Source organism: Ochotona curzoniae, unplaced genomic scaffold (genome assembly GCF_017591425.1).
Source record: "Ochotona curzoniae isolate NIBS_2020 unplaced genomic scaffold, NIBS_Ocur_1.0 scaffold_1037, whole genome shotgun sequence".
In the NCBI taxonomy this organism is placed as follows: Eukaryota; Metazoa; Chordata; class Mammalia; order Lagomorpha; family Ochotonidae; genus Ochotona; species Ochotona curzoniae.
The window spans coordinates 17308253-17434938 of record NW_024467083.1 but is presented as its reverse complement, the minus strand read 5'-3'; the positions used below and the strand labels follow the sequence as shown (position 1 = coordinate 17434938).

The 126686-nt window shown below is 47.0% G+C and overlaps 4 protein-coding genes, 1 long non-coding RNA gene and 1 other non-coding gene across 9 annotated transcripts; 3 read left to right on the top strand and 3 right to left on the bottom strand.

Annotated features, from left to right (window-relative positions):
* Positions 1 to 5186: 5186 nt before the first annotated feature.
* ELAPOR1 (endosome-lysosome associated apoptosis and autophagy regulator 1) lies at positions 5187 to 76584 on the bottom strand. Of its 2 annotated transcripts, XM_040998479.1 has the most exons (22): positions 76432 to 76584; positions 38028 to 38148; positions 35950 to 36142; positions 30523 to 30670; positions 30029 to 30109; positions 29426 to 29531; positions 29152 to 29301; positions 22055 to 22143; positions 20865 to 21042; positions 20182 to 20310; positions 19749 to 19839; positions 18017 to 18122; positions 17651 to 17788; positions 16214 to 16477; positions 14633 to 14806; positions 10410 to 10590; positions 9927 to 10023; positions 9420 to 9521; positions 8173 to 8299; positions 7912 to 8090; positions 6526 to 6691; positions 5187 to 5520 (listed from the first exon to the last, which is right to left on the bottom strand). In XM_040998479.1, exons 1-22 carry the CDS (start codon positions 76582 to 76584, stop codon positions 5452 to 5454), a joined length of 3042 nt encoding a protein of 1013 aa, XP_040854413.1. In that variant the 3' UTR covers positions 5187 to 5451. The 2 variants fall into 2 exon arrangements, with proteins under 2 accessions (XP_040854413.1, XP_040854414.1); XM_040998480.1 differs by lacking the exons at positions 22055 to 22143; positions 29152 to 29301 and having other exon boundaries at positions 29448 to 29531.
* An 865-nt stretch (positions 76585 to 77449) lies between these two features.
* On the top strand, positions 77450 to 86342 carry CUNH1orf194 (chromosome unknown C1orf194 homolog). Of its 2 annotated transcripts, XM_040998947.1 has the most exons (5): positions 77450 to 77696; positions 81803 to 81919; positions 82432 to 82538; positions 82871 to 82998; positions 85775 to 86342. In XM_040998947.1, the coding sequence occupies exons 1-5, from the start codon at positions 77616 to 77618 to the stop codon at positions 85843 to 85845; spliced, it is 504 nt and encodes a 167-aa protein (XP_040854881.1). In that variant the 5' UTR covers positions 77450 to 77615; the 3' UTR covers positions 85846 to 86342. The 2 variants fall into 2 exon arrangements, with proteins under 2 accessions (XP_040854881.1, XP_040854882.1); XM_040998948.1 differs by lacking the exon at positions 81803 to 81919 and having other exon boundaries at positions 77616 to 77696.
* A 2702-nt stretch (positions 86343 to 89044) lies between these two features.
* LOC121168923 lies at positions 89045 to 89468 on the bottom strand. Its single transcript, XR_005885787.1, has one exon.
* Positions 89469 to 91863: 2395 nt separating this feature from the next.
* Positions 91864 to 97421, bottom strand: TMEM167B (transmembrane protein 167B). Of its 2 annotated transcripts, none has more exons than XM_040998602.1 (3): positions 97300 to 97421; positions 94799 to 95009; positions 91864 to 94256 (listed from the first exon to the last, which is right to left on the bottom strand). In XM_040998602.1, exons 1-3 carry the CDS (start codon positions 97307 to 97309, stop codon positions 94094 to 94096), a joined length of 384 nt encoding a protein of 127 aa, XP_040854536.1. In that variant the 5' UTR covers positions 97310 to 97421; the 3' UTR covers positions 91864 to 94093. The 2 variants fall into 2 exon arrangements, with proteins under 2 accessions (XP_040854536.1, XP_040854537.1); XM_040998603.1 differs by having other exon boundaries at positions 94878 to 95009.
* Positions 97422 to 97552: 131 nt separating this feature from the next.
* LOC121168812 lies at positions 97553 to 103774 on the top strand. Its single transcript, XR_005885757.1, has 3 exons — positions 97553 to 97590; positions 98683 to 98970; positions 103731 to 103774. It is a non-coding gene; the product is annotated as an uncharacterized LOC121168812 (long non-coding RNA).
* A 6016-nt stretch (positions 103775 to 109790) lies between these two features.
* On the top strand, positions 109791 to 118260 carry TAF13 (TATA-box binding protein associated factor 13). Its single transcript, XM_040999318.1, has 4 exons — positions 109791 to 109877; positions 110587 to 110665; positions 114762 to 114859; positions 117030 to 118260. The coding sequence occupies exons 1-4, from the start codon at positions 109851 to 109853 to the stop codon at positions 117198 to 117200; spliced, it is 375 nt and encodes a 124-aa protein (XP_040855252.1). The 5' UTR covers positions 109791 to 109850; the 3' UTR covers positions 117201 to 118260.
* Positions 118261 to 126686: the final 8426 nt, after the last annotated feature.

The window sequence follows — 126686 nt, the reverse complement described above, 5'->3', positions numbered from 1 at the left end:
CCTTAGAAAGTCAACAAGCACAGGATTACAGTTGATTGGATAATATTTGTATGAGAACAACTGAATGGATGCCATTTGTGTGACTGATTGGATAGCATTTGTATGAGAACAGTTGAGTGGACAGTACATGAATGAGAACATTTGGTGGGATATACAAAACAAGAGTTCCAAACAAAAGTATAGAAACATTTGATGGGACTTGGCACTGTAGCCTAGCGGCTAAAGTCCTTGCCTTGACCAAGAAGGGATCACATATGGGCGCTGGTTCTAATCCTGGCAGCTCCACTTCCCATCCAGCTCCCTGCTTCTGGCCTGGGAAAGCAGCAGAGGACAGCCCAAAGCCTTGGGACCCTGCACCCACATGGGAGACCTGGAGGAAGTTCTTGACTTCTAGCTTCAGATTGGCGCAGCACTGGCCATTGTGGTCACTTGAGGAGTGAATCATCGGACGGAAAATCTTCCTCTCTGTCTCTCCTCCTCTCTGTATATCTGACTTTGCAATAAAAACAAATAAACCTTAAAAAAAAAACCTTAAAATCATCCACACATTCCCACCTTCCCACCCCCTACTTTCAATCTTGATTAGGTTTGTCACCTCTTGATTGCACTGGGATACAGCATATGGCTGAATTCATGAAAATTCCAGTGTACCCTATAATTGTTTTTTTGCTATTGCACCCTCAATGGTTAAACCAGAGAAAGTTTCAAAGTAGTGTGAGTTTGAAGGCTCTTGATTTTCAAGGGGAATCTGTCACATAAAAGGGAAAGAGATTGTGGCTGGCATTGTAGCACCAGATGTTAAATCTCTGCCTGTAACACAAACTTCCCATGTGGGTGCTGGTTCAATTCCCAGCTGCTCCATTCCTGGTCCAGTTCCCTGCTGATGCACCTGGGAAAAGGAGTAGATGATGGCCCACATCCTTCAGCCTCTACACATGGGAGAACTGGCTGGTGTTAAGGGAACAGAGGCACAGGGCAGAGCAAATGCCTAGGAGGGAGGCAAAAGTTTATGAACAGCTGCTGAGGGTGGTTAGGCTATAATAAGTGGAGAGACAGTAGGCATGCTAGGCTGTTTGGGACCCAGGGAGCCATACTATCAGATTTGTTGGAGACACAGCTGCTTCCTGTTCTGTGATAGGGTTAAGTAACTCCTGCCTCTAGGGCTGGTCTGAGGATAAAGTGAGTCCGTGCAATGACAGTACTCAGCCAAGACTGACACACAGAGCTGCCAAATTAATGCTATCTTTCTTTTCTACTGTCCTTATCCCATAAGCAGATGGTGGCATTAGGAATACTTAGCAGCCAGTACAACAGAGGTATCACCTAATCAAAATAGATGTGGCTCTTTAGCAACCAATTTTGGAGTATAGATGGGTACCTGCTGATAACGGACCTGCCTGACAGCCACCAGGAGCCATCAGAGATCTCAGCACATTTGGACTCCATTGGATCCATGTTAGGAAAAGTGGGCAGAGGGCTAAGTGCAGGAGTGGGAGGCACCGGAAGAGAAGGAAAGGCCCCTGTTTGAAGGCTAAAATGACCCAGAGGCCTTGCAGTAGAACACTGGTGCTTGGTTCTGTGTGGATGCAAGAGTTTGCGACATCTCAAATTCATCTTCTGCTTGGGATGGTCAAGTGGCCTCCACTGAAGTCAAGGAGAGTTCATGGACCTTGGAGATGGTAGATGCCAGCTAAGCTTGAGAACTTTCTTCATACCCAGTCTAGAGCAATCCATCTCACACACAGAGCTCTGCCTGATACTGGAGAGTATATTATTCTGTAGCCAACCTTGTGCCACCCCCAGAAGCCTGAGCTGGGAGGGAAGGAAGAGAACTTAAGGAGTATCTGCTGCCTTCTCTTTCACCCCTACCCAATCTTGGCAATCAGGCATTGTGCAAGCTTTGTTGTGGGGCTTTGGCCAGTGACAGATTCCCCATCAGGTGACAAGAAGCTTCTGGCATATGTCCCCCTCCTCTTTACCCCTCCCACCACCATGGTTTTCAAGTCTCTGTTCATTCATGTATCTCTCTGGGGTCTGGACCCCTCTGTTCATCCATTCAGACTTCAAGGACACTTACCATTTCTTGCTCAGCCAACCAGCGCCCCAACTCATGTTCAAAAAGATAACTCAGATTAAACCCCTGCTTAGGATGGGCACATCCTATTAAGAGTGTCTGGTTTGAGTTCCACTTACTCTGTGTTTGCTTCCAACTCAGCTTCCTGTGGAGCAGAAGGGGATGACCCAAGTGCTTAGATTCCTGTTACTCACATGGGAGACCCACATGAAGTTCCTGGCTAACAGTTCATCCCAGCCTAGCTCAGGATGTTGCAGGCATTTGGGGAATGAGAAGATGAAAGATTCTTTCTCTCTCTCTTTCTTTCTTACTCTCACTCCTGCTCTTACTCTCTTTCAAATACATTTTTTTCAGGAATAAGAAAGACAACTCAAAAGGTATGTTTTAATTTCAGAAAAAGGTGACATGCAATACCCATCCTCTAACAAATTGTAAGAGCTTGAAATACAGAGTAAAAAGGGAAACACGAGCCAGGCTTGATGCGACAAACTTCTGATTTCACAAAGCTGAAAAAAATCATTACAAATTTTCCTTGTATAAATATAATCAGTCTTATCTCTAATGTAGAGTTAGACAAGAAGGAAAAAATCATTATAAAAAATTCCCTGGTCCTTGAAAGTACCACTATATTCATGAGTGTTCCCAGCCAAACACTGGTGACAGTCACAAGTTGAGAGTTTGTTATGGAACACAAGGCCTTAGTTAACCAAATGGGACTTACACACTGCCTCTCTGGAGACCATACTCTCCCCAGTGGTCTGTGTAAACCATGTCTTTCCCAGGTCAATCTAACATGTGTGCTTTGAAATGTACACACAATCCTGGTCAACTACAAGTGATTGGATGGTGCATTTTAACTTGCTGAATGCTACGGTCTGTGGATTATATCTCCACAAAGCTGTTAAGAAAAATTTTTGATGTGTCTGCATTGTTAAGGAAGCCACAAGTGACCTTTGTGGAGTTCCTGACAGGTCACAGTTTGCCCTGTAGAATTCAGCCCTGCAGGGCATAGTGGAGCACCTTAGACAGGTTGCTCAGGATGTCCTAGATTTTAAGATGTCAGAATAAAGAAGACAAAAAGGTTTTTCTTTTTTTCTACAGCTTCTGGAATGGTGTAAGGCCTTCATGAGGCCTCTGTCACAGCAAAGTGCTATTCTGTGGGAAGGCAGGTGCCTGGGCACTGCTGAAAATACCAAAGACATGAGGCTGGGGCTCTGGAGCTATGTGTCCACTCCACTTGGATAAATCCCAGCTGAGCCCCAGGCTCTGGCAGCCTGATTTTCACAAAAGGAGAGAGAATCTGATTACCTAGAGAAGAGCTTCTAGATGCACAGGCCCCAGAGGGACTTCCTCCCTTAACTGGGGGGCAGAAGTCACAGCCAGGCCACAGGAAATCACACCAGGCTCCAGTGCTTGCTGACTCTTTCCAGACCTGCTGCCAGAGCAGCCGTGACAGACCTGATGAGCAGATCATTTTAGGTGGACAAACCCCTAAGAGATGCCACCTTCCTTTCCCACCCACTGTCTGGTCACCAAATGGTTGCTGGACAAAGGGCAGAGGCACAGACTGTGGGCAACTGGGACTCAGCAAGAGAGCAGTCAAGGGAGAGGCTGATAGGAGAATTGCCAGCAATAGCAAGAAAAGTAGAGTTTAAAGTTTTATGCTGTTTTTATCATTTGAGGGACTTCAAGTTCACCAGTAAAGGTTGGGGGGAAAATGGGGAAAGGGGACACAGAGGCCACTCACTCCACTCAGCTCTCAAGGAGATTTCTAGAAACTGGGAGTAGAAGTCTCCTTTTTAGGGATTTTTGTTGTTGCTGTTGTTTTGTTTTGTTGCACACAAAGGAAATGAGAGCAGGTAAACCAGAAAGAGCAGCTTAAAACTGAATCCCAACCTGGCGGATAACTGGTTAAACCCCCAGCATCCTCCCTGCTCAAAGACTGGTCTGGTTCTGCTTCTAGGACACAGGCTTGGGATTCAATCCCTGCTTTGGCCTAGAAGTTACTTTTTATGTGTCTGGACAGAGAGAAGCATATGGCTTAGAAGCATATGGCAGGGGCTCCTGTGGAGGCACAGTACAGTAAGTTGCTGCTTGTGATGTTGGTGTCCCATATGACAGTGTTGCTTCTAAGACCTGGCTGCTCCACTTCCAGTCCAGTTCCCTGTTGACATGTCTGGGAAAGCAGCAGAAGATGCTCCCAAGAACTTGGATGGAGTTCTAGGCTCCTGGCTTTGGCCTGGTCCAGGCCCAACCGTTGAGGCCATTTGGAGAGTGAACCAGCAAGTGAAAGATCTTTCTCTCCCTTGCTATCACTCTGCCTTTCAAATACATTTAAAAGAAAAGAAAAAGAAAGCAAGGGAGAGAAAAGGAAGAAAATGCCAGAAAGGAAGAAAGAAGGAAAGAGAGGCACATATTATGACTACCTCAACTTTGTGCCATGATGGACTGGATCCTCTGGTCAGGTCCCATTAAAACCTTCGCCTCCTTCTGCACCTGTGGAATCTGATGCCCCTGTCTGTCCCAGGCACATATGGCTCAGGCTTCTGAAATGGAGTCCCTTGAGGCTGGAGACCACCCCTCACTGGCAGGGGTTCACTGTCTCTGCAGGCAGGCACCAACAGGGAGCAAGACTAGGACATCTGGATTTAGGGCACACCTGATTCGCAGCGTGATACCACAGGGTGATGGTGGCAGGTTAAAGCAACAGGGGGACAACAGATCCAGTGGGGGCTTTGTGGGTATTTTCTAGATGAACTTTTTCCTTTGGTTTTAGTAAAGGGCATTTACCTCTTAAAAGAAAAAAATAAACAAGTTTTTTTTTTTTTTTTTAAACAGTCCTTCCTTACGGTTTCTCCCTGTGCACATGAAGCCTCTTCTTGCCCAGGACATTTTTATCCAGTCCTCACATTGCCTGTTGCTCACAGTCAGGCAGCCCTGAAGCTCACCAATCCTGTTCCGCCACGCAGCACCAATCCCCTTCTCCCAGCCTCCTCTCCTAGAGGGAGTGCCACCAGGAAAGCGAGAGAGACTGACTTTGAGATTCCAGAGCTATGAGAATGATGAGTAGCTGGCCCTTAGTAGGAAATGAGATGCAAGCAGAGGGGTCATATAGAAACAATGTTGTTGGTGTATTTGGAGGGTTGAGGCAAGCAGAAAGGAGGGTTTTGGTATTCTATATATATATATAAAAAAAAACAAAACAAAAAACAAATCAAAGCTCTGAAATTCCAACTCCTTCTGTTAAGGCCACAATGAAGAGATTCCCAGCAATGGGCTACGTCTTCGCAGGGTGTTGGTTACCCAGGTTGCCACAGGCTCTCAGGGTGACGTGCTGAGGTGAGGAGGCCGGTCTGGTTCAGGGTGGGCACAGTCTCTCACAGGTCCATGTCCGGACCCCCTGAGGATGTCTTCAGTGGCACCGAATCAAAGCCATCAGCAGTTCTCTGCAAAAGACGGGGTGACAGGAGCTGGCTGCTGATCAAGAGCAACTGTGGGGGACAAACGGGAGCCAGGAAAGTAGGTGACCAGGAGGAACCTATTGGAGAACCGTTTGCAGCAGCTGGGAAATAGAGAAGAGACTGTTCTTTCACTCCCATCTGAGCCAGTCACAGCATAAGGAAAAACACCTTCAGAATACCCTGCTTTGTGTCTTGGATGCTAGACAGAGGAGTCCTAGATAGAGTCAAGGAAGGAGCCCCAGGTGGAACTGTTCTCCCACTAATAAATTAAACAAAACAAGAAACCCAAGTTTCTAGGAAGGTGCCAAGGGTCTCACTCTGGCAGGCTGGCAGATGAGGCTTCAGGGAGCGAGAATGCGAGCACCTAACCACCACCCTTTGGTCATCACCCTGCTGTCCTGCTGTACTCTCCTCCCTCCTTCCACAGTGCAGCCTGCAGGAGTCACTTGGATGTTCTCCCCTGGCCCAGCTCTCTGCTTATGGCCTGGCGGCCATGCTGTCTGTGTTCCATTTATGAGCATCTTGCTCACCCACCTACACACCCAAGCTAGTGCCAACTTTCCCTCTGAGCCACCCAGTGGGCATCAGCTCACCCTCAGCTATGACTCAGCCCCAAGTCACCTGGGGGACAGCACCCTCCACTGGCTAAAGTAGAAGCCTCACTCCCATCAGAGATGGGAGATCCCATCTCCTCTCTCTCCAAAAAGACAACAAAAAAGAGGAATAGCTAAATACTGTTTTGGGAACTGAAAAACTTCAACCAACTGTGGTGCAAACTGGGAGAAAAGGAGTCTGGTCACGAGCAGCCCTGGGCCCCAGGGTACGAGGTAGTAGTGGCAACACAGAAATCAGAAATCTGAATTTCCAATGTGGGGAATTGAACACCTTAGGGTAGAGGACAGGGGGGCAGAATCTTGACTGTGGAACAGCCCAGGGCCACTCTGTCCAAGCCCCCAGGGATGGCTTCGGCACACTGGCCAGTCCCCCTACCTTGGAGGTAAACGATTTGATCTTCCCAAAGAGGGACTTCTTGCTGGTAAAGATGAGATCATCCTCCACGTCCTCCCCTTCCATGATGGCACAGCTGTCGGCTGCGGGAAGGTCGCAGTCCTTGAGCGTGGCGTTCATCACCAGCTTGGAATACTTGTATTCTAGTCTGTGACACATTGAGAAGGACATGGCATCAACATGTGGGGATGAACAGTGGGGTGCAGAGAGGGGTTTGGCAATGGATACATCTTCCCCTATCCTGGGTAAGGAAACTGAAAGATGGGAAAAACAATATTCAGGCTGGGCATGCAGAAGGGATCCCAGTTCCCAGTTTGGGGATGTTTTCTCCTTAAGGTTGGCTGTTTCTGGGAGCACAAATCTTTTTTTTTTTTTAGAGATTTATTTATTTTTATTACAAAGTCAGATATACAGAGAGAGGAGGAGAGATAGAGAGGAAGATCTTCCCTCTGATGATTCACGCCCCAAGTGAGTGCAACGGCCAGTGCTGTGCTGACCCGGAGCCAAGAGCCAGGAACTTCCTCCAGGTCTCCCATGTGGGTGCAGGGTCCCAAGGCCTTGGGCTGTCCTCGACTGCTTTCCCAGGCCACAAGCAGGGAGCTGGATGGGAAGTGGAGCTGCCGGGATTAGAACCGGTGCCCATATGGGATCCTGGCAGGTTCAAGGCGAGGACTTTAGCAGCTAGGCCATGGCGCCGGGTCCGGGAGCACAAATCTTGCTGGACATTTTAACATCATAAAATTGGGGCTGCCCTTTATAATAAAAAACAAACGGCGACAACAACAACAACAAAAGAAAGATTGGGGCTGGTGCCATGGTGGAGTGGGCTAAGCCTCCATCATGTGGTGCTGGCATCCCATATGGGCACTAGTTTGAGTCCCAGCAGTTCCACTTCTGTTCTAGCTTCTGCTTATGGCTTGGGAACAATGTCCCAAGTCCTTGGGACTCTGCACCTACATGGGAAACCTGTAAGAAGCTTCTGGCTCCTGGCTTTGGGATCAGCTTAACTCCAGCCATTGAAGCTATTTGGAGAGTGAACTAGTAGATGAAAGACCTCTCTATGTATCTCTTTGTCTCTCTGTAAATCTGCCTTTCAGATAAAAAGATATCTTTTCTTTTTTTACATGACATCAGGTTGAGTTTGTTCTGCTTATCTAGTAGCCACATGTAGACTATCCATGGGTCACTACCCCAATTCAGAACGCAAGATCACATGAGACATACATGGAACATGTGGCTCATCAGGCCTCTGGCCAGAGTCCCAGGGTCTGTGGCCAAGGGGAAAAAAAAAGCACTTAATGGATATGTCTCTCTGCTCTGTGAGCCAACCAACTCTGTCCATTCTGACTTTAAGGCCCCACCATGTACTTTTGATTCTTCTTCCAGAAGTAGCAGGTCAAGACGGTGAGCAGGACAGCAGTACAGGTGCCAGCAGAGATGCCCACTTTGAGCCAGAAGTCGATGGTCTTGCAGATGGTGACCTTCTGCTCGGGCAGGGAGATGCCACCCGAGCAGATCCTTGGCTCGCGCCACACATAAGTAGTTTTCTGTTGGGGAGGAAGACGGGGTACTCAGGCCTCACATCCTCTTCTCTCCTGGGAAGCTCCCGGACACAAGAGGACAACTTACCTGGATCCCAGCCACGCAGCTGCTGACAAAAGCGTGGTAGTCAGCATCTGAACAGAGCGGGCAAGCAGCCACGCTTTCCCACAGGAAGTGGAAGTTGCAGCCATCACAGGTCCCCTCGGAGCACATGCTGGCAAAGCAGAGACAAGCTGTGAGCTGTCCCTGGCTGGGCTGCTATGGGAGAACCAGGGACCCAACTGGTTGGCTCATCAGCATTGCTCCAGCTGCTTCTTAGCATGGATTTTATTTCTGATTCTGATTGCCCTGGCTAATCCTGATGCCTTCCTTGCCTCTATGGGGCTCCCCACCCTCTGCCCTTTCCTATCTCTGAGTGCTCACGGGGGGGGGGTGTGATCTAAGAGCTGGCATGGCTTTCCCACTGGCCCCTCAATAGTTCATGCTGTCCCCTCATGGACATGTGACATTTTGCATGAGCCCCTTTGATGCAGCTGCCTGGAGCTGGAATTGGAGCTCAGGTGGATTTCAAGTCCTGGACCTAGGCTGCATCCCAAGCTATGGAGGTAACCAGAGCAAAGAAGGTGACACCACTGCTGGCTCAGTATGTCCTGCTTTGATGCCCTGTCTTCCCAGTCAGTTGGCTTTGGCAGCAGCTTTTCCCAAACCGTGTTCCTCAAGGCACCTAGTGCCTAATAGGACGTGAGCTGGTATTACATGGGAGGTGAAAGGAGAGCATGGTAGTGGAGTCTTGCACTTGTATTAGTTTGGAAATTCTCAGTTGACACACAGCTCTCGAACTCAGAGTTGGGTCTTTTAGTTGCAGAGATATCCCTAGGACCCCTAAATCTTTACCAATACTAATAACAGCCACATACCATGGGAGGTCCTAAGTCTCACCATAAACCCCAAGCCAGTTCTAGATGGGATCTTAGGATGGTATTGATTGTACAGGTAAGCCAAAAAGAGGACCAGGGGAGAAGGGAAATGTATTCCTTACGACATAGCCAGGAAGCAGAGGGGGCTGATGGAAGTGTGGTTCTCAGCACGCACTGTTAGGTGCCACAATGCCACCATAAGGGTCCGGCACATGGAGGTAGCTTGGACTCTTCCTTCTGCCCATTCTTATCCTATGAAGACTGAGGGTTTGGGCCCACGGCTATGCCCCTGGAGAGTCTATGGATCTCAAGCTATTTTCTCTTTGACCATTTTTCCATAAATCCTTACTCATAGCCTAAGAATAAGTCTGGAGCAGTTAGACTGTGGTCCTCAGTACCTCCATTTGTAGGGCTTACTTGGGCAGCGACAGAACTCCTGGGTTAGGCTTCAGTGGGTTGCACCTGACGCGAATGGTGGTTGCTCTTCCAGAACTGCAGGACTGGGTCACATCATTAGATCTGTAGAGAGAGCCAGTGTCAGCCTACTCCCATTGAGGGAACCTGTCACTCAGCCATTCCACTGGGGAGCCAGCCAGTGCAGTCAGCATGGGTAGGCCTGGGGGCTGAGCCTGAGACATAGGGACTACACAGGCCCATAGAGGGAGTGGGAGTCAGGGAGATCTAGCCAAAGGGAAACATATTGGCCTTCAAGAGATGGGCTGACACATACAGGGGCCTCTGTAGGCTAAAAGGGAAGGTCCCTGTGGATTGCCCCAGCAACACCCAAGAAGCTGGGATCAGGGAACTCTGGGTCTTAGACGTCACGATCAGGCAGACCTCAGGTAGGTGGCTCTGGAGGTAGGTATGGAGCAGAGGTGGTGGTGTACTCCTAGGCCTTCCAGGGGCCTGGCCCCTGGTCCTCACCTATAAAAGAAGATCACATCTGGTATCCCTGTGGTCTCTGGGTGGAAGAGCTCAGCAGGAGAAGTGATCCCATCCAAAGTCAAATCTGTTGATACGCCTGCCGGAGGAGACCTCCTGATTAGCCCATGAGTGATTATGACATCAGCTGGCAACCACTTCAGTTCTTTCAAAAATGTCAATGCCCAACCTTACTTCTTCTTGTTACATGCCCCCAGGAGACTCATGAAAAAGTGAACTTCATGAAGGCTCGTCAGAGGTCCCAGGGGCATTTGGCACCCAGTGTGGGATAGAAAAGAGAGATCAGGAGGTTGGGTCTCTCATTTGTAGCCTCTTACCATCCAGTCTGTTAGTTTTACTTACACACACGAACACACATAAGTGAGTGCACATATACACACCTATATGTACATAGACACATGTACCCACATGCACATACATACACATGCACGTGTTCACGTGCCCCTAAGCAGCTGAGTGACTCACCAATAAGTCGATCAGCCAGGCTAACAGGCTGTGAGGACACCCCAGCCTTGTAGCCTGTTACCTCCGGGGGAATGATGACTGCCTGGCAGATATAGGCTGAGATGGACTTGGAGAATCCTGATTCGCCATCGGGAATCCGGAGGTCGGTGACATTGTCTGAGCACACTGACATCTTCTTACCCTGGTGGGAATGCAAGGATGGGCAGAGGAAGTCCCCCAAAAGAACAGAGAATGGGATTTTTCACATCTAAAATTTCAGACTTGCAAATACTATGTTGCGGTGGAAAGATTGATCCAAGACAGATTTAAATATGAAAAAGAAGGCTAAAATTAAGGTTTAGATGTCCTAGTTTTTGTAACTCTGGTCTTGGGGTCCCCAGCGTTTTTAAAGGTAAGGTGACAGAGAAGGGGAGATAAGAAGGGAGAAAGGTAGAGAGAGAGAGATTGCTATTATTTGGGCTATTTCCCCAGTAGCCACAATAGCATGGATTCGGCCACCTCAGAATCCAGGAACTCTACCTGGATCTCCCCTGTGGGTGGTAGGAACCCCAGTTATTTGAACTGTCAGTCTGCCTCCCAGGTACATTTAGCAGGAAGCTGCATTGGAAGCGGAAGTAGAACTCAATCCAAACACTTCAGCATGGGATGTGGGCTTAACCTGCTGCACCACGTCTTACTCCCCGGTGTTCTTGTTTCCTAGGAGTCACCAGGGAGCCCTAAGTGAGAAGGGAAAGGATTTAAAGTCCTAACCTACCAGCCCATTACAGAAGTGCCCTTTCTTATCCATAGCAGTTTTCTAGACAGAAGGGGGAATATGTAACTAATCCCAGGAGCTAATGAGTTTTATTTGAACAGCTGGCCTAGCTGACAGTACTTCTGTTTCCCTTCACACTGTGATTCTACCACATTTCCAGCCAGAGATAGCCAGCACAAAAAACAGAACCCACAACCAGTCCTGTTCCAGTCTAGCCAAAGGGCATTTGAAAGATGCATTGAGAAGTTTCCTTTTTCTCCAGCCCTTGATGACCTTCACCATGTAACCTCAAGAAGTTGGTGGGGTGGGAATTAAGACTCTTTCCCTGAGCTTTTGTAAAGAGGAAATATTAAGATACTGTCCCTTCAAGTGTATTGAACTGGGGTGGGTACTGTGGTGGCAGGTTAACTTGCTACTTAGCATGCCCACAACCCACGTCATAGTGCCTGGGGTTGAGACCTGGCTCAGCTTTCATTCCAGCTTCCTGATAATGCACCTGGGAGGCAGCAGGTGATGGCTCCAGCCCTTGGGTTCCTGGCACCCATGTGGAGACTCAGATGGGGCTCCTGGCTCCTGGCTCCTGGCTTTAGCCAGATCCAGTCCTAGCGCTTGCAGGCATCTGGGAGATTGAGACGATCTTTCTCATTCTGTTTCTCTGCCTTTCAAGTCAATAAAACTTGTTAAAAAGAAAAAGAGAGAAAGAAACAATGCTTAAATTGTGCTAATATGAAATAATATTTTATATTATACATTATATGTCATTTTATAATATTAATAAAATATATTTAACAAATATAATATCAATAATATTTTATATGATATTTAAAATATTGTGTCATATGTTAATGTTATATTAGCATATAATGCTAATACAAAATAATAATGTTAATATAAAACTATTCGTTGAATATTTTAAACTTAAATGGAAGAAAATAAGATTTTCTGAGCCAGTGTGGTGGCTCCACAGGCTACACCCGTGCCTTGCAGTGCTGGCATCCTATTGGTTTTAATCTTGGCTACTCCACTTCTGACTCAGTCTGGGAAAACAGTGGAGAATGGCTCAGGTCCTTGGGCCCCAGAACCCATGTAGGAGACCTGGAAGTTCCTGGTTCCTGGTTTCAGATTGGCTCAGCTCCAGCCATTATGGTCATTTGTGGAGTGAACCAGCAGACAAATGTCTCTCCTATCTTTAAATCTGTCTTTCAAATTAAAAAATTACATATTTAAAAAGGGAAAAAGAACATTTTCAGTGTTATGAATTTTCTTATATTTTAAGTGGAATTAAAATTGGCATTTTTTGGCCTTTTTTTTTTTCCTAATTCAGGGAACTTGAGAGCAGAAGGAAGTGTTTACACTACTTTGTTTTTGAACTGAGGAGCTATAGTCTGACAGTAATTATGTATGAAATCAATAAACGGGGCTGATGTTGGCATAGTGGGTTAAGCTGGTGCCTACAAAGCCAACACCTCATATCAGAGTATTGAGTCCCAGCTAGTTTGCTTTGGATCCAGCTCTCTGTTAAAGCACGCAGGAAAGTAGCAGAAGACAACAAGTACTTGGGTCCTTACCACCCAGTCCTGGCCATTGTGGCCATTTGTAGAGCGGAGCAGTGGATGGGAGATCTCTTTCCCTGTCACTCTGCCTTTCAAATAAGCAGATCTTTTTTTCTTTCTTTTTTTTTAAAATTTAACTCATAGAATATAGAAGCTTTCTTTAATCAGTTTCATTTCCTAAATCATCACTACCTGTTACTAATTAAGCATCACTTTGTTTTTAACGATTTGTTTATTTTTATTGGAGAGGCAGATTTATAGAGAGGAGAGATGGAGAGGAAGATCTTCTATCTACTGGTTCACTTCCCAAGAGGCTTCAGCAGCCACGGCTTCACCTAAGTGTTTGAAGACTTCTAAATGCAGGTTAGAAAAGTCTATCTTGGATCATATGTAGATTCCTTCATTTCTTCACATGCTCTCTGCCCTCATGTCATCTTTGCTCCGGCTGCAGAAGGAGCAGCTGGATGGTGTTCTGGCCCCACCTTCACACACAGTCTCCGATTGAGTGCACAAGAGGCTCTGCTTTCTGGCAAGTGAAACCAATTTACCGCACTGTGCATTTGCTAATTGTGGTTTATGGTAGCTTGGTCAAGTGCAGCAAGGATGGAGTTACCCTTTTACACCTTTGCTTTTGGATTCTGGACCCCAAATGTCAGCCTGGAATGGCCACATGCTTTTATCATCTTATAAAAGCCTTTTCTACTAGTTTCAACAAAGGAACTGCAGCCCCCAGAAAACATCACAATGCAATGATTACCAAAGATTGCGCTTCCCCCCCCCCTTTATAAGGAGGAGGAGGAAAACTTCTTCCTGCATATTTTTACATTTAGTTGGTGGGGAGGGGTAATGCTGTGGTACAGCATGTTCAACTGCCGTTTGCAACACTGGCATCCAATCCAGTTCCATAACGCACCTGGAAAAGCAGTGAAAGGTGACCCAAGAGCTTGTGCTCCTGACACCCACGTGGGAGACCCAGAGGGTACTAGATTCCTGGTTCAACCTGACCCAGCCCTGGATGTTGAAGTCCTTCGGGGAGTGAACCAGTGGGTGGAATTTCTCTCTCGTTCTTTCCCCTTCTCTCCCTCTATGTGGTGTGTGTGTGTGTCCCTCCCACAGTTACTACACTTTTCAAATAAACAGGTCAATAATGAAAACAACAGCCAACTTCCCTTTATCCAAAAGGTTGGAATCTGAAGTATTTTGCAGTCTGGGGTTTTTTGGATTTGGGAATATTAACATAGATGCTTCCATTCAGCACTACTAACTGAAAAGTTCGAAATCTGAAATGTCCAAAAGCCTGAATTTTTTTGCATTCTTTAGGGATGCTCACCTGGCATTCTGAGAGAATGAAAGATCAGAACAAAAAAAATGAAAACCAAACATCTTGTTTGTTTATGATCTAGATGACTGGATATAAGGGGAAGAAGTCCTCAGGGAGAATAGGGGTTACTTAAAAGCCCTCTGGAACCAACACTGTGGCATAGCGGGTAAAGCTTACAACACCAGCATCCCATTATGGCCATCCATTCGAGTCCTGGCTACTCCACTTTCAATTCAGATTGCTGCTAACACACTTCGGAAGGCAGTGGAAAATGGCCCAAGTCCTTGGGCCCCTGCAACGCACTTGGAACACATGGAAGAAGCTCCTGGTCCTCAGCTCTCAGCTCCCGTGAGTTGGTCCAGCTCTGGCCATTGCAGTCATTTGGGGAGTGAACCAGTGGATGAAGACCTCTCTCTCTCCCTCCCTCTATGCAAGCTAGGCCTTTTAAATAATTAATAAATCATTTAAAATAAAAATGCCTCTAACTGCCTCAGTTCACAAGATGTTTCCATTTTTCTTCCAGCTCTGCCTCTGGCGCCAGACGCCCAGATGTTCCCTTTCCAACGCCCATGCCACATCAACTTGCACGGCTCACCTCGTTTCCACACAGACTGACAGTGAAGTGATGGAAATACTTCAGTCCCTTGGATGTGAAGCTTGGCCCTCCCGCCAGGGTTTTGATGTCTGCCAAAGCCGAGAAGTTGTACTCCAAATTCCTGGATGGAGTGTGGCGGGAGAAGGTGCAGTCATTGTAGCACAGTGACTGGATCTGATGGGGGTAAGACAGGAGAGGCTGGGTCAATCCCATTATTTTTCCTCCAGGTGTTGGAGAACAGGATAGAATGGGATTGGAGGAGGAGGAAGACGGGGCTGGGCTGGGCACTGAGACAGACACCAGAGGGACTTACAAACATCCCTCCATTCAATTATGGGCATGTATGTGACAAGGAGACCATAATATTTTTTCACTGTCTCCTGTGTTCAAATGCTAAAACCTTGCTCCTGTGCCTAGGTTGTATGATGCCCCCTTAAGACGCAAGGCAGCCCTTTCTATCTCCTAGCACAGGACAGTGAGCTAAATAGAAGGGTGTCGAGGATGACAGAAGGGAAGCTGCAGGTCTGTCCTCATCCTTTGGCCATTAAAAAATTACCAAAACCTGTCTCTCCTTTCTCAGCTTCTCTACAGGAAGCTCCAAAAGATGTTCTAATTCCCATACACCTGTTCCTTGCTCTGGTTTGGGGGAGGGAGGGTCATCTTTTCGCAGAACCATCACACAACTGCCATTCTCTCCCACAGTGGTAGAGGACGCTCCAGGGGAAGAAGGTTGTGACTAAAGGCCAGGGTTCCCCCAAAAAAGGTTGTTCGGGAAAGCACCTACGATGGGACCAGGTGCAGCAGTATAGCAGGCTAATTCTCTACCTGCAGCCAGTTTGAGTCCCAGTTGTTCACTTCCAGTCCAACTCTCTGCTTATGGCCTGAGAAAGTAGCAGAGCATGGCCCAAGTCCTTAGGCCTCTAGGTTCACGCAGAGGACCCAGAAGAAGCTCCCAGCTATGGATTAGCCCAGCTCTGGCTGTTGCAATCATTTGGGGCGTGAACCAGCAGAGGGAAGATCTCATTCCCTGTATCTGCCTCTTCTCTCTGTAACTCTTTCAAGTACATAAACAAATCTTTTTTTTTTTTTTTTAAAAAAAAGCACCTAGGACTAACAGAAGAACTTTTAGCCGCAAGTACATTTTCAGTTGATGAATGCCCAGCAGTACTGGTGCTTCTCTGCTCTGGAAAGGAATCTCTGTATCCATGCTGAGAGAGTAGTGCCCATTACCCTGCTGGCCCAGGAAAGGTCAGGCTATCCTTCCAAAGAAGAAGACAAATTCCCGCAGTAACAGGCTGGGTTGGACTCGGCTGAGTTCAGACCATCAATCTCATGGTGTCTTCCCTTTGCGTCTCCGCACAGACATCAAACATCCATAGAACCAGATGGCTCCCTACATCTCCCATACCCACCAATGGAAGATGAGTCTTGTACATGATCATAGCTAGGCCCTGGATGTCAAACCCTGCTAGAGATACACTAGGAGGAAGGATTTGGGTACCAGCCCCTGGAGAGCCCCATATAGGACTTGGCACCTTCTGAAGGCATCCAAGTTTGGGATGCAGGGCACACTGCTGGTACCTTGTTGCTCTGGGTCCCTGGGCCACAGGGCACACAGGCCTGGGCACCATATGGCTGGTGGGCTTTCAGGATTGTGTTAGTGGGGCACAGGTGGCACGTTCCCGTATCTCGGTCGATGTAGTGACCAGCAGGACAAGAAGTACAGGAGGAGCCCATGTCAGAGGCCTCCAGGGCACAGGGACGGCAGTAGGAGGCCACCCCATCCATAACATTGGTGATGTTGATGGAGTAGATCTTGGCAACATCGTTGGTGTACATCCTGCCCTGGAGAAAAGGAAACAAGCGGGGAGAAGGTGGGAGTCTCAGACAAGCAATGACCCAGCTCTCTGGAAACAGCAAAGTAGTTCTATTACTATTCTCGAGAAAAATCTGAAACGCATCCTAAACCCCAACAGTGCTATTTGGGGTGCATTTGTGGTATCTTAAGAAAAAGACTGGATCATGTTAAGAACTGTATTAAAAAAATTAAGTACTGGGGCTGGCATAGCAGCACAGCACATTAATCCTCCCCCTGTTGGGCCAGCATCCCATATGCACTGGGTCATGTTCCAGGTGCTCTACTTCTGATTCAGCTCCCTGCTCATGGCCTGGGAAAGCAGCAGAAAATGGCTCAGGTCTTTGGGTCCCTGCACCCACATGGGAGACCCAGAAGCAACTCCTGATTCCCAGTTTCGAATCAACTCAGCTTTGGCCATTTTGGCTATTTGAGGAGTGAGCCAGTGGATGAAAGATCTCTCTCTGTCTCTCCTTCTCTCTCTATCACTATGCCTTTCAAATAAAAAGAAATCTTTAAAAAGATTAAAAAATAGTAAGTAACATGGAAAGATGTGATAAATATGTACTGTAATATGAAAAAAGCCAGCCTTTTCTTTATAAGAGAAAAAAATGCACTTGGAAAATTCATAGTGAATAAAGACTGCATAGAAGAAACTCCACATGTTAGCAAAGTTTTCTAGCTATATAATAGGATTAATTAATTATTTAATCCTGTATAATAATATAATAATAATTATTAATCATTTAATCCTAAATAATAGGATTACATATTCTTCTTACATGTTGCTGTTAATTCAGTTTTCTTCCATGAACCTTTGTGGCTCTGGAGTAAGAAAACAAAACCAGAATTGCTGCTATTAAAAAGCAACAATAGGTGTGGCACCACACATGGGCAGGAACGGCAACAAGGGCCTGGTTGTTGAGGGGTTCACAGCATCATGTTCCCTGGAAGCCATTTGGACAAGGCCAGGTGTGTCCCAGAGGCCCTGGGTTAGACAGTTGGTTGCTTGCTTCCTTAGAATGCACTAACCCTTGGGTTCTGAACTGCAGACCTACCATTCCCCCCACAAAAGGGAGGTCAGTGCTGAGGTGAGCATCCTCTCGGGATGCAGAGGGACCCTGCTGGGAGTCAGGGGTCTGCCCAAGGGGTGGGGAGCTCACCGTCTCATGCAGTGTGGTCCTCTGGAAGGCCCAGGTGAAGCTCATGCTGGCGTTCTTCTCAATGGTGTAGGTGTAGGACTGCTTGCCTTTGGAGCCTTTCCATGTTTCCACGGGAGTGTTGGTTCTGGAATTCATGCCCTGGGTCCGGGACAAACAAGGGAAGAAGATATGATGGCTGCAGCAGAGGCTGAAACATGGCACCCTGTGCAAGAGTCCCTGATAACCAGTCCGGGTTCTTCCTTTACAGAATCACTGCAGGCAGGTATCAGTTACATTGATGCGCCAATGGGACAGATGAGGGCAATACCCCCTGCTCCCACCCCACCAATTGGAAGTCCTGTGGACAGCAAAGAAAGGAAGACATACCACCATGAAGTAGAGTTCACAGTTCACAGTACAGATGGTTTCAAAGACAAATGTGATCCTGGCCACCTCTTTATTCTCTGTGTCTGCCATCACCGACTGCGGAGGCCTGTGGGGGCAGCAGCTAGAAGTCACTTCCAGGCTTCTGGCTTCACTTAATCCAGCAGTAGCCATTGCGGGTATTTGAGGGAGTGGGTAGAAGATTGCCCTCTTTCTCCCAAGTAGATGAGAATAAACAGAAAGTTCTGGGGGCTAAGTGGTGCTTACTAAAGAGCCTGTTTATCAGAATGTGGGCTGCTGGGGACAGGAACAGATTTTGCTGTGTTAGAGCCTGTGCCACATCCAGCTATGCTGTGTGACACGGACCTAGCCTAATGGCACCTTCATTCGCTGTACAATGGAGGGGTAGTAGCTTTATATGTTTTTCCCCATCAGCACAGTACAACCCAAGGGCCTAATAGACATGGAAAAGCTGGGCCTAGTGCAATGGCTTAGTAGCTAAATCTTAGCCTTACACGTGCCGAGATCCCATATGGGTACCAGTTCCTATCTCGGCTGCTCCACTTACCATCCAGCTTCCTGCTTGTGGCCTGGGAAAGCAGACAAGGACGGCCCAAAGTCTTGGGACCCTGCACCCACATGGGATATGAAGAGGAACCTCCTGTATCCTGGCTTTACAGCTCAGTTCTGGCCATTGTGGCCAATTGGGAAGTGAACCAGCCGATGGAAGATCTTTTACTCTGTCTCTCCTCCTCTCTGTACATCTGCCTTCCAATAAAAAGGCAGATGTACAGAGAGGAGGAGAGACACAGAAGAAGATCTCCCATGCGATGGTTCACTCTCCAAGTGACCGCAACAGCCAATGCTGCGCCAATCTGAAGCCAGGAGCCAGAAGCTCTTCCAGGTTTCCCACGCAGGTGCAGGGTCCCAAGGTTTTGGGCTTTCCCAGGCCTCAAGCAGGGAGCTGGATGGGAAGCAGGGCTGCAGGGATTAGAACCAGTGACCATATGGGATCCTGGCACGTGCAAGGCAAAGACTTTAGCCACTACTATATCGTGCTGGGCCCCAAAAATAAGTAAATCTTAAACAAACAAACAAAAAAGACTTCTCTGATCCTGTGAAGAGGCAGTGTTTGAACAGTGCATGGTCCAGTGGTGGGGAGATGCTAGATGAGACAAGAGGACAGCAGGTGAATCAGTATGGGACAATGTAGAAAACCACAGAAGTACCCATGTCAGTTGGTGAAGGCATTACTGCGGTCTTTCAGAACAGATGCTGGAACTGAAATGAAATTCCTGGAAGCCCTCTCCTCTACCATATCCCAAAGCAGGTGGGATTTTTCTTCTTAAGATTTATTTATTTGAAAGGCAGAGTGATGCACAGAGAGAGGGAGAGATACAAGAGACAGAGAGATCCATCTGATGATTCACTCTCCAGATAGCCATGATGGTTGGGGCTGGGCCAGACCAAATCCAGGAGCCAGGAACTCCGTACGGGGTTCCTACATGGGTAGCGGGGGTCCAAGCACTTGTATCATCTTCCACTGCCTTTCTAGGTGCATTAGCAGGGAACTGGGTCAGAAGCGGAGCCACTGGGACTTGAACTAGCATTCCAATATGGGATCGAGCCTAGCAGGCTGTGGTTTAATCTACTGTACACCAAGGTCAGCCCAGCATGTGGGATGTGTGGATGTGGCCAGGCTGGCCTGGGCTTCCTCTGGCTTGGTATTCCTCACCTGAATCCTGGCACAACCAGAGTGAGAATCATGAAGTCATTGTCCGAAGCTCCAACAGCAGTGTAAATGTGATCGCCAGCCACCTCCCAGCCTGCGCCACAAGAAGGGAGAGTTAAAGCCCTTCATTGGGCTGTGGGGTGCAGGGCAAACGTCATTCTGGAAGGGTGTGAGGGTGCCACCCTCTGACACGGCCAAAGCCACTGCCGGACACGAGGCATGGGACTTGGGCGGCTACTTTGCTTCTCAGAGCAAAGTGTGTGTGTGTGTGTGTATGCACATGGCATGCACTGTCTCTCACTCTACTTTCATCTCTGAAGTGCAAAGCCCTGGAGGGCAGACTTTCAAAGGAACGTATGCCCTGATGTCACTTTAACGAAGACATGCAAAGGTGGAAGGGAGTTGCTGAGCCATGGCAAGGAGAAGGGTGATTTACCTGTCAAGCCTTTGTACTCGAAGTTGATCCCGCTGAGAACTGTCGTTTCCATGTTTGTGGGCAGCATATTCCACCATTTGTATTCAAACCCTACAGCTGGCTCCGTTCCTGCTGGGCAGTGGGTACAAACTGACAAGGGTGGGGGTGAACCACAAGATCCATGCCTTGAACAGGTAGACTCTGGCCACCCTGGCCAGAGCTGCTGACCCATCAACAAGTGACAACAACAGGAGTGGGCAGCCAGCCCACTGGGACTGGTTACTGGACACTCTTGCACAGAGGTTGTGCAACTAATTCACATTCTGATGACGAACTTAACAAGCATATCATATCAACCTCTAACCTTCGTTCTAACACTGCAACCATCCTACTGCTCCACTGAACTGCACCTTCTCATTAGCCACATGTAAGTATTTCCTGTTATTGTTATGTAATTCTCATGGACTATGTTCCTACTGATAGAGACATGAATCTCCCCGACTCCTTTCTTTGCAGATACGGCTTACGGATTCTCAGGTCTGACTCTGGCCTGTAGATGGAACTAGTCCTTATTATCTCCCTGTCCTGAATAAGACCCTGTTCACCTGACCCCTCTGAGAGCCCACATGGAGCCACCCAAGTGGCTGACAGGGTGGGATGTGGGATAGGCAGGATGCAGGAAGTAGGAATGGGGAGGGGATTACCGGAGCCATTGGAGAAGGAGCCATACGGGCAGGGCTCGCAGGTGCTGTTTTCGGTTTTGAAGAAGCCTGGGTTACAGGGTGGGCAGCGGGTCTTCACACCAGATGCAGGCAGCTTTGCTGCCCCTTCCAGGTCTTCGCTGCAGATTTTCGGCTTGGCCCATTTGTACATGAGCTGTGTCTGCAGAAATGAAATAAGCCCTGCTCGGCCGGTTGTGGGAGCCAGTGCACCTACGGGACTCTAACTTGCGCCATTTCCACTCTGTCCAATGCAGTCGCTTCCCTCGCCATTCTCCAGTTCCTAATTCTGACTATTTTTTTTTTTTTGTCTTCCTGTCACATATTACCCTTTGATATGTCATGTTACTACCTGCCCCATCTCTCTCTGCCCTCCGCTCTCCAACGACTGATGTTCCTTCAGTTTTATTGACTGGCGTGTAGTAGTAGCAGTGCCTGACACTCAGTAAAGGATCAGTGGACCCTGAATGGACCAGATGACCGCAACATGAGGCCTGCTCTGGCTCCCCAGTCCTGGTGCCCTGTACACTTGCTGCTTGCCCCTGGTCATAAACATATTTTTGTCTTCCTGACAGCCTTCTGGCATCATGGATCAGTAGCTTCTTGAAAGTGGGAGCCTGTCTCAGTTCATCGCTGCTCCCCAGCCTGTCACCCCAGGCCTGGCACAGCAGCATGACAAGCAAAATGCACTGTTCACTCGCCGACTCTGCAACTACAAAGGAAAGGCTGTTTCTGAGACAGAGGGCCCAGGGATGAGCTGGGGGAGAAGCCGAACAAGGAAGGTCATTGTCCAGTGAGCTGGGAAGCCAGAGTCAATGACCTTTGGCAGCCCATAGAGTCAGCCACTGGGGGGGACAAGCATGATGCGCTCTATGCAGACAGCCATGCATTTGCCGAGAGGGAGCAGGCAAAGGATGGAAAATGGGGATTTGGGAACTGAGCATTCATGGAGAAGTCATGAGTTGGGTAGAGGAACTCAGTTTCTGATCTGAAAACACATGAAGTCATCATGTTTTGCCCCTCTGTCCCTCCACCCTGCAGCCAAGCATGCACGTCTGTGGGTTTTTCTCTGGTTCCAGATTTGCGATCCATTGGCACTCCCCAGCTGGTGGAGCTGGAGAGCAGGGAATGACGTGTTTGGGCCGACAAAGGGGCTCAGAGCCCGCGCTACTCACCTCTCCATTGGCGTCACAGGCCGTGTGTGTGTAGAAATAATCTTTGTCTGTGCAGGCTGGGCGCACCTTGCAGGAGGAAGAGCCCTTCTCTGTATCACCAAAGGAAGGAGGAGTCTTTGAAGGCTGAGCTATTGGCTGCTGGCTCCTGCCCCCAGGCCTCCAGCTGCCCTCCCACCCCAATCCTGGCTCCCAGGCACAACCCCAACAGGTATCACAGGAAGTAGAAAACCCTGGCATGCCCACCCTGCCCTCTGCCTCAGTATCTTTTCCGGTTCTACCAGGTTTGCTATGACATTCCTTTGCACCTCTCTCGGGGAGCCTGACACCGTGGGGTGGGGTGTGAAATGACCAGGTCAAGGACCAGCTGGAGATACTATAACTGAAAATAGCATTTATAGCCAACCACTGCCACCCCAAAACCCCTGAAAGTCATTATCCTCCACGGGTCTCTGCCCCATAACTGTGGAAGTGGCCTCTCTATTCATGAAGGGCTGAATAAAACTTGCTAAAACTTAGGACATTGCTTTTCTTCTCTTATCCCTAGCCTTTTCTCTGACTTTTCTCACAAATCTAGACCAAGAATGAAGGCCTCCAGACTATGAATCTGTCCTTCCCTCAAGGACAAACCAGGCTGTCCTTTCTTCAAACTCCACCTAAGGTCTGTAGTTCTTGCCACTGTCCTCAATCCCAGCATCCCAGAATCTTTAACCTTTGACATGCACGTAATCAAAAATGCTGAACAGAGATGGACCCTAGCAAACAAGATGTCCATATCCCATATCGGTGCCTGGTCTGAGTTCCCGGCTGCAGCCCCTGACTCCAGCTTCCTGCCAGAGACACTGCAGACAGCTCAAGGCATTAGGTGCCTATCTCCCATGTGGGAGTCCTGATTGGGTTCTCAGCATCTGACTCCAGTGCCCAGCCACGGTGGCCATTTGGGAAATGAACCAGTGGATAGGAGCTCTCAGTCTCTCTCTCTGCTGCTCAAGTAAAAATAAACACAATTTTTAGGAAGAAAAACGTTGGGGCTGGCATTGTGGTGTATCAGATAGATACAACACTTTCATTCCATTTGAGTGCCAGTTTATGTCCTGGCTGTTCCACTTCTGATCCAGCTCCCTGCTGATCTCCTGGGAAAGGCAGCAGAAGATGGACCAAGTTTGAGCAAGTGTTTTGGTACCTGCATCCTTGTGGGAGACCTGAATGAAGCTTCTGGCTTCCCTCATTGCAGTAGCCATCTGAGGGAATGGGACGGTGGATAGAGGACTGGTCTCTCTTTGTCTCTCTCTCTCTAATACTAACTTTAAATATTTTTTAAAACGCTACATGTCTGCTTCATCCTACTGTCTTTTTTTTTTTTAAGATTTATTTATTTTTATTACAAAGTCAGATATACAGAGGAGAGACAGAGAAGATCTTCCGTCTGATGATTCACTCCCCAAGAGAGCACAACGGCTGGTACTTCGCCGATCCAAAGCCAGGATCCAGGAGCTTCTTCCAGGTCTCCCACACGGGTGCAGGGTCCCAAACATTGAGCCGTCCTGGACTGCTTTCCCAGGCCACAAGCAGGGAGCTGGATGGGAAGTGGAGCTGCTGGGATTAGAACCGGCGCCCATATGGGATCCTGGCGCATTCAAAGCAAGGACTTTAGCTGCTAGGCCGTGCCACCAGGCCCCATCCTACTGTCTTCCAAACGTTTGTGAAAAACTGAACTAAATGATAATTCATTTTGGTGCAAAATTTTTTAAATTCATACTTTTCATGATACACATATTTCATGGACTTTTAAAAATTATTTATTTATTTATTTATTTGAAAGGGAAAAAGAGAGCACTTCCATCTGCTGTATTTCGCCCACAACAGCTAAGCCTAGGCCAGGTCATGAACTTTCTAATATGACTACTGTCAGCTGTATGTGAGTTTCCCACTCAGATGGCAGGGATCCAAGCACTCAGACCACCCTCCATTGCTTTCCCAGGAAAATTAGCAGGGAGTTGGATTGGAGGTGGAATTCAAACCAGCACACATACGGCCACCGTGCAAGTGAGGATTCAACCCGTGCAAACCTCTACTAGCATTCTTCTTTTCTTCTTAATACTTGTTTCTTTTTATTTGAAAGGAAAATTTTACAGAGAAGGAGAAATAGAGAAGGTTTTCCATCCACTGGTTTATTCCCCAAATGGCTGCAATAGCCAGAATTGAGCCGATCTAAAGTCAGGAGCCAGGAGCCTCCTCAGTCCTCCCATGTAGGTTTATGATCCTAAGGTCTTGAACCATCCTCTCTGCTTTCCCAGGACATATGCAGAGACCAGGATAGGAAGTGAAACAGCCAGGACTCAAACTGGCACCGTATGGAATGCTGGTGGCACAAGGTTGGGAGATTAGTCTACTGAACTATGGCGCTGGCCCCTGCTACTACTCTTTCTAATATGACTCCTGTCAGCTGCAGGTAATAGGAAGATATCTCTCCACTTCTCTCTCTTCTCTCTCTGTCTGTCTCCGTGTTTGTTGGTGTATGTATTGCCTGATAGTGGAATCAGTTTCAAGTCAGATCAGGGTTTGAATTCCGCTTCATTATTTAACAGCTGTGTCACCACTTCAATCAAGTTCATCAGCCTCTCTGAATCTCAGCTCTCTCAGTTGTTAACACAATTACTTGTAATTACTTGGGGTCAGCATACTCCTGGTGCATTGCATAGTGAGTAGATACAAAAAAAAGGAAGCAGCATTATTATTATTTGTGTGTGTGTGTGTGGTAATTATTATTACCTGCATGTTTGGGAGTTACTTTTATCTTACACCTGTCACTGGGGACGCAAGAAGGAGCCAAAGAATCTTTCCTTTCCTTCCAGGTAACAAGACTTATTTTGCAGTGAGTTCCTGGGTCAGGGAATCTAACTGCTAGAGCTCCTCAACAGCACATCTCCGTGTCTCCTCTGCCTCCATCTTACATGGGGTGGGAGCTAGCCACTGGCTGAGAGCCAGGACCTCTGGCTCATTTGCTCTGTTACCAAGCAGAAGGTCCACTGTAGCATGGGCAGAGCCAAGGGACTCCTGCTTTCCACGGACTCGGTCAGAAGAAATTTGGGGTGGGGGAAGATGTTGCACAAGCAGAACAAATCTCGGAAGCCTGGGAATTTGGCACCACAAAGATCAAGTCGTGTGTTAGAAAACGCACTGTGCACAATGGCCTTTCTCAGCTTGCCAAGAATTTGCTCAGTCTGACACCCTGGCTCCTGGATTTTGGAAAGAAGGCGCAGCTGTTCACACACTGATCACTGCTAAGGAGATTTTAGTAAATGATTAACCCAAGCACTGAGCTTGACCTTGCTGGCCTAGCTCAGGTTTCATGCAGGCGGGTCAGCTGGGTACCAGCTGGCATTTGGCTGGATGGAGTGAAAGGTGGCTTATGTAGGACCGGCCCTGGGCAAAACAGCAAACCACTCACAAGCTTACCTCTTCCTGCAACTCCCTCCTTTCCTGTCTTCTACTATATAGTGTCCTCCAAGACATAGATCCCCTCTGAGGAGTTAAGCGCCTAACAGAAAGAAGGTCCAGCTCAGGCTCCTGGGAACCCCCTGAACTTCCCGACCTTCTCTTTACTTGTTTGTAAATGGGGCAGTCACTGCTTCACTATGCTATGAGTAACAGAGGAGCTAACACTTTGTGGATTGTAACATGGTTGTAATCCATACTGAGAATATTTCCAGATTGAAGGATAGCTATCAGGGCTGGTGCCATGGCATAGCAGTTAAACCTCACCCTGCAGTGCCGGCACCCCATAAGGATGCTGACTTGAGTCTTGTCTGCTCCACTTCTGGTCCAGTTGCCTGCTAATGGCCTAGGAAAGCAGGAGAGGATGGTCTAAGCGATTGGGTCCCTGCTAGCCATGTGGAAAACTAGGATGAAGTTCTTGGCTCCTGCCTTTAGACCAGTCTTGCTCCAGTCATTGTGGCCATTTGGGGAGTGTCTCTCCTCTCTAATTTGGCCTTTCAATTTAAAATGTGTGTGTGTATATATATATATATTTCTATTTATATGTGTGTATAGTTAATATATTATTAAATATTATAATAATGTATATATATATATATTTAAAAGGAGTATTAGGCCTTAATATAAATATGTGGATAAAATTAGTGCTTACTCCATGGTCAGCAGTTTGGTACATCTTTTACTTGTGTTAATTAATAAAATTAAATAATACTAGAGGTAGATGTTACGGTCATTCCCACTGTGTTGAAGGAACTGAATTGAAGACAGGAAGTTGGTCCAATGTGGCATAATTAGTAAGAGTGGAGCCAAGATTTAAACCCATGTGATCAAGTTCCAGAACCCACACTTTTCCATTTAGAAGTCAGATCACTAATATTAACCAAGGCACACAAGAAATTCTTTGTTTCAATGAGGAAGATGCTTCTAGTCAAGCGTTAGCCTTTCATTCTCTCTTGTGAGTTTCCCAGACTTTACCACAACTAGCTGCCCCTGATTTCTGTCCTGATACCACCAATGGCACCTGCCACAAAATCTCCCAAGTGCTGTCTCTGCCTCCAGAATGCCCCTTCTCCTTCATGGAGCAGCAACAGCGGATTTTCTTTTTTCCCCTTTTAATTGAAAGAAAGAATTACAGAAAGAGGAGTTAAGATGGAGAGCAAGAGAGAATTTTCTTTCTATTGGTTTACTCCCCCTGGTCTCCCACATGGGTGCACTGGACCATTCTCTGTTGCTTTCTCAGGCACATTAATAGAAGAAGAAGTCGAGCAGCTGGAACTAGTATTGGTGTCTACATGGGATGCTGGTACTGCAGGTGGAGGTTTAACATGCTGTGTCACAACGCCAGTCCCAATAATGATTTTTAAAGCAAAACCAAATCGTGTTTAAAAAGCCTTACAGTTATTTGGTGGCCTCCTTGGCTGATGGGCCCAATGTTTTCAACAGTACCACGGAAGGCCTGCCCTTGATCTATTTCCCAGCTGCCAGCCTTGCCTGCTCCTTCTCACCACTTCATCTGCAGCCAGCAGACTCACTGCTGGCACTCCGAATGTCCTTGCTGGCTCCAGGCCCGCACTCCTCTCTCAGAGGACCCACCACGTCCATCACATCACCAGTTCAGCTGATGACGCCTTCTCCTTCCCAGCCACTTCCCTTGCTTGCCTCACTGAGAGCTGCATGCCACATCACACTACAGCATGCAGCCTGTGCCTTGACGGTGCCTGTGCCACAGCATGGACACGAGCATGTGTCTGCACTGACACAGAACCTGGAGGCTTAACATCAGCTCCAGCCCTAATAGTGCCAAGCTCAGCGCTTGGCACTAGATGGGCATTGGATGGGTCTCTCTTCTGTCTCTCTCATGATGTATTTTCCAGTTCAGGGTCCTAGGGTCCCATCAGTCAGTCTCTGTCTCTCTGTGTCTCTGTCTCTGTCTCTCTCTCTCGGCATTGGCATTTTCCCTGCCTCTCACTGACCTTATATTCTGGAGGAGTCAAGTCTTAAACCAATGTGACTCCCCTGGTGCCCTAAGCTGGTAAGCTGGTCAACAATTTGGCCATGTTCTTTACGGTAACAATCTCACTTCTCAGTCACAAGTGACAAACTGAGAAACTGGTGACAAAGACAGACTAGGCTCCGAGAACTGACTTCCAACCTAACACCTTCCCAACAGCCCTCCGGATTAAAGCTACTTGTGTTTCGTTGACCAGAACACATTTTCTAGAGGCTCTTTTTCTAGAACCACCTTGCTATTCAAATATTTGCACAAGTGCTGAGGCTGGAAGGAGCTGGAGACTTAAGAATAACAAAGAGAACAACAGAGCAGAGCCAGGGAAGGGAATGGACATTCCAGTGGGAAAATAGGAATTTAGACTTGGAGATAAAAAGCATCCTAGTCTGGCTGGAAATTACACTCCTTTGTCAGGATCTGTGTAGATAAGTAGGACTTCTGTTTCAGGAATAGTGTAAGAACACGCAGTTTGCATGGTCTTGGCTGAGCAAACACAAGCACCTGTGAGAAGTATGGGTGTGTTCTTTGGGGAAGCCAGAGTTGGCTTCACTGAGGGGCTTGTGTATGATTGTGTATAACGAGAAACAGAGCAGAGGTGAGTGTTCATGGGGGAGGAGGGAACTCTGTCTACCCTTGCTTGTTTCAGAACCTGTCTGGGAGAGTGGTCCCTGAGTCCATCATTGGATGAAGACTCTGTAGCATTGTTCATCTTATGACACAGCCTGGCAGCGCCCGCCTCCTGAGCACCCCTCAAATGATCAGGTCCTGTTTCTCAAACTGGAGTGCCTTAGAAGGCAATCCAGGAACTATGGAAATAGGTTGCTTCCAGCTGTCCCCTCCTTACTCCTGTCACAGGGAATGTTGGGTTAAACACCTGCTTTGAGTTGAATGCATGCTCACATTGATAATAAATAGTATCAGTCATCTTCAGTTCCTGCTAACCTAATGATGAGCCTGACCTCATCAACCCTCAACAAATGCATTTACTGTATCCTGTAAATACACACAACTATTACATGGCAATGGAAAAGAAAACTTTTTAAAAGGTCAGGTTCTTAGGGTCGGCACTGTGTGCTAGCAGGTAAAATCACTGCCTGAGACACAGACTTCCTAAATCGGTGTTGCTGTTTGTCCCAGAAGCTCTGTCTCTTATCCAGCTCCTTGCTAATGGCCTGGGAAAGCAGTTGGGCCCTTGCACCGGCATTTGAGAACCAGAAGAATCTCTAAGCTCCCGGCTTCAGACAAGCTCCAGCCATTTGGAGAGTGAATCAGCAGGTAAAAGATCTCTCTGTCTCATCCCCTTGCTCTGAAACTCTGCCTTTCAAATACAGAAATAAATCTGGAAGGAAGAAAGGAAGGAAGGAACGAGGGGAGGGAGAGGGGGGTAGGGAGAAAGAGAAAGGGGGAGGAAAGAAGAAAGGAAGGAATGAGCAAGAAAAGAAAGGAAAAGGGGAAGGGAGGGGAGGGGAGGGGATGGGAGAGGAGGGGACAGGAAGAACTGCCGTCTCCAGTGTGGTGGGAGGAATGCTCTCCTTGCTGGTTTAACTGGGAGCTCCTGCCAAACTCAGGTCACCCCCCCCCCCAGCGACATCACCTGCATATTTGTCGGGGTCACAAGGGTGGCAGGAAGTTTCCCCTTTATTGGAGTACGAGTTGGCTGGGCAAAGCTTGCAGAACGAGGAGCCCTGCTTGTCTGCGTAGGTGCCGGGCTTGCAGGGGAAGCACTCGGATGTGTAGGCCACCCCTGTGGAGGAAGAAGAGCATAAAAGAGCCGGCAGTGAGCTCCTGGGGACCGACGCTCACCCTTCCCCCCAAGTCCGGGGCCGGTACAGCCTTGCAGAGGGCAGGTACCGCCCAGCTCTCGGTACCTGTGATGGCGATGTTTCTCACCAGCACAGGCTTGGAGACCTTCGACCACACGGAGAAGGCGGTGGTTCTCCAATAGAGGACGTTATTGCCCCGATTTAGGTCCACCTGAAAACCACCAACAGGAGGCGCTAGTTCATGGCAGAGTCAAGAATGGCTGCCAATCTGGTGGGGCACCTGTCTTCACCTTCCCTCTCCTCTTTGCCTTTGCCCTTCCTCCCATCTTGACTTAGCCCCTCTCTCTTCCTAAGGCCCTTCCTGCCCTCTCCCACATTTGTCACTTAGCATCTCTGATGACAACTCAAAGGCACCTGAAAGTACTGATGATAGGATGCCTGGCATTCCCTCAATCTCTCCCTGCTTCTCCTAAGAACAGGTGCCACCCACACAAAATTCAGCCTTGGAGCTGAAAAGCTGCAGGTCCCAGGCTCAGGCCAAAGAGCGAGAGTCTGCCCACAGGGAGTTTCCATAGCATCCTCCTTATTCCACCTGATCATGGCCTACTCGGGGCAAGTAGGAGCTCAGATCAGGAGGGAGTGCCCTTTGAGGAACAGCCCTTGATCCCTCCCCTGGGGTCTACAGGTGGAGGCTGCCATGTGACTTACGCTGTGGAATTCCCATCCTTTTTCAGTGGTTTTCATCCACCGGGAGTCATCGGCATTGGGTTGGCACTGGTCATTCTGAACCTAAAGCAGCAGGAGTTTGGGATCAGGGCCTCACTTTGCCAAGAGGAGTCTTACCCCTTGCTGCACTGGCCTCTGCCTCCTCAAAGAGTCCTTTTCATAGGACACGAATTGCCCAGTATCCATTGAGACTAAACTAAGGCACACTCAGCTAACCGCACATGGGAACATCTGGAATGATGTGCAATCCGGAAAATGCTTCTATGCTGTTTCCGGCTGATGCACCTCCCAGGCTGTTCTTCCCACTCCGTTGTCTTTTGCTTTTTCCCACTTGCCTTCAGAGGTGGCCTTGGGCTCACTTGGCCCTTGGCTCTGTTCAGAGGGAAGACAACTGGTGTTTCCCACGCCTGTGGTTGTTTCCTGTGAAGGAATCTGAGCCTTCACCTCCTGCCCGCCCCCTCTGCCCAAGGGCTTACGAAAAACTCGAAGATGATGCTGGAATCCGGGTAGTAGTATTCGAAATTGACTGTGCCGGACTGCTTCAGGTTGACTGCATACATGAGCGTGGCTGTGCACTCATCTGTGTTGGAGGCGATGTAGTCACCCCTGGGGGTCCACTTGGACCTGCGATGGAACAGGAACCAAGTTCGCTGGCAGGAACCGGTGTGGCCCACTGGGCTTTGTGCCAAGTGCAGGTCTCAAGTGCTGCTGCCTCTAGGGGTGGGAATCCCATTTTTGTGGTTCTTGTGATTCACAAGTCTATGTGTGCACCTGAAAAGGTTCCGTGAAGAGGGAGGCAGATCAAGGAGCCTGGGGTTCAGCTTGGGGTCTACACACTGTGGAACCACCCGGGGGAGAGAGAACAGGTGAATGAAAGGGCATGTGTGTAGATAACTTTTGTTGATTGTTTACTATAGCTCAATGTGGTTTATACTCATGATTTCTTTTATTTTCTTCAAGAAGTGGCAGTTTTATATTTTTGCTTTATTTATTTATTCACCTTTTTATTAGATGTGTAAACTGAGGCTTGGAGGGTACCTTGCCCAAGAGCACAAAGAGAGCTAATTGCAGGGCTGAGTTCCAACCCGGGGCTGTTCCACTCCAGAGCTATGAGGGAAAGCCAGTAGACACAGCTATTCCCATTACTCTGTCATTAGGAATCGCGATCACTGGCCAAGTGTTTGCTATGGTGCACATTCTGCTAAGGGCATTTTCATTCTGGTGTCCCTCTATGTGTGTGTAAGTGGAGTGCCTGGGAGAGGAACAGCCAGGCAGAAGGCTGTGTGAGCCTCCAACTTCTTCGGCACAGCTGCCTGGTTCTCTGGAGGGGCTCTATCATTTTACACCCACCACCTGCTGCCAAGAGGATGTGGTAGCAGAGAAGTGTCTAATTGTGCCTTCTCTCATTTCTTTGATTTCTAGTGAGGTCAAGCACCTTAGCGTATTTGTAATTTGGATTTTCTCTTTTGGTCACACTTTGTTTTAATTCTCCTTCTGACTACCTGCTAATGTGAGTGAAGGGAGTCTCAATATTTATCTACAAATTGCCAGAATAACATGATATTTGCAGCCCTTCAGTAGTCAACGCTGGTCTCCAAACAGAAGCATGTAAGCTGAGCTCACCCAATACACCCAGAGAACCTAATGGCTTTGATTTCTCCTCGTTGGAAGACACAACAGTCAGGGCTAATGTGCTCTTGGAAAGAGCTATAAATAACTGTAAACATCCTGAGGCTGGATGAATAATTAAGAGGATTTCATAAGTAGGTAACATTTGCAAAATGCGTCATAGTTTAATTTCTGTCCGTTGTCCCTGGTGAAGACAATTCATGTTCAACAATAACAACATTCTCACTGATTTCCACTTGCTTGCCTTGCTCTAAATTCTCCACCTGCTGTATCAGCTTCCTTTGATGCTTGCCACACTCTGTAAGAAGAGCACGGCCATTTTGGGGATGAGAAAAGAGAACGGGCCGATTAGGACCCTCACTCAGGCTGGGTCATGCAGCTATGCTCTGCATATAATGTGCTCCTTCTTAATGTGTGTCTTTTTAATGTTCATGTTTGTCTTTTATTCTTTTTTCACTACCCTACATTTGGTCTTCTGCCCTTTCTTCAACTCTATCTATTTTAAAAGATTTATTTATTTTTATTTGAAAGGCAGATTTACAGAGAGAAAGAGAGACAGATTTTTCATCTGCTGGTTTGCTTCCTAATTGGCTGCAATGGCTGGGACTGGGCTAGTCCATAGCCAGGAGCCAGGAGCTTCTTCTGGGTCTCCCATGGGCGTTCAGGGGCCCAAGGACTTAAGCCACTCTCTACTGCTTTCTCAGGCCACAAGCAGGGAGCTGGATGGATCAAAAGTGAAGCAGCCAGAACATGCACTGGCATCCACATGGATGCCACCACTGGCAGGCTGAAGATTAGCGTATTGAGCAACTCACTGCCCTTCTTCTCCACTACTTAAACACCCTTCACTTGCTGCCTCATCACTCCTCTTCCTTCTTGCCTATCCCAGTTTCCGATCTTGGGGTTTTTCCAGCTCCCTAGCTCTGGGACATTTATCCAGGGACCCTGAAGAATCTCCTAAAGGCTTAGGGTCCTGCCATGGAGACTCTGTTCAGTTGACCACTTTGTCTCCAGTTTGTTGTTTTATTTGTGCCAGATAATATGCTAGACAGGACAGAAAAACAAACAAACAAACACAGTGGGTCTGATCCTCTCTTCTTGGAGCTTGCATTCTCTTTCTGGCGGAGGAGAGGATCTCTCCTAACTGCAGTTACTGATGTAGCTATGACAGTGCTGAGTGTCACATGAGAGGCATGGGATGACACAAGGGTGTCAACTTTGGAGGAACCAACATTTAGGCAGAGACTTAAGGGTTACCAAAGTCAGATAGCGGCTGGCATTGCTGCACAGTCATCCCACATCAGAGTGCTGGTTTGAGTCCCAGCACTTCGTTCCCCAGCTAGTTTCCTGCTAACATAACTGGGAAGACAGCAGGTGATGGCCTGCCTGAGTACTTGAGTCCTGCCACGCATGAGAAAGATCTGGATGGAGTTCCTGGCTCCTGGCTTCAGCCTGGCCTACATCTGGCTGCTGTGGCCATTTGGAGACAGGCTGTTATGGTGTCTTTCAAATAAAAATAAATAAATCACTTATTTTTTAGTTTAAAAAAAAGTGAGCTAAGGGAAGGGATAGGGAGGACTATACTCAAAGATCTGAAGAAAGGGCCGATGCTATGGCATAGCAAGTAAAGCTGCAGCCTGCAATGCCAGCATCCCATATGAGCTCCACTTCTAGTTCCAGCTGCTCCACTTCTGATCCAGCTCCCTGCTAATGTGCTTGGGAAGCAGTGGAGGATGGCGCAGGTGCATGGGCTTCTGCATCCATGCGTGAGACCTATAATAGATTCCTGGCTCCTGGCTTTGGCCCAGCTGGGCCCAGCCCCAGCTGTTGTAGCCATTTGGGTGGTGAACCAGTGGATGGAAGATCTCTTTGTCTCCTCTTTCCTCTGTGACCCTGCCTTTCAAATAAATATGCACTTGCTTTTTTAAGGCTCTTAGGGATTGAGTTGGTCAGTGTGACTGGAGCACAACCAACAGAGGAGGGGATCTGCAGAGGCAGACTTGATGGCCAGGACAACAGGACCCACAGAATCTAGGGTTTGGGTTGGATGTGTGTTCTAGGTTCAGTCTGGCTGCTGAGTGGATCGTGGCTGGGAGGAGGCCCAAGTGAATGGGGAGCAGGAGAGCAACTGGTAGGCTGCTGTGGCTGGGAAGGCAGGAGGGGATCATTTGTATCTGTGGGACTGGGATTGTATCTGTGTAAGGCTGGATCCAGGAAAACATGCAAAGCTGAACAGGAAAGTCAGACACCTGAGCCCTTGGTACCAGCTCTGTGACTGCCTCTCTGGGGGACAATGGGTGACCACGGACCCTCTCAAGATGACTGTTGTCTTTCCCATTTCTACATGCACCGTGGAAACAAAGGGCTGTTAGTCACTGGCCATGTCCTGGCTGACTGAGGAATCATCCCTGGACACTCCATGTGATTCTCAGAGAGATAAGTTCTTCCTGAGTGAGCTGCACTCTGTCGGGATCAGATGGCATCCCCTCCCAGGACTCTAAATGGGTTCTTGAGACTCCTACAACCTCCCTCCCTCTCCTAGCTTTCATCCTGTCTGGCTTTATCTCCACCTCCAATGCTGCCACATTGAATTTTGACACACAAAACTGAATGTAAAGATATCATTAACATTGGACCATTCAATGTAGCTGCTTGGCTCAAAGAATGGTACTTTGAGGAGACTTAGCAGTACGAATGGAAGACCCTACTTCCATCATCAGAAATCCAAGCATCACTCAGCTCTTTAGTCCTTTTTAGCTACTTGATTGCTCGGGTATGAGAATGACTTTCAGGACCATTAAAAATCCATCCGCAGTGCCAGCATCTCATAGAGGCACAGTTCAAGTCCCAGCTGCTCTACTTGCAATCCAATTCTCTGCTAATGTGCCTGGAAAGCAGCAGAAGATGACCCAAGTGAGTCCCTAAACCCAAATGGGAGACCAAGAAACTCCTGACTCCTGGCTTCTAACTTGTCCAGCTCTAGCCATTGTGGCCATTTGGAAAGTAAACCAGCAGATGAAGGCTCTCTCTCTGTCTCTCCTTCTCTCTCTGTAACTCTTTCAAATAAAAATAAATCTTAAAAAGAGAGAGCGAGACTTTCATTTACTCCCCCAATATTCATTGTCAGTACTGAACAAGTGCATTGCCACTGCCTTCTACATATTGTCCCTCTTACTCTTGCCACCTAGACCCCTAAAAGTGCCTTGCATGCAATCCATTGTTTTTGGAAGATGGCAGTGTGTGCAGTAGAGAGCTTGGGCCTGGGTTTGTGTTTCAATCCCACCAGATGGTAACTAGATGAGGAAAGGCAGGTTGTTTCTCATTGCTGAGCCTCTGGGTTCTCTTCTTTGTCATTGGAGTAACTATCTCGCGGGTGTTTGTAAGGATTAGAAAGGAATATCAGCAAGGTTTTTAAGAGCTCAGTCACCACTGGTCCAAGTTCTAGCTGGGCTCTCCCCCTTCAACCCCCCAAAACCGAGAGGCTAAAGCAGAAGCTGGGTTAGAAGTTGACATCCGAGCCTGGCATCATAGCCTAGCAGCTGAAGTCCTCACCTTGACTGCACCAGGATTCCATATGGGCACTGGTTCTAATCCAGGCATTCCTACTTCCATCCAGCTCCCTGCTTGTGGCCTGGGAAAGCAGTAGAGGACAGCCCAAGGCCTTGGAATCCTGTATCCATGTGGGAGACCTGGAAGAGGCTCCAGGTTCTTGGCTTTGGATCGGCTCAGCACCAGCTATTGCAGTCACTTGGGGAGTGACTCAGCAGATGGAGGATCTTGCTCTCTGTCTCTCCTCCTCTCTGTGTATCTGACTTTCCAATAAAAATAAATAAATCTTAAAAAAAAAAAGAAGTTGACAGCCACACCAGGAAAATGGCTTTGCAATTGTCTTTTAGTCAAACCAAGGGAAACTTATCAGTACATCTGAAAGTCCATGGTGGAAACCCAGCTGGGTTTTATTTTAAATATATTGGGCTACATTTACCCTTGTTTCACTTACCTGCTGCCCTCTATTTCCCATCTTTCCTCAGTATCTCTCAGTCACGAAGACGGGGCCCAGGAAAGAGTCACATCCATCAGTCCGATGGGGACCTGCCACAGCCCTCCCCTGGCAGCCTGCCACATGCTCCCCTCCATCCTTCCTGTAAAGCTTCCAAAGTGTTAGCAGAGACCACCCAGCATGTCCTGTAGGGCCCTGCGCAGCAGGCTACTCTGTGTGTGTGTGTGTGTGTGTGTGTGTGTGTGTGTGTGTGCGTGCGCACGCACGAACTCACAAGGTGCAGTTCTCCGTGGATTCATTAGTGCCGTCATCAATCTCCATGTTGGCAGAGAGGCTGGCAAAGCCATGGGGCAGCTCATCCCACTCATCGAACCGGATGCCCGTACCCAGGGAGTAGCGGCCTTCAGCACATGGCTTGCAGGACTGCTCCTTCATATCCAGAAACTCCCCGGCATTGCAGGAGAAGGCTGGAACATAGGGTGGGGACAAGAGAGTACCCATGAGGTCAGGGCTGCCCCTGGAAACACAACTAGATGGGCTGGGGGCGTCCCACAGGTGGGAACCCAGGGCAGGTCATGGGAGCACTGACACGTAGGGTCATGGTGCCTTCGGGTAATGCTGTTCATACAGCAAGGCCAGAAGGGGTAATGCCAGGAGGCAGAGGACCAATCCTGGCTACTGGAAGGAGGTGGTGGTGGTAGCGGGGCCAGGGGGCTGAGAGAGGGTGAGGAGATGCGGTGGGGGAGTAACTGCTAATGTTAGGTTTCTTTCTGGTGTGATTAAATGTTCTTAAATTAGAAAGGGATGATTACTGAGAATATTCTAAAAAAAAAAAAAAAAAACCTCACTAGATGTTGCTCTTTATTTTCAGACATGCAAATCACATCTCAATAAAGCTGTTGTTTACCATATATATATAGATTTCGGGTCCTGAGTGCTCCACCTCACCGAGGGGGTCTTGGCCTCAGCTAGTCTGAGAGCTCACCAGCGGAGAGCAAACCAGCTGTTGCTCTTGGGCTGTGCCCACACTGCCTTAAGTGGCAATCCTGCCTTGAACCACCGGTGACAAGGCCCTCCAAACTGACTGCCTGTGTCTTATTTGTGCTCATTCAGCAGCCAGAGGCATCCTTCTCAACACCAACAGGCACCCCTTTTCGGTTACAGACTTAAACTCTTAGGCTGACGTTCAACATCTTCCACAATCTCTTCCCAACCTAGCTGTACGGCTTCACCTCCCGTCACCAATCTTTCCGTATCTCAAGCTCAGCTGGGGCTTTCTCTGTGTTACTCCACAGAGGCGACATCCCATGCTCTTCCACTTCCAAACCTGGGCTCCAGTGGCCCTCTCGGCTGCTCCTGACCCCTGCACACCTGTAACTCCTCCATACTCTCCCATCACATCTGTCTGAGCTGCTGCAGGGAGTGCTGGCTCCTGCCTGGAACAGACATCGTGACAGTCCCAAAGAGGTTTGCTCAAATGGCGAGTGCCTGAGTGAATGTCTCTATTCCACATGCTTTCTGTGGTTACCCCAGCACATGCACATCTCGGGGCTTACGTGCAATAGGAGGGCACTAATTCTGCCAAGTTCATTGTAAATGGCTCACCTGTTCCCATGACACACATTTTAGTTCCACTCAGATGTCAGCAATATCCATTCTTTAATTTAACCAGTCTTTATGTACCCAGGCCCTGGGTTAAGCTGATTCTAGATTATAACACCCTTCATCTCCTTACTAACTTTTCAAATAATTCCTTCATTCTGACCTCCAGCTTTTATTGCTGTTCTTTCTACATTTTAGGAATCAGGCAGGGAAATAGCTGCTGACTCTGAAATCACTATGGCAAGGTCCGGCGCTGCTTCTCTGATTACAGTCAGATCCTGGTAGGAGGATCAGTGAGCCCTCAAGTGGCAGGCCCCTGCATTTAAAAAGCATGTCTGCAGAAATTGATCCTCGCTGACTTCCTTTCCATGAATGATAGTGTGTTGCAATATTCCCTAATGACTGATTGTGACTATAGATTGGAGAGAAACGCACAGCAGGAAATAAATGTATGCATACAGGAAAAAATATGAATGGCACACAGCTGGAATTGCATAAATGCACTGATGAGATCTGAATTTTAAAAATATGAATGTGAATTCAGACATCATTTTGCTTCCCTAAAATTATACTTCTGCACCCCACTACAGAAGGGTTGGGAAGATGACTAACTGGGGAAAGGTGGGATTCCCTCACGCAGCTGCACTGTCAGAAGGGCTTGGTGTGGATGGCAGGAGGCCAGGAGATGAGGACCAAGCTGAGTGGTGGGAGGCAAGAGGAGGGGTAGGCTGGAACAGAAATGCCACTTACAGCACTCAGTGCCCCTGACGGGATCAGGGAGGCTGGTGCATAGGCCGGGAGTATGTGGCACGGCGACTCTCCACCTGGAACCCGTGCTGTCACACGCGGTGTACTCATAGTGGTACTCAGACTGCAGGGGGACAAAACAACGAGTAACAGATGCATTAGTGGTGGTCACACACCTGCAGCATCCCACCCTCATACTTCATACTCCCAGCATGCCAGTGGCTGACCTGCATCATCACAGTCACGGGATTTAGGAGTCCTGGCAGGCAGTAGGCAGCAGGTAGCACGGTACTGACCATGAACAGGAATGGGGATTGCAGCACTTTGGACCATTCCTTCCTTCCCAGGCATGGCCTAGCCCCCTGGAATGTACACTTTAGGGTAGTTGGCACAGCAGTTAAGATGCACCTGTGACATTCACAGGCCCATACTGGAGTGGCTGAGCTCAAATTACGATTCTTGCTTTCTTGTAGCATGCACTCTGGGAAGCAGCAGGTGATGGCTCAAATATTTATATCCTTGCTTCCCACCTGAGAGACCTGCATTGAGTTTCTGACATAGGTCTGGTGCAGCCCTGGCTGCTGTGAGCATTTAGAGAATGAACCAGTAGATAGATTTATCTGCTTATCTGTCTGCATCTTTACCTTTAAGAGGTGTTCAATAAATAAATAAGTATCATTCAAAAGGCACATTTTTGGTTATTAATGCTTTGTTAATACATATACATAATGTCCCAACAGAGCAGAAGAATCAGGTGACTAAAATGCTGGAAATAGGTGAATTTTCTTCTTACTCCAGAAAGACTGGTCCAGGAAACATTTACAAAAGGTTGTGCCAACACTGTGACTCTATTTCCACATGTGCCCCTCCTACCCAGAAAGATTGTAAATTCCCACTTGGGTATTGTGAAAATGTCACATGTATTCCAGGCAGGCAAGGAGCTCATGCCTCGTCTCTCCCCACAATGATAACCTCACAGTTCACCTGCTTCAGTTGAAATAAGAGTACACTGAACAATGCCAGTCAAATCAAACATTAAATAAAACAACAGCACAAAGCACTGGTCGGAAGAAAGGAAGCATAACTGATGTACCAAATGCTCTAACACATTTCTTGCTCCTTTCAATCTTTTAATAAACAGACTGTGGGATTAATGCTAATTTCAGCTGACATGTATTTCACAATCATTTGCACTTTCCTATATGCAAGCCCAGAGGAACTTTGTCTTATGTATCCATAAGGAAAACAGAATGCTAACCACATCCCAAAACTCACATCAAAGTGAGGAAAAATGACATGTATAACTGCAAGAAATAAAACTCAATGTGAGACCATCTTGAAGTTTGCTAATTAGTATATCAGGATTCAAGGAAGAAATCTTTGTCTTCTAGAAGAAATAAACACGCTGTATCTCATCTGTTCTAAGCTGTGTATTCAACAGCCACAAAATCAAGATGTGTCCTAGAAATGACCCAGGAAGCAATGTGTTGGTATTTTAACCTGCAGAACCTTTTCCGTCTTTGGGGTATATTAAGAGTGGTGTCTCAGACTTATTGAGACATAATTACGTCAGTTCTCTTTCCGTGGTTGAAGAGAGAACAATTTTCTATTCTCTTCTGCTATAAATATTTACCTAATGCATGTTGCTTGCCCAGCTCATAGACGGAAGAGACGAGGACAGAAAGGTTCAGAATAGCAATACACAAAATCTGCTTTCTTCTTACAGGGAACAGGTGCAGCACAGGGGAGGCTGGGGAAACTGGGAGATTAACTTTGGACCAGAATCTTTGGCTTTGAATTTAGGTGTCAGTGCAATGGTCAAAATAGAACATAGCAGGATGGGGGGATTAACAGGAGCATGGGCTACTCTCTCTCTGGATCCTTTGTTCCTCATGATTTTAATGTTCTCTGCATCTCGGGGGATTCTGGGAATAAACAGGGCCACCACACAGGAATCAAACCAATTCCGGACTATGTCAATGGCATGTCACATGGAATGACCAAGGCAGAAGGAAAAGAGCGTTCTGCCTGTGGACACGGCACTGCTTGCTTGATGCTATCTCAGATAAGAAAACTGCCTCACGTGGGGCGAGTCAGTGTGCCCAGGGTCACCTGTAAGTCACTGAGCTGGAGTCCTTCTCCATGCTCATGGGTCAGATCCAACACAAAGAGTTTGAGTCAAATGTAACAAAAAATTCTGAAACTGAAATGCGCCAGTGGAGGCTGTTGCCCAGCAGCCACTCTCACATCTGAGGCTGAGGATTGGTGTCCAAGAGAGCACACGGCTCCAGTCCTCCCACTATGACGCTCGGCCTTTAGGACGTACATGCCCTGAGTTCGTTCCTTTTCATGGGTGTTCCCCCTGCATCCCGCATGAATGGCAGACAGATTTGCCAGGGAAAGCAGTGGCCCCAAGACTTCAGAAAACCCCCTTCCAATGTGCATTGATTTTGTGCCCCTTGGGAATGCCTACTCCACACAGCATGGCTGCTGCAGCTGTTGCCAACCTGAGATGCAGTTTGAGCTCATACCTTTCACAAATAAGCCTAGGGTGAGCTGACAGTTGACTCCTGGTGAAACTGGCAGACCTTGTCAGTTACACATGGTGATCTGTGAACACATCAGTTCCCTAGCAGCACCTCCATTTGCCCCATGATCTGGACAGCATTACACACAGATTCACAAGCCAAGCACAGACACAGGCAATGTCTACTCATACATCCAGCTCATGATTCCTTCCTCCCTACCAGGCACAGCTCAGTTACAGTGCTCAAGCAGACACAGCAGAAAGCCACTGCTGCCTGCTCATCAGGGACGCAGGGAAGGGTTTAGCTAACCAGTGTGTCCCTGTCCCACCACTGGCACCCAGCCATGTGGCACTCCTGGGCACAAGAGAAAGAAGAAACATCCCTGGAGTTGGACTGTTTTACCCAATACTGAGCTATCTGTAGAGAACAATTTATTCATTTCTCTGTCTCTCCTTCTTTCTGTAAATATGCCTTTCCAATACAAATAAATCTTACACACACACACACACACACACACACACACAGAGCTGCTCCCCAGAGGCTCCTGGGATGAACTTGGGCACTCCCAGGCCTACATAAGTCCTCAAGCAGAGCTCGCTGCTTCTCACAGCTTGCTGTTTCCTCCTGGATTTCCTCTATGTGCATGTACATTTTGAAGAAAAGGGAAGGTTGCATGCTGCAAAGGTCTGTATTCTGACTTTTCCCTTCCTTTCAACTTTAGGTGACTAAAACACTTCCTCCTGTCTTTTTGGTGTTTTTTTTTTAAGGTTTACTTATTTTATTTGAAAGGCAGAGTTACAGAGAGAGGTCTTCCATCCACTGATTCGCTCCCCCAAATGGCCACAATGGCCAACGCTAGGCCAGTCTCATGCCAGGAGCTAGGAACTCATTCTGGTCTCCCATGTGGGTGCAGAGGCCCAAGGACTTGGGTCATCCTCTGCTGATTTCTCAGACATAAGTAGAGAGCTGGATCAGAAGTGGCGTAGCCAAGACATAAACCAGCACTCATATGGGATTCCAAGGCTGCAATCTGAGACTTAACCTACATGCCATGGACTTGGCCTCTTTCTCATGTCTTTAATGGCTACTCTGTAGTTGCCCATCATCATTTTCTTATTACTGGACACTGAGTTTTTTGTGCTTTGCCCTTGTTTTGGATCCTGCTGCAGTGATATTTTCTATTTCTGATTGTTTCCCTCGGGTGAATTCCTAGAACCAGGATTACCAGGTAAATAGCATGAGTCTCTTTAACATCCAACACCAGGAAGGGAAATTTCCAAGAGAAAACAGGCATCTCAACGTTTTTCTCTTAAAATCTTTTTATTGGGTCTGGCGCAATGGTTTAGTGGCTAAACCCTCGCTTTGCATGCACCAGGATCCCAAATGGGCAAATTCATGCCCCAGTTGTTCCACTTCCCATCCAGCTCCCTGCTTGTGGCCTATGAAAGCAGTAGAGGATGGCCCAAAGCCTTGGGATCCTGCATCCACATGGGAGTCCCAGAAGAAACTCCTGGGTTCAGATTGGTTCAGCTCTGGCTGTTGTGACCATTTGGGGAATAAACCAACTAGTGGATCCCACGTGGATGCTGGTTCGTGTCCTGGCTGCTCCACTTTCCATCCAGCTCCCTACTTGTGGCTTAGGAAAGCAGTAGAGGATGGCCCAAAGCCTTGGACACCTGCCACTCATTTGAGACACACCAAAAGATGCTCCTGGTTTTGACCTAGCCCGGCCTTAGCCATTGCAGACATTAGGGGAGTGAACCAGCAGAAGGATGATCTCTTTCTTTCTCTTCTCTCTTTCTCCCTCCTTCCCTCTGTAACTTATAAATCTTATAAAGGAAAAAAATCTGCCTAATTTCTGTAATTCTTACTTCATATGCTCTCACTTTTATTAACCTCCACCTACCTCTCCTCACTTGAAATAGTTTTTAAGAAACATGTGTATACAATGAAAGGTACAAATCTAAACTCTACACTTTCAATCCTGGACACACTTGAGGTGGAAAGAAGCTTCTCAGGGACTGCTGGGGGACAGGAGTGACCCCTGCCACCTGCACCTCACACAGAGAACAGGTGATGCTAAGCAGATGCCTCCCCATCCTGAGTCAGAGTCCCTGGATGGCTGCTGCAGAGTACAGCAGAAGAGCTCCAAGTCGGCTTGTCTTGGCTGGGGCAGGACCCATGTCAACACACAGGTTCTTAGATAAACCCGGATTTTGACTCAAAGCCAGCTTTTGCCAGAGGTCTTGGAGTCTGAGAGAGGCTGGACCCTGCTCTTCCCCCATCTATACGCTCATCACTCCTGTCCCATAGAACAAGGTTGCAACAGGGTCAGGGGGAGCAGCAGGAAGGGACTTTGCTTAGCACAGGATCATAGCAAACTACTTGGAAAGGTGAAGAGCAGAAAGCATGGGTCCCCTAGAGGAGACTCTGGGGCTAAGCCCCAGCGAGGGTCTTCCCTCCTCTCCTGTTTTCTGTGCTTTTGGTTTTGGGGTTCCTGGCTCAGGATTGGGTAGAGCGCATGGCTGAGGCTTGGGGCAGACTCACCTGGCTTGTCCACTCATGCTGGGAGGAGGCCCGGCCTTGCCTATTGTTCACCAGTCGGTCAGATCAGAGCCTGCAGAGGGCAGCCATGCTTCTTCTGGTCTTCCTCCCAACTCCCCACACCCTGAGCTGTGTCTTTCTGCTTGAAGGACTCTGACATGCCAGCTTCAGACTTCTGGTGCCAACATAAAAGTTGTCTAGCAGACATGTTACAAGATCATCTTCCTGGCCTCTCCCCTAAGATTCTCATTCTCTTCTTCTTCCCTCCCCGCTTATTTATTTATTTTATTTTATAAAACAGAGAGTAAGACAGACTGGCAGGACTCCCATTTATTGGCTCACTTGCCCAAATGTCTGACATGAAACAGAAGTGCTCTAACTGGCATTTTAACTGCACGGCCTACACCTGCCACTTCCTCCCTCTTTCAAAACCCACTCTCAATTTTTTTATTTATCTCCATAAAATGCTTTTTTTAATTTTGGAAAACTTTATATATATATATATATATATGAAAGGTATATATATATATGTATATATATATATATGAAAAGTAGAGTTAGGGAGTGAGAGAGGGAGAGAGAAAAAAACAAAGAGAGAGAGCTCTTCCATCTCTGGTTTACTTCCAAAATGACTGCAATGCCCAGAGCTGGTAGGCTAGTCTGAAGCCAGGAGCCAGGAGCTTCTTCTGAGTCTCCTACTTGGGTATGCAATGGCCCAGGCATCTGCACGTTCTCTGCTATTTTCCAAGCACATTGCCAGGGAGTTGGATCGAAAGTGGAGCAGGTGGCATTGTCCATACCTACAATGTCAGGACACACTTAAACAGCAGAATGATGGATTTAAGACTGCTTATGAAGGACTATACTATTGTAACAATATAGGAGAAATCAGTGAGGGGTAGGGAATTTGGGAAAGGGTAAGGGAAATAACAGAGCCTATGAAATTGAATCATAAAATAAAATTTAAAATAAACTTTTTTTTTAAAGATTTATTTTTATTATTTTTTCATTGGAAAGACGGATATACAGAGAGGAGAGACAGAGAGGAAGATCTTCCGTCTGATGATTCACTCCCCAAGTGAGCGCAACGGGCCGATGCTATGCCGATCCGAAGCCAGGAGCCTCTTCTGGGTCTCCCACGCGGGTGCAGGGTCCCAAAGCTTTGGGCTGTCCTTGACTGCTTTCCCGGGCCACAGGCAGGGAGCTGGAAGGGAAGCGGGACTGCCGGGATTAGAACCGGCGTCCATATGGGATCCCGGGCGTGCAAGGCGAGGACCTTTAACCACTTGCGCCACAGCGCTGGGCCCTAAACTTTTTTTTTTTTTTTTTTTAAGTAGAGCACCTGGGACTCAAACAAGTGCCTATATGGGAAGCAGGTACTACAGGCAGTAGTTAAATCTATTGAGTCAAGTGCCAGCCCCAAACACCCACTCTTCTTTGCCATGCTCACTTCATGTGGCAGTAAATCAGATGACTAAGCCTCCTACAGGACAGAGGTGCTCAACCTCTTGGCCTGTGGGTCACTTGCCCTAGACAAGCAGGTATAGAATTTTAGGAGGTTGTGTTTTCCTGGACAGCAGGTGCACAGCAGTCATTGGACCCTCTTAGGAGTCTCTTGTCCCTGCCATTCTGTGCAAGATAGTGATGAAATTTACCACAGCATCCCACTAAGTTTAAGTAGTTTAACATATTACCACTTCAGGGCTGCTCATTGGTTAGTAGGGTGGCTGAAATTCTTCAACCCAATGATTTTCAAGTTGTGTTGCAGAGCCCAGCAGTTTAAAGAACCAGCCCCTTCCAAGGGTGAAAGGAAGGTTCCTCCTGTGCTGGAGCAGTGCATTAAGCTCTTTTACCTGTTGAAGGCTTTTGAGCTAAAAAAACGTATTTGAGTTGGAAGCTTCACACATGAGAGGAGTTAGGATGACAGAGCCCAAGATGGATTACAGACCCCAAGGCCAATTCACAAGGTCAAGGGTGAGGCTGTGATTTTTCTTAATCACCTGTGAAGTCCCTTGTTTCCTTTCCCTCACCTCTCAAAGGACAGGCATTAGATCTAACCTGGGCCTGCTCTACTGGGTGACCCCATCCTGCACCGCTGCAAAGCAACACAGTATCAAAGCCCTGGGCTCTCAGTCCACAGGAGTCTGCAACGGTGCCCTGGCCCGACATGACCCCTTTCCTTCAGTATCACTCTAACCTGTTCTGGGTTTCAGGCTTCCATTTTAATCAAAATACAACAAAGGCAGCTTCCAGTCCAGCCACAGACATATCACCCAAAATCCATAACAGTCCTCCATGCTCAGTTGGGAGAGTTTGAGCTCCCAGGCCTTTCTTGCTAGCCAATCTGTCTATTTTGGGTGGAACCTTGGCCAAGGGATTTCCAGGAGACATTCAACAAGGTGTGGTAGCAACAAATACTGCAGGGAGCACCTATGAGCACCCACACATGGGGTTCCAGGTCAGCAACATCATCTTCCTCTTTCACCCTCACCAAGTCCTTTGAAGTGTGGCCATTACCCCAGGTGCCTTGGCTTCTGTTTCTTCCCTTCCCTTCCCTTCCCTTCCCTTCCCTTCCCTTCCCTTCCCTTCCCTTCCCTGTCCCTGTCCCTATGTGTTGAACAGTCGAATGATGAAACAGGATAGAGGGTCTAGAACAGCTCTCAGAAGGTGCTGGGACTTGAGCCAAACGGTCTAGACCTTGCTCTTTTCCAGCAAGTTAATTAAATAGATTCCCCCCAAACTGCATCACACTAACCTCTCGGAATGATTGGGAGACTGTTCAGGAAAATTCTTTGTAAACGGGATTTTGGGGGTGGGGAAGAGGCCAGAATTGTGACACAATGGATTGAACCCCCCTGTGGAATCCCATTTGAGCTCTGGTTTGAGTCCCAGCTGCTCCATTTTCAACCCAGCTCCTTACTAGTGCTTCTGAGAAAGCAGTGAGAGATGGCTCAAGTGCTTGGGCCCCTGCCACCCGTGTTAGACACCTGGATGAAGTACCAGGTTCTCGGCTTCAGCCTGACCATTGCAATCACTTGAGAAATGAAACAGCAGATGGAAGACCTGTGTGTGTGTGTGTGTGTGTGTGTGTGTGTGTGTCTTGGTAACTCTGTCTTTCAAATAAGAAAAATCAGGGGCTAGCACAATGGCTTAATTGGCTAATCTTCCACCACCAAGCACTGACACTCAAAAGGGGTGCCAGTTCATGTCCTGGCTGCTCCACTTCCCACCTAACTTTCTGCTTGTGGCCTGGAAAAGTAGCCCAAGTCCTTGGGACCCTGCACCCGCAGGGGAGACCTTGAAAAGGCTCCTGGCTCCTGGTTTCAGATGAGCTCAGCTCCAGCCATTGTGGTCACGTGGGGAATAAACCAGTAGATGGAAGATCTTTCTCTCTGTCTCTCCTTCTCTATGTAAATTTACCTCTCCAATAAAAATAAATATATATATTTTTAAAAAAAATTTTTTAATAACAGCCGGTTTTGTTACATTCCTCCCTGAAGAGGGTTTAGGAGGGGTTTTCCAGTATTTTCTCCTCCATCTGGCAACAGGACTGAGAGAGAGCCCCTATCCGTAGCATTCTTGACCCAAGAGCAACATCGCTGGGCAGCAGGAGCCTTGCCGGGCTCGCCTGCTTCCTTTGGGCCCTGACTCACCCTGTCTAATCCTGGGCTGTTCACACACAGGCAACAACAGCTGCTCTCGGGTTTTTCCTCCGCCAGCAGTCCCCCAGGGCTTATCTCTCCAGAACAAAGACTGGTTCCCAACATTGATGACCCTGACTGCAGCTGCACCAAGAGGTGCAGAAGGCTTTCTGTCTTGGTCATAAAAAAAAAAAAATCCCCAGGATCAAAATGGCTTTGTTGCTAGGAAACAAAACATACCTGAATAAGTTCTAATCCCTTTCTGCTAGACCAGAGTGTGTAAGTACATCTGTCTGTAAGACAGGACTTTATGAGATTATATTTCAAAGATTGCTTTCTTTCCATTTTCAATGAGATTCAAACATGGCTATTTTTTTAAGATTTTAAAATTCAATCGAAAATATTTTATTGGAAATGCAGATTTAGAAAGAGAAGGAGAGACAGAGAGAAATACCTTCCATCCGCTGATTTGCTCCCCAAGGGGTTGCAATGGCCGAAGCTGAGCTCATCTGAAACCAGAATCCAGAAGCTTCTTCCAGGTCGCCCATGTGGGTGCAGTGTCCCAAGGCTTTGGGCAATACTCTAATGGTTTCCAAGACCACAAACAGGAAGCTGGATGGGAAGTGGAGCAGCTGGGACATGAACCGGTGTCCACAAGGGATTCTGGTGTGTACAATGTGAGGATTTAGCCACTAAGCCATCGTGCTAGGCCCCAAACATGACTTTTAATTTTTGTGTTTCTCTTGAGCTTTCAATCACATACACACACAAGAACCAGGCAAGCTAAGCCCTGAGCTGTGCAAACCTCTCCAAGGACATGGCTTGCCTGGTTGTTAGCTAATTGTGATGGAAAACTTGAACCTGAATGAGCTTGTAACCTGGAGAACCAGGTAAACAGGAAGAACCTCTGTAACTTCCATAAACAGCAACAACACTCGCAGTGCCCAGAATACTATTTCTCAAACTCGGGTTCTAAACTCCTGCACTTTCCCAGGTATGTTTTCAGAGCCCTCAAGTCCTCTAACAATTTCTTTCAAAATTAATAGACTTTATTGCTAGAATGGTTTTAGCTCCATAGTTAATTCACATCCCCTCACAAAAATACGGGCTCCCAGTTCCCCTTAAGTTCAAACTTCATGAGTAATTGCACTTTACCTTTTAAAACACTAAGATATAAATCAATGATAATTGATTATACCAAGTTATATAACTTAGTAGTTTCTAGAATATTCACAAGGTTCTACAACCACCATCATTGCTTAATCCCAGCGCAGTTTTCTTTGGCTCCAAGAGAAATGCAAATGATGGTTTGCAGGCACTCCCTATCTGGCCCTTTTTATAGTCCCTGGCAATCCTGAATCCACATTCTGCCCCTGTGGATCTACCTATTGTGTAAATTTCAGATAAAAAGAGTCATACATGGGCCATAGGCTAAATCCTTGCCTTGCATGGGCTGGGATCCCAAATGGGTACCATTCATGTCCTGGCTGCCCCACTTCCCATCCAGCTCCCTGCTTGTGGCCTGGGAAAGCAGTTGAGCACGACCCAAAGCCTTGGGACCCTGCACTCGTGTGGGAGACCCAGAAGAAGCTCCTGGCTTCTGGCTTCAGATCAGCTTAGCTCTGGCTGTTGCAGCCAGGTAGGGAGTGAACCAGCAGATGGAGGATCTTTCTCTGTCTCTCCTTCTTTCTATCAACTGACTTCCCAACAAAAACAAACAAATCTTCAAAATAAAAGTCATACAATGTTGTGGGCTAAGGAGTTGAATAGTGCTTGTTAGCCTGGGCAGAAACAAGAATGAAGCGAGTGGTTAAAAACACCTAGACTAATTGGACTCATCTGTATCCAATATCCTGCTAAATGAGGGTGTTAGGGGAAGAGTATATAAGGAGAGGTGAAGGAGCAATAAAGAGAGACTTCGCAGAGACTTGCACCATCACTGGTCTCCTGTTGGTGCTCCATCCTCAGACCCTCTCCATGTCCACGTTACTGGCTCTGCTGGCTGGAACAATACAATATATGGTCCTTTTTTTTAAAAAAAAGATTTATTTTTATTATTTTTTATTGGAAAGGCAGATATACAGAGAGGAGAGACAGAGAGGAAGATCTTCCGTCCGATGATTCACTCCCCAAGTGAGCCACAACGGCCGATACTATGCTGATCCGAAGCCAGGAGCCTCTTCCGGGTCTCCCACGCGGGTGCAGGGTCCCAAAGCTTTGGGCTGTCCTCGAATGCTTTTCCAGGCCACAGGCAGGGAGCTGGAAGGGAAGCGGGGCTGCCGGGATTAGAACCGGCGTCCATATGGGATCCCGGGCGTGCAAGGCGAGGACTTAACCACTTGCGCCACCGCACCGGGCCCGGTCCTTTTTTTAAAAAAAAATTATTTATTTACTTTTTTGAAAGTGTTAGAGAGAAAAGGGAGAGACACAGAGGGAAAGGAGGTGGAGGGATAAATCTTCCAACCAGTGGTTCCTTTCCTAGATGGTTGCCATGGCCAGAACTGGGCTAAAACGAAGCCAGGAGCCTCATCTGGGTCTCCCACATGGATGTAGGGACCCAAGACTTGGAGCCATTTTCAGCTGATTTCCCAGGCACGTTAGCAGGGATCTGAATCAGAAGTGGAGCATCTGGGATGCAAACAAATGTCCATATGGGAAGCCAGCATCACAGGTAGAGGCTTAACCAGCTATATCACAATGGTGGCCTTCAAAATGTGTACACACACACACACACTGTCTGATTTCTTAACATGTTCTTTAGGGTTATCATGCTGTAGCATACATATGTCAATATTTCATTTCTTGGCCACACCCACAGTTCATCTATCAAATGTATCGTCCATGACAGAATCTGTTTTCTTTCTTTTTTTTTGAAAGATGTATTTTATTTATTTGAAAGGATGAAGGATGTAGTAGGTATGTTGGGTGGGGGTTGGAGAGAGATCTTCCTTGCTGATTTTGTGAAGATTTATTTATTTAAGTTACAGAGAGAGAGGGAGAGAGAGGGAGAGACACAGAGAAAAAGAGAGAGATAGAGAGAGAGAGAATCTTCTACCTGCTGGTTCACTCTCCAAATGACCACAACAGCCAATACTGGGAGCTCTCTCCAGGTCTCCCACCTGGTTACAGGGGCCAAGCACTTAGACCATCTTCTATTGCTTTCTCAGGCACATTAGCAGGGAGCTGTACCAGAAGCAGATCCAGAACTCAAATTGGCGCTCAATTTGGCTTGCAGGTGGCAACTTTACCAGTGGTGCCACAACACCCTCAACCAGAATCCTGTGTTTTCATCAACAGACTCGGCTGCTGGCAAGAGTGCACATGTGTGAGCTCCCAGACCTGGCTGTGCTCGCATTGTCCCAACTTTGTGCTCACAGATACCAATAGCTTGAAATAGATGGGAATGTTTGCACCATGGAAACCAGAAAACACCACAAACTGGGGCATCCCTTCATCTCCTCCAAAAGCTAAACAGTCACCAGCACACCAGAGCAGCAGCCATTTACTCCTATTTCCATGCCTTTCTTCTATTCATTCTTCAGTTTCTACTGGCACACCATCTAGTTCAGTCAGTCAAAATCCCAGCCCTTTCAAAGATTCTTTATTTGAGAGAACGAGAGCTCCCAAACTGTGGTTCACTCCCTACATCCAGCCACAGCCTAGAGCTGAAAACCCCATTCAGGTCTCTGAGCAGGAGCCCAACAGCTTGAGCCATCACCTGCTGCTTCCCAAGGTGTGCCTTCACAGGAAGCTGGAATCAGACAACCAGGAGTTGGGACGCCACAATCTTATGCTAGGCCCAGTATTTGTCTTCTAGCCCTTTTCTAAAACTCAACACCCTGATACCAAGAGAAGACAGTTAAGCAGGATTTTTGGAGTTGGGAATAGAGGAGAAGGCTGATGCAGCCATTTACCACCCCAGGCAGTAGCTGATGTTGCCTTTCCATATGATTCTGACCCTCAGGAAAGGGGAGGTTGGGGGGAACATTCTTTAAAGGGAAGGTGGAGATCAGGAGTGTGAACCTGCTGATGGAGGGAGGGTGACAGAAGCAGTCTGGCATTTGACATTGTCTCTGTGTTTCAACAGGGGATCTCGATCAGCTGTGACTTGTGAGTCACACACCTGTCACTTGTGAGAATGCTGAGCCAGAGAGAGTGCCTAGACACTGGGCAGGTGCCTCTCCACCTTCACCATGAAAACTGTCCCTGGTGGAGCTATGGATGTCTGCATTGTATTTGCAGAATAAACTCTGAGTGAAGACCTCAGGCAACTTTGTGGGTCAAAGTCTCACCCTTGGCTTTTGCCAGGTGTTACCAAACTAAGGATCTGGCCCGGCATCTGCCATCCTTGGTGAACTGGAAACGGGTGGGTACAGAATCATCAGCCAGGCCCACCTCTTGCTTGGGAAGGCTCAGCCACAACTGGAAGTCAGCTCTGGGGGCAGGATCAGTGGAAACAGGCTCAAGCTGATATAAAATTTCTGCACTGCTGACAAAATTTCTGCACCAGCAGCCTCCAGCCACTGTCCTGTGAATGGAAACTTCTGTGCTCTAGCTAGTTTGACCTTTACAAGGGAAGTAGCTAAGAATCTAGAAATGTCTTTGTACTTGTGAAAGAATGTCACACAAACTGGCAATTCACTAGACAGATGCTCCTTTTACCTTACACGGAGGGTGGGGCTCAGAAAAACCTGTACAGGAATGTTCCAGTTGTGAACCAAGCTATTTTTTTTTCCTTCTTGGGAAACCTGGTGCCCAAAGGAGGGTGGCAGAAACACAGCAGAAGGGGCACACCGTCCTGGGCCCTGTGAGGTCAGGAAGCCTGGCCAAGGCCACACTCTTGTCCACGAAGGGGCTTGGCCTGGGGATGGTTAAAGAGGTGGCCTGAAAAAAATGGCCAGAGCAGAGGCAACAGCAGGGGAGCAACTGCACAAATTCACTGGGTGAGTTCCTTTTGGGCAACTATAACATTGTCCAACGTGCACCTGGCAGGCACTGGGGACCTGGAGAGAGGAGCAGGCTCTGAAGTGGCCAATGCTCACATTATAGAAGGCTACGGGGATGCACCTGCTACAAGGTAGACAAGGGATGCAGTTTTTCCTGCTATTCAGAGGGATAACAGTATAGCTCTGCCTGCTCCCAGTTTCCACCATGGCACATGGTTGTTCTGAGTTGCTGGGGGTATACTTGGGCCAGCTGGAAGTACCACGTTCCCCAGAGCAAAACCCATTAAGAACGTGTGCTCTGCCAAAGCAGACATGGCCTGGGTCCAAGCATGACATTTGAGAGAAGAAATCAAGACTGGATGCCATTATCTTGAATGTTTAGGAATGGCCTCCGATGATCCTTCTGCTTTTTAGCACTCACGGTAGGAAGTGGGACAAATGTCAGCACTTCTTTAGATTTACACCTTCTGATAGGCAAGCCCTCTCATTTTTTCCTCCCACTTAGCGGGGTCAGCTTCTACAAGGGTTAATTCACAGCAAATAAACATCACATCCCCAACTATCTCAGTTTGAGACCAAAGGAAGTGATTTGTAAAGTTGGCTTTACAAATAAGACACACACGGCATGATATTCTGCCAGCTCAGCCTTCAGGCTAGAGATGGTCTCCCCAAGAAACAGTTGAATGTATCTGGACAATAAGATGCTCGATTCTATGCTTGGTATATGCTTGCAATGAAAGAATCTTGACTGGATTTGAACTGTAATATTGCAACAAGGTGGAGGAATCCACCATAGGGGGAGGGCACGGGGAGGAGTTGGGGGAATCCCAGAGCCCATGAAACTGTGTCACAAAATGAAATGTAATCAATAATAATTAAAAAAAATAAGACACACAGTAGTTCTTTCTCTTTTAAAAAAGAGAACATGTATTTATTTGAAAGGCAAAATGACATAGAGAGATGACAGAGTTACAGGGAGATCTGCCATCTACTGGTTCACTCCAATGGCTTCCAACATCCAGGGCTGAACCAGAGCAAAGCCAGGAGCCAGGAGTCATTCCAGGTCTTGCACATGGGTAGCAAGGGCCCAAGTACTTGTGCCATCATCTGCTGCCTGTCCAGGTACATTCATAGGAAGCTGGATTAGAAGTAGAATAACCAGACTCAAATCACTCCACACACTGTTTGAAACTTCAGCTTTGTTGGCTAATCCTTCCAAGATACACAGCTTCTCTATGTTTTACACACACACACACACACACACACACACACACACACACACAGACACACGAAAAGGAGATAGCACATAGGTGTCTTATAGTACTGTCCGCAGGTGCCAGGAGATACTACGCACAGCCACTACAGGGTGCCAATAATCACATCAATTATGGAATGAGTCTGTCTACACTGTCTTTTTTCCCATGTTCCTAAGCTCTTCCATTCTCATGCTGTAGCCAGCCCTTTAATACGTCTTTATGTCACATCTGCCTGGGAAATAATTTTACCACATGTTTTCCTCCTGGGCGTTGAACACTGTACATTCTACAATATTTTCATCTTTTGTCTTGGCCACCAGGAAGTTCAGAGCCAAGTTTCCAGTTCATTTGTCTTATATAGCATTCATATAATCATTTAATTATTCTTCCTGCATCTGGCATTCTAAGTTGTATTTTTTTCTGATCCTAATTTTCATTTTTTATTTTGACTTTTTGATTTTGATGGCGACATTTCTTAAAAATGGGAGTTCTTACAGGTAGAACACTGCTAATCAATCATTAAAATAGGGACACTTGTGATTTGGTCCTCACCTTCCCCCTCATTCCTACCTATGCTCCCCTCCCTTATTCTCTACTCCTCCCATTCCCTCATCTTCTTTCAGTCCCATATACTCCTTTCAGGGCATTTACACAGTCTGAGCATCCTTCAGACCTCAGCGTAGTTATCACCGCCTCAAGATGAGTTTCCTGAGGTTCCTTCTAATTTCCTAACACAAATTATTTAGTACCTACTCTCAGTACTCTGTAGGAGCTGACATCATGGCACAGAGTGCTAAAACGCCAGCATCCCAGGTCATAGCACTGGTTCAAGCCCTGGTTACTCTGATTCCCTTCCAGCTCCCTGTCGAAACACGTGGGAAAGCAGCAAAGGATGGCTGAAGTACTTGGTTCCCCGCTACCCACATAAGAGACCTGGATGGAGTTCCTGGCTCTTGCCTGTAGCCTGGCCCAGCCCTGCTAGCCGTGATTAGTTTGGGAATAAGTCAGAGAGATTTCTGTCTGTCTTGCCCTATTTTTCTGCACCCTGCGTTTCAAATAAATAAGATAAATCTTTAAAAATTTGCACCATATGCATCTCCTTTTCAGGTTTTTCCTCCCACGACCATAATCTCTGTAAACAATGCCTGACACAGAGAAGGTCTGCAGGAAATTTTGAGTGAATGACTCTTTCCACATTACCCACTAGTTAAACTATAGTTTTCTATCCTGCCAAACACACATCTAGGCACACCACTCTCCTGTTTAAAAAAAAAAAAAGTCATTCTCTGGTATGTTCAGATTCATATACAACCTTTCTCTTTACCACAGTTTATCCAGGTCACCCAGACTGACCTCAGATCACCCCCGCTGACCTGAAGTGACCTGGGACAACCTGACATTTCCCGACCATGCATTCCATCCCCCATCTCCTTGCCCAGAAAATCCCTCTCAATGACCTATGCAAGACCTGCTCTATGTGGAAAGTGTGCTAAGCTTTGGCTGCTATTGTAGATCCTCAGATGCTACCTAATCTTGAAAGCCTTCTCGTTTCCTTCACTTTCCCTCTTATAGGTGCAAACACAAAGCCCTTTGCTTATACTCACTTGTGTCTCCTATCTAGGTGTGTTGAGTTAATAGACATAATCCCTCACCCCCACCAAACTCTAAGTTTCCCAACAAATTAGTTTCACATTCCTAGCTACAAGCACAGTGTCTGGCATCTTTTGAAAGCACAAATGAGTACTGCATTTAAAACAATAGCAACAGGCCCGGCGCGGTGGCGCAGTGGTTAAGGTCCTCGCCTTGCACGCCCGGGATCCCATATGGGCGCCGGTTCTATCCTGGCAGCCCCGCTTCCCATCTAGCTCCCTGCTTGTGGCCCGGGAAAGCAGCCGAGGACAGCCCAAACCTTTGGGACCCTGCACCCGCATGGGAGACCCGGAAAAGGTTCCTGGCTTCGGATTGGCATAGTATCGGCCGTTGTGGCTCACTTGGAGAGTAAATCATCGGACGGAAGATCTTCCTCTCTGTCTCTCCTCTCTGTATATCCGCCTTTCCAATAAAAAAAATAATAAAAATAAATCTAAAAAAAAATAGCAACACCAGATTTAGAAAACTGACCCAACAGCTGGAGAAGGAGTGGGCAATGCCCAGAAGGCATGGGAAATCATTTGAGGTGACCCTGCCAAGGTAACCACATACAGAACTGGAAACTCAATAAATCTATAGCAGGCTACTTTTTAAGTTGATCATTTGGGATTTGACCAATCAATAATCTTAGAAATATCTAAATTGGTCCTTGACAGAGGAAAAAAAAGTTCTCCCAGCCCTAGGCTGAAGGGATGCATGACTTCATCATCTTCACTTGTGGACTTCTAGATCTGCTGACCATTAGCTCTGGGGGCTACCCGGACCTATTTTGGGTGAAGCCTGTAGGATGCCACGTCGTTGAAATTCACTGAGCACGAAATGAGTTCACTCCCAGCTTAGTGCATGCACAGTCCTATACCATAGCCTTTGCCTCCCCATACAAGATGGTACCCAATTTGGCTCTACTGGGGGTTTGGTCTGTGAAATCCACCCTGTTCCCACACTGCCAGTTTGGGGTCTGCCACTCTGTCTCTGCTCCTGGTCAAATCAAACAAATCAGCAGGATGGGCAGTTCTTTGGATTCACCTCCCAAATTCCCAGGGAACTCCCCTTCCCATCTGGTTGCTGGTGGTGTTCTTGTTGCTGGTGCAGTTCAGATTGCCATTGGCTGAATGCAGGTGGGATGTATGGTCACTGCAACATGACCTTTTGGGCTCCACTGCTTTCCAGTGTCCATCAGTCTCCAGGTGCCCCTTTGTCATCAGTCTGTCCTCTCCTATTTCCTAGAATGTGCCCTCTCTGTTTCATCCTGGCTAATGTTTCTCCATCTGTTTAAACATTGCCTCGCTTTATTCCACCATCCTGATTCTCCTCTTTCTCTTTTTAGAGACTTTTTAAATTTTTTATTAGAAGGTCAGATATACAGAGGAGAAGAGTTAGAGAGGAAGATCTTCTGTCCATTGATTCACTCCCTAGGCAGCCGCAATAGCTTGAGCTGTTCCAATTTGAAGCCAGGGTCCAAAGGCTTTGGGTGGTCCTTGAGTACTTTCCCAGGTCACCAGCAGCAGAACCCAAACTGCCACCCATATGGGATCCCGGTGTGTAAGGTGAGGACTTAGCCATTGAGCCATCATTCTGGGTTCCCAAGCTGTATTTTCCCTCAGTCTTGGCAACATAGCTTTTCTTTTTGCTATGATTCTTTAAGTTCATTTTACTCAGTACATATTTGGTGAAGAAAGTCATATAACTTTCATAGAATTAAACATTTTAAACATAAGGGAAGATCCCCATGTGGTAGCCTAACAGCTAAAGTTGTCAACTTACATGCACCAGGATTCCATTATGGGCACCGATTTAATCCCAGCTGCCCAACATCCCATCCAGCAATCTGCTTGTAGCCTGGGGAAACAGTTGAGGGCAGTCCAAAGCCTTGGGACCCTGCACCCATGTGGGTGACCTGGAAGAGGATCTTTGGATTGGCGCAGCACCAGCTGTTATAGTCACTTGGGAAGCGAATCATTGGACAGAAGACCTTCCTCTCTGTTTCTCTTTCTCTATATATATATGACTTTCCAATGAAAAGTAATAAAATAATTTTTTAAAGATTTATTTATTTTTATTACAAAGCCATATATACAGAGAGAAGAGACAGAGAGGAAGATCTTGCGTCCAATGATTCACTCTCCAAGTAAGTGCAATGGCTGATGCTATGCCGATCCAAAGCCAGGATCCAGGAACTTCTTCCAGGTCTCCCATGCAGGTACAGGGTCCCAAGGCCTTGGGCCGTCCTCAACTGCTTTCCCAGGCCACAAGCAAGGAGCTGGATGGGAAGTGGAGCTGCTGGGATTAGAACCAGCGCCCATATGGGATCCCGGGCATGTTCAAGGCGATGACTTTGGCTGCTAGGCCACGCCGCTAGGCCCATAAAATAATTTTTAAAAAATAAGGGAAAATAATCATTTTGTAGAAAATATAATGGCAGATGGTGTCTGGAATAAATAGATTATAAAATATCAAACATTATAGGAATCTGGTGATTGCTATCCCCTGGGACAGGCTCCAACACAGACAGGGCTATCCATATTCACAAAAGAGATTACAAACCCAGAAGATGCCTAGGGTGGGGGACTCTAATTTCAGAACCATTGGGCCCATCAAACGACACATTATGTTGCTTAATTGGTAAATGCCAAGCAACTAGGTCAAAGGTGCGGGCATCTCCTTTCGTGGCCTTGGTTATTTGGATCCCAGAGACCCTCCAGCGCTCACACAATGACTTCCTTTCAACTGGGGAGAATGGGCATCTGTCCGATGCTTAAAAAGGGTGTAGCTAAAAGGATTCTGCAATTTCCTCCAAACCTCTTTCTAACGTATAACATTCTGCTATTTGTCATAACAAGTCACAGTGTCTTAGGAAAAAAAGAATAGGCTTTTCTTACATACTTGGTGCAGTGCCCACTAGATGTTGATCTTAAAAATTACTTTCTGAAATGCATCACAGTATGAGTGACAGGTAGATTTCCTGGAACGTTCCAGGTCCGGGTTCCCAGTCCAATGACGCCTTTGAGAAACCAACGATGCCTACTATCCCACAAATGGAATGTAACTCTTTGGAAAGCACACATTTAGTCTCAGGCAACGGTTTCCAGAAGAGCTCAAAGGATCTGTCTGGGATCCATTCAGGCTCAAACCTAAGAGAAAATTCTAAAACGTGTTAAATCTAGAAAGGGAAGCTGATAGCAAGTTTTGGCTCAAAATAATCGGGCACTTCTTAACAATTATAAGTTTTTTCTAAAAAATAATACTTTCACTCCAAGGGCATAGGTTTCCTATAGAAATAATGAGTTTCTCTTGCCAGAAAGTTCAGACTTGCCTGAGCTAAGCACCCACACAGGCATTGCAAGGCTGCCTGGGGACTGAGTGACTACTAAGATCCTCTCTAACAGCAGTATTTTACAGGGCCACAATGTTATGTTTAGGTGACATTTCTCCAGATGAACAAATTTGGTGCTCTTAGTGGGTCTCAATCTCGGGGAAATAATGTAAGGAATTAAGGATTGGGGCACCACTGTGGTGTAGCAAGTGAAATCACTGCCTGGTTGACTGACATCCCATATGGGCTCCAGTTCAAGCACTGACTGCTCCACTTCTGATCCAGCTCCCTGCCAATGTGCCTTGGAAAGCAGCAGAAGACAGTCCAAGTGCTTGGATCCCTGCACGCCAGTGGAAGACCAAGAGCAAACTCCTGGCTCCTGGTTTCAGACAGGCCCACTTCCAGCCATTGTGGCCATTTAGAGGGTGAATCAACAGACTAAAAACCTCATTCTCTGTCTTTTCTTCTATATCTGCAATTCTGCCTTTGAGATAAAGAAATCTTGAAGAAAATGAAGCAGCAAAAGTGGTGGGGCCAGCACCATGGCACAGAATGCTAAGTTTCTGCCTACAGTAGCAGTATCCCATTTGAGCACTGATTCATGTCCTGGCTTCCCCCTTCTGATCCAGCTCCCTGCCTATGTTTTGGGAAAGCAGCAGAGAATGGCCTAAGTTTTTGAGCCCCTACACCCATGTGGAAGACCTGGAAAAGAAGTTCCTGTCTTCTGGCTTTGGATCAGTTCAGCTTCAGCCATTACAGCTTTTTGGAAAATGAACCAGCAAGTAGAAGATTTTCTCTCTCCCTCTTTCTCTCCTTTCTGTAACTTTGCCATTCAAATAAAAACTTTTTACATAAAAATGAGAAATAATCAAAAAAAAAAGTGGGCCTTCCTTCCACTGGTGCCTAGACAGGTCTCTGGGAGCCTAGAGACTGGGGCTGGAAGCTGGCAGAGTGGAGCAGGCCTGGGAACTCCTGCACGTTTGTGTTCCAGGCGGGCAACAGTAGGAGGCTGGGGAGGCGGAGGGGTGGGGGTGTTTAAGGCCACAGGTTGGCATGCTGGCATGGTATGTTGGTGGACTGGGCTTGGGGATTTGTTACCATTCTTGACTCCTGGGAGGGCAGAGGGGTAGTGTCCCAGGACAGCATGTGTGTTGGAGGGCTGGTTCTGGGATCTTAGGTGGGTGGGCAGGGCTCCAGGCCATCATACTGCCCCACCAGAAGACTGCCTGGGGGAACCCACGGTCTTGCGGACATGGGGTTGTGGATCAATCAGGGAAGGAGTATGGGATGTGTGGGAGGGGGAATTGCTGAGGGAGTATGTTACAGGTGAGAATGACTTCTGGAGGACTTCTGCCAACAAGGCCACTGTACTTGTAGGTAAGTGAGGGGGCTGTGACCCAGAGGTAACAATGAAAGAAACTGAGGGATCTTTCTGGGTCAGAGCAATGTACCCGCTCACAGAGGAGACCTGAGCTGGGCTAGTTAGCACTGACCACCGCCCACCAAAGCACACAAAAGTTAGGACTAGGGTTAGCAGTGAATGTCAGAGCAGGAGATGGATCATATTACACTGGCCATGACATCAATCAGCACATGAGAGAGCCAGAAAATCTTCTACTTGCTGGTTCACTGTCCAAAAAGCTGGGGCAGGTTCTGAGGAGAATATGTGGGCTCACCCCACAAGGGACTGTAGTCTCCACTTGGTTTGCTCAAGAGCTGGGGGTGGTGATGGACAAAACTAGGTATAATCATGGAACTTTCCAACACTCATGGGTACCAGGGTTTGAAACAGTTCAGGCTGGTCTAGACTGCAGCACCAGCAGGAGCACCCAAGAATTGGGAGTGAGGCAGGCCAGGCTACAATATCCACCAGTAAACATAAAGGTTGAGATTGGGAGGTGGACTATGTGAGGAAAGGGCTTAGTACCCTCTACATATGAGATCTGGGTCTGGGAGTAGGCCTGGTGGGGGAGCTTGGGTAACTCCCCTAGTGGGCTGTGACTCTCACTGGTAAGCATAAGAGTCAGGACTGAGTGTTAGGCCAGGCAAGGTTGTTCCACCAGTTGGCAGATGTATGGACTGATGCTGGGGTGGTGGACCAGGGAAGGCCAGGCCAAACCTTAGGACACTGGCATGTGCAGGAGCCAGGATGGGATATGGGCCAAACCAGGTTAGGTTATCACACCTACCAGTTTGCATGAAAGCCAGGGATAGGGACAGGCTGTGCAGGGCTAGACTGTAGTACCAGTCAGTGAAAGTTGGGACTGGGGACTGGCCAGGCTAGGCCAAGCTGCAGGATCTGAAGGTAAAGGCCAAACTGCATAATGGGCTATGTTGGGCTGAGTCAGAGCAACCACTGGCATATGCAAAATCTGTGATTGGGAGCAGGCCTGGAGGGGGAGCTAAGGGGATGCCCTGACTGGGTTGTACTTCCCACTAGTGAACAAAGGATCAGGAATTGGGGTGGCAATCTGGGTTGGACATGGCTGCAGCATCCCTTGGCATAGGTGTGGACTGGGTTTAGGTGAGCCAGACTGGGCCTAGGCTCCAGCACCCACCACTGCCTATGAGAGCCTGGGTGGGTATAAGATAGGCTAGACTAGGCCATGGCACCTGCTGAGTAATGCTCAGCATGTTTGGGAGTGGATCAGGAAGGACTTGGTTACAGCACCAACAGCAAGAGTGAATGGGTATGGGCTGGTTGGACAAGGCTACTGTACCTGCCAGGACAGGAAGTGGGCCAAGTTAGGCTGGGCCAAGAACCCACCAGTAAGTGTAACATCTGTGACTGGGAAGTGACTTGATAGAGGAGGTTGAGGAATTCCTCTGTCAAAACACATTCCCTGTAGATGGGTGCAAGAACTGAGGCTAGGAGCAGCCCAAACCAGGCCAGGTTATACTACTCACCATTTTATGTGTGGCTCAGGTCTGGGGCAGATAAGGCTGGGCCAGTTTATAGCACCCATTGGCAGATCCGAGAACCAGGATGGGTAAGGACAGGCCAGATTGGGCTGCAACACCAGTCAGTTCCCATTAGGGCTGGGACTGGGGGTTGTCCAGTCAGGGTTAGGCTGCAGCAATTGCCACCATAAACTGAAACTGGGGGCAGACTGGTCCGAGTCAAGCTGCAGTACCTGCTGGTGAATGCTGAGGTAATGCAAGACATGCCAGATTGGGCCACAGCTCCCAGCAGCACACCCTGAGAGGAAAGGCGATGGTGAACCCAGTATGGAGGCTGTGGGGACTTCCCTGCTAGGCCACTGCTCTCACTGGTGAGTGTGAGAGCTGGGACTTGGGGCAAACCAGGCTGGGCAGGGTTACAACAGCCATTGGTCTGCATATGAACTGGGCTGGGGGGAGTCAGCCTGGGTGAAGTTACCATATCTATTGGTACATGCATAAGCCAGAGTAAGTGCAAGTTGGTCAGGCTTTGCTGCAGCATCAGCTGGCAAGGGCTGGAATAAGGGCCAAGTCTTGTCAGGCTAGACCACAGTACCACTGGAAAGTACAAGATGCAGGGCTGGGAGTGGGCCCAGTAGGGAAACTGTGGGCACCCCTCTGATGTGCTGCAGCTTCCACTGGAGTATTTGTACCAGGGCTGTAGGCAGGCCTGGCTGGACTGGTGGTAGCATCCACTGGCATATAAGGATGTGACAGATAGGGAAGCAGTCGGGCTGAGCTAGGCTGCAGCATCCACTGATGTGTACAAGAACTAAATGAGATGTGAGACCGACTGGACCAGTCTGCTGCACATACTGGCATACGCACAAACCAAGGCTGTGTAGGCCTGGGGAAGGTTATAGGAGGTCACTCTAACTAGTTTGAAATTCCCACTGGTGTGCATGAAGGTCAAGTGTGTGGTGAGCAAGGTTGGGTTAGGCAGCGGCATCCATTGGTTTGTGTATGAGATGGGGCTAAGGACAGAACTGATTGGGCAACTGCAACAACCAGTTCTGAGGACTGAGCCGGCCCCTGCACTGGCTAGCACACACAGGAGTCAGGTCTTGGATCATTTCTGCCACTGTTTCTTTTGGAACCCTTCCCCCAACTGGACCAATGGACTCAAAACTCCAACAATAGGGAAAAACATAGGATTTGTGGTCTGACCATGGAATACATGTATTAGAACTAGGTCTTCTTGGTTGCTGAAGCCTGTGCAGTGGATGATCTGCCCAGATACACATGGAGGATATGACAGATCATTGAGGCATCGCAGTGGCGCAGTGGTTAAGTCCTCGCCTTGCACGCCCAGGATCCCATATGGGCGCCGGTTCTATCCCAGCAGCCCCGCTTCCCTTCCAGCTCCCTGCCTGTGGCCTGGAAAAGCATTCGAGGACGGCCCAAAGCTTTGGGAACCTGCACCCGCGTGGGAGACCCGGAAGAGGCTCCTGGCTTCGGATCAGCATAGTATCGGCCGTTGTGGCTCACTTGGGGAGTGAATCATCGGACGGAAGATCTTCCTCTCTGTCTCTCCTCTCTGTATATCTGCCTTTCCAATAAAAAATAATAATAATAAAAATAAATCTTAAAAAAAAAAAAGATCATTGAGGCCTACAGAGAACATCCAGTATCATGGATGCAGAACAAATTGGACAACTCTCTAGGCCAAGCTTTGACAGCAAGTATCTAAGCAAGTAGACTCGAAGGTGGACTATGTCAATCAGTGGACCTTGGAAGGATTTCTTCAAACTTGGAGCAATGAAATCAACACCACCTCAGAACTTCTGAATCCATGTGGGCAGTGTCCTTGGAACATGCTCCACATCAGCGACCCTAGGATGACACTGAGCAGTCACCCCAAATCCCTGGATACTGATGTGATTAGCAGCTCCCTCCCGTTCTCTCATCCTTTCCTCCAGATATAGGGAAAAGAAAAAATAGAAACAACTGTCTCATCCACTTCCCCCATTCCTCGACCCTTCCCACTTGACTAATGGTCCACATTTTTCTATTTTTTAAATGTAAAAATAAAAACTTTAAAATAATAATAATAATAATGAATGAATAACTTAGGGGCCAGTGGCATAGTGGGTTAAAGCTGACTTGAACCAGTGCCCAGATGGGAGCCACAGCACGGATCCCTGTAAAGACTTTTTTAGAGTGCCAATTGTTGGGTTATCTACAAATGAAAAGGGTACCTGGCTTCACTGAGCATTTCCTGGGGTCTCTTTGGGTATTGCATGCGGCACTGCTCCTCTGCTGCCTGATCCTAACCATTCAGTATTCACTCCCCTTGTTCCTTACTCATGGTCTTGTTCAGGGGCTAAAATAAACAAAGAGTTAGATAAGACTAAATGAGCTGGAAATGCGTCTACAATTTCTGTACCCAGCCCTGAACCTTAACTCCACCCCATTCACTGGCCAATCTAGTACTCCCACTTCCCCATGATGCATCTGAGTCTCCTATATGTCAGAGTGGACAGCTGAGGTACATGTGGACAGAGGGTTCACCCGGAAATGACACTCCCCAAAGTCCTCACATGTACTAAACCCCACCCAGACTCCACCTCATTTGTACACTCACTTAGGGCAACACCTCCCCCCATTAAGGGAACCATTGGCCCTGAGAACACGCTTGGTCTTCTCCAGTGTTGTCTCCTAATGGGCAGCTCTTTGGCCCTCTCATGGTAAGTATCCCTCCCTAGGGGGTTGGCCACACTCACTGTTACACTTTTTATAAGTATGCAACTTATCTAAGCCTCCGCTTTGGATTTTATGTCACACAGTCAAGAACTTGTAATAAAAATTGGGACATATATTTCTTCAACAGTGTTACTCACATGGAATTGTATAAACAACTGTCTGCATTGAAAACACGTTGGTGGGCCTGGCGTGGTGGCCTAGTGTCTAAAGCCCTTGCTTTGAATACACCAGAATCCTATATGGATGCTGATTCTAATCCCCATGGCCCCGCTTCCCATCCAGCTCCCTGCTTGTGGCCTGGGAAAGCAGTTGAGAATGGCCCAAAGCCTTGGGACCCTTCACTCACATGGGAGACCTCAAAGAAGCTCCTGGCTCCTAACTTCAGATTGGCTCAGCCCCGGCTATTACAGCCTCTTGGGGAGTGAATTAGCAAATGGAAGATCTTTCTCTGTTTCTCCTTCTCTCTGTAAAACTATCTTTTCAACATAAATATATAAACAGCCATAAGTGTCTCCATAGGAATAAATTATTTCAAGAATATATTGAAGCAGATCCCCACAATGGTCAGCCTTTGGGACTTGGCAGGGGTAAAGGAAAACCTTCACTTTGAGCTTTTACGTTTGCACCATGCAGATGGTTAGCATGGACTGGGAGAAAACAGCATGGCAGATAAAACTCCTGCCTCTTGATTGGCCTTCTGTTAGCTGAGCAGCCTCTGACAGGCTCATCTTTCTGTGTCTCTACCTTACTCTCTGCCAAATGAGGCCTTGTTGAGGAAAATTCAAAAATGTCTACTGTGTGGCAGACAGTGAGCAAAGAGAAGCAGATAAAGCACATTTGAATATTGACCCTCTAGATTATATATTCTCATCAGAAAGATGGACATTAAAACATACATGTCCTCCACTGCTTCCCAGGCCCCAAGCAGGGAGTTGGAAGGGAAAAGGAGTAGCCAGGACATGAACCACCACCAATATGGGATCCTGGTGTGTTCAAGGTTAGGACTTTAGTCACTAGGCTACCGTGCCAGGCTCAAAGCATATGTGTGCACATGTGTTTGTGCATGTGCTGGCCCATGTGTATATGTGTAAAACATATATCAAGGGGTAAACAGTGCTGTGGTGAGACTGGCATGATGGTTCAATTGACTAATTCTCTACCCACAGGCGCTGGCATGTCATATGGGCAATGGTTCAAGTCCCAAGTGCTAACTTCTAATCCAGCTCTCTATTTCTGGCTTAATAAAGCGGTGGAGGATGACCAAAGTCCTTAGGTTGCCACACCCATGTGGGAAACCTGGGAAAAGTTTCCAGCTGCAGATCAGCTCAGCTCTTGCCACTGGGAGTGAACCTGCAGATGAAAGAGCTTTCTCTCTGTCTCTCCCTCTCTCTGTAAATCTGTCTTTCAAATAAAAATAAACACCTATTTAAAAAAAAAACAGTGCTATGGAGAAAAATAAGGCATCAAAGAGAAATAGGAATGGTGTGGGATGGAGTAGGGGAGAGATACTCTACCTGCCACCTGGAGTGAACATGGGACTAAATTAACACAAGTCACTTAGAATACCCCATATATGACCAGCCATACCTCAGCCATGAAACCAATGAACATGAAAGAGAGAGAGAGTGAGTGTGGGTGGGAGGGTGTCTGCAGATTGTCTATTAAGTCATTGGAATTTTAAAGGACTAATAGCATGGCCAGAGATATGAGAAAAACATGATGGTATGAAAGACGGATAGGAAGTAAAATTGCGAAAGAGAAATGAGAAATATGGAAAAATACAAAATACATGCGTCCATTCAACTAAAATGAGGGGAAAAGAAAGGGAACAAGAAACCAAAATTCATGGTAACAGTTCCTTCTGTGGCTGGGATTGGAGGTAAACAACAGGAAGTTCTGTTGGTATGAATTGTTCCAGTTCTTATGCAGGGTAGTGTGTGAAGAATCAATACACTGCACTCATCAATTACCACACAGACAGGCTCAGACAGCGAAAGCTCTGGCAACATGTTGCAGCCACTTGGAGAGTGAACCAGCAGATGGAAAATCTTCCTGTCTCTCCTCCTTTCTGTATATCTGACTTTCGAATAAAAATAAATCAATCCTTAAGAAAAAAAATTTATTGGAAGGACAGATTTACAGAAGTGAGAGGCAGAAAGATCTTTCATCCAATGGTTCACTCCACAAATAGCTGCAACAGCCAGAGCTGAGTCAATCCAAAGCCAGGAGCAGAGCTTCTTTCTGGTATTCCACATGGGTGCAGGGTCCAAGGCTTTGGGCCATCCTCTGTTGCTTTCCCAAGCCACAAGCAAGGGAGCTGGATGGAAAGTGGAACAGAGAGGACATGAATCAGTGTCCATATGGGATGCTACACTTGGAAGTGGAGGATTAGCCATTTGAGCCACTGTGCTGCACCCTCTTTTATTTACTTTTTTGTTTTTAAGATAGAAACAAAAATTCTAGAAGACAATTTAGAAATAGATACAGAAAGTCACTTTTAGGCCATCTGCGATGGCTTAATGGGTAAAGTCCTCGCCTTGGACATGCCAGGATCCCACATGGGCGCCAGTTCTAAACCCAGCAGCTCCACTTCCCATCCAGCTCCCTGCTTCTGGCCTGGGAAAGCAGTTGAGGATGGCCCAAAACTTTAGGACCCTGCACCCGCGTGGGAGACCTGGAAGAGCTCCAGGCTCCTGGCTTCATACTGGCATAGCACTAGCTGTTATGGTCACTTGAGGAGTGAAATCATCAGATGCAAGATTTTCCTCTCTGTCTCTCCTACTATTTCTGTGTATCTGACTTTACAATAAAAAATAAATAATAAAATCTTGGGTCTGGCGGCTGGGGTCCTTGCCTTGAACGCGCCGGGATCCCATATGGGTGCCAGTTCGAATCCCAGTGGCCCTGTTTTCCATCCAGCTCCCTGCTTGTGGCCTGAGAAAGCAGTCGAGGATGGCCCAAAGTCTTGGGACCCTACACCTGCGTGGGAGATCCAGAGGAGGCTCCGGGTCCTGGCTTCAGACTGGCTCAGCAACAGCCATTGTGGCTGCTTGATAAGTAAATCGACAGACCGAAGATCTTCCTCTCTGTCTCTCCTCCTCTCTGTATATCTGACTTTCCAATAAAATAAAATAAATAAATAAATAAAATCTTAAAAAAAAGAAGTGATCAACTTCTGGCTGTATTTTGCAAGTAGCATTTGGAAGATTTTCCCAATGAATTTAAATATAGAGAGTAGGAAAGGAGTTCAGATTTGTCCTCAGCAGCTAAAGGGATGGGGTTGTGTACTGCAGAGAGCAGGAAAATTCTGGGAGGCGCAGGTTTGTTGGGGAGATCAGGTGTGTGGGCATGGAAAATCTAAGCTGACATCAAGTATATAGGGCCTGACACTATGGCTCAACTGGCTAATCCTCCTGCTGCAAGTACCCAGATACTGTATGTGCGCTGGTTCATGTCTCAGCTGCTCAACTTTCCATCCAGCTCCCAGCTTGTATTCTGGGAAACCAGTCAAGGATGGCCCTAAAGCCTTGGGATCCTGCACCCATGTGGGAGACCCAGAAGAAGCTCCTGGTTTTAGATTAGCTCAGCTCCAGCCATTGCGGCCATTTGGAGAATAAATCAGTAGATAGCAATCCAAAGCCAGGAGCCAGGAACTTCCTCCAGGTCTCCCACGCAGGTGCAAGGTCCCAAGGCTTTTGGCCGTCCGCCACTGCTTTGCCAGGCCACAAGCAGGGGCCTGGATGGAACGTTGAGCAAGCAGGACATAAACCGGTGCCTATATGGGATCCCTACGCACACAAAGTGAGGACTTTAGCTATTAGACTACCGTACTGAATCACATTTTTTAATTTTTTAATTTTTTAATTTTTTAATTTTTAATTTTTAAAATCATATTTTTTTTAAGATTTATTGATTTTTATTGGAAGGTCAGAAAGACAGAGAGAAGGAAGACAGAGAAGAAGATCTTCTGTCTGTTGATTCATTCCCCAAGTAGCCACAACGCCGGAACTGAGCCAATCCAAAGTCAACAACCAGGAGAGCTTCTTCCAGGTCTCCCACATGGGTGCAGGGTCTCAGGGCTTTGGGCCGTCCTCAACTGCTTTCTCAGACCACAAGCAGGGAGCTGGATGGGAAGCGGGTCCACGAGGATTAGAACCGGTGGCCATATGGGATCCCTGCATGTGGAAGGCAAGGAGCTTAGCCACTAGGCTGCAACACTGGGCCTCATTTTTTTCTAAACTTTTAGTAAAAGGCGAAAGATTTATACGATCTGAAGAGAAACCAGAGTATTTTTTTTCCCTAAACTTTTAAAGATTTATTTACTTATCTTAAAAGTCAGAGTTACAGAAATAGAGTGAAAGAAAGAAAGAGAAATCCTCCATCCACAGGTTCACTCCCCAATAGGCTCCAATGGCCAGCACTGGGCCAGGCTAAAACCAGGAGTCAGGGCTTCCTCTGAGACTCCCCTGTGGTGGCAGGGGCTTATCTTCCTCTGTGCTTCCAGGCTATTAGTTGCATTAGAAGTGGAGCAGCCAGGAGACACAAACTGGCTCGCTTAAAGGATGGCAGTGTTGCAGGAGGCACCTTAGCTTGCCCCTACTTTTGTATATTTTTTAAGATACTTGAAATAATAGCACATTTGAAGGTTGTTAGGAATGACTCAGCAGTGGGGAAGTATTAATGACTTGAGACAGAAAGTTGGTGACCTACATTAGATGGGATGAGCTTACAGTTTAAGTGAAAGAGTGAGCATTAAGGCCAGTGCCATGTCGTAGTAGGTTAAGCCTCCACCTGTCACGCTGGCATCCCATGTGTGCACTGGTTAAAGTCCGTACTGCTCCACTTTTCATGCAGTTTCTTGCTGATGGTCTGGGGAAACCAGCAAAGGATAACCCAAGTCCTTGCACCCCTCCATCCACATGGGAGACCTAAAGAAGCTCCTGGTTCCTGGCTTCAACTCCAGCCACTGCAGTCATTTGGAGAGTAAACCAGTGAATAAAAAATCTCCCTTTTGTTCTATCTGTAACTCTACCTTTCAGATAAAGTAAATAAATCTTTGGGGTTCTTGGGAAAAATTATCCAGATGAACAAGTAAAGGCTAAGAAAGCTTAATGTTCTGTGGAGCATAATATAACCAAAATGGTAGATCTCAGCTTTCATGGCAGGTCAGAGATTTGCACAGCCATTTACTGCAATACAACAATATTTTGTGAAAATATGAGTCAAACACAAGATGTTTAATTTTCCAGCAGATCTATTTGGAAGATTGAAAAGACACAGGAAAGGCTCATTTTAAGAATGTATTTTATGGACCTAGCGTGATGACTCAACTGGCAAATCCTTATTTTGCAAGCACCGGAATCCTTTCTGGACACTGATTTGTGTCCTAGATACTCCATTTCCTACCTGGTTCCTTAGTTGTGGCTTGGGAAAGAAGTGGAGGGTGGTCTGAAGCCTTGGGACCCTGCACTTGTGTGGGAGACCTGGAAAGACGCTCCTGCCTACTGGCTTCAGATTGACTCAGCTCCAGCTGCTGCGGCCATTAGGGGAGTGAGCCAGCAGATGGAAGTTCTTTGTCTCTCCTTCTCTCTGCAAAACTGATCTACCTTTCCAATAAAAATAGATAAATCTTTTTTTAAAAGATTGCATTTTATTCATGCAGTTTCTAAGAAATGCCTATTTCAGCATATGCTAAGTACATATTTCAACATGGAGATATTTCACATTCCTGTTTGCATGCAGCCTCCCAAAGCTGAGCTGCATTGACACTTAGTTCTCAGCTCAGATCCGTTGTTTCACATCAGACACAAGTCTCTGGGATTTACCAGAGCGTAGCGAGCCCTGTACCAAAGTTGCCACGAATACAGGTACAAATCTTTCAGTAATTGAATCACATGTTCTTCACCTTAAATAATTTGGAAACTCATTTCCTCAGTTGCACTAGCCACATTTCCAGTGCCCAGTAGCCACATCTTGCTGGCGGCTGCCCATGGGGTGGCCTCACCAGATCCCCTTCCTGGGCTGAGTCCCTCATCAATTTCCCTTGCGTATCCTTCACAGCTATACCTTTGCCTTTTTGACCACACTTAAATTCTCCAAAATCTTTCATGTCCATAATACCAGTCATACTAGCTCTGAAATCCCAATTCTAAGAGCTGATATGTATTGAGAAGTTAGCGTGCATCAGGAACTGTCCTAAGCACGGTGATTCAGTGCACCTACTCGTCCTCCAAAGGGAATTAAGCAGACGCTGTTGATAGTCCCATTTTCAAATGAAAAACTGGGGCACGGAAAACCTAATGTAGGATCCACCATCTAGACCATTCAGTCATGTGGCCACAGTCGGCAACACAGTGTGTACCAGAGGCTGTCCCACAGGATTATATTCACCAGGAACACTGTAGCCATGTCACTTTGTGTAAGTACATTCTGTTAGACACAAGCACAAATTCACCTAAAGCTGCACGGCTCAGAATGTATCCTAGTCACAGAGGAACATATGCTATCCACCACGGACTTTATACTTCACAGTCACATCTCAGTTCAGATGCTCAATTTGCAACCCAAGTGCATATAAACAATATATAATAATGCATAAAAATGATAGTTCAAGGGCCCAGTGTGGTGGCTCAGTGGCTAAATCCTTGCCTTGCAAGCATCCCACGTGGGCGCCCGTTCATGTCGCAGATGCTCTACTTGCCGTCCAGCTCCCTATTTGTAGCCTGGGGAAGTAATGTCTCAGGTCCATGACCTGCACCCATGTGGAAGATTAAGAAGCAACTGATTCCTGGCTTCAGATTGGCTTCGGTTTGGCTGTCATAGCCATTTGGGGAGTGAACCAGTGGATGTAAGATCTTCCTTTCTGTCTCTCCTTCTCTGTGTAAATATGTCTTTACAATATAAATAACAACTTCTTTCTTTAAATTTTTTAAACATAGTGATAGCTTAAATGATAAGATTAAAAGTGGCTTTTTAGGGCCCAGCATGGTAGCCTAGCAACTAAAGTCCTCACCTTGTACTTGCCAGAATCTCATAGGGGCACCGGTTTGTATCCCACCAGCCTTACTTCCCATCCAGCTCCCTGCTTGTGGCTTGGGAAAGCAGTCGAGGATGGCCCAGAGCCTTGGGACCCTGCACCCATGTGGGAGAACTGGAAAACACTCCAGGCTCCTGGCTTCAGATCAGCTCAGCTCCAGCCATTGTGGCGACTTGGGAAGTGAATCAGCAAATGGAAGATCGGCCTCTCTGTCTCTCCTTTTCTCTGTATATCTGACTTTCCAATAAAAATAAATAAAAATCTTTTTTTAAAAAAAGTGATTTTTACTATCTTTTTGCTATCTATATTGTCCAATTTGCTAATAAAATATGCTGTTTTGTAATTTCTAAAATTTTTAAAGATTTATTTATTTATTACTTGAAAGTCAGATTTACCAAGAGAAGAAAAGACAGAGAAAGATCTTCCATCTGTTAGTTTTACTCCCAAACTGGCTGCAACAACCAGGCTGAGCCAATCCAAAGTCAGCAACGAGGAGCTTCTTCTGGGTCTCCCATGTGGGTGCAGGGTCTCAAGGCTTTGGGCCGTCCTTGACTGCTTTCCCAGGCCACAAGCAGGGAGCTGATGGGAAGTGGGGCAGGTAGGGTATGAAACAGAACCTATATGATATCCAAGCACATGCAATGTGAGGACTTTAGCCACTAGGCTACTGTGCCAGGCCCAATTCCTAAGATTTTTTTCAAGGTAACTTGCTTAATTATCAGTCTGGCTTGGTTTTATTATTACCTTGATGTAAGAGAATAGACAAAAGGACTTTTTAAAAAGATTTATTTATTTATTTATTACTGGAAAGTCAGATTTACAGAGAGAAGGAGAGACGGAGAGAAAGATCTTCCGTCCACTTGTTCACTCCCCAAGTGGTCGCAACAGCTGGAGCTGAGCTGATCCAAAGCCAAGAACCAGAAACTTCTTCCAAGTCCCCCACATGGATGCAGGGTCCCAAGGCTTTGGGCAATCTTCAACTGTTTTCTCAGGCCACAAGCAGGGAGCTGGAAGGGAAGTGGAACAGCCGAGACACTAACCGGCACCCAAATGCAATCCTATGAGGACTTTAGCCACTACGCTACTGCGCTGGGCCCACAAAATGACTTCTTGAGTTTTTTTGGATGTCTCCAGTTTATTATTCTGTATCTCTCTCTGATAAGAAAGAAAAAAGCACATCTTGCTACTCTAATATGTACTTCATGATAAATGGAGAATTTTAATGTTCTCTCCTTATCAAATATTGCAACGTGTTTTAGGCATCAACTTTGCTGGTTTCCAAACAAAGAAGTTACTTTAAATGTTAAGCCTCGGGGGTGGACACTTAGCCTGGTCGGCGAGACACCTGTGTCCCACAGTGGGGTACCTGTGTTCAATCCCTGGCTCTGGCTCCTATTCATACAGAATCCGGAATGCAGCCATCACGTCAACTTCGGCCTGGCCCAACTCCAGCTGCTGCAACACTGAGGAGTAAGTCAATGAATAAGAGCCCATGTGCTTTGCCTCTGTCTTTTCTTCTCTGCTTTTCAAATACATACATTTAAAAAAAAAAAAAAACTTATACCCTAACGAAATATTTCCTGCAATAGCATGATCCTGGAAGTTTTCCAGACCTACCCATTTCCCTGTAGAACCAAGTGCAGCAGGAAACACATCGGTAAAAGCCCAGCCACTGTGCCCACGGGGGAAGCAGCTGCCAGTGGGCTCAGGGCTCCCCCACTCCAGGAGCAGATCCCCTGGAAATCATAAGCAGTGATCTCTGCTCCTAGAACTGTGCTTTCTGCATCTTGGTTTGTAACTCCTACTGTTTGTCCACCTAAAATTCTGAAAAACCCTTGACTTACCCCTCACCAGCACCCACGAATCCTCTACCTGTGGCACAGGTGTTTATCCTCCTACCACAACCCAGGGCAGTACTTTTTTCAGCTTCTCCTGCATCTCAGTGATATCTTATGAACTGTTTGTTCTCTCTCTCTCTCTCCTTTTTTAAAAAAGATTTATTTTTTTTAAAAAAAAGATTTACTTTATTTATTTGGCAGAGTAACAGAGAGAGGTGGGGACAGAGAGAGGCTTCTGTTCACCAGTTCACTTCTTCCAGTATGGCTGCCACAACCAGCCAGGCCAATCCTGGAAGCCAGAAGCTTTACCTAGATGTTTCAAATGGATAGCAGGGGCCTAAAAATTTTCAACCGTCTTCCTTTGCTCTCTCAGGTGCATCCGCAGGGAGCTGGATTAGAAGTGGAGCCGCCGCGACATAAACTGGCACACCTATGAAATGTTAGCATGGCAGGTGGTAGCTTCATCTGCTGACACACCAGCCCCAAACTGCTCTGTCTGTCCCATCCCTCTGATCTCAGCTCTTAGCTGACCTCACCAGATTTACTCTGTAGTGTCACTAACTTATTCTGAGAAAGTTGTCATCTGTGCCAGAGATCTTTTGGGAATTATCTCCTTATTTTTCACGCTATCCCTTATTTCAGCCAACTGGTCTACTTCTTTTTTTAAAAAAAAAAAAGATTTATTTTTATTATTTTTTCATTGGAAAGGCGGATATACAGAGAGGAGAGACAGAGAGGAAGATCTTCCGTCCGATGATTCACTCCCCAAGTGAGCGCAACAGGCCGATACTATGCCGATCTGAAGCCAGGAGCCTCTTCCGGGTCTCCCACGCGGGTGCAGGTTCCCAAAGCTTTGGGCTGTCCTGGACTGCTTTCCCGGGCCACAGGCAGAGAGCTGGAAGGGAAGCGGGGCTGCCGGGATTAGAACCGGCGCCCATATAGGATCCCAGGCGTGCAAGGCGAGGACCTTTAACCACTTGCGCCACCGCGCCGGGCCCGAACTGGTCTACTTCTATTCCCAGGATAAATTGCCTTTTCTATCCATGGAATTTTCCCTAGGTTCCTCCATCTATCCAGAAAACATCCTTCCTCCAGCTGCTACTGATTCTTCCAGAAGCAGGTCAAGCACCAGCTGTTCAAGTGACTTTCTTCCCTCTTTTCATATCAACCTCTCAATTGCCATTCAGCAGCATTTACGTCCTGTTAACCTATGTAACCCCAGAGAGATCATTACCTCCTGCCTCAGCATCTAGGGTATATCACGGGTGTGTCCTTGTCACTTCACCTGTGCTATCCAATTTTTCAGAGTCTTCACAGGAGCCCTGTGCAATGGAGAGGATCCCCTCTCCCTTCCCCCAATTTTACAGATCAGGAAGCTGAGACTGTCAGAAGTTAATTAACTTGTTCCAAGTAGCGTTCTTCCTAAATGGCAGAGTCATCGGTCATTCAAAAAAAAAGAAATTCTACCCCAATCTATGTCTGCCAGATCCTTAGGTCCCCTGGGTTTTTCCATAGGGGACTTGGAGGTCCCTTTGGGGACAATTAGCACCGAAGCCTCAGTACAAAGACAGAGCCTGTCAAAGGCAGTTTTCTGCTCCTCCTTCTTCAGATGGAGATCCGGCCCGCTCTGGGAAGTGCTCCTTCAGTTCTCTACCAGCACTCACCCTGGGTGAGCACAAGACCAAAGAAATGATTCATGCAGGCAAACATGGTACAGGATGTTTGTTTCACCAGTGATCTTAATTATTCTAAAACCGTGACAGGAGCATTCAGCTCCAGCACACGGCCAGCGGATCTCTGCCACTGTTTTCAGACACGTCCAGAGACAGAGGGGGAAAAAAAAAAGCTGCAACCCTATTGTTGTCAGTTGGGTCTGTGTTGGCCCGATAAGAGTCCCTGCCATTCACACCAACGTGGGCTCACAAGAAATCCGTGTGAAGACTAAGAACAGAAAAGGGCTAATTTACCATGAAGTGGTTTTTCCCCTACAGAGTCAGAAGCCCCCAAACTTGTTGGATCAGTTCATATTGCCAGATGGAGAATGTTAGCATAAAGGGCTTATTCTCTTCCTTATTGTTTGGGAGTCAGGGTGTTCAGGTGGCCACTGTTTGCTCAAGAGGAGGGTAAACAGGACAGACTGATACCCACAGCCAGGGAACATGCCTCTTGGCCATTTGCAATCTGGTGCGGGATACGGGGCTGATGGGAAAGAAACTGAACAGAGAAGAAGTTATAAATCTATTTTGTGCTTCATGTGCATTTTCTCTTCCAGTCCTCCAAGCATTTCCGAGGTGCCTAAACCTATGACAGCTGACCCAGAACAGGCATAGTACCGTAGGACTGGAACCCTCACTGGGGCAAGTGCCATAGCTTCCCCCAACCCTAGGCTCACCCTTCACAGAACACTTTCTTCAGGCACACACTGGGCATTTAAACAGCAATCAAAGCAAGATTTGGGGTCCTCAAGTATCAACATTCTTCCATCCCTTCAAGTATTTCTTAAACGTCCTTCATTTCCCACAGTGGACAAAAGATCTCAACCAGAACTGGAAGTTGAAGTTTAAGAGTCTTATCGCCACTCAGGAGACGCCCATGTTCAATTCTTACTTAAGTGCACTTACATGAACTCACTACTGTGGTTGATTAGACCACAGGCTACCAAAGCAATGAGCCATGGCATGGACAACATCATTCTGTTCTCAAACATCTTTTAAAACATGCCCTAAAGTGAGTGGGTCACAACATTGATAGCCCAGGGCATTAGGATTAATGACATTTATCAAAAATCTCACTGACCAGGGCAATTTATGTCATATTTAGGAATCTTTGAAATAAAAGGTCTTTATTTGCATGACCCTTCCCTTCCACCCTTCATCATGATCTTCTAGGTTGTAAACAGTCTAACGCTTCAAACAGCTTTATAATAATACCCCTCCATATGGGATGGCGTTGTCGTGGCTAGCCAGTTACCACTGATGGCATACGAAAACTATTCTAAGACTCAAAAACTCCAGCCAAGTCTGGCATTTGGGATTACCACTACCATGCTTGATGCTTGATAAACTGTGAAGGTTTTGCATTTTACAGAGGTAATGGAACTTTTACTTCACCTTCCCCAATGTGGTTCTGGTCAATATTTTACTGCTGTTGCTGCCATATGGTTTTAAGAAGTAGTTGCTCTGAGCACAACCATATATTGTTATTTCAACAATATAGACACTACAGCTTTGTTGCTCTTGGTACCTTTTTAGTTCATTCTCCAAAGCATTTTTCTAAATGATTTTCGGTTGGAAGACACTCGTTACCTATTGCTTGAATCATGCTGCCCAACACTGTAGAAAGATCTTGAAAAAAAAAGAAGACTTGGAACATATGTTAACCCAAGTCCACAGACGGAGAGTAAACATTAGAAGAAAATGAACTATTAGAAACCTCAAAATCTGGACGGGAGTGCTGAGGAATATCACCCTATAAAAGGGAGTGAGCATTGGTAGCCTGCAAGCTGAGTGTTTCAAGCAAGGGATGAGGGAGCAAATGGGTTACGACCCAGAGCGAGGCTCTCACACCTGCTCAAACTCCAGGGATCCCCACTTCAGTCCACAACTTTTTTCTGGTCTTTTTAACTTCTGTCTTATCCCACACCACCCTTCTCTCTATTCTGCCTCTCTTCACACGACGCTTTGTTTTTCACCACTTTTCAGGTGACCCCAGTCAGAAATACACAAGTCAACAGTTTTCTGCCTGCTTCCCAATTCCCAGCCGCCAGACTAAGGTCTCCTCCACATCCAGGGCGGCGCTTTCTGAACCCAGCAAGCTCAAGCCGAGGGGGTGATAGATTCTGTGAGTCCTCCAGCGGGGTGACGCCAAATCGGCTCTTCTTCCTTCCTCCCACCGCCCAACGCTTCATCTCCAAAGACACCTAAACTCCTGTGGCCTCCTAAACCTATCCAGGTCTCCGGCTGCTCCCAAGATCTCTGACTGGGACAGGGTCAGGTCGGCAGGTAGACAATACCTCTTTGCAGGCATGAAGCTCCGGTTCGGTTCCCTGGGCCACATGGAAGGCGATCCCAGCCCACAGCAGCAGCCGCACAAGCCCGAGTGTGCGCCTCTCAATCTTCCCTCTGCCTCTGGCGGAGGGACAGCGGCTGCGCCCAGGCTCAGCCATAGCGAGCGGCTCAGGTGCTGCAGTTGCTGTTTCTGCTGGCAGAAGGCAGGAAAGGAAAAAAAAAAAAAAGTGATGGTGGTTGGCGGGGGAGGGGGGGTGGAGGATGCAAGGGGCCGGGCTCACTTCAGTCACCTCCCTGTGGCGCCGCCAAGGCCGCCCATCCTTCCTCCTCCCTCCAGTCTCCTCTCCTCCTACCCACGTCGCCTTGACAACCGCATCCTCTTTCGCCCGGCGCGGGTAGGGCAGGGACCACGAGCACCTCTTGCCGCTCACCTGCCGGTCGCCATGGCAGCCGCCACCGCCAGCGCGCGCGCAGAGCAGCCGTGCGCGCGCCCCGGGGACGTGCAACCGGCCCCAAGAGGCTGGCCCAGGGCTGCATGGAAGGACCACGGCAGGCCGTCCTCTAGGCACTCGCCTAGCCACCCAGGTTGTGCCCAGAGGAAAAAATCCACCCATCCCTCCTGCAAAGCCCGTAGCCCACCTACAGGCTTCCCCCCACCTCCTGGACACTTCACCGACATCCCGCCTTGTCCAACCAGCTGTATTCTTGAGAAGCCGTGGCATTTGGGTACCTAAGCCGAGCTCCAGCCTCGAGAGCGAGACACGTGGCCTCTTCCATGTTTTGACATCCGCCTTCGCTCCTTGTTTGGAAAATAGCAGCGAAGACTTGTGCTGAATCAAGACATACGTGGGTCATTTCTTAGGACTTCCTCGACTGCAGCCTCCTTCAGAAATCCTGCGCGGCGGGAGACCGGCGTGGGTTGTTTTGCTTTTCCCAAATGGAACTCACAAGAGCAAATCCAGGGCTCCCTAGCGCGGGTGCAATGGCGCTATTCCAGGCAGTTTCCCTCACCCAGGGGCATCACAAGTGAAACCGCCTGGGGGTGCCCTTCTGGAAGGGAATTCAGCTCAGTCACAGATGGCTGGGCAGTCACCTGGCAACCGCAGCCAGTGGTTCCAAACAATCGGGATCCCGGATCCACCGCGGGCAAGGTTGTGCCCCGATCGCCTTGGCCTCCCGTCCCTTCGCAATGCCTCCCACACGGAATTCTTTCCAGCACCCTACATTAGACAATGACGATTCCTGCCTGGGAAAACAGCTGGCTTACAAGGTACCGTACGGATCCTGTTCAGATGGCTTTTCTCAAGGGTGCGACTGGCGCAGATGGTAACGGAGAAAACTCTGGTGAGAACCCCTGAGCCCAGTGTCAGCGAGCCCACTGTTTGCTGCCTGCCTCCCAGTCTCCATCTTCAAGATTTTACAGGTGGTTTTGAGTAGAGGGGAGTAGCACTTTCTTTTTTTTTTTTTTAAGATTTATTTTTATTATTTTTTATTGGAAAGGCAGATATACAGAGAAGACAGAGAGGAAGATCTTCCGTCTGATGATTCACTCCCCAAGCCAGGAGCCTCTTCCGGGTCTCCCACGCGGGTGCAGGGTCCCAAAGCTTTGGGCCGTCCTTGACTGCTTTCCCAGGCCACAGGCAGGGAGCTGGAAGGGAAGCAGGGCCGCCGGGTTTAGAACCGGCGCCCATATGGGATCCTGGGCGTGCAAAGCGAGGACCTTAACCACTGAGCCACTGCGCCACCGCGCCAGGCCCGGGGAGTAGCACTTTCAATCAAATAGTTGGTGTCAGTAATTGGGGGCTGGGGCTGGAATTCATCAAGCCACACTTTCCTCTGCTTAGAAACTGTTCTCAGAAGAGACGTGAAATGTAAACTACCTGCATCTGTCTTCAGGCTGTCTTGGTCTTTCGGCTCATGCCAAAACGTGCTTGAGTGTGACTGTTTCCATTGACTTGGGTATTTCAACCATGTCTTGTCTTCTTTCTGCTGCAAGTGTTTGAGACATTGCAAGTCTTGCAAAATCGGTTGAATTAAGTGGTAGTTGTAGTTTAACAACTATCTGAGATCTTTTCATTTGGCATTCCTTACTTATCACATTCTGGTCAGCTGAATGCTAGTTAAATGTGACATAGACGTGGCTGCTACTCTCCAAAAAGCCCAGTAGAAAAGTCAGTGCTTGCATAGTATAGCACCTGTGGCCAGTGAGGAAGAGGAAAAGCTTCCTAAAGCAGATGAGGTCTGACATCCAAGCAAGGCTGGGTGAGGGAGGAGTGCAGTGTCAGTTGGAAGAAGGAAATAGGAACTGGGCATTCAAGGCAAAGGAATCAGCAGGTGCACACAAGGAAAGGGAGAGAGGGTTGGCTTTTTTGAATAACCACATATAGTCCAGAGGGATGAATTGTAGGTGTGAGGTAGAAGTTTTGAGAGACCAGGGCTGGAGCAGCAGTCTCGGTGGGCTGTAGACACCCCACTGGTAAGCTTTATCCTGGAGCGGTACCATTGAATGGCAGTGGATCGGATAGAATGGAAGTGGAATGACAGGGATGATCCAGAAGGCAGGTGCAGCGAGCTGCAGAAGGAACGGTCATGGTTGCAGAGCAATTACACAGGGGACAGTGATGAGGTGCAGATGTGAGAACAAGATGAAGAGGAGGACTGATAGGATGTTGTGACTGACAGCTAAGGGCCCAAGAAACGAGTCCAGCATGACTCGTAGGTTTCCGAGGCATCACAGGGATGTGGGTTTGTGGAGAAAGATGTTACCATCAGTTACGTAGAGGTTTTTGTGGAACCTGTGAAACACCTAAGTCATGATCAAGATTAAGAGACAGGGGTAAGTTTGGGGTTGAGATGTACTCATAGGCCTGGAAGCTGAAGGGAATCAGTTCATCTCAGTGGGAGTGCAAGAATAAGAGAAAGCAGACTCTCTTATAATGACCATCAGGATCGCTCCGGAATCCCCTCAAAACAAACAAACAAAAAACTAGAATAGATAGAGAACAGCAAGAAAAGCTTAGAATCAGACAGGAAACGGTCAGCATGGATTCACATATACCTTACTAGGTAGGACATAAATGATTAGTTACTCCTCACTAAGGTATTGAAGATTTCTCTGCACACCCCTCCTAAAACTGTTCTGCACCTCAACTGTTGATATGCCTTGTTAGACTTATAAGCCAGTTTAGACTACCGTAAAAACTGCCAGGTTCAGCAAAATTATACTTCAACACTAGGAACTGCTAAATACTAAAATGAAAATAGACATGAGACAGCTGAATTGTACCCTATAGCCATTTTAAGATGTATAGAAGCTAGTTGTATATAAACTAAAATTGAAATGTCAATGAAGTAGTCACAGGATGTGGCTAAGAACTTGCATTTTTTTTTTAACATATTGGTTACTCAATACCATGTCAATTAATTCCATAATGTTGTAAATTGTGGCTGATGTTATGTTGGGGCCTTTAATTGATCAGGATGATATTCTACCAGCTCTACCTTTAGACCAGAGATGGTCTCCCCAAAAAACCAATGAATTTATCTGGACAATGAGATGCTGGACTCTATGCTTGGTATATGCTTGCAGTGAAAGAATCTTGACTGAATTTGAACTACAATACTGCAACAAAGTGGAGGAATCCACCTTGGGGGGAGGGCACGGAGAGGGGATGGGGGAATCCCAGAGCCTATGAAACTGTGTCACATAATGCAATGTAATTAATTTTAAAAAAATGTAACTCATAAAAAAAAAAGCAGAAACTAGACCCTGGAGGATACCACCCAGGGGCAGAGGGAGAAAATAGAACTGGGCAAGCCACTGAGGAAAGCCAAGTGTGAAGAAACTGAGCTGGACCTACAAACAGAGGAGCCTGCAGATGGAGGGACCCACAGTAGCTGAGGGAATCAGCCATGATACCAAAAGCCACCATGAACATGGACTCAAGCTTCTGCAGGATCCACCTGTCCAGCCACAGATAGCTTGTCATCTGCAACAGGAGTAGCCGTGGGTACTTAAGACAGAAACCAGGGAGCAGTGGGTTACAGGGGTGGGTGAGATGGAGAAAAAGAATGGAGTAAACGTTGACTGGAAGAAATCTGGCTCTGCAGGGAGGATGACAGGCTGGCAGACGGGCCAGCATGAAGGACCGGACCAGGAGCTGGCATCACAAAAGAGGGGGAGTAAAGAAAGAGTGATCCCTGGTGCTCTGGGCAGGGCTGTGCCTGAGAGGAAGGGGATGCTTGATTGGGAACAGGAGATTCTGCTTCCCCAGGGTGGAAAGTGGAAGGGTGTTCCATGCTGTCTGTCTCAGTTTTCTGAATGAAGGGCAGGCTTGTCCTTCTCGTAACAGAGATGACAAGTCTTGCATAGCTTGTGGGGAAGTGGAAGGAGAGCTGCCCAGGCCTACATCGCAGAGCAGGGCCTCTGCTTGTGTCATGTATTAGGGGTATTTGTAGGTTTCTTTCTATCTCTCAGTAACAGCACAGTGCCTCATATATACTGCATGGTGACACATTTGTTTTTTAAGATTTTGAATGACTGATTGATTATAATTTGAGATGTAGATTTAGAGAAGGGTAGAGAAAGAGACATCTTCCATCTGATAACTCATTCCCCAAATGACTGCAACAGCCAGAGCTGAGCTGATCTTAAGTCAGGAGCCAGGTGCTTCTTCTGAATCTCCCATGGGGGTGCAGGAGCCCAAGGACTTGGGCCATTCCCGGCTGATTTCCCAGGCCATAAGCACAGAGTTGGATTGAAAGTGAAGCAGCCAGGACTTGAACTGGCATCCATATGGGACACCAGCACTACAGGCAGAGGATTAACCTGCTGAGTACCCTGCCAATCCCTCAGTTAAGGTTTAATCGAGCTCAGTCACATGACACTTTGCCATAGTAGGAGCAAATTAGGTTACAGTGTTATGTAACCTATGAGATTTCCTTTTAAAAATCAGAGAGACAGAAAAAGAGCGAGACCCTTCATCTGCTGATTCACTTTTTAAATGGACACAGTAGCCAGGGGTAGGCCAGGTTGAAGCCAGGAGCCAGGAACCCCCTCCTGGTCTCCCATGTGTATGGCAAGGCTCCAGATACTCGAAGCCAGATAGGATGGAGCTCAAACGGGCTCTCACATAGGACGCCAGTGTTAGCATGGCAGGTGGCAACAAACCAGCACCAGCACCTTCTGTCAGTTGAGGAAAACCTAAAAAGATCAACAGCCTGGGGAGGCCGTCATCATATCATTCAAGTCTGCAGAATTCCCTGTAAGAGTCAAGTACCATAGGATGGAATAAGGAAACGATGTCACTGACACTTCCACATCAGCCAGACCCACCGCCCTGTCACCAGGTCCTGAATGAGGTTTCTCTTTTGCAGAAATTACCGTACAAGAATCCGGCTCATCTGGCTCAGCAGCAAGAACCCTGGAGTCGGCTCAACGCAACTTCCACGATTACCTCCCTGAGGCGCCGTGCCTATTTTTCTGACTGCAAGGTGAAACGCTTTTTCTCTTTACATCCATGCGAGGACTCATCAATCCCCTCTTGAGAAGTGATCTGACCTTGACTATTTCCCCGTCTTTCTTTTTGTTCCCAATCCCAGATCCTGCCTAACACAAAACCAAAAACATACTTGGCCTCTGGGAGGTCAGAAGGCTCATCTTTTTGCTTCATTGCCGGAAGCAAAATAATTTTAACAGACTTCTGCTTTTGATGAAAATAACGTTAACTAGAAACATGAATAAGACACAGTTCAAGGCCAAATCAGGGCTATTATTTCCATGTCTCTGGGGGGAGACACCAATCCTTGGAGATGACTACAGCGGAGGCAATTCCATACGGACAAGAGTTAAGAAGTCATCATGACAATTTAGTGTGTGGCCAAGTGGCACAGAGTCACAGCAGGGGATTCACCCTCCCTCAGGGGAAGGGCAGAGCCCACAAATCTGACCTGAGTGCAGGCACAGGTGGCTGCACTAACCCTGGCGGCATTAACTTCCCCTGTAGATACCAAAGGATGACCTGGACTTCCGCTTAGCAGCCCTGTACAACCACCATACTGGTGCATTCAAGGACAAAAGTGAGGTACTGTTACACCAGGAGACAGTCCACGGGTAAGTGCCAGAGGTGGGGCCCTTCACCCTCCGGATGCTGCCATCCAGCCATGGAAGGTAAAAGGTCACCTAGGAGGTTACCAACCAGTGGGCACTCCTTTGTATGCAGATGTTGTAGGCTGACTCTGATGTATGCATCCCTGTTGTCTGCCGTGAACAGATATCCCCGCAGACTTGTGCATATCTGCAGAAACAAACAAAAGCTCTGGCTCATTCTCCAGAGACTAAGGGCCTCTGGCTGCTTTGTGGCTGATGCCTCATGTGACCACCTTCCCTCATCTTCCTCTCCGACTGATCTTCCAGTCTCCACTCCTCCCCACACTGTCTTCTAGAATCAAGATCCAATTCCCGGGAGAGTCTTCACCGCCTCCTCTCCTGCCTCCCATCACTTCCCGGGCTAACATTAGACAGTGGACCAACCCTAAGAAGGAGTCCATCCACAGCATCCAAGGATCCATAGGTGAGCATCGCAGCACTGGGAGACCAGCTCCCTAAATGGACCCAACCATCAAGTGCCGGAGTCCAGCTCCAGCCGAGTTCAGAGCTCGGGAAGGGTGCGTGGAGTCAGCGATAAAGAAAGACACAGACACAGACATTTGGTGCATTCTCACAATAGTTCAGGAAAAAACTGTCCTTTTTATTTACTCAAAACCCCTCTCAAGCTTCTGCACAAGCAACTATTCTATTTTTTTTCTTTTCAAAATTAAGGGGGCATGTACAGACATTTGGTCACTCCGTCTGCACTTCAAGGCTAAGCAGGTGCTCCTAAAGATAATTTTGTAAGTTACTATAATCAGTTTCTTTAAAGCAAGCCGTTATTCATTCTTCAGAAGTGGCCACTAGGTGACAGCCAGAACTCCAAGGCCAAGGCACATGCGATTATTTGCTAATCAGTAGTACTTTCCCACCACATTTCTACTTCTACAATTTACCCATCATTTAATGGGAAAATAGGTTATAAGGGAAAAAACCTAAAATCTAAAATAGAAACTTCAAATGTTAAATCTCCCTACAATTATAGACCCCTACAACCCCATAAACAATAAGACAATAATCAAAAGCATTTTTCTTTTTTTTTTAAAGATTTATTTTTATTATTTTTTTCATTGGAAAGGTGGATATACAGAGAGGAGATACAGAGAGGAAGATCTTCCATCCGATGATTCACTCCCCAAGTGAGCCGCAACGGGTCGATACTATGCCGATCCGAAGCCAGGAGCCTCTTCCGGGTCTCCCACGCGGGTGCAGGTTCCCAAAGCTTTGGGCCGTCCTCTGCTGCTTTCCTGGGCCACAGGCAGGGAGCTGGAAGGGAAGCGGGGCTGCCGGGATTAGAACCGGCGCCCATATGGGATCCCGGGCGTGCAAGGCGAGGACTTAACCACTTGCGCCACCGCGCCGGGCCCAAAAGCATTTTTCTTTAATAAAAGCATCCTTAATTCCTCTAGCTAAAAATTATAAAAGTGGCTAAAACAATTACATTTTCTATGTTCCAAAAAAATTGCAAAGACAGGCTAGCCTTTGAGATAACAATAACTATATCTATTGCCATAGCAGTTTCAGCCCTCACTCCCATCACTTGCATTAATATTTAGGATATTTTCCAGCCCCTTCCCAGAAGGTGTGCTTTATGTCTGGGCCCGATTTCAGGGCAATGGGTAGGCACACAATAAGGTGTCCAGAAATGGCATGGGTTTAATTGTACTCCTGTGCGCAGTTAAAGGCCCACTCACTAAGATATTATCAATAACATTAACTCTTAAGCTCACAGAAGTTGCCAAAGCCATCTCACAGGGGCAAACAATGCCTCAATAGATTACAGAATTCTTAGTGGGGTGCTTGAGTGTCCATGCAAACAGGGGGTGAGACTGCGTCAAGGAGGTCAGAGAGAAATCCGCCGGGCCCTGCCAAACAGCTGGAAGCTCCCCAGGTCCTGCCAAGCAGGGAGCTGTTCTCTTCACACCTTTGTGTCATCCATACCTACTGCACAGACCCCAGCAATCAAGGAGGCTGCTGGTGACTGGCTGGCAGAAAATACTGGGGATTGTTGAGGGCCTTGGGAAGCACAAATGAATACACAGGGACAAGTACAAAGGGACAGGTTGAATACAGAGCTAAAAAATCCATTCAAGTGTTTAGCATTTCAGTCTTAGGTCTAGGGACAAACATTTCTTCCATTAAAAAAAAATGACAGCCCCATGGCTCAACAGGTTAATCCTCCACGTACACGTGCCTGCATCCCAAATGGGTAACAGTTTGTATCCCAGCTGCTCCACTTCTGATCCAGTTCCTTGCTTGTGGCCTAGGAAAGGAGTGGAGGACTGCTCAGGTCCTTGGGCTCCTATACCCACAAGGGAGACCAGGAAGAAGCTCCTAGCTCCTGGCTTCAGATTGGCTCAGCTCCAGCCACTGTGGACATTTGGGAAGTGAACCAGCACATGGAAAAGCTTTGTTGTCCTGTTCTCTGTAACTCTTCCATCCATTGATTTATTTCTCAAACATTCAGGAATATGCCAGACTAAATCCAGGAGCCTGGAATTCCATGTGGGTTTCCCAAATGAGTGGCAGGGACCCAAGTCCTTGGGTCATCATTTGCTGCCTTCCTGGGTGCATAAGGGTAGACACTCTTCTGTGGCTGCAAATGTCCCAAGCAGTGACTTACCCATTACAGCAGAACACCCATAAACATTTTTAGCAAGGGGACACAAGGATACAAATCTGGGAGTGGAAGAGTAATTAAGAGTATTTCTCATCTGCCCTCCATGTGCCAGTTCTCCTACACGTTATTTTTAAAAATATATGTTTTAAATATATATATTTATTTTTATTGGGAAAGCAGATCAGACTTACAGAAAGGATTGAGAGCAATCTTACATACGCTGGTTCACTCCCCAGGTGGCCACAACTGCCAGAGCTGAGTCATTCAGGAGCCAAGAGACTCTTCTGGATTGCACATATGGGTGCAGGGTCCCAAGGCTTTGGAGCATCCTCCACTGCTTTCCCAGGTCATAAGCAGAGAGCTGGATGGGAAATGGAGCAATTGGGATATGAACCAGTGCCTATATGGGATGCTGGCTCTTGTATTGTGAAGATTAGCTAGTTCAGTCATCATGAAGACCCCTCCCCTACACATTATAAGACCCTTCCCCATCTGTGTGTGCATCAGTGTACAATTCAAAGTCCTCAGAAAAGGCAAAAGATCTGAAATTCAAATCTACTTCCTTTTCTTTTTCTCCCAGTGTCCCCTCACACCGCAGCCACCAATGGAGGTTACTCACGCAAGAAGGATGGTGGCTTCTTCTCCACATAGGACCCTGGTCTCACTGGCCCTGGTGGGAACCACTGCCGTCTGCTTCCATTAAACAGATTTGCTCAAGGTGAAGCTTGAAGTGTCTATTGTCATGGCCATGAGTTGCTCCTTGACTGATAAGGAAGGGAAATGTCCCAACTTGCAGATGAGTCCCATGGCGAACATTTGCAAACTGGCAAGTCGTCTTGCTAAAAAGGACTTAGGACTCAGGGTGCAGGATGTGTCTGATAAAACCAAGTTGTTCCAACTTCACAGTGCTAGGCATTCAACGTTTCTTACAAACTTCACAAACCAAGCTTTGGGATAAGCTTTCCCTATCATTTTAGCAACTCAGAGCCTCCTTGGTTGAGCATCTGCTGGACTCCACTGATCCCCGAGGGCTCTCTCCCTGATCCCAGCCCCTAGCCATTGTCAGCCACTGTCTCGTTGTCTGAATGTCAACTCCCTTTATCCCATATCTGTTTGTAATGTGATTTATGGTCCAACTCCTCTAAACATTGCTCAAAAATTGGGTGCTTGTGTTTAAAAGTACCTAAAAACTGATGCCTTATGTGTGGCTCACAACAAATCATGAAAAGATTGTACAGTCCCATTTCTGGTTAGGTTTAACAATCATGCATCATTTACCAATCAGACAATGTGGGCTTTATCCAGTGGCCCGCAGGCAGGGTCTTCTCTTCTTTAGATCATGATCCCTTCCCACGGGACTTTCTAATCTACTAAGATAGAATTTACTGCCAAGTGGCAGGAAAGGGGTAGATAGACACAGCACACGGGTTGGACCCAGCACAGTGGCTTAACCGGTTAATTCTCACGCTGTAAGTACTTGGATCCTGTGTGCGTACTGGTTTGTGCCTTGGTTGTTCCACTTCCAATCCAGCTCCCTGCTTATGGTTTGGGAAGGTAGTAGAGGATGTCCCAGAGCCTTGGGACCCGCACCTGCACGGGAGACCTGAAAGAAGGTCCTCATCAGCTCAGCTGAACATAAGATCTTCCTGTCTCTATCTGCAAATCTGCCTTTGCAATAAGGCTTAACCCACTACATCATAGCAATGGCCTTAAATAATCCAATTTTAAAAGGGGCAAAAGCGGTGTAGAAAATTAAGCCACTGTGTGGGATGCCCACTTGTCAAGAGTCCCTGTTCTAGCTTTGCCTCCACTTGTGACCCAGCTTCCTGCAAATGAGGCAGCTGAGAGCACAGGTACTTGTCCACGTGAGAGGGACTGAACTCCTGACTCCCACGCACATGCTCTCTCTGCCTTTCAAATAAGAGTTTTAAACAGGTGGAGAATTTACTTCTTCTTTTTTTTTTTTCCTTATTGGAAAGTCAGATATAAAGAGAAGGAGAGACAAAGAGGAAGATCTTCCATTTGTTGATTCACTCCCCAAGTGGCCACAACGGCTGGAGCTGCTGTGCTGATCCGAAGCCAGGAGCCTTTCAGGTCTCCCATGCGGGGGCAAGGTCTCAAGACTCTGGGCCGTCCTCGACTGCTTTCCCAGGCCCCAAGCAGGGAGCTGGATGGGAAGTGGGGCTGCTGGGATTAGAACGGGCACCCATATGGGATCCCTATGCATGCAAGGTGAGGACTTTAGCTGCTCGGCTACCTCACTGGGTCCCAAAGAATTTAAATAGATATTATCAACTGAAGATCTGAAGTGGTCAAATGGATAAAATTAATGTGGGGGGCCGGCGTGGAGGCCTAGCGGCTAAAGTTCTAGCCTTGAACATGCCAGTATCCCATATGAGTGCCAGTTCTAATCCCAGTGGCCCTGTTTCCCATCCAGCTCCCTGCTTGTGGCCTGGGAAGGCAGTTGAGAATGGCCCAAAGCCTTGGGACCCTGCACCCATATGGGAGACCTGGGGAAAGTTCCTGACTCCTGGCTTTAGGTCGATGCAGTGCCAGCTGTTGTGGCCACTTGGGGAGTGAATCATTGGACGGAAGCTCTTCCTGTCTGCTCTCTATATATCTGACTTTGCAATTCAAATAAATAAAAATAGAAATAAATTAATGTGGCGGCCTAATATTCCAACTGCTCCACTTCCAAACCAGCTCCGTTTATAGCCTGGGAAAGCAGTGGAGGATGGTCCAACTCCTTGGAACCCTGCACCTGGGTGGGAGACCAAGAACAAACTCCTGGCATCAGATCAGCTGAGCTCCTGCCACTGTTGCCATTTGAGGCGTGAAGAGCATATGAAGCTCGCTCTGCTTCTCTTTGTAAAATCGGCCTTTCAGATTAACCACATATATCTAATTATTAAAAAGACAGCATTCCTTCTGGAAGTACCTTTCCAGATTTTTAAAAAAAGATTTATTATTTTTATTTGGAAAGGTGGGCATACAGAGAGGAGGATCTTCTGTCCATGATTCACTCCCCAAGCGACCACAATGGCTGGTACTGTGCCGATCCGAAGCCAGGAACTTCCTCCAGGTCTCCCACACAGGTGCAGTGTCCCAATGCCCTGGGCCGTCCTCGATTGCTTTCGCAGGCCACAAGCGGGGAAGTGGAGCTGCTGGGATTAGAACTGGCAGTTCTGATGGGATCCTGGCGCGTTCAAGGGGAGGACTTTATCTGCTAGGCCACCGCACCAGGCCCCCCAATTTTAAAATAGGTAAATTCAGTATATACTCACAATGGAGTATCATTTAGACATAAAACAAAGATGGGAATTTTGTCATGCTGTTAAGTCAAAGAATCAGGAAGAAAAGACACGCATGGATGACCTTGTTGTGTGCTAACGTAATAATCATGTACTACATGGTTCCAAAAACGATTCTCCATGCTTTCATTCCAAAGGACTAATGCTGGACTTGGACAGTACGCAATACCTATGTACCGTGAACACCACGAAGGAGAGAGGTCACGTGGTACAGCTTTAATTTAAACAATTATACGAATACTAAAAAAATTTTAAACACTTTATAAAAACCGGAAAACCACATGCCTCGACTTCCTGTACTAATTCTGATCCACTTAAATGTCGGGTCAGGCCCTGGAATCTTTGTGCTTCCTAAAGACTCATTGGCATACGGCAACACACTCACACCGGCGCTGGGACCACAGCACAGGCCGAGGCTTTATTCTGAAAAGAAAAAAAAAAGGAAAATGCTCGGGCGGAAGAGCTGCGGCGGGCCAGGCCTCCCGCGTTCCCAGCCCCCTGGACCCCACGCCCCCGGCAGCCGCGTCCTGGGACCGGGCTCAGATCAGAATCGCCTCGGTAATCATCGGCCCGGGCCAAGCCCGGAGCCTCGTCTATCTGATCAATTCATCACTTCTGAGCGCCGGGCCCCGTCGGACAGGCCCGGGGGCCTCGGGGACCGCGGCGCGGCCGCCGCCCGGGGGCCTCGCTGCACAGCGCCCGGCACAGACGCAGGGCTTCGCGGGAGGGAAGCTTTTCATCTCAGGCCGGCCCGGCGCGGCGGGGGTCTCGGCCCGATCAAATAAGATCAAAGTGCAGGCGGCGGGAGGGCGCAGGGGCGGGCGCACTCACACGGACGCTCACACCTCGGCCCACGCGCTCCACGGACACACGGACACTCACACCTCGGCCCACGCCGCTCCACACACACGGACACACACAAGCAGACACACCACCGCCCCAGGCTCGCTCCCTGCCGCGCCGCGGCGGAAGTGCGCAACCTCTTTTAAACCCTCCGTCCAGCCTCGGAGGATTCTGGGAAAATCACCGAGCACAGGCGGCTTTCCTCCGCAGGCGACTTCCCGACGGAGCGCCTTACTGTCTCCGCGCGGCACGGAGGGGAAGAGCAAGGGCTCAGGACAAACGATGCTGCTTTTCACCCCAGTGTATGCTGCAGGCTGTCTTCATTTCTGTAGCAATTTGGCTGTATGAGTTATATATTTATATATATCAGAAAAGTTATCTGTATTGGAAAAGCAGATTCACATAGAGATAGAGAAAAATCTTCCAACTACTGGTTCGACTCCCCAAATGGCTGCCAACCCCCAGAGCAGAGTGCGCCTCCCTGGGCGTCCGCTATCTTCCCAGGCCACAAGAAGGAGCTGGATGGGAAGTGGAGCAATCGGGACATGAACCAGCACCCTCATGGGATGATCAGCGGGCAGAGCCACCACGCCAGGGCCACATATTTATATTGAGTCGCCCAGTTTTAACACATTTTGTTTCTACCTGTGACTCGATCTCAGATTTATGCATGAATGACTTCTTTCCCATAGAGACGGCTGTCCCTGGGCCTTACAGACAACAATAGCAGTTTTCCCAGCAGCTCCTTCTCTGAGAGAAGGCAAACATTTTATCAGAGGGAAAGCCAAGAGAGAGCAGTTGGATCCAAGGATCAGTCAGTCAGGATATCTGTGAAATGGGTAAAAGCAGGATGGCAGGCTAGTCCTATCCAGCTGCCCAAAACTTTGTTGTTGCAGGTTCACCTTCATATGTAACCAGAAAACCTATGTGGCGTACAGACATCCCAGCACAGTGGAAAACAAAGCTGGCCATGGCAAGCAGAAGCCCCTCTCAGATTAGAGTATAATTCTAACATCTAGGCTACTTTTAAAAATATATGTATTTATTCATTTGTATTGGAAAGACAGATATACAGAGACAGAGAGGAAGATCTTCCATCTGTTGATTCACTCCCCAAGTGGACACAACGGGCTGGAACTGTGCCAATCCAAACCCATGAGCCAAGAACCTCTTCCGGGTCTCCCATGCAGGATAAGGGTGCCAAGGCTTTAGGCAGGCTGTCCTCATCTGCTTTCCCAGCCAAGCATGGAGCTGGATGGGAAGAATGGCTGCCAGGATACAAGCTGGCACCCATATGGGATCCTGGCTAGTGCAAGGCAAGGAGTTTAGCCACCAGGCTACTGTGCCAGGTCCCCATCTTGGCTACATTTTGCCTTTAAAACAAGAAGCAGGGTGTACAGAGGGGATAAATCAAAGGATTTTGGAAATTAGTAGCAAAGGTTTAAAAGGTTGTCCTTGTCACACTTCCCCGGGGCACCTGGAATAAACAAAGCGCAGGTGGGACAATATTGGATACCCATTCTACGTTCCAGGCTGTCATTCTATCAAGGATTTTTCTAGGTGCCTGGCTAGTTAACCTGATAACTTCATACAACGGAAAAAGTTTATAGCTGGTAAAAGCATTTTAATACTAAGAGCTGGTTAAACATGGGGGGGACAGCTGCTGTCTAACATGTACGAATGCTCTTATTCGTATGTATTTCATACATATGTTAGCTCCTTCAAAGGAGAAAGTGAAACCACCAAATTTTTAAAGTTTCATCTATTTGAAAGAGTTAGAGTGATAGGGAGAGACAATGGTAAGAATCTTCCATCCACTGGTTCACTCCTCACGGCTGCGCTGGCCAGCACCAGGCCAGGAGGAAGCCAGGAAGCTCCTCCGAGTCTCTCATGCAAGTGCAAGGACCCAAACGCCCGGGCCATCCTCTGTTGCTTTCCCCAGGCTATTAGCACAGACCTGCACCTAAAGTGAAGCATCCAGAATAGAACCCACTGCCCACTGGGAATGCTAGTGCCACAAACAGGTGAAAGCAGTTACCCACACCACCAGTCCCCAGCCACTGTAGATTCTGAAGTGTGGGACCCGGCGGCATGGCCTAGTGGCTAACGCACCAGGATGCCATATGGATGCCAGTTTAATCCCGGCAGCTCCACTTCCCATCCAGCTCCCTGCTTGAGGTCTGGGAAAGCAGTCGAGGACAGCCCAAGGTCTTGGGACCCTGCACCCGTGTGGGAGACCTGGAGGAAGTTCCTGGCTCCTAGCTTTGGATCGGCACAGCACCAGTTATTGTGGTCACTTGGGGAGTGAATCATCAGACAGAGATCTTCCTCTCTGTATATCTGACTTTGTAATAAAAATAAAATAAATCTTAAAAAAAAAAGATTCTGAAGTGTGTCATATCCCCGGGAAAGAGGATCACTAGCGTGAACCAAGAGGATATGCTATGAGCAGAAACCGAGGCAGTATCAAAGTTTAATAAACTCAACATGTGACAAATAAAGTAGACAAAGATTGTAGGGAAAGAAATTTTATTTTTCAGGATCTGTGCAGACAACGGTCAATAAAAAACTGTTTCGACTATAAAAAGGGAGCTGACATCACCCACCCTGATACACAGGGTATATGGCGGTGCCAGTCTGAATGTGAGGCAATATTACTGTCCCCACATTTTCATTCCTAAAATACACCCCAGAGGAACAACCTCCTGTTATTCTTCATCAGAAATATTTAAAACACATTAACCAAAATACTGAGTGAAGTAAGAGTTTCTCCTTATCTGCTTACAGAAAGAAATGAAATAAGCCATGTATGGTTTTCTTGCTGTAAATCACCTTCACCTTGTGTACTTCTTGGTACATTCTTGTATGAAAACATCTTAGAAATTTAAGATATCCAGAGTCTAGGTCAAGATGACCCTTGCAGGAGGCTGCAGAAATCGCTTTGAAATAGAACAGTAGAATGGAACCAGCTAAAAATAAGCAGCAGCTCTCTGCTCAGAGCTGAGACATTAGCCCTGGTAGAAAAGAAGTCACAAAAGCTACACAAGTAAGTGCAAAATATGCTGGGCCTGTTTCCAGGGAGTGACATTCCTTCTCACCAACAGGATACAAAGCCTCACCCCCAAGGTGTAACTCTTCCTTCCTCTTTCTCTCATGCAAAAAATCCACAAAACTGAGAATGGAAAAACAGGAATCACTGAAATTTACCCTGTGCACCAATGCCTGAAGAGATAATAGCCACAGCTGAGATGATTAGACGTGTAGTGTTGAACTTGATAGCTTCCTATTCATCTAGAAACCCTCAGAGCGCTTAACTGCTTTCTTGTAGAAATTGAACTTCCCAGCAGCAATTATTCCTTCGGAGCAAGCAGACAGGAGACAGCTGATGGCCACACGGGAGTGAACCCCAGTTAACTCGTCCGCACTCAAGCTTTCATGCAACGGACAACTCAACTGGAAGACCTGTATCTGCTCGCTTATTACAATCATTTAGCTGCACATGTAGTCTGATCCTTTTGCAGCCAGAAGAAAGAGGGAGAATCTGAGACACCTAGGTGAGCTGCTCGGGAGCTGCCCTGGTCAGAGGAAGCGCCCTCGCGTGGTGGCACAGCTGTCCTACCCGGCGGCAAACAAACCTTTTATGCATGGATTCCATGCCAACAAGGATCGGCAACTTCCTTGACTCTCTCATGTTCTTATATAGATGGAATTTTCAGAGACAACTAGGGCCACGACACGATATGAAGAGAATCAACAGCTGGTCAAGAAAAACAATTTTTAAAAATTGCCCTCAAGACCCAGACATAAACAAAAATTAAGCATGTCTCTTGTACACGTGGCAAAATTACCATCTGACATCACAACAAATTTTCATACTACATGAATTCACTAGTATAATTCATATAACAGATTCATTCTAGCCCCACTGCAAATATATTAGATAATTATTTCTTGAATAGTCTCTTTTCCCTCTCGTGGTGGCATTTTAAAAAGTAATGGCATTTAGCCCTACAAAATTCAGGAAATATAAACGCTTTAGGAAATAGCAACATGGACTCTTTCTCAGACATCATTTGACTGAGTAAAGTCTCCTAGGAAGAGTGGTGAATGGAAAATGTCTTCTAAGGGTCTGCCTTCTGCTCTCCTCACAGACAGGTATGTCCTGAATTGTACATATGCCTAGAATCGCCTGGCAGAACTCGCGGGCCACCACACATGGCACGGCCACCTCATCTGCTCTCCTGGGATGACAGCTATGCCTCTCTCTGTTCCCAGCTGGGTACAAGAAAAATAAATTCGCAAAGCCACACAACTTCTTGGCATTTCATAACTCCTATTTATACCCAGCACCCCCTTCCCAATTTGTCAAATCCAAATCTAACAGTGAAAAACAAAAAGTCCCATTTTGAAATGATGCCTCCTTCTTTCTGAGCGGTCTGAAAACAGCCCATGTTCTTCCCTACAAGCCTCACTGGAGAAGACCCTGACAAGTGGCTGAAGCATAAAATGGGTGACAGGTTTTCAAGCAAGAGGGATGTAATATGACGACTGAGGGGTGTAATTTATCCGGCCATTATTTGCTGACTACTGAGAACTGATTTATACACAGATCAAAGGAAGCTGGCTCTCTGGAGTCCTCGGGAGCATAAACAGTGTTCATAACCATGATGAGTGTTCCCCACAAATGGCAGGGGCACCCGCTGTGGCGGCACCCTGGGGACTTAGATGATCTGGACTCAACTCTGTTACGCTGGGTGCAGGCCTCCGACAGGTTCTTCACCCTCGTCCCCTTGGTTGGCAGCTGGTGAGGTGGATTCTTTGGAATTCATTTTATAAACAAGACGTAAAAGGCCATTACGACACAGGCGATTGCCACAGCAGCATGCAGCCGGGTTCCAATCACAGCAGCTGGCAGGCAAAAACAGAGAGGGAGAGAGATCACACAGAGCACACACAGAGCCTCACCACCAAGCTGGCACTGCCAAATCTGTCTGTGAACCAGCAGACCTCTCGAGAACTTCAGAATGATGTTCCCTGTTCCAGATTCTGAGTAAATATTTTCTTCGTATTTTACTCTATTCTGCAAGAAGATTTTGACAAGTAGAACTCCAGATGAAGAGGCCCAAAATGAAAAGCAAAAACGTATCTAAGTTAACTAACTTAAAACTTAAAACTCTGATGTATTCTTTTCAGAATGGCAGAAATAAAAGTGGAAAAATATTCCTCCCACCCAAAGTAGCAATTCCAGCCCAGCCTAAAATTATTTCATTTATTTCATTTTACTCCATGGAGAATATAAAGTTACCTGCATGCTAAGATGAATAAACAATTCTGCTTAAATAACAGCAAATGGTAACATTTACCTGCCCTCCCAACTTTGGAAATGATTTCTTTATTGACCCTTAGACTCAGTCTTAGATATTTCTTTTCCTAACAGTGAAAGAGCCCACCCTCCGGCCCAGCCAGTCTCCCCTCGCAGTGCCCCGCTGCACAGCAGGTGCAGTCTCCTCTTGAGGAGCACGGCCTTACCTTTGTAAAACACACCCCAGACTCCCTTCTTCTCAGACAGAAGCCAGGTTTTGAGACGAGGTACTTTTTTGAAGTAGGCACAGGTACACACAAAGAGCAAGCCGAACACCAAAATCCCGTCCAGGGAGTACACTGTTACACAAAGAAGAAAAGCAAAGCTCTGGTGCCCATCTGGCTTGGCCTAGGAGCCCGACTGTGATCCCTAAGGTCAACAGAGTGTGACATGTGATACTGAGCTGATAACTGCAAGTGCCATCAGCCACACCTGAAAAAGAGGAGCCACGGTTCTGGGACCCACCAGCCACTATCCCCTACCTTCTTTTTTTTTTAAGATTTATTATTTTCTTTTTATTACAAAGTCAGATATAATAGAGGAGGAGAAAAAGAGAGGAAGATCCTCCGTCCAATGGTTCACTCCCCAAGTGACCACAAAGGCAGGTGCTGCACCGATCCAAAGCCAGGAGCCTAGAACCATACCCCCTCCACCAGGTCTCCAACACGGGTGCAGGGTCCCAAGGCCTTGGGCCCATGCTCGACTGCTTTCCCAGGCCACAAGCAGGGAGCTGGATGGGAAGCGGAGCTGCCAGGACCAGAACCAGTGCCCATATGGGATCCCGGCACGTTCAGGGCGAGGACCTTTAGCCACTAGGCCACGCCGCCAGGCCACCCTTACCTTCTCCTTCCAAAATCTGGAAATGCTGGGCAGCACACATCAGCCCACACACAGTCACCCTCTCAGGAATCACCTGCGATGGTGACAGACTGAGTAGCCTAGGAACACTGGAGGGCCAGCCTTGCTGCACGTGACACCAGCATTCCCTAGGGGCTCTGTTTTGAGTTCTGGCTGCTTCACTTCCCATCCAGCTGCCTGAGAAAGTACCTGGGAAAGCAGATGGCCCATATGCTTAGGACGCCACAACTACAAAGGGGACCCTGGAAGAAGCACCTGGCTCCTGGCTTTGAATCAGCTCAGCTCCAGCTGTTGTGGCCGCTTGGGGGGTATGGAGTGAACTGGCAGAGGGAAGGCAAGGTCTCTGTCTCTCCTTCTCTCTATAAATCTGCCTTTCCAATAAAAATGAATACATCTTTACAAAAACAAAACTGCCCCATTAGATCCAGTAAAGTGATACTGTCAATGCACCTCTCTTGCTCGGGCAAATTTTCCCGACTATCCCAAGATTCACAGGCAGGGACTATGTCGGGCCTCTGTGCAGGCCTATCCGTGGTCAAGGTGGTCCTCAGAATTGGCTATGCCCTCCAAGCATGCCCCCGAGAGGGCTCTCCTTCCTGTTTTCCTGGACGGCTCATTTCAAACACTGTATGGGCCCTGCTGCCAGTCTTCCCCTGAAATTCAGAAATAGTGTCTGCAGAGTAGCTCCCAGGAGCCCAGGGAGTGCAGCAAGGGAAGCCAGAGGACAACCGTACCTCATTGTGAAAACGACCCCTTTCAAACCGACCTGCCAGGGGCTCCTGGTCAGGTGTTCCCATCCACCAAGAGAACTGCAGGCAGTCTGTAACAAGTAACAGTGTCACTTGACAAGGAACGGCAGGGCAGCCTGTGTCTGGTACCTTGACTACACAGAATGCTGGTACAGGAGAATGAGCTCAAACTCGGTGGGCAAAAGTCAGAGGCCAAGGGCCAGCCGTGCCCGTGAGGCCGAGGGCCCACAGCTGGCCAACGATCCAAGGCCGATCCAAGGCCGCAGGGCTGCGTGCTCTAGGCCAGCTGTGTCAGTCCTGCACCGACTTGGGTTCGTGGGCCACCCTGTTGCTTTCTGATCACCAGTGCAAGACAGGGCTATCAAAATGTGGGCCGCATTCACTCCTACCATCTGACTCCCCCAGCACTTCAAGAAAAAGCGCAGGCCGCTCAGAGATCGGGGCTTCCCTCCGGCTGCCCCGCTTTCATCACCTTCATCTCATTAGTTTCTCAACTGCACGTCGCCTCTGTGTCTGCTGCTGAGGACATTGTACGGGGCAATAAAAAAAAAAAAAAATGGAGACCTTCTTTTAGGAGATACACACACACCGCGACCGTGTAGGGCTTGACAGCGTCTGTGATTTTTTGGTCCTCTCACCGATCTACCCCAAAGCAAGGGCCGGAGCAGAATCCGGGGGCACGTCACACTTTTAGGAAAACTGCCTCCCCACCCCCACCCCGCAGGGTCAAGAGCAACTTCTAGGGAAAAAGCAAAGGCTAAAGGACGGAGACTCGGAGGTGGGGACAGGCAGGAGAGGCAAGGGGGGCGTCCCGGACAGGCTCGGGAAGGAGGACTCCGAGCAGGGCGCGAGGGGACACCCGAGTGAGGGGCGCCCCAAAGCGGCGGGGGGCGGGGAGAACGGCCACGTCAGACCGGGCCCCGCCCGCCGCGGTGTGTCCTCGCCCCTCCCTCTTAGGACCCCTCAGGTCGCCAGTGCTCACCGTTCGTCATGGCGACTGGGCCGGGGCCCGGGGGCAGGACCCGGTTCCGCGGAGATGGCAGCGAACGCGGGGGAACCCGGCTCCCGCTTGACACTTCCCGATCCGGGCCGCGGCCACCAGCAGGAGCGCGACTACGCAGGCGCAAGGGCCGGGAGGCGAGCGCCGAATGCCATCGGGGCGGCTAGCCGATTGCCGAGCGCGGGCGGCTGACGGAGGTGGCTTCCTGCGTGGCCATGGTAACCAGTCTCTCCGTAAGGCTGAAGGAGTGCGGCGGGGTGTCCTGCCACCGTGGTGAGTGCCGAGCACTCCGTTCCCGGGCCAAGTTTTCAGGCACGATCGAAGGCTGACCAGGAAAGTAAAGCAAAATTGTCCTGTTTCCCACCGGCTTTGTAAGAAATCTGGATATAGAATCAGGTCCAACTCCCGAAGGAGACATTGGAGAAGCCAGCTGGGCCTCCAAGGCACGGCTCACCTCCGAATGCCGGCTGCCTCTTACCACGTGAAGCTGCGGAACGGTACCGCCGTCCTGAGAGCTGCACGGGCTTTATTGGGAATATTATTTTCCTCTTTGTTCCTATGCTCTGCCCCAGTTGTATGCCTCAGTAGTAAATCTGTGAACGTCTGTTTGGGGAAGAAGAGAAGAAACAGCCTCCAATATCCTCTGCGACTGGCCTTGCCGCGAGGCTGCTGTTCCTTATTTCGTAGCAGAAATTTAGATAGAGATGGGCGTGTGGCAGAGTAGGCTAAACTTCTATCTGTGGTGCCAGCAACCCGTATAAAGAAGCTGGTTTGTGTCCCTGCTGCTCCAGGTCGGATCCAGCTACCTGCTTATGGCCGCTGAAGAAATCAGATTAGGGCCCAGTGTGGTAGCCTAGTGGCTTAAGTCCTCACCTTGGCACGCGCTGGGATCCCATATATTCGTGTCTGGGATGCTCCACATCCAGCTCCTTGCTTGTGGCCTGGGAAAGCGATAGAGGACAGTCCAAAGCCTTGGGACCCTGCACCCGCATGGGAGACCCAGAAGAAGTCCTGGCTCCTGGCTTCATATTGGCTCAGCTCTGGCCATTGCAGCTACTTGGGGAATGAACCAGTGAACAGAAGATCTTTCTGTCTCTCCTTCTCTGCCTTTCCAATAAAAGTAAATTTTTTAAAAAAGTTTTTAAAAAATCAGAGACAAGTCAGTGAGGATAGCATAGTTCCACAGTATTCCAAAAGTAATTGCTGCTGTTTCTGAAAGTGATTAGCCAGCGGGTCCAAGGTCTGACAACAGGGACTCGGTTTGCAGTACTTCCCAGCAGGGGGGTTGGTATGCCTCTGGGTGTTCAGGTGTCATCTGAATGGTTTTGCTCCATACATTTTCCATTTGTTTGTTTATGCATTTAGGTTTGTTTTCCCAAAGTACCTGTCCTGTATGGGACTTCTCTGGCTTACCTGTCCACACCAGCTTCTGACAGAAGGCTTTGGTAGATTTCCTTGTTTTGGATATCAAAGCAGGTCTCCACCAGCCAGCAGCACTACAGCAGAGAGAGAGAGATCCCTTTGGGTCTTCAACAACTATTGCAGACCTATAACTCTGCAATTGCAACCTCAGTGAACCCAGTGTGACACTTCTTCCAGGACTTCAGCCAAGTGCAATAGAAGATTTCAATTTAGAACTAGTATTGTGGTAAGGTAAGTTAAGCTACTGCCTGCTACACCAGCATCTCATATGAGAGCTGCTTGGAATCCCAGATGCTCCACTTGCCATCCAGCTCCCTGCCAAAGCTCTTGGAAAAGCAGATGACCCACATACTCTGGCCCCTGTCTTCCATATGAGAGATTTAGGTGAAAATTCAGGCTCCAGGCACCAGCCTGGTCCAGCTACTGTGGCATTTGGGAAGTATCTGATGTTGGAAGACCATTCTCTGTGTCCCTCTGCCTTTCAAATAAATAAGTCTTTTAAGAAAATATTTCAGTTTGCAAAGTGGAATGTGTAACACTTTAGCTCCTCCATCTGTTCCTTTCATGAAACTGACCATGTCTTTTGTCATATTGTCAAAGCATCATGAGTAGCGCTGTTTGCCAATTTCTGGCTAAGGTGACTGGGGAGTCCAGAATGTACTACATACGAGAAATAACATACTCTACTCAAAAAGGCAATTATCTGAATTGCTTCCCAACATTGTACTTGAAATATGTGACTAGTCTTTGTTATCAGATTCCTTATTTCCTTTCCAAAGCTTAGGTTAAGCCTATCTAGATTTTTTCAAAAAGATTTATTATTTTTTATTTTTATTTGAAAGGTAGAGTTGGGAAGAGGAGAGAGATCTTCCACCTGCTGGTTCACTCCCCAGATGGCTGCAACAAGCAGAGCTAAGCTGATCCAAAGCTGAAGGCTCTACTACCAACAGTAGCAGCAGCAGTAGCACTTCAGTTTCCAGTTGCTGCCCCAGGCTAAATGAAGGGTCCAGAACCCTTTTAGGTCTTTAGCGAATCCATATTCGGTAATTTAGACTGAGTTGTGTAGCTCATCTCCATCTTACAGAACTACTTCTGGAATGTTGTAAATCAGAACGCAAAGTCTTCAATCTTTCAAGGAAAATGAAGTTTGTTAGGGCTCCGATGCAGTAGCTTAGTGGCTAACGTCTTCGCCTTAAGTGTGCCAGAATCCCATACAGACACCAGTTCGTGTTCTGGCTACTCCACTTCCCTTCCAGCTCCCTGCTTGTGGCCTAGAAAAGCAGTCTAGCATGGGCCAAAGCCTTGGGACCCTGCACCCGCATAGGAGACCCAGAGGAGGCTCATGGCTCCTGACTTTGAGTCGGCTCAGCTCCGGCCATTGCGACCACTTGGGGAGTAAACTAGTGATGGAAGATCTTTCTCTTTGTCTCTCCTTCTCTCTGTATTTCTGCCTTTCCAATTAAAAAAAAATTATAAAATAAATCCTTAAAAAGTTGCATAAAATACTCTGTCCTCAGGCTAAAAAAAGGTGGGGAGGAAGGCATGAGTTAGTGAGCAGCAAATTCTGTTTTCGATTTCAAAGTTGTCTTCACATTGTTAGCTCTCTGCCTCCAATTACAATGCTCTCCCCTGGTTTCCATCTTGGGATGACTTTGTTCCAAGTGTTAATGTTTCTTTCACCCTGGAAAGCACCATACCCCCACTGCCACCCACCCCCTGCAGTTATGTCTCACAGCAGTCCAAAGCCTGGGTCACTGGCTCTCACAGCAAGGAACAAATACAGCCGCACTGGGCGGGGCATTCTCAATGCCTACAGCCATTGCTCAGTTTAGTGCAGCCTACACTGGCCGACAGGGGTGTTGCTGGCAACTGCCTGCCAGTCAGGAACACTGGCTTGTTTGTTGGGACTGCTTGCGGTCTTTGTGGTAAACACTAATCAGGTTTGGGGAAGCATGACTGTGGCATAATGGTTTAGCCGAAGAGTGAGTTCAGTCCCAAAGGCACAGCTTGCAGCAATACCTTCGTTTGAATTACAACAGGGATGTCAAACAGGCAGTAATTTATGCAGCAAATATTTGTCCAGGGGACTTCTAAGTCTGAGGAATGTGCTAGGCTATGGGAAAGCATGTGGGAAGCAGACTCTCCCTAATGCAGGTCAGCTTTGGGAGAACAAGAAAAGAGTGGTGCATATAATTACCAGAAAACATGGGAGAAAGTGAGAAACGCTGGAGGCAAATGAAGGCTCCAGGCCCTGGGGCTGGATAAAGGAGAGCTTTCAGGCTGCCTGGGAGCTGGGGCAGGCTTTGTGTGCAGCAGGCAAGTCACTGGGCCCGAGGGGCCCACAGCCTTTCAGTAGGCAGAAAGAGAAGGAACTCAGTGGGGCTGGAAGGGAGCCATCCAAGGCCTGGAGCCAGTAAGCTTTGAGGCTCTGAAACTCTATAGTCCGGATGGGCGGATTTAAGGTCTTTCATACTCCAGCTTCATCTTAAATCGCTTTGCACCCAACAGGCGTGCGCTTCAGCAATCCACCTGGAACAGCTTGTTGAAACACACCGTGACATTCTCCAACCTGGGATTTATTTCTGTGCACAACAGAGCAAGATTTTCTTCCAGTTAATATATGGGATCTCAGAGAGCTGAATTGTTCATACTTCACAATTCACAACGTACGATTCTAAACGGGCTTTCCAAAGTTCTTCACTTTATGCCTTTTATATTCTCATTCTTTCTACACTGCAACCTTTCTAATGTGTGAATGCATGTGATGACTGCTTTCTCCCCCAAAAAGGCAGAGTCATAGAGATCATTCACTGCTTCACTCCTCAAATGACTGCAACAGCCACAGCTGGGTCAGGCAAGTCAGGTGCCAGGAACTACAAGTGACTTTCCAACATGGGTGGGAGTCCTTGTCTGAGGGGTACCAGGAGCATTAGTGGGGAGCTGAATCTGGAGTAGTTGGGGTACAAGATACAGACATCTTGAAGTAGCAGTTTAACCTGCTGTGCCATAATGCCTGCCCCATTCTATGCTTTTTATATTCTTTTACAATATGTCTTCTGTATATGTTTACATTAACTAATTACTTTAAATTGAGAGGCATTAGAGAGAAGATAACCACCACCTGCTTATTCATTCCACATATGCCTGCAATGTGAGATAAGGAGCCGGGAACTCAATTCAGGTCTAGCAAGTAGGTGGCTAGGATCCAGCTGCTTGAGTCACCACCTGCTGTATCCCAGGTGCACATCAGCAGAAAGTTATACTAGGGAGTACAGCTGGGATTCAGATCCAGACACTTTCAGGTAAATGCCTACCTGTTTGGGTGTATTTTTTTTTTTTTTACTAAAGATTTATTTCTTCTTCTTGGAAAGGCAGGTCAGATTTACAGAGAGGAGGGACAGAGAGGAAGATCTTCCCTCCATTGATTCACTCCCCAAGTGGATGCAACAGCTGGAACTGTGCTGATCCAAAGACACAAACTAAGAACCTCTTCCAGGTCTCCCGTGAAGGCTAACGGTGCCAAGGCTTTGGGCTGTCCTCAACTGCTTTTCCAGGGCACAAGCAGGGAGCTGGAAGGGAAATGGAGCAACTAGGATACCAACTGGCATCCATGCGGTATCTGGGTGCTTGCAAGGTGGAGACTTAGCCATTAAGCCATCCTGCAAACCCTTGGGTTTAATTCACATCCTGCAAACCCTTGGGTTTAATTCACATAAATGATATTGTGTTACAGATTTCACTGTTTTTAAGCTCTGTCTCAGTTGCTGGTTTACTGCTTCTGGGTGTTGGGTGGTACTCCTTGGTGTACGTTCCGTACATTGAACTTCTGTTCCCCAGATAATGCTGGACGCTCTGAATGTTGTCGCTGACCACTGTGGTAAGGCCAGTGTTTTGTTACTGCTAACTAAACTTAGCAGTTTTCAACTCTCTCAGACTCAACACTATCCCTTGAACAAGAGTGTCTCCCTCTTTATCCTGAACTGAAATTCATAGATACCATACCATACTGTGGTGGGCAGCAGCCTAGCCCCTGAACTAAGCACATAGCACATGCTGTCTCAAAGTAGGCCAAATTGGCATACTGCTTATTTCAAGATGAAATCCCTTGAGAAACTGTAACTCCAGAAGGAATCATTTTGCCTGTCTTTCCTGCATGCAGCAAGTCATAGATTCTATAGAATGGGGAAAGGGGTGTTCCTTCCACACCAAGGTAAAAATAGTGGTTATCACCAGAGACTGGCAGGTAAGGCTGCAGTGAGCCTGAATGAACCAACCCTGAGATACTCCTCAGCCGCCATTGGCTTCATCTGCCTTTCCCCAGAGGGCTCAGTAACTTGCCTGGGTGGAATTCACTCTCCCAGTCCAGAGATCCAGTCCTGCTGCCAGAACTTCCCAGGTGGATTGTTCTTTGAAAAATATAAGCGCATCATGTTTTCATCATCTTGCCAGACTTCATTCTTGTGTGAGGATTTCCATGAATGTGTAAATGTAATGTAATTTTTATATTTTTCTCTAGTTAAATTTGGTATTAAGTTAGTTCTGAGATTTGGCCAAAGAGCCCACATAAGAACTAGAGTGGAGGGAGGCAAGCCGCTGAAGTCATTCATGTTCCCTATTCCGGTTCCTGGGTTTGACATCCAGCTTTGACTTCTGCCACCAGCTTCCTGCAGATCCTGGGAGGCAGTGATATTAGGACAAGGAGCCAGTTCTTGCTACTTATGTGGGAGACCTGGGTTGAATCAGTAAATGGGAGTTCTTCTCCATCTGCCTCTCAAAAAACCAAACAAAACAAGGCAAGGGGAGGGTTTGCCTTTTCTCTTCCCAACCTTCAATAACCTTGCTGACTCATGTTAGTTTGTCTTTTAAAATTTTTTTACTAATTATATTTATTTTTGATGATAGTTGATTAGGGTGATAAGGGTCAAGGGCTACAGGAAGGTGGGTGAGATCACCATTTCCACATTCTTTTTTTTTTCTTCCTGTATCTGAAGGAAGGTAGGGGACAAGCAGAGAAGTCACACCCAGCCTTCCAAATGCCTCCGCACCTTGGAATGGAGGACAGCCACCTGACACCACCACCGGGTTCCCAATGTGGGGCATGCTCTGAGGATCCTTCTCAAGAGGTTTTGATAGCTCAACAGTACTGAATTACTGCTGATCTCACCACTCCAAGCACGACGAAGTCATTCCAGAATCCACTGGTTGACATAGTCCACCCCAGAGTCTCCATTTGCCCAGATATTCACTGCCAACTCTTGGCTGGGGTAGTTGATCCATTAAACTTGTCCTCTGTCATTTTACTAGGTGTCCTCTGCAGGCTCCGATGTACTGCCATATCCTCCATGTGCACCTGGATCTGCTGTCCACTGTTACATCTGAGCCACTGAGGAGGCTCAGCTCTAACACATGCACTCCACGGTCAGACCATGGAACCTGCAATTCTCTTCATGGTTGGGGTTTTGAGTCCAGCAATTTTCAGTTGGCGGGAGGATCCCCAAAGAAACTTCATCTGAGGTGATCCCAGTCCTGATTCTTCTGAGTGTTTGCCAGTACAAAGCTTGGCACAGTCCATCGCCCAAATCAGTTTACGCATATGCTGGTGGTTGCCATTTTTGGGTCAGTACTGCCCCCCCAGCCCTGTCTTCTACACAAACCAAAAGTGTTTCAGCCCATCCCAATCCTGTCCACCACATACTCAGCCTTAATGCAAACCAGTGGATGCTGCAGCCCAGTCTAAGCAACCTGTAATAACCTCCACCAGGTCCACCGCCTGCACTGGTTCCCATTCCAGCCAGTATGTACAGCAAACTGATCCAGTCTGTCCCACATCTCATTCAGCTTTCATACATGTCAATGGGTACTGAAGCCTAGTTCAGCCCAACCAGCCCCACTATCCAGTCCACACACGTGCCAATGGGTGCCACTCTCTGTCTAGTCATGCCTGCCCCAATCCTGGTTTTCATGCTTACCAGTAGGTGTGGCAACGCAAGAGGGAGACAACCACTGTTTCCTTAACGGGCCCACTCCCACTCCTGGATCATGTACTCTCCAAGTGTTTCTGCAGTTTAACTTGACAGAATTATCCTCCAGTGCCGGCGCCTGCCAGCTGATGCTACAGCAAAGACCAACCAACCAACACCCACTCTGGCTTATGCTTGTAACAGTAGGAACAGTCAACCCAGCCTGGCTTTTCCCTGATCCAACTCACATGAGGTCAACAGGTGTTGTAGCCCTGCCCGGTCTGGTCTACCCCCATCCCAACTCACACTCTCCAATGGGAGTGGTGATCCAGCAGGGAAACCCTCCACATTCCCCCTACCAGTTTTACCCCTTTCCCCCAGGTCTTGCGTGTGCCGGTTGGGTGCCATGGCCCAATCTGGCATGGCCTGCCTCACCTCAGCTTTTGCCTGTGGGTGCTGTACCCCGGCCAGGCCTGTACACCCCCAATTCCAGCTCATGCTGGTAAGGGCTACAACCCATCCTAGCTTAGCCAGTCCCCAGTCCTGCCCCTCATGTGAACTGGCAGGTGTTGCAACCCAACCCAGCCCAAGTCACACTCTGTTCTGGTGCTTGGATACACCAGCAGGTGATGGGAACTGGCCCTGCCTGGTATGTCCCCAACCTGAGCCAAATGTGTGCTGGTGGATACCATTCCCTGACCTGGTCTAGGCTTCTCCCTATCGTGGTTCTTGTGCTCACCTGCAGGGACTGTGTCCTGCCAGAGGAGTTTCCCAAGCTCCTCCATCAGAACCTTTCCCAATGTCAAATCTTGTGCACATGGGTAGGTCCATGGGCTAGCCCTACTTAGTCCACTGTGGGGTTCAGGAGCAATGAGATCACTAAGACGGAGACTAACAGTCCAGGTCACTGGCAGACAAGATGGCGGCCAAGGACAGAGCCCTGGGAATGAACCAGGGCAGGAGTCATGTAGCTCCAAGAAAATACTGATTGACCAGGGCCATCTCGTTCACCTACCCCTGGCCTATGGGAGGTGGCTTCCGCAGTCATTCTCTTAGTAATTGGCTCCTAGTTTCTCCCCTCCTGCAATTCCCATAATTCCCAGCCTGAGGCTATCCCTTACCCTATATAAGAAATTGAATTTCCCCAATAAATCGGAACTGCTTAGACAGAACCCCTGTCCATCTGTTTGTCTCTCGCGGGCCAGGAGGCTGGGTGGTGGGCAGCAGGCTCATCCCCTCCATCAGCGAGGTACTAAAAGGAATCTGTGGGGGAGACCCCGTAGTCCACCTCCTGTCCTAGCAGGAACAGTAGCCTTTCCTACCCGGCCTTCAACCCATTCTGGTTTTTATTGTTGAGTGTTTAGCTCAGCCAAGCCTGGTCCACGCTCAGACACAGCTCACACTAGCTAAGCAGGGGCAAAGACCTAGCCTAGCCTGTCCTATATTTACCCTGGTCTTCATGAGCACCAGTAGGTGCTGGAGTCTAGCTTGGCCTGGCATACCCCAGACCCAATTCACACTTATGCTACAGGACACTGCAGCCATATCCAGACCAGAACACAGCCCCCACTTTGGCTCCTGCTCTCACCATGGGAACCACAACCCAGCCAGGGCATCTGCTTAGCTCCCCAACCAGGCCTGTCCCCAGCCATAGACCTTGTGTGTGCCACTGGTTCCTCTGACCTAGCTTGACATAGTGCCTCACTTGTCATGGCCTTTGCCTTTGGATGTTGTAGCCTGGCCTGATCTGGCCTGCCCCCAGTCCCACCACTCACTGGCAGGTGCTGAAACCTGGCCTTGCTTGGTCTGCTCCCATCTCTGGCTCATGCAAACTGGTAGGTATGACAGCCTAGCCCAGCATGACCTGCGCTCCAGCCTGGTTTCTGCACTTGCCGGTGAGCTAAGGTTTGCTTGGCCCTGCCTGGTCTGTCCCCTTCCAAAACCAACTCACACATTAGCCAACAGTTAGAGCTACTGGACTACATGGTCAACAGTGGGAGCTGTGACCCACTAGGGGAGTTTTCAACTTTCCCCTGTTTGCTACACCCCCAGATCCAGATCTCACACATGCCAATGGGTATTAGGCTCTTGCTGGGCATAGCCTGCCACTCCCATCTTGGCTTTGTATGAGCTGGTGCATGTTATGGCCTGGCCCACCCCACACCCTGTTCTAGAATGCACATGCAGGTGCTGTAGCCCGTACTCTTCTCAGTCTCTGTAACCGTGAATGACAGCAGGTTCCATGGTCACTCCTAGCTCAGCCCATCACCACCCCAACTCTTGAACTAACCACAGTGGGAGTTATATTTCCACAGTGTTGGGCACACATATACTCCACATAATCTACCTTTGGACCTGGTTCTCTCATGTGCTAGTTAATGTCATGGCCCTGCCTAATGTAACCCTTTCCCTGTTCCAACAGTCAGGTACTGGGATCTAGCCCTGCTAGACAAATCCACAGCCATAGTTTTTGCATGGACTGGCGTGTGGTGGTCAGCAATGTTCCATGCTAACAAGCCCTACTTAGGACTCCATTGCAGCTTGGTGTATCAGTCTGACCCATACAGATCTTCCCATCTGTCCCCTCCAAACTACCAGGTGTCAGTCTCCTTGCTTATCCACAAGTACAGTGGCCCTGTAACTGGGAGTCCTTCAAGCTTCATTCCTCACCTATATGCACAGTGGCCTTACCTATGGATGTCCCTAAGCAGTAATTCCACACCCCCAAGACACCAGAGTTGGCCGCCCACAAGCCCAAGATAGTGGCAGCACACAGAGCCAGGGACTGACCCGAACTCCTGAGAGGTTCCTTCATTGTGCACTTTCCATGAAGGGAGAAAACTCTCTGGCCTAGGCAAGCCCAGGACTTGCTCACTGCTTGGCAGCAATGGCTGGGGCTAGGGCCCAAGCATTGGGTCTGACCTGGCTCAATACCCCCAGCAGCTCCCACACATTAGTGTCTTAAAGGTTCCTTTATTTAAAAGGCAGAGTTATAGAGGAAAAGATCTTCCATCTACTGTGCCATTCCCCAAGTGGCTGCAACAGTCAGGGCTGAGCCTGGCCAAAGCCAGGAGCCAGGAACTCCATCCAGGTCTTCCACATGCATCACAGGGCCTAAGGACTTGAATCATCTTGCAGTGCCTTCCCAAGAGCATCAGCACAGAGCCGTGACTGAAACTTACTCAGGTGATGATACCACATTCCTGCTTCATCACAGTGACCACTGCACTGGAGCCACTCAGTTCTGGGGTAATATTTTTTTTAAAGATTTGTTTTTATTGGAAAGGCAGATGTACAGAGAAGAGGAGAGGCAGAGAGGAAGATCCTCCGTCTGATGATTCACTCCCCAGGTGGCCACAACAGCCAGTGTTGCGCAGATCCTCTGAAGCCAGGAGCCAGAAACTTTTTTCCAGGTCTCCCACGCGGGTGCAGGGTCCCAGTGCTCTGGGCCATCCTCTGCTGCTTTCCCAGGCCACAAGCAGGGAGCTGGATGGGAAGTGGAGCCACCGGGATTAGAACTGGCATCCATATGAGATCCTGGGCGCATTCAAGGCAAGGACCTTAACCACTATGCTATCGCATCAGGCCCTGGAGGGTAAATTTTGCACAGCAGTATTATTATGCATCTACCCACATAATTAGAACAATACACAATGTGTCCAAATGTTAAAAGTGATTAAATCTTGGGGCAGGGTGATGGCTCAGCAGGCTAATCCTCTATTTTGCAGCTCCAGCACCCCATATCAGCCCTGGTTTATATCCTGGATGTCCTGCTTCTCACCCAGTTCCTCACCTGTGGCCTGGGAAAGCAGTGAGGACGGCACAAAGCCATGGGGCCCTGCATATGCATGGAAGAACCAGAAAAAGCTCTTGGCTCTTGGCTTCAGATTGGCTCAACTCCAGCTGTTGTAGCCATTTGTGGAGGGAACCAGCAGGTAGAGAACATCTTTCTCTCTCTCATTCTTTCTGTAAATCTGCCTTTCCAATAAAAATAACATCTTTTTTTTTAATTGCTAAATCTTGAAATAAAAAATTCATAAAAAATAATGCCCAGGCCTGGCATGATGGCCCAATGGCTAAATCTTCCCCCTTGCAAGCGCTGGGATCCCATATGTGCACCAGTTTGTGTTCTGGCTGCTTCACTTCCCAGGCAGCTCCCATTCTGCTTTCCCAGTAGAGGATGGCCAAAGTCTTGGGACCCTGCACCCGTGTGGGAGATCCAGAAGAAGCTCCTGGCTTTGGATCAGCTGGCTCTGTCCATTGTGATCATTTGTGGAATGAACCAACGGACAGATCTGTCTATCCTCTCCATAAATCTGAAATTTCAATAAAAGTAAATATATATAAAAATGCCCACTCTGAAACATAAACATAAACATAAAAAGCAACATATTCATTTGTACCTAGATGTAAATTTAACTAGAATATAGGAACTATAAATTGGGCTCATTCATTCAAATTACAAGTCATTCTGCCTTTGGAGGCATTATTTCGTCTTAAAACTTCCAAACATAGCAAATACAATATATACCACCCATTTTGGAATAGTAGTATTCACAGGAAATTCAATGTTTATTAAAAGAATGGGAAATGCTGTTTATATAACCAAAACAGTCATATTTTGCACTCACTGGCTGTTCAGCAGGCCATTCAGAAATAACTATGGGATTTTTTTTTTTTTTTTTTTTTGCCGCAAGGCAATATCTCATACTTCAGGTCTTGTTATATGTCTGAACTGCAGCCTTCTACCACCCGCCGTGTTCCCATTGTCGCAACAGCACCATTTTAAATCCTCTCCATCTAAGGCAGCACCCCTGAGAACCAGTAGCGGAGCACAGAATCCCACAAGAAGGAACCAAGTGCTTGGGAATACGTGCGAAACTGTAAACCGTTGTCACAGCAACGAGTTCGGGACCACCCACCCGTTCAGGAATCGATGGACTCAGGAGTGAGGAGGCCAGGGGACAGGCGAGGCCTGGCACATGTTCCCTGTAAGTTATGCAGTCCCCCTCCTAAATGGCTCCCGCCGCTTGTTCAGGACACGCCCGGCGCCCCGCCCTCGGCGGCCCCGCCCCGGAAGTGACGCCACGGAAGTAGTAAAACCCCGGCTTGGAGCGAGCCGGCGCGGCGCAGTGTGTGCTGGCTAGTGTCATGGCAGATGAGGAGGAAGATCCCACCGTGAGTGTCCGCGTCTGTCCCCATCTTCCCTTTCCCTGTGGCTCAGTAGCGAGTGTTCGGTCCGGCGAATTCAGGCGAGAGAGTTCGGGCACCAGTTGTGCCTGTCTTTTCCTTGCACACGGGGCAGGAGAGAGTAGTCAGGTTACCCTCTTGCCTTGGGGTGCGGGCTGTGTCTGTCAGACTTAGCGAAATAACCGGAGGGTCCTCAGACCCAGTGCCCCGTGAGCCCACAGTGGGGCTGCTGGCAAAAGGGTACTTTTATTCTAAAGTCGTGGAAAGATAATAAGCCGCGAATCGGGAGCCTGCATCTCAACATCTCCGATTTTCACCCAAGTTACTTAGCTTTCAGCCTCGGCTATTCTTGTCATAAAACAGGTTTAAGATGTAGAGAAGGAGAGTTTTCAGCACTGTATGAGCAGATGCTTGGTTGAATGTTTTGTTTTTACTTTAGGGAGGTGGGCTTTGATTTAGTGTCCGTTCTTTAATGGTGACACTGTTCAACGGTAGATCAACTGAGTTGGTTTCAAACAAAACCTGCGGTCGTTAGAACGCCCGCTTGTCTAGGCAGAATTGTTAGGACCGTTGTAGAAGCCTTTTTTTTTTTTCTTTCTGCTTCCTTTAGACTTTCTGGCCTGATGTCGCTGTTGAATTAAGTTATTAAAATATCAAATGCAATGCAGTCAGCTAATGTTTCTGTTTTAACTTCTAGTTTGAGGAAGAAAATGAAGAAATTGGAGGAGGTGCAGAAGGTGGACAGGGTAAAAGAAAGAGACTTTTTTCCAAAGAATGTAAGTTGTTCTTGACAATGATTTGATGGTAGATTGTGTAAACTTGTACATGGCCTTTGGAACAGATTTCTTACTGTAAAGGTGTTTGCAGGGATGATATTCTCAACATTGCCTATGAAGGTGGGTCTCACCTGGCGTCAGAAGTAGGAAGCCCAGGCTTTCACACAAATTTGACTGTGGTTTAAATGTCACCAGAGATGTGATCAGTGTTTCAGTCAGGGCACAGCCACGTATCTCCCCCTGCACCTTCCCTTCCCAGCAGAAGAGGCAGACACACCTGACTGTTGGGACTGACAGGGTAGGAGCTGCTGGGACGTGACACTGAATGGTGAGGTGACGATCACGTGAGGCATTGCGAAGGCACACAGATGATCTGTATGAATCCTTCATCTGGCTTCCTCTGTGGATGGTGATTTGTTTTATTTATTTTTTTTAGATTTATTTTTATTGCAAAATTAGATATACAGAGAGGAAGATCTTCTATCCATTCACTCCTGAAGTGCCCACAAGGCGTGGAGCTGTGCCGATCTGAAACCAGGAGCCAGGAACTTCCTCCAGGACTCCCACGGCTGGGTGCAGGGTCCCAAGCCTTTGTGCCCTTTTATTTTCTTTTAAAGATTTATTTATTCTGGGCCCCGGCACAGTAGCCTAGCAGCTAAAGTCCTTACTTTGCACACGCCGGTATCCCACATGTGTGCTGATTCTAATCCTGGTCGCCCCACTTCCTATCAGCTCCCTGCTTGTGGCCTGGGAAAGCAGTTGAGGATGGCCCAAAGCTTTGGGACCATATACCCACGTGAGAGACCCGGAGGAGGCTCCTGGCTCCTGACTATGGAACAGTGTACCTCCGGCTATCGCGGCCACTTGGGTAATGAATCAACAGACGGAAGATCCTCCTCTCTGTATATCTAACTTTCCAATATAAATAAAATCTTTTAAGGAATGCAGTAAGTTTTACAGTGGAGAATCCTGGCAGATATCACTTTACCCCAGTGAGCAAAATTTTATGCACTTATAAATTATACATATTTTATAATTTTTTAAAAATTTATAGTCGAAACGGCTTTTTATTGACCGTTGTCTGCACAGATCCTGAAAAATAAAATTTCTTTCCCTACAATCTTTGTCTACTGTATTTGTCACATGTTGAGTTTATTAAACTTTGATACTGCCTCGGTTTCTGCCCATAGCATATCCTCTTGGTTCACGCTAGTGATCCTCTTTCCCGGGGATATGACACACTTCAGAATCTTTTTTTTTCAGATTCATTTTATTTTTATTACAAAGTCAGATATACAGAGAGGAGGAGAGACAGAGAGGAAGATCTCTGTCTGATGATTCACCCCCCAAGTGACCAATACGGCCTGTGCTGTGCCATTCTGAAGCCAGGATCCAGGAACTTCTTCCAGATCTCCCACGTGGGTGCAGGGTCCCAAGCTTTGGGCCGTCCTCAACTGCCTTCCCAAGCCACAAGCAGGGAGCTGGATGGGAAGTAGGAAGTGGAGCTGCCGGGATTACAACTGGTGTCCATGTGGGATCCCGGAGCATTCAAGGTGAGGACTTTAGCCACTAGGCCACTGCGCCGGGCCTATATTTTATAAATTTTGACACACAGTATCAGAATATGTATTGATATCATATGCCCCTGGTAAGATGCGATAAGAGAACAACTTAGGGCCCGGCGCGGTGGCGCAAGTGGTTAAAGGTCCTCGCCTTGCACGCCTGGGATCCCATATGGGCGCCGGTTCTAATCCTGGCAGCCCCGCTTCCCTTCCAGCTCCCTGCCTGTGGCCTGGGAAAGCAGTCGAGGATGGCCCAAAGCTTTGGGACCCTGCACCCGCGTGGCAGACCCGGAAGAGGCTCCTGGCTTCGGATCAGCATAGTATCGGCCCGTTGCGCTCACTTGGGGAGTGAATCATCGGACGGAAGATCTTCCTCTCTGTCTCTCCTCTCTGTATATCCGCCTTTCCAATGAAAAAATAATAAAAATATAAATCTTTAAAAAAAAAAAAAAGAGAGCAACTTAAATCACCTCTTGGTGTACTTTCTAGTAAGGTGTATCCTCGTCTAGTCATGAGAAAGCATCAGGGTCTTGAGGGACATCCTACAAATCCAGTGTTTTTCAAAAATGTCAAGATCTTGAAAAACATAAAAAGACTGAGGAACTGTCATGGATCACAAGAAGCTAAGTAAACGTGAGGATTAGATAGTGTGGGATCCTGGAACAGAAAAAGAATGTTAGTAGGAAAACGGATACACCCTGAATAAGAGCTGCGCATGTACCAATGCTATTGTTTTAGTTTCGGTGAATGTCTATGATTATATAAAATGTTCTCATAAGGGGAAGCCGGATATAGGGCATATGGGAACTCTGAACTATTTTTGCAACTGATCTGCAAAATTAAAAACAGAAAAATTACAAAATTCAAAAATGGAAAAATTCTAGCTCTCATATTTTCTCCCTCTTATATCTGCACCTAAAAGTTCTTGCCAGTGTAAACCCTAAGGCTATCTTTATCCCTGCTTGGCTAAAGCTTTCCCCCTTCTTTCCTTTCCCCAGGCCTGCTCTCAATTCTTTACTTCTTGCAGTTTTTACCTCTTCTAAGTAGGAAGTATTCTTCATGTACTTATTCTTGCCTCTGAGATATTCTAGGAACTGCTTCTTTAACAAAATTTACATATAATGAATCACATGAGTCTTGACAACTTGAAGGGTTTTATTTGAATATTTTCATAGGCATGCTTCTAATGAACACTCAGATCAAGATCAAAAACCTTTCCAGTATTTTTAATTTTTAAATTTTTTATTTATTTGAAAGGCACAGAGAGAGACTTCCCATCTACAGGTTCACTTCCCAGATGCCTGCCACAGATGAGGTTGTACCAGGCCAAAGCCAGGAAGGGGCATGGGCTTTCCACGTGGGTGCAGGGAGCAAGGTTTCCCAGCCGCCGTCACCTGTTGCCTCCCAGGGTACACATCAGCGGAAAGCTGTATGAGAAGCTGAGTGGGGATTAGAACCGAAGTTTTGCTGTAGGAATGTGGATATACCACTGACCGCTCTGATGACTTGGCAGCATTTTTTTTTTTAAAGACTTATTTTTATTATTATTATTTTTTCATTGGAAAGGCGGATATACAGAGAGGAGATACAGAGAGGAAGATCTTCCATCCGATGATTCGCTCCCCAAGTGAGCGCAACGACTATGCCGATCCGAAGCCAGGAGCCTCTTCCGGGTCTCCCACGTGGGTGCAGGGTCCCAAAGCTTTGGGCCATCCTCAACTGCTTTCCCAGGCCACAGGCAGGGAGCTGGAAGGGAAGCGGGGCTGCCAGGATTAGAACCGGCGCCCATATGGGATCCCGGGCGTGCAAGGCGAGGACTTAACCACTGCACCACACCGGGCCCGACTTAGCAGCATTTTTAAACGTTTGCATAAGCTTTGAGACTCATATGGAAGTTATAATTTTTCCCAGAAAAATGTGCATCTTTGTATAGATAATGTATGCTTTTTTTTTTTTTTAGAATTTCAGGGGCATTTCAAGGACTTCTTTTTTTTTTTATATTGAAAAACATATATTTAGAATTAGAGAGCTGGATGCAATTAAGATGATCCCAATTTTGTTGGCAACATCCAGAGCATCATAATCAGGAGCCAACTGCACGTACGCCACCTTTTCTCCATTGGGCCTGATCAGGGTATTGACTTTGGCCACATCAATGTCATAGAGCTTCTTCACGGCTTGTTTGATCTGGTGCTTGTTGGCCTTGACATCCGCAATGAACACCAGTGTGGTGTTGTCTTCTGTCTTCTTCATAGCGGACTCTGTGGTCAGGTTGTAGGTGACAGATTGGGAAAAAGAGTATAAATATTAGGAAGGAAGGAAAGGTTTGTTGGAGGCTGAATGGGAAGAATCAGTCGTAAGACTATGGGTAAAACCTTTTCTACCAAATCTGCACTTGGATACTACAAAGACATGTAAATGTTTTTAAACCAATATTGGCTATAACTTGAAACAGTTCTAGTTTATTTGAAAAAGCTATTATTAGCAAACTGTAAAATCTGCTTGAGTAGACAAAGGTGGTTGTTCTTTTTCAGTGCGATGTATGATGTATGGTTTTGGGGATGATCAGAATCCTTATACTGAGTCCGTGGATATTCTTGAAGACCTTGTCATAGAGTTCATCACTGAAATGGTAAGAATGTTTTGTCCATTAACAGGGAGCTGGATTGGAAGTGGAACAGCGGGGACACTAACTTGCCAGAACATACAGGATGCTGGTGTTACAGAGGGTGGTTTTATTCACGATACCAAGCACTGGCCTGGTGTTCTTTCTACCCTGTTTTATATACATATTTCTTGTATTCTAATCATAATTATTGTAGTAGTTACATATTAGTCATTCAGATGTTTCCTAATTTATTTAATAATATCCTTATTGTAGAAATTAACTTACAGATGATTTTTCTGTTAATCACTGATTTTGAATGCCCATATTCATGAAATTTTTCCCTTTGTTAAAAAAGATTATTTGTCTAAAAGAGTGACAGAGAAGGGTCCAGGGAGAGATTTCTATCCTCTAATTCAGTCCCCGAAGGGCCAGCAGGACTAGGCCAAGCTGAGTCAAGAGCCAGAAGTTCCATTATGATCTCCAACTCAGGTCAGAACCCAAGAACTTGAACCATCTTCCACTAGCTCTCCAGGCACATTAGCAGACAGTTCAATCTGAAGCAGAGCAGTGGGGATTCGAGCCCACTGCTCTATTGTGGGATGGCACAGGTGGCTTAACACAGTGCTAGCTGTCCCCCCTTTTTTGGATATATTCTCAGGGTTTGATTGTTTTGTCCTTAAAAACTTTTCATTCTGGGCCCAGCATGCTAGCCTAGTGGCTAAAGTTCTCACCTTGAATGTGCCAGTGTCCCATATGGATGCTGATTCATATACTGGCTGCTCTATCCCCCTACTTGTGACTTGGGAAAGCAGTAGAGGATGGTCCAAAGTTTGAGGACCCTGCAGCCATGTGGGAGACCTGGAAGAGGCTTCTTTCTGGCTCCTGGCTTTGGATTGGCTCAGCTTTGTTGTGGCCACTTGGGGAGTGAACCAGCAGTAGAAAATCTTTCTGTCTCTCCTCTCTATAAATCTGGCTTCCCGATAAAAATTTTAAAAACTTTCGTTTTATGTTTTGTATTTTTTCTTAATATAGAATAGCAAAAAATTAGAGTGTGTACCTAAATTATTTTTTTGGAATTACAAAAGTAATTGATACTATAATTTAGAATGTATAAAAAAGCACAGGGAAAAAGTATATAGTTCTGCCATTTAACAACTAATATTAACATTAGTTCATATAATTTTGTCTTGCACATATTTAAACATTTTTATAAAATTATATAAAAATTTTGTAAATGATAAAAATTATATAAAATATACCATTCTTAGAACTTACTCTTTTTTTTTTTTTTAAAGATTTATTCATTTTTATTACAAAGTCAGATATACAGAGAGGAAAGACAGAGAGGAAGATCTTCCGTCCAATGATTCACTCCCCAAGTGAGCCACGATGGCTGGTACTGCGCCAATCTGAAGCCGGGAACCAGGAACTTCTTCCTGGTCTCCCACGTGGGTGCAGGGTCCCAAGGCATTGGGCCATCCTTGACTTTTCCCAGGCCACAAGCAGGGAGCTGAATGGGAAGTGGGGCTGCCTGGATTAGAACCAGCGCCCATATGGGATCCCAGGGAGTTCAAGGTGAGGACTCTAGCCGCTAGTCCATGCTGCCGGGCCCTCTTAAAACTTACTCTTTATGTTAGGTAAAACTAAACTACGTCCCCTTGTAATTATATAATCTGTAACATATCAATGACCTCATACAATGAATTGAATGGGTTACTCAAATTTATGAACTCAATACATTATTATTAAATGTGTAGTTTCTAATTTTATATTTTCTGTGTTATAGGCATTGGAAATGATGCTATGATAAACCTTTGTTTTTTTTGTACAAGATGGGCATGTGATAATAGAAGATAAAGGTTTTTTTTTTTAATGTGATCGTAAGAACACCCACCAGTATGGGCTGGCAAGATGGAGAACTTAAAGTATAAAAAGAAATGGATGGTTACAAAGAAAGAAGAAAATTACTTCATACAAATAAAAGCAAAAACTGCACATATCAAAAAACAAAAATTAGTATTTTCATCGTTTTAATTTTCTTATGATTAAAAATTGTGCCTGTACACCACAAAGAGAAACATTGCCAAAAACTCAGTAGAAAATGGACAAATGAATAGCCATAATGATTAGAAGATTAGATTAAAATAGTAAAATAATAGATTTCATTTAATTTCAATCTGTTTCTTTGTAATAGACTCACAAGGCAATGTCGATTGGAAGACAAGGTCGAGTCCAAGTTGAAGATATTGTCTTTTTGATTCGAAAGGACCCAAGGAAGTTTGCTCGGGTTAAGGACTTACTTACTATGAACGAAGAATTGAAACGAGCTAGAAAAGCATTTGATGAAGCAAACTACGGATCATGACACCTTTCGTGCTTTCTCAAATGTCATTATCTGGGGAAACATATGTAATGGCAAATTTTCTACAGAAATGTCCTGCTATCTAGGCATGTAGATGAAAGATAGAGAAATTAAGTTTTCAGCATTTATTTTTATGCCTTCAATTTTAGAATACTAGAGACCTTAATTGTTGCCTTTATATATCTATATCTGAATTACTTATTGCATTTTAATGACTATACTAATAAGTTAAAGTACCTTGCAGATCATGCAGTTCTTTCTGACTTTGGACTACATAGATGAAGTAGTATTTATGTGTAGGTTATAATTGTGCCATTGTAAGCAATATTGTTGCTATTTAATATATGAAACCTAAGTGACATCTTTGACTATAATACCTGAAATAGTGCTTCAAGTAGTCTGAAGTTTTTAGACAGTAGTAGTTTAAGAGGTTATTAATAATAATGAACTGGCATTTGTTTTAGGATAATATAGGAAAATATAGTTTTGTAAGAATTTTGTCTTAAAATATGATTTGTTTTTAACATTGTTCAGATAAGTGTTTTGTTTTTTTTGAAAAACAAAGTTTCGTGTAAGTGCTTTTGTATTGAAAGATTTTTTTTTTAATTTAAAAACTTTCATGGCTTGTAACATGCTGTATGTGAAGATTTAGAAGAATCTATTTGCCCAGATCAGCTTAAGCTTCTAAAAATAAATACATTGAGTAGCAGGAATGGGATTGCTTAAAAAGCTTATGGCAGGATTAGCATTTGAAATAGTGTTTTATTAACATTTGTACATACTTGTCCATTGTGAAATGTGTATTTGACTAAAACCATGTGTGGCAGTGGAAACCCCTTTTGTAGTTCAGAAATACCAATTTTGTGTTTCATTTATTGTATCAAATTACTGCTCTTAGCTTGAAATAAGGGTTGAAATTACATTTAAGGAGATTACTGAGTGTGATTCTGTGAAGCTGAACTTTTTGTGTGCTGCTTATAAGTGTTCTCTATCCTTGGGGAACAATTTTACTTTCTTAATCTATTTGAATGAGTAATGAAAAAATAAACAGATTAATGCTTGAGGTTGTGACTTGTAACTTTACTTTTTTTTTACCATATAAGGAATGAGATATGAAAAATAAACAGATAGAAGCTTGAATTTATCTGTGGTTTATAACTTTTCAATATTATGCCCATTACTGGTGATATAACTACCTAATTAATCCCCTTGAGATTTTTCTGTGTCTTCTTACAGTACATTTAAATTGATAATTAAAATCACTCTATAGCTGAGTTTATAATATTGCTTTTTTATTTTTAAGACAGAAATGAACACCACAAAATTAGAAAACCCAATCTAGACTAAAATTATAATGGGAAGGATTAATAAAAGATCAGAATGATTATTTTTGCTGATCAGGGTCTGCTTTATTCTAAAAAAGGAACTGGCAGGTAGTGACAGGCATGGGCCAAGCTTTGGAGAATGTCTTTAGTCTCATGCTCTGTGAAGGGGTGTGATTAAGACCACGGCTAGAATTGTGTCTTGGGTATTGTGAGCGTCTTACTCCTCTGTTAGGACCCTCAAGCAGAAAGCTTTTATGGAGCTTTGTGTTAAAACTTTCTAAGGTTGTAAGTAATAGAATGAAGGCTAACAAAAGCCCAAAAGGAGTTTAGTGGTTTAACTAAATGAAACATGAGAAAGAAGGGATGCACTCCTCAAGCACTTGAGGAAAACCAAGACTGCCTTTTATCCTGATTTTGTTTTTATCCCTTAGGATGGCAAAGGAACATAGTAACCAGCAGTCGAGCAATTGTAGAGCTTCACCCTTATGTCTCCAGTCTGAGAGGACTATTTCTCTTCTAATATAAACAATCCTGGCTCTGGTCACTTTTTCTTGTTGTTGTTGTTGTTATTGCAGAGGGGCAAAAAGCAGTGACCTGTGAGCAGAAAAAAATTACACTGCATCCTGGATCTTCTGTCCCACTTCTGTGGCGACAAAGGGACTGTGATGAGTTTGTCAACAGAGAACTGGATACTGCCATTATCAAGGAGGAGAAAGGGAAGCTGAACAAGATAAAAATGGCAGATGTACCCAGGCTTGGTTCATGAGCCTGCTTACCAACTGAATTGTGATAGTGTGACAGCCTGGCTGCTTTGCCATATCCAGAGCTGCACTGTGTCATACAGTCACCTTAGCTACATGTGGCCGTTTAAGTTAAAATTCAGCTCCTCAGTTACACCTGATATACTTCAAGTGTCCAGTGGCCTTGTAGTTAGTGGCTGCTGCCTCGGATTGTCATGATACAAGGTAATTTTCATTCTCCCAGAATATTTGGATGGTTCTGGTCAAGAATATGCAGGTGCCTTCTCCTAAGTTAATCCATTTTTTAAACTTACTGTTCAAAATTGTAGGTATATACAATAGTAGCATAATAGCTAATAGCCTCCAGTTTCAACAAGTAACTTTCTCCCTTTTCCCCCCACCCTTTGCCAGGGGAAAGAACAATTTTATTATTTTATTTGAAAGATTTGTTCACTTAATTTCAAAGACTGGGAGAAAGGGAAGGGCAGAGAAAAGACAATTTGTTGGGGCCCAGCGGTGTGGCCTAGCAGCTAAAGTCCTCGTCTTGAACACGCCAGGATCCCATATGGGCGCCAGTTCTAATCCCGGCAGCTCCACTTCCCATCCAGCTCTCTGCCTGTGGCCTGGGAAAGCAGTCAAGGACGGCCCAATGTTTTGGGATCCTGCACCCGTGTGGGAGACCAGGAAGAAGCTCCTGGTTCCCGGCTTCAGATTGGCGCAGTACCGGCCGTTGCGGTCACTTGGGGAGTGAATCATTGGACAGAAGATCTTCCTCTCTGTCTCTTCTCTTTGTATATCTGACTTTGTAATAAAATAAATACATCTTTAAAAAAAAAAAAGACAATTTGTTGGCTCACATCCCAGGTGGCCATGATGGAGAGGCTAGGCTGGGCTGAAGTTAGGAGCCCAGAGCTCTTCAGTTTTTCTATGTGGGTTGCAGGGGCCCGAATACTAGGGACATCTTCTATTGCTTTTCCCAAGCTCATTAACGAGAAGCTGGATTGGAAATAGAGCACTTGGGACTTAAACTGGTGCTCATATGATATGCTGACATTATAAGATGGCTCAACCCCTGTGCTACAACTGGATCCTACAACAGCACTGTTTTAAGGCAAAAGCTAGATATTATCATCATGTTCATTATAGGAGTTGGCACCTTGGCTCCTGCTTGTGGCCCCAGCATCCTGTATGCATATGGGCTATGGTTTGAGTCCCAGCTGTTTCACTTGCAATGCAGATCCCTGCTAATGACCTAGGAAAGCAACAGAGGATGCCCATGTAATGCATGGGCCATTGCACTCCAATGGAAGACCTGGGAGAAGCTATTGGTTTTTGACTTTGGATGGGCTCAGCTTCAGCTGTTAGGGCCATTTACAGAGTCAACTAGTGGATGAAATATCTCTGTTTCTTCTCTAACTCTGCCTTTCAAATAAAAATAAATACATCTTTTAAAAAATCCTTCAGTATATATTTCTGTTTTTTTTTTTTTAAGATGTGTTTATTTTTATTGAAAGGTGGATATACCTAAAGGAGGAGAGACAGAGAGGAAGATCCTCCGTCCAATGGCTCACTCTCCAAGTGACTACAATGGCTGGAGCTGAGCCAATCCGAAGCCAGAAGCCAGGAGCTCTTCTAGGTCTTCCACGTGGGTGCAGGGTCCCAAGGCTTTGGGCTGTCCTCAACTGCTTTGCTAGGCCACAAGCAAGGAGTTGGATGGGAAGCAGGACCATATGGGATCCCGGGTGTGCAAAGCGAGGACTTTAACCACTACGTTATCACGCCTGGCCTTCAGTACGTATTTCAAACAAAAGCTTGGAAAGGTAGCCTAAATACTATCGGCATACCAGATCAAGAATTAACGTTAATTCCTCAGTAATCTACTATGCAATGCCTGTTCAGATCTCCCTGATTTGTCTCAGCATCTCCTTTGAGTTTGTGGTTTTTTTGGATGCTGCTGTAACAAATACTGCTTTTTTTTTTTTTTGCTTTGAAATTTATTAGGACTGGCATGTGGCTGGAGTCTTCCCTTCAGGTGCAGGGTCCCAAGGCTTTTGGGCCATTCTCCATTGCTTTCCCAGTCCATATGCAGGGAGCTGGATGGGAAGTTGAGCTGCCAGGACTCACTCCATTGCCCGTATGGGATGCTGGTGCTTTTAGGTGGAGGATTAGACTTTGAGCCACTTTACTGGCCCTAATTACAACAACTGTTTAAAAGATTTAATTTTTATTGGAAAGTCAGATATACAGAGATCTTCCATCCACTAATTCACTGTGCCAAGCGGCTGCAATGGCTAGAGCTGTGCCATTTCGAAGCCAGGAGCCTGCAACCTATTCTGGGTCTCCCGCGCAGGTGCAGGGGGTGAAGACTTTGGGGTCATCCTCTACTGTTTTTCCAAGCCACAAGCAGGAAGCTAGAAGGGAAGCGAGGCCTCTGGGATTAGAATTGGGGCCCATATGGCGTGTGCAAAGCAAGGACTGAGCTGCTAGGCTACCACACTGGGTCCAATAAATATTTTTTTAAAAAGAAAATTATCTTACCAGTTCTCTAGGTTGGAAGTCTGAGACAGGCTTCACTGGGTCGAAATGAAGGTGTTGACAAGCTTGTGGTCCTTTCCGCATGTCTAAGAAACCACTTGTTCCTTTCAGCTTCTGTAGGCTATATTCTTTGGTTTCTGGTTTCACCTGTTCAAAGTTAGCAATGTTTTATCTCTGACTTTCTGTAGTTGTATCTCCCTCTATCCCCAGCTGGGTAGGATTCTCTGTAGTTCTATTGGATTCACCTGGATAACCCAGGCCGCTCCCATTTCAAGGCTCTTAATCGGACCAGCAAAGTCTCATGTCAACTGCTGCATTCAGAGGTTATGCACAGCTTCGAGGGACTGTTATTCTGCCTACCAGAGTTTGAAAACGGATGCAAACAAGGTATCACCCATTGCATTTTTGTGGAATATTTGATCTGTGATAGTTCCTTTCCCAGATTTAGTGAAGCAGTCTCTCCCTCATAAAAGATTCATTTAATTTCATTGGAAGGGCAGATTTAGAGAGGAGAAAGAGACAAAATAAATTTTTCAGCTACTTGTTCACTCCCCAAATGACTACATTGGACCTGAGCTGATCCAAGGCTAGGAGCTTCTTCCGGGTCTCCTACATGAGTGCAGTGTCCCAAGGTTTTGGGCCATCCTTGACTGCTTTCTCAGGCCATAAGCACGGAGCTGGATGGGAAGTGCAGCAGCCTAGGTACATACAAATTGGTGCCCATTTGGGATACTGGTGCCTGGAGGTGAGTCATTGCCCCAGCTCCTGAAGCTCTCACTCTTAAAAAAATTATACCTTTTAATTTTTAGCTTGCATGATTATTAGATGCTCAGAGCATCTAATACTGTATCTATGATTGCACTCAAAATAGTTAGTTTCACTGTAAACTGATGTTCTTGAGTAAAAACCATAATATGAACTGTCAGTGTAGAAGTTTCTAAATGGAGGAAATGGCTCACTTGGCCTCTCATCAACAGAGGTGTTGCCTGGAGAGTCAGTTGAACATTTTCCAAGAGGCTTCAAGAGGTTGCATTACTAGGGTGAATGTGTTTCCAGTTTGTTTTGCAGCATTGCAGCCTCAGAATCTGATTCTGTCAGCAAATGGAGAGTGTGTGCGTCTCTTGTGGACACAGGGAAACCAAACTCCAAAGGCCAATGAATGCAAAAGGATACCAATTTGTAGACGTAAGTAAACTTCTTCACCTGTATGGCCTGCACATTCTTTCCTCTCTAGTCAGATAAGTAAAAGTCGTAACAGTTGAGGCTGATTCAGAATGAGCTGCATTATGTTTTACACTTGATCTTGGCCAAAAGGCTGAGAAGCGTTGAGCTGCATTATGTTTACATGAGTGATTATTCCGAGCACTCGGTAAGATAGGATACGGTTCATGCAGGCAAAGAAAAATGGCTAAAGCACTCCAGAGGGGCAGAGTGCCCTGGGGAACCCCAGGATAGTCCAAAGTTTCCAATTCCATTGAGAGTACTCAGCCATGCTTATCTATCTTTGTCATTTTAACGTAACTTTACATTATCTAATTCATTAAATGTTGACTTCTGAAGTAATTTAAAGAGTGTACTGTTCCATCTGCATGCTTTAGCAAAGCCTCAAAATTGGTCATGAGCACTGATCATATTGACTATTGTTACATAAATTCAGAACTTTGGTAACTTGCCTGCATCCCAGAACATTTTCAAGGCCTGCTTTCTAGGGTCCTCAGCCTAGCCTTCTGGCTACAAATAGAGATGGAGGTGTGGATGGCTAGCTGTGAGGTGTTAAACCGGACCATGAAGGCTGCTGTTTTCTCTGAGCCACAGTAACCACTCCATGAGCTGTTTTGACTGTCAGTCTATGGGATCAGATCAAGGAAAATGTTTTCACATACAGTATCGCAGTAACAGACAAGTGGTAAGCACCTTTGTTTTTGAAGCATAGCACAGATACTGTTTTGTTGTATGGTATCTGAATAAATAAATGGAATCCTAAAGTTACATAAATAAGATAAGGAGTAAACTTATTCAATGTTACTAATAGGTTGACAGGAGTTTTGATTTGAAATTTTGTCTAGTATGTTATGCCATTTGTAGCACTGAGACTTCCTTGGACATAATTAACCCGCTTTATTACGTGGACCCACAAAGCTGGTAGGCTGCCTGGAGATCCTTAGGTATGTTCTCTGTTTCCCTCATATGCTTATTTATTTGAAAGGCAGAGAGAAAGAAAGCGAGGTCTTTCATCCATTGGTTTACTCCTCAAATGGCCACAATAGCCAGCCAGGCCTGGGCCAGGCTGCAGTCAGGAGCTAGGACCCCCATTCTGGTAATCCCATGTGACAGGCAGGAATTGCCCACCGAGCCGCTGATCACTCCCAGGCTTGTTAGCAGAAAGTTGTATTGACAGTGAAGCAGCTAGTACTCAAACTGGCACTTTCATATGGGGTACAGGCATCCCAAGCAGTGGCTTAACCTATCATACGATAGTGTTCACCTGTTGCATATTTTTTGCAAAAGGGGAAGAATGATTGTTAAAACAAAATTTTTTTGTAATTTGCATTTACTTGAACATTTTGCATATTTATAAGTTTCATTTTATTTATTTGAAAAGTAGAGTGACAAATCATTCTTCCATCTGCTACTTGACTTCCTAAATGGCAGAAGCCAGCAGTCAGAAGCTCCATCTAGGTCTCCCACATGTGTGGCAGGAGCCCAAGTAGTTGGCCAGTATCCACTGCTTCCCAGGTGCGTTGGGAGGGAGCTGGGTTGGAAGTGATGCAACCAAGGTTTGAACTGGTACTCAGATAAAAGATGCTGGTGCTGCAGGCTGTAGCTTACCCTCTGTGCCACCACACCAGCCCCTGCTTGACTGTAACAGGGCTTGCTTTCTTTTTCAAAGATTTATTTGTTTTTATTTGTTTTTTTAAAAAGATTTATTTATTTATTTATTTATTTTTTAAAGATTTATTTTTATTATTTTTTCATTGGAAAGGCGGATATACAGAGAGGAGAGACAGAGAGGAAGATCTTCCGTCCGATGATTCACTCCCCAAGTGAGCGCAATGGGCCGATACTATGCCAATCCGAAGCCAGGAGCCTCTTCCGGGTCTCCCACGCGGGTGCAGGTTCCCAAAGCTTTGGGCTGTCCTCGACTGCTTTCCTGGGCCACAGGCAGGGAGCTGGAAGGGAAGCGGGGCTGCGGGGATTAGAACTGGCGCCCATATGGGATCCCGGGCGTGCAAGGCGAGGACCTTTAACCACTTGCGCCACCGGGCCGGGCCCGATTTATTTATTTTTATTACATAGTCAGATATATATAGAGAGGAGGATAGATAGAGAGGAAAAATCTTCCGTCTGATGGCTCACTCCCCAAGTGGCCACAACGGCCAGTGCTGTGCCGATCCAGAGCCAGGAGCCAGGAGCCAGGAACTTCCTCCAGGTCTCCCACGCGGGTGCAGGGTCCCAAAGCATTGGGCCATCCTCAACTGCTTTCCCAGGCCACAAGCAAGGAGCTGGATGGGAAGTGGAGCTGCTGGGATTAGAACTGGCACCCATATGGGATCCCGTCATGTTCAAGCCGAGGACTTTAGCTGCTAGGCCACACTGCCGGGCCCAAAGATTTATTTGTTTTTATTTGAAAGGCAGATTTTATATAGAGAGAGGAGAGATGGAAGATCTTTTTTCTATTGGTTCATTCCCCAAATGGCCACAATGGCCAAAGCTGAGCTGATTTGAAGCTAGAAGCTATTTCAGGCTCTCACATAGTTAGAGGGTCCCAAACACTTAGTCTGTTCTCCACTGCTTTCCCAGGCCTTAAGTTGAGAGCTGGATCAGAAGTGGAAGAACCAGGACATGAGCCGGTGCCCATATGAGATGCCAGCACTTGCAGGTGGAGGATTAGCCTATTGGAACATGGTACTGGCCCCAGAAGTTGAATTTTTGTATTTTGATGGCATATGAACTTATAAAAAGAAACCTCCCTATGGTAAATGCTCTAACTAAAATTTTGGACCCCAAGCAGCTGATCGGGCCTACGTAATATGAATGAAGTAGGGGGCGCGGCACAATAGCATAGTGGTTGGGGGTCTCTGCCTTGCAAGTGCCGGGATCCCTTGTGGTCACCGGTTCTGGTCACAGCAGCCCTGCTTCCCGTCCAGCTCCCTGCTTTTGTTTGGTCGGGGGGGGGGCGGTTGAGGACAGCCCAAAGCCTTGGGACCCTGCACCCACATGGGAGACCCAGAAGAGCTCCTGGCTCCTGGCTTCGGATTGGCTCAGTTCCAGCTATTGTGGTCACTTGGGGAGTGAATCATCGGATGGAAGGTCTTCTTCTGTCTCTCCTCCTCTGTTTGTCTGCCTTTCCAATAAAAATAAATTTTTTTGTTTTGTTTTAAAGAATGAAGTAAGATGGGATCTAGTCAAGGGAGCAGGATTAACTCTAAAGCACTGATTTGGTGGTTGCCTCAATGACCCAGTGTTGTTTGCTCATGCTTCTGCCTTGGGACCGTTCAGCCTGTGGGGAGGAGGGAGGCACTGGCAGGTTGATTAAATTAGTCCTTTGCCAAACAGTGAAGGATGCAAATGCTGTAGTTACTGGTCTTATGCAAACCTTTCCTAGCACAAGAGTGACTAAATTGCTGTCATCAAAGGCCTCCAAAGGTTGTGGTATACAGGTACCCTTCCCACACTGATGGTGACCAAGGCACCATAGGGTGTTTTCTCCTCTCTTTATATCAAGCTCTGCTAAATGGCCTCAAGTTTTTTTTAGTAGAAGTTTACTAACATTATCCTGAAATTATTTTTTAACTTCTAATTATTGAAATTGTGTTCAATGTGCTTTATTTATTGCTAATATTTCCCAACATTTATTTTAAAAGTTCGTGGAAAATGAAATCAAAAGA

Excerpts from the sequence above, each read along its gene's own strand:
- ELAPOR1 (XM_040998479.1), bottom strand. The coding sequence starts at position 76,584 with ATGGCTGAGCCTGGGCGCAGCCGCTGTCCCTCCGCCAGAGGCAGAGGG. Across the intron at positions 38,149-76,431 it reads AGCTTCATGCCTGCAAAGAG|TCTGAGTACCACTATGAGTA; the intron begins GTATTGTCTACC and ends GTCCCCCTGCAG. Across the intron at positions 9,522-9,926 it reads GATGTGATCTTCTTTTATAG|ATCTAATGATGTGACCCAGT; the intron begins GTGAGGACCAGG and ends CTCTCTCTACAG.
- CUNH1orf194 (XM_040998947.1), top strand. The coding sequence starts at position 77,616 with ATGCCTCCCACACGGAATTCTTTCCAGCACCCTACATTAGACAATGAC. Across the intron at positions 81,920-82,431 it reads CCTATTTTTCTGACTGCAAG|ATACCAAAGGATGACCTGGA; the intron begins GTGAAACGCTTT and ends CTTCCCCTGTAG. Across the intron at positions 82,999-85,774 it reads CAGCATCCAAGGATCCATAG|TGTCCCCTCACACCGCAGCC; the intron begins GTGAGCATCGCA and ends TTTTTCTCCCAG.
- TAF13 (XM_040999318.1), top strand. The coding sequence starts at position 109,851 with ATGGCAGATGAGGAGGAAGATCCCACC. Across the intron at positions 110,666-114,761 it reads GAGACTTTTTTCCAAAGAAT|TGCGATGTATGATGTATGGT; the intron begins GTAAGTTGTTCT and ends GTTCTTTTTCAG. Across the intron at positions 114,860-117,029 it reads TAGAGTTCATCACTGAAATG|ACTCACAAGGCAATGTCGAT; the intron begins GTAAGAATGTTT and ends TCTTTGTAATAG.
- TMEM167B (XM_040998602.1), bottom strand. Across the intron at positions 94,257-94,798 it reads GAGACTGGCTGGGCCGGAGG|CTGCTGTGATTGGAACCCGG; the intron begins GTGGGCTCTTTC and ends TTTGCCTGCCAG.